Raw genomic sequence first — 134992 nt, 5'->3', positions numbered from 1 at the left:
TCGAACACTCAACAACCATAGCTCGCAACATACTGTGACCATCCACCAAGGATCCTCTAGAGTGAAATTTTCTTAAAGTTTCCTAGAGTACTACATTATGTGGTTGAGATTTACTGGCAAGTCACATCAGAAAAATTGATGTGACTTCCCAGTAAATCTCAACCACACAATATAGCACTCTAAGAAACTTTAGGAAAAAATCACTCTAGAGGATCCTTGCTCGTGACCATCACCCAACAACCATAACCAACCAACAACCATACCTGCAACATACTGCCTACCAACAACAAAGACAAACCCAAACCTCCATGGAAGAGAAAGAAAAGTCTCCACATAGGAGGGAAAAAATAATAAAACAAAATACAAAAATATTAAAAAAATTATTTTTAAAAATTAGATTTGCACAACTCGTAGGGTAGGATCGGCAAACAACTCTGGCATTGGCCTCAGATCTACAATCCACTGAGACGGTGGAAGTCTGAATGGTAAAAAACCTCAAATTGAAAGGCAAAAGACCAGATCTGAGAAAAAAATTGGAGTTGGCTTCTCTATAGTCCACATATTGTTAGGCTTCTGGAGCCCACCACAGGTCCCTTTTCGATGATCCGAACCGTTGAATGTGTAGAACTCGTCGAGTACTTTACGCCTTCAAAAAATTACGTTGATCGGATATCATTAGCCCCTTGATTGGAACACATTTTTATCAATGATAAATATGATTTTAAAAATAAATCGTTAACAAAAATGTGATCCGATCAAGGGACTACCGATATTCGATTAATGTTATTTTTTGCAGGCATAAAATTCTAGATAAGTTCTGCATATTGAAAGATTCGGATTATTGAAACGGGATCCGTGATAGACCCCACAAGCCTAACAGTATACTCCAGAGAAGCCTCTCCCCAAAAAATAAATCATCCAAACAATCTTGTTGTTGTCCTGCATGTTTGTTTGTTTATTATTATTTTTTAATCTTTTTCAATGGCACGATAAGCTTTATAGACATAATTATTATTATATTTTTTTTAGAGAGATTTATTTTTGTTGTTTTTCCATTGTTTGCGGGGATACAGTTTTTCTTGGCACCAAGGATCCTCTAGAGTGAAATTTTCCTAAAATTTTCTAGAGTACTACATTGTGTGGTTGAGATTTACTGGCAAGTCACATCAGAAAAATTGATGTGACTTCCCAGTAAATCTCAACCACACAATATAGCACTCTAGGAAACTTTAGAAAAAAATCACTCTAGAGGATCCTTGCTCTTTTCTTGGAGGGCAGACAATTAGACAAATGGCTTTTTCATGTATATTTTGGTCATAATTTATTTTTGTTGTTTTTCCATTGCTTGCGAGTAAAAGAGAGTTCACAACTTTGAATTACAGCTTTTCTTGGAGGGCAACCAATTAGTCAAATGGCTTTTTCATATATACTTTGGGTCATAATTTTTTTTACTAAGATTTTGAGTATTATAATGAAGTTATCTTATATGGCAAGCAACCTCTCTCATATTTCTCCAAATTTAGGAGTAGTTTCTCAAGTGCCTATTTTAACTTAAAAAATTAATTAAAAAATATTAAAAAAATAATAAGTTAACAAATTTTCAACGCATACCAAGAAAAGGTTAAAGATTCATTCACATCCGCTCTATAAAGTTAGGAGTTGTTTGGAATGATCTAAATAAGTATATTTTTTAAATTTTTATAGAATATGAGTTGGATTTGAAGTGATGTGGTAGAGAAGTGATGTGATTTAAATAAGATGGTGTGACTTAAATAGAATAGTGAATTTTTGACTTTTTGACTTTTTTGTGTTATGCCAAACTTAGCCTTAAAGATTTCTTCTCATTTACTTTCCGTTCAGTATATTTTTTCGTAAAAAATTATGAAGTCCTTTCCAAACATATTGATTTTTTTTTTATCTAATATTTTAATCACAAAGTCAAAAAAATAGTAAAAAACTACTTTCCAAACGGAGCCATACTGTTATGTATTACTACCTTTGTATCAAATTATTTGTTCAGTATAAAAAATAACAACTTAAAAATAATGTATTTCTATATAAAAAATTCTATTTTTTTTATTAAATTAAAAGTAGATCTTTTAATTAGTGAAAAAAAATAAAAAAATATTGATACAAGAAAATATTATTTTCAAATTTTCGTTTTCCGTTTCAGATAAATAATTTGGGACAAAGATATTAGTATCTTCCATTATCACACACTCAACAATACATTTAAGAAAGCAGTTAATTTGGGACAAAGATATTAGTATCTTCCATTATTAGGAATGGCAACGGGACGGGGCGGGGCCAGGGATCACACTCCCCGTCCTCGATCCCTGATGGTTGAATTTCCCCCAGCCCCGGCCCCGATCCCCCACGGGGAACCTATCACCACCCCCATCCCCTAACCCTAACGAGGATCGGGTTTCCCCGACCCCGAACATTCCCCAGCCAAAAAAAAAAAAGCTTCAGAAAATATAACAATTCATCATCAACAACAACAACAACGTCGTCGTCATCATCATCATCATCATTATCAAGAACAACAAATGTGTAAATCATATTAAATTGAAAACAGATGTGTATAATAATGAAAACATATTAAATTTGTGTATAATGAAACAGATCTGAAATTGTTTAGGGTCTGTATAATAATGAAAACAGATCTGAAATTTGTGTATAAGATCTGAGACAAATCTATAAAAAAAAAAAAAAAAATTTGATCTTGCAGCTAAGCAACACCAAGAGTGGTGGTCGGCGACGTGTTCGGTAGGGCAACTGTGCGTGTTCGAAGCAAAGAAGATGAGGTCGTTTCGCAAAGGAGATTGTGGCTGCGAAGGTGGTAGTCATGGCGATTGGGCGACTACGGGAGTGGTGGTCGACGATGTAGAGAAAAGAGAGAGTGGATGAGAGATGCAGTGGTGGTGGTGGTGGTGGTGGTGCGAGCTGGACGGCGATGGTGGTGGATTTGAGAGAGAGAGAGAAGTCAGTAAGTAAGGTAGAAAGAGATGAGGCTGTGAGAGAGAGAGAGAAGTGAAAATGAGACCCCTGGGTTTATATATATATATATGTATATAGGGGTAAAATAGTAATTTCACATCGGGAATAAATTGGGTAAGGGAACGGGAACGGGGATAGGGCCGCACCGGGTACGGGGCTGGAACACTTGTCCCCGTCCCCGGCCCGAATCTATTTGGAGATTAATTTTTGAATACCATCCACGTCCCGTCGGGGGTATTTTTTGGGAAAAACCCGCTCAATTCGGGATCAGGGGGTTGGGTCCTCATTGAGCCGAGTTCAAATTGCCATCCCTATCCATTATCACACACTCACCAATACATTTAAGAAAACAATGGTTAATATTAATACATATATATATATATATATAAAGAAAAATAGGTTGTAGCTCGAAAACTCCGAGGCTCGATTGGCCCGAATCGCAAAACGACGTCGTTTTGCGATTCTTTTTTTTTTTTTTTTCTTTCTATTTGGTATCTAAAACATGGGGAGGGAGGAAGAGAGAGAGTGAGAGAAGGCGAGAGAAGAGAGAAAGTGAGAGGCGAGAGAGGAGGAGGAAGAGAAGGTGATGGCGGTCGTCGCCGATCGATCGCTGGTAGGTATCGTCGCCGATCGTCACTTTCTCTGTTTTTTGCTTCTTTTTTTTTTTTTGATGATGATGATGATCTGCAGTATATATATATTGTTGATTATTTATTTATTTATTTTTTGTGTTGGGTGATTTGTGTTTGATTTTTGTTTGATTCTTGGTTGATCTCTCTCTCTCTCTGTGCTTGGGTGATTTGGGTTTGATTTTATGTGATGATGATGATCTGTATCACTCTCTCTATTTGATTTTGGTTTGATTTTTGGTTGATTTTTCTCTCTCTGCTCCCCTCTTCTCTTCTGTCTTCTTTTTTCTTCTTTCTTCTTCATCCTCTCTGTTTCAGAACAGAGAGAAGGGGAAAAAAGAAAAAGAAAAAAAGAGCAAAACGACGTCGTTTTGCAATTCGAGCCATTTCGAGCCTCCGTTTTTTCGAGCTACAAAACGGAACTGATATATAAATTATATAAAATATAAAACAACAAATATATAGAAGTATATAAAATTTTAAATTTTTTTGGCATAGTTAACAAAAATGAGCTGTTAGGGCGACTTTTATTTATTTGTTACGTTGATGTTTTGAGTGGGTGATTGGTAACTTCCATAAAGATTATATTTTTTGAAAAAAAATTAATAATTTTTTTGAAAATTATGTCAATTTTTTTTTAACTGTTCAGCCCGTCTTGTGTAAACGAATCTAAAAAATAAAAATAATAATTTAAAAAATCCATAAAAAGTTAGAAAAAGCCAACTATTTTTGACTTTTTTGTCGTTTTTAAAATTTTTAAATCAAATTTTAATTTTAATTTTGATTTTAATTATAATTATAATTTTTACCTTTTTAGTCTGTTTAGTCAAATATAATCTAAAAGTTTAATTTTTTTTAATATTAAAAACCAAATAAAATCAACAAATAAGAAAAACCTCAAACATCCACTCATCTGCTAATAGTCTATTTTAGGTAAAAAGTCAAAAAAATTACTACAATTTATCACATTACTCTTTATATATGTATATATATATATATATAGTTTTTATAAAAGATTAAAAAAATTATTAAAATAACAAAATTCAAAATTAATAATAATTGTATATGCGTTTGGATATTTATAATGGTATATTCAAAATTAATAACATGTTTAAATAAAAGCTGAGTTGTCACAATGAGCAACAGTGTCAGTAGGATAGATATTCTTCAACACACATTTTGTCCAAGCTGTGTGTGGATATTTATAATATATATATATATATATATATATTTTGTTGACATTTATAGGCTTCTAGAAAGTCATGTGCTCTTCGTCGACATTATTGACCCCAAGACTTTTCCGTGATTCTTGCCCAATGAGAAAGAGAGATCGAGAGGCATTGGTATAAATTATAGTACTAATAACATAATAATTACAATTCCTTGCCAAGGTGGGTTAACGAGAACCATTGGATGGCATGGTGGTAATTATTTAATAACTTCAAAATATAATGTCACATTATATGTAGAGGTTTCATTTGGGGAGCGAGATAGTTTTTTTAATTTTTTTATTTATTTTAAGTTTAGGGTTAAAAAGTCTCGTTTAAATTAAATTTTTTAATTGTTTTGATTTTAATAAGAGAAAAAATAAAATGATTATAATTTAAATGTGATATTTTATCTTTTTAATTTTTTTATGATTATTTTAACCTGATAACCCAAAAACTAACCTGCCAAACGAGAGTATAGTATACCAATTACAATTCCTTAGCAAGGTAGGTTAGCGAGAACCATTGAGTAGCATGATTAGCACGGTGATAATTATTTAATAGTTTTAAAATATAATGTCACATTATATATATACTGTTTCAATCAATGATAAATTAAAAATTTCTACGGATAAAATATATTGATTTGTTTTGTTTGTTTTTTTTTTTGATAGTTGACAAACAAATGATAGCACATTTAGGCCTAGTTTGGAAAGACTAAATAAGTGCACTTTTTGACTTTTTTTGTATTATGTGTAGAAAAAGTAGAAAGGAGATGTTGATTGATGTGACTCAAAAAAGATAAAAAGATGAAATAAATGTACTTTTTTCTTTGTAGCCAAACTTGGCCTTAGTGTGTGTTAGCTTATTTTTCTTAGGAAAGAAAATATCATAAATACGAGTATACCAGTAAGAATTGAAAAATCTTTACAGATTAAATTCAAGCCAATTATCAAGCAATTGTGTTGACAGTTCTTTTGCCTCAATGAAGAGTATTTCAAAATTATCAAATGTAGAGAAAAGAAAAATTAACAAAATAAGGAGGGAGACGGAGAAAGATGATTGAGTGAACAATCAGGATGATTGAGTGGACAATCAAAGTAACAATTATTTACCTTTACTTCTATGCTTTGAAAGGGAAGTACATAAAATGTTTCGAAAATGAGGTACTAAAAATAAATGCTTCGAAAAGAAAGTACGTAAAATAAAATGCAGGAAATATAAATGACAAGAAAAGTATAAATCAATTGTCTTTAATTTAAGTTCTGAATCCTCTTACAATGTAGCCATGAATAGCTATTTATAGGTAAACATTTATAAAAAAAATAAAATAAAAAATACCTAATAACTATCCTATTCTTTCATCTCCTCCATTTCATTCTCTATGATCTTCTACAACTTCCTTCAACCCCCACTTGATACTACATGCTCTCTATGTTCTCTATCATCTTTCCACATTACATAACCTCTCATAACCTCTAAATGAGTAGAAGGATGTCACGTGTCCTATAATTATATAAATACTAAATAATAATAAAAATTGTAAATTTATGATGCCAATAGTGTGATACAATTTTTATTTAATAAGAATATTAGTCAGATAATACTATATGATATTTAGAAAGTATCTAATAATTTCTTAATTATTGAGATGAAGAGCATGTCAAAATAAGTATAATTATAATATATTATATATAACATATTCTTTTACATGTACAGGACCAATCTATAAGTAATCATTCGTATTTCTTCTTATCTATTTTAACATTTTATTTCATGATCCATGGGTCTTTCCACAAACAATTATTTACAGATATATGACTAATCAAAATAAAAAATAAAAAATAAAAAAGGAAAAAAATTGTTAATGACCACCTATAGAATTGTCATCATTTTTTTTTGGTTGACATTTTCCCCCTCTTATACAATTTTTGGGTACATTTTATTTTTCATACCATTACAACTGTAGCAATTGATAAGCCAAGCCTTTTGTAACAATCTAAAAATTTAAGTTATCCCTTAAATTTTATATCAGTATTATGATTGTATGTGATAATATATTATTAAATAAATAATAATAAATACATAATCGAATTTGGCATTAGATTATCAAATATGTGATTAATTATGAATTATTATTTAGGGCCAAATTAATAGAAATATAGAATTATAATACTAGTTGGGCCAAATTAAAGTTAAAGATAGTAAATAAATAAATATAAAAGTAAGAGTAAATAAATAAATAATAATAATAATAATAATAATAATAATAATAATAATGGGTGTGGTAGTAAAATAAATAATTAATTTTCTGTTGGTATACGATAGAGTGTAATTTAATTAAGGATTAATTTATTTATATAGTTATATTAGAAACTGGGTCAAAGTGTAATTATCTTAAATATTTATTAAAGATAAGTATAAATCCATATACTTTATGATCGAATCTGTAGGAGAATACGCGCGGACCACGTGTTGGCCAACTAATGTTCTTACCTCCTTATAAATAGGGAGGAGGTGATCTGCGAAAAAAAAAAAAAAAAGGAAAAGGAAATAAGAAAGGATAAGGAAACATTGGAAGTTAATGAGATCTTTGATAGTGGAAAGGAAGAGTGAGGTATTAATTTTAAGGTGAGTTATATTATACCTTGAGTCATCATAATATATTTTACGTATGTTTTGACTTACCATAATTAATTTTATACAAGTTATGTTTTATAAATTATATTAATATTTCAATTACGTGAGTTATTTTTTTAACTCTATTTGTTTAAAATAAAACTCATGGATATGTTTGTTTAATTTTTAATGATTATTTGACTATGACCTTATAAACAATTATGTTTTGTAAGTACCACCATGGGAGTCCCATGCCTTGGGAGACTTAAATAACTATTGGCCTATGTTGGTCACTTTGTGGCCCTCTATTGTCATGGATCTATTGACCTCTGTTTTATGCGGAGCAAAGTGCTGTGTGGAGATAAGTACTCTACTCTTGTGGGAGCCACCTCTATAATCCGTACGAGCCACCTCTTGAATCCGTATCTCTGTTCTTATAGTGATTCTGGTTTTCCCTTTTTTTATTTATTGTATTCCAGACTCGGCTCCGTGGATGTGTTGTTGTCATATTCTCATTCCCATTTTTTAATCTTGAATTTAAATCTTGGATTGTGTTGGGCAGGTTTGAAACAGGTTGGTTGTGTTTGGAAACCGAGAGTTGATGCCCAGATTTTGGCCTTCACGCTCGAGCGGGGCTTTTGACGCTCGAGCGGGCCCTTCGTCTTTGTTTCTCCGCTCGAGCGGGCGTTTTGACGCTCGAGCGTAGTTTTTCATCTCTCAGCATTTTGCTCTGTAGGTCATCGAACGCTCGAGCACGGCTTTGACGCTCGAGCGAATTCCTTTGATTTTGTCCCTCCGCTCGAGCGGGGATTCTGACGCTTGAGCGGGGACCATGGTCTGCAAAACTTTTGAAAGTGTGCAATCGACGCTCGAGCGGTGCTTTTCACGCTTGAGCGGGAGTCTGTGTTTGACGCTCGAGCGGGGAGTTCCACGCTCGAGCGATGCGACTTTTATATTAGTCCGAAAAGTGACTTTTTGGATCACTTTTCAACTTCCTTTCTCTTTTTAACTTTTCAAAACCTCCATTTGAGAGCACCTCACTCTAAAACTTCAACTTCTCTCTAAGGTTTGATCTTGTTTGAGTGATCTTCTATCTTTGGGCCTTTGTAAAAAGTGTTGATCTTGGTGTGGGCTATATTTTGATCCGAAAAATTTGGTGTTTGGAGCACTTCGAGTTTTCTTTGTCTTCTCCTTTGAGCTCCGAATTTGAGGTAGGGATAACTACTCACTTTTATGGTCTTTGACATAAACTCTTAGTCATTTTTTATATAATGTTGAAGTTGGGTAATTTTGGGTGTTAGGGTTTCAATTGTTTAAAGAGGGGTTTTGTTCTTTTTGGCCAATACATGTGTATTTTGGTCCTAAAATGAGATTATAGTTGTTTAATGATAATACTTGGGCCCTTGGGTCAATATTGAAAAAAATAGGGAAAATGCCATATTTGGGTTTTAGTGGGTCATTAGTGTAATTAATGACTTTCATTGTGAAATAGTGAAATTGGGAAGTTATAAGAAAGAATGGTGGAGTTGGATTGATTAATCACTCACCTTTGAAAATTATTGATAATTTATATGTTGGTGCATTTATTATCTATTTAGAAATGACTGCTTTGGGCTATCGGTGGAGGATAGTCTTGATTGTTGTAAACACTGCATAACGATTAGGTGAATTAAAATTAATCAATTTGAGTATGTCATTGAATATGACGGTTGGAATAATACAATGAATATGTGTATTGGTTGGTCATTGTATATGATGAGTATTTGAATACATGAGTGCCAAATCCCGCGGATAAAATTTTCGTAAAATGGCAATTTGAAAATAATTACACATAGGTGCTGAATCCCGCGGATGAAATTTTCGTAAAATGGCAATTCAAAAATATCTATACATGGGTGCCGAGTCCTGCGGATGAAATTTTCGTGAAATGGCCACAAGAAAATAATTACACATGGGTGCTGAATCCCGCGGACGCAATTTCCGTAAAATGGCAGTTTGATGTATTGTTGGCATGAGATGTAGTCTCATCTAAGTTGTTTGGCCAGGTTCTGAGCCGTGTTTATAAGTTGAGAATTGGATAAGTAAAGGATTATGGAACTGGATTGTACTATATGTTGGTTTATATGAGTTAAACATTTATCAAGTGCTAATGTTTTAGTTATTGCTCATATTATGTTTAGTATATCTCTACTGGGCGTTGGCTCACCCTATTTGGGACATCATTTTCAGGTGTAGATGACATGCCACCTCCAAAGACGTAGCTTGGGAGGCTTAGTGGCTGAGAGACCTTTTGATTACTTTTTGTATTACATGTATATTAAGCTAAGGGCTTATTTTGTGTAGAGTTAATACTCTCATTTTTGTAACCAAGTGTTGGCTTGGAAAGTTGTAAGCTCGTAGGGCATTTACTTTTGTTGTCAATATGTAATACATTCTGTAAGAATACTCTGATTTATGAAATGTGATATCTCTTTCTTGTATCATGGATGTCTGTTTTTTTTTTGGTTTATTTCGAGGGCGTTACAGTTCTGACTGTCACTCTTATGACCTCTGTTATGTTATGTTCGGTACCGTAGTTATAGTTATTTATTTACATAATCTCAGTTTTGCTGCTTAAATGATTATTTGTTCAGACTAAGTTATTTTAAATATTTTAGTTACATAACTATCTATGGTTATTTTGTGTCCCTTATACTCTTAGTATAATATTTCTCACTCTGCCATGTGCTTATAGTTGTGTACTAATTTTTAGGAAACAATGCAATTCAGAAATCGCTTTTGGAAAGTCTTAGACGCGGGGCTGCGGAATAGACACACACAAATACTTTATGATATTTTTATATGTAAATATCGGCCTTTTGGTCAATAAATTTTGTAATAAACATAGAAACTCCAATGATTATTTTGGTACGCTCACTTGAATATTATTTTCGCTCGCGTTTATTCATTTGTTTAAGAATTGGCCAGAGGTAACCTCAGTTACTGGCCATCACGATACTTAACCCTTGGGTACGAGGAGCAGATCGTGACAAGTAGTATCAGAGCAATGGTTTATAAAAAAAAAAAATTAATAAAAAAAAAATTCATCATTGGAGCATAGGACACACGCACATTTAAGAAGTAGAATAGCTGGTAATTAGTCTATAAATATTATATTTTGTTAGTCGATTTAATTATATTATAATTTTATATGATTATATATATATATATATATATATATATTAATTAATTAATTATTTTTTTTTTGGTGCATAATTTGTGAAGGATATATTTGTTATAGCAAAAGAAGGAAAAGAAACAGATGATGTTGGGCTCAAGCACCTACCAAAATTATAATATAATTAAATACATATAATTTTCAGTTTAGTATTCGAAAAAAAAAAAATCATTTCAACTTTTTAAAAGTGGGTTCAAATTATAAAGATACTGATTTTGAAACTACTTCCCATCAATGGAAGATTCACAGATAAAAGAAATGGATGGCTTAGCTAAAGAAGAAGAAAAGGAACTAGAATGTTGGATAGCACTAAGATTGGGGTACACAGAAGTCATATTTCTAGTTGGACTTGGATTAAGTATATTATAAAAGAGAGGCACCCCCGTGGGTCTAAGGTAGGTAATTCATACTTTGAGTATTCAGTTTAATACTTGATTATCCTTGAGAAACGTACTGACTTGATCGTCGGAGTGCCCCCGGGTGGAAGAACCACCGCCGGAGCTTTTCCTTTCTGTTACAGGTTGTTGGAGCCATCTATTCTGCCGGTGCTTTGCTGCTGATCACTAAACGGGCAGTGTGGTCAGATTTTTACCCACACAATTTGGCGCCGTCTGTGGGAACGAAGGAAGAATAGATGGCCAGTAACGGACAGCAAGGAAACGCTGGGGACGATGCTCCTTCTGGAAGCAGCAGACCAATTAACCTTGACGCCGAAGGAGACAATCACAATACAGAAGCCCGTGACCAGGGTCACAGGGAGAACGACGATATCCAGGAAGGTGACACAACAAAAAGATCAAACCAAGGAAAATACTACAATGAAGACAACCTCCAGGTATGGAGGGACAGGTGCCTACGCAGAGACGAGGAAATAAAAGAATTAGCAAACAAGTTGGCGGACCTCCAGTCGGTCGTCAACTTCATGATGCAGAATAATGTTATGCAACCACCATACCCGCTGCAAAATACGCCGATGCCAGCAACCAACACCCAGAAAGGTGGAGGAAAAACAATCCCCGAGGTCCCTCAACATACCAGGAGCGGAAGGCATTCTCACCGATCTTCCAGGGAAGTCGGACGAGAAAGGCCAAGGCAAGAAGAGTCCCGAAGGACGCAACACATGAAGAATCCAGACCCCAAAGAACATCGACATGTTCAGGGGCAAGTACTCCACTTTGACACAACCCATGAAGAAAGACCCAAACGGACCCACCTCGAGGCCGAGAGCAGTATACCAAAAAGACTAAAATCAAAAGACAGCCGAGCTCCAGGGAGGAGCAAAGAAGACTTAAGGGACTACCTCAAGAGGAGGCAGCAAAATGCAGAGGCCGAGGTAAACTCCCCAGTAAAACCGAAGACAGCCTTCTCGGTAGAACTGGACAAATTTGAACCACCCAAGAGGTTCAGTATGCCGAGGTTCCAAATCTATGATGGTAAGTCAGATCCAAACTTTCATGTTGGGCTATACCTAAATTCAATGGCACTATATAGCGGGAACGAACCATTGCTCTGCAAGGTATTCCCCTCATCCTTTGGGGAAATTGCATCTGATTGGTTCCACAAGTTACCGAAAGGAAGTATAAAGACATGGGAAGGCTTGGCCGAGATGTTCGTGGCCAGGTTCGTGACCAACAAGCTGCAACCCCTGAGGGTTGATGCCTTGATGGCTCTAAGAATAACCAAGGAAGAAGGCCTTAGGGCCTATGCAAAGAGGTACTACGAGGTGTTCAACCGAATACCTGAATGCAACCAGGAAGTAGCAGTCGTGTCTTTCAAGAACGGCCTGAAAGATGACTGCCCACTACGGAAGTCTTTGGCAAAAACATTGCCAAAGAGCATGGAAGAACTCATGGCAAGAATTGAGAAATACGCCAGGGCCGAGGAAGATACGTCGGGAAACAAAGAGGTGAAGCAAGAAAAGGGAAACGGCTCGCCAAAGCGAGGCCGAGTCAACAATGGACCCACCAGACAAGAAATAGAATTAAGAAATAAACAGGCGGTAACCACGGTATTCTGGATCCCAATCCATAAAATCTTGGATCGGATTCGAAATCAACCATATTTCAAGGTTCCGGAAAGAGCACCAGGGGAATACATGGGAAGAAACGTCGGCAGACGTTGCGCCTACCACAATGAAGAAGGGCATCCAACTCAAGGTTGCAGAGCCTTAAAAGCACACTTGGAGGACCTAGTAAGGCAAGGCCTCCTGAGGGACCTGGTCGATGAGGCCAGAACAAGGGAAGAACAGGCAAGGTTGCCTCAAGCACCAGCAGCACCCCCTCCCCCAGCACAGCTACCACAGGCAGGAGAACCAAGGGTGGTCAATGTGATCCACTCAAGGGTCAACGAAAACGAAGTCAGAGGAGAAACCCAGAGGGTAAGACATCTACAGCATATCTACCAAGTTGGGGACAAGAGACATCGGCCAGAAGAATGCCAAGGGCCAATGATAGCCTTTACCGAAGCCGACCTAGAATTGGTCCAACATCCGCATAATGATGCCTTGGTAGTATCCCTCCAGGTCGGGGAGTGCCAAGTAAAACGCATCCTAATAGACCAAGGCAGCTCCTGTGATATCATGTACGTCAGATGTTACAAAGAGCTAGGCCTTCACCCCGATGACCTAGAGCAATCCAGCGGCCCGATGGTCGGCTTTAATGGAACGCCGACATGGCCACTGGGTGCAACAAGCTTGGAGGTACAAGCCGGCACTAAGAAGATCAGGACAGAATTCCTGGTTATTGACACACCCTCACCATACAACATCATCCTTGGAAGACCATGGTTGCATGCAATGGGGGCAGTTCCCTCGACGTTGCACCAACTACTCCGATTCCCAACAGAGAATGGGATTGAAGAAGTCAGAGGGGATCAACTACAAGCCAAAAATTGCTCAATGGCAGCGATAAAGTCCACCTGTAGTATACAGGAGCCAAAGAAAGCAGAAGTTGAAGATGGAGACATGGAAGTCTTGGAAGACGTCGGGAAAGAACCGACCGAAAAAAGCGAAGAAGCGCTAAAGAAAATCCTCGTCCAGGAGGGCGACGAAGAACGATTTTTTCTTCTCGGCTCTGGCTTAGCTAAAGAAGAAGAAAAGGAACTAGAAAATTTTTTAAAGGCAAACATAGAGGCATTCGCCTGGACACCCTATGAAATGTCTGGCATTGACCCCGAGGTCACTTGCCACAGTCTGAATGTCGACAGATCGGCAAAACCAGTGATTCAACGAGCCAGAAGGCCGACGTTATTACACGTCGAAGCAGTGGAGGAAGAGGTAGACAAACTCCTTGAAGCCAGGGCCATCCGAGAAGTTCAGTACCCAACGTGGCTGTCCAACACAGTAGTAGTAAAAAAAAAGAATGGTAAGTGGAGGGTTTGTGTGGATTTTACCAGCCTCAACAAAGCTTGCCCCAAGGACAGCTTCCCTCTGCCCAAAATCGACCAACTGGTAGACGCCACTTTGGGACACGAAAGAATGAGTTTTTTAGACGCATACAGAGGGTACCACCAGATTGCTATGTACCCTCCAGATGAGGAGAAGACCGCGTTCATCACCCCGAAAGGCCTGTACTGTTATAAGGTAATGCCTTTTGGGCTGAAAAACGCAGGAGCAACCTATCAGAGGTTAGTAACAAAGATGTTTAAACATCTGATCGGCAAAACAGTAGAAGTTTACATTGATGACATGGTCGTAAAGACCAAGGAGTCAAAGGGTCATTTTGCCGACCTAAAAGAGGTCTTCGACATACTCAAAAGATATCGGCTCCGACTCAACGCCGCAAAGTGTGCATTCGGAGTTGGGTCAGGTAAATTCCTAGGCTATCTGGTAACAAGAAAGGGCATAGAAGCCAGCCCAGACCAAATCAAAGCCATCCTGGAGCTACAGAGCCCAACATCGACAAAGCAAGTCCAAATGCTCACTGGAAGGGCCGCAGCCCTGAACCGATTCATCAGCAGAAGCTCAGACAAGTGCAGACCCTTCTTTAACCTGGTGAAAAAAGCCACCGACTTCCTATGGACAGAAGAATGTGAAGCTGCCTTAGCCGACCTAAAAAAGTACCTGACCTCAACCCCGGTCCTTTCTAACCCAGTCCCAGGGGAGGAATTATTTTTGTACTTAGCAGTCTCTGAACACGCAGTCAGTGCAGTGCTAATCCGAGAGGAAAAAGGAGAGCAAAAGGCTGTCTATTATGTAAGCAAGACTTTGGCAAATGCAGAAACAAGATACCTACCACTGGAAAAATTAATGCTGGCCCTGGTAATGGCTTCAAAGAAATTAAGCCATTACTTTCAGGCACACAAGATTGTGGTTCTAACAGAGCACCCACTGAAGTCCTTATTGCATCAAGGAGACTTAACAGGAAGGATAGCAAGATGGGCAGTGACACTGGGTCAGTTTGACCTGGAATTTAGACCAAGAACAGCAATAAAGGGCCAAGTTTTGGCCGACTTCGTCGCAGAACTCACACCTGAAGCCATCACACCTCGGGCTCCGTCGAGCCAAGATGAGGACCATCCCAATAAGCAAAAAGAAACCCAGTCAAAGACAAAACAGCAAGAGAAAGAAAAGCTCAGACCATGCAGCATCTACATCGACGATCAAGTCAGTACGTTTCTCAAGGATAATCAAGTATTAAACTGAATACTCAAAGTATGAATTACCTACCTTAGACCCACGGGGGTGCCTCTCTTTTATAATATACTTAATCCAAGTCCAACTAGAAATATGACTTCTGTGTACCCCAATCTTAGTACTTACTCTGGACTCTTTAGGAGATAGAGATAAACTCCCTAAGAGGTTTATCCTTATCTTAATTAAGTCCCCTCTTTGCTTCAGGACTCTTGTCCCTTATCTTCGGATTCCGACATCTTCGGAGATGACCTCGGCTTATCCGAGATTACCTCGGCTTAACTACCAGGGTACGTGGCACCTCGGCTGACACGTCGGCGTCACCATGCCACGTGTTGGTAATCAGAAAATATGTCCCCACAGAAGCTTATCTCAAAAAATCCTTCAACTATTGCGTGTGATTCTATCATTTCACTTCCAGTCGTTTGTTTAATTATGTTCTCATTTTTTTTTTCTTTTCAGAAAGAAAACTAATGAAAAGTTTTTAAAATCACCGATTGTTTCTCATTTTTGCCCAAAATAATTTTTGACAACTAGACAGTGAGTTATTTTTGGTAAAATTTTTTTTTTTGAGGTAATATTTTCTATCAGATTAATCATCTAATATATATTTATCAGAGTGCGCAGCGGATAGTTTACACATATGACAAATTTTGAGGGCGGAATTTTTAAAATAAAAGAAGATTGTAACAACACGAAAATTTAAGTTGTCCCTTAAATTTTATACTAGTATTATGGTTGTATGTGATAATATATTATTAAATAAATAATAATAAATACATAATCTAATTTGGCATTGGATTATCAAATATGGAATTAATTAGGGATTATTATTTGAGGTCAAATTAATAGAAATATGAAATTATAATACTAGTTGGGCCAAATTAAAGTTAAAGATAGTAAATAAATAAATATAAAAGTAAGAGTAAATAAATAATAATAATAATAATAATAATAATAATAATAATAATAATAATGGGTGCGGTAGTAAAATAAATAATTAATTTTCTGTGTGTAATTTAATTAGGAATTAATTTATTTATATAGTTATATTAGAAAACTGGGCCAAAGTGTAATTATCTTAAATATTTATTAAAGATAAGTATAAATCCATATACTTTATGATCGAATCTGTGGGAGGATACGAACGGGCCACATGTTGGCCAGCTAATGTTCTTACCTCCCTATAAATAGGGAGAAGGTGATATGTGAAAAGAAAAGAAAAAAAGAGATGAAGGAAAAAGAAATAAGAAATGAGAAGGAAACATTGGAAGTTAAGGAGATCTTTGATAGTGGAAAAGAAGAGTGATGTATTAATTTTAAGGTGTGTTATATTATACCTTGAGTCACCATAATATATTTTACGTATGTTTTGACTTACCATAATTTATTTTATACAAGTTATGTTTTATAAATTATATTAATATTTCAATTACGTGAGTTATTTTCTGAACTCTATTTATTTAAAATAAAACCCATGGATATGTTTGTTTAACTTTTAATGATTATTTGACTATGACCTTATAAATAATTATGTTTTGTAAGTACCACCACGGGAGTTCCACGCCTTGGAGGACGTAAATAACCATTGGCCTCTGTTTGGTCACTTTGTGGCCCTCTATTGTCATGGATCTATTGATCTCTGTTCTATGCAGAACAAAGTGCTGTGCGGAAATAAGTGCTACACTATTGTGGGAGCCACCTCTATAATCTGTACGAGCCACCTCTTGAATCTGTATCTCTGTTCTGACCGTCACTCCTGTGACCTCTGTTCTGTTCTGTTCTGTTCGGTACCATGGTTATGGTTATTTATTTACATAATCTCAGTTTTGCTACTTAAATGATTATTTGTTCAGACTAAGTTATTTTAAATATTTTAGTTACATAACTATCTATGGTTATTTTGTGTCCCTTATACTCTTAGTATGATATTTCTCACCATGTCATGTGCTCATAGTTGTTTACTAATTTTCAGGAAACAATGCAATTCAGAAATAGCTTTTAAAAAGTCTTAGACGCGGATCTGCAGAATAGACACACACAATACTTTATGATATTTTTATATGTAAATATCGGCCTTTTGGTCAATAAATTTTGTAATAAAAATAGAAGTTCTAGGTGCCGTTTGGTAACACTTACGTTTTCAGTTTTCTATTTATATTTACAAAAATTTAAAAAACTCAAATAAAAACTTGTTTGGTAAATTTTTGATTTTATAAATCAGTGGTCTCAGTTTATAAATTTGGCCAAAAAATGTAAACTCAAAAAATGTGTTTTCGTTTTGAGTTTTGAGTTTTTTTTTTTTACCACCCAATACTAGCCACCACCCGCCACCATTTTTCACTACCGTCTTCCGTCACCACCACCCACCATCACTTGCCACCATCACTTACCACCCACCTACCACCACCATCTACCTGCCAAACACCACCCACCATCCACTCGCCGCCACCACCACCACCACCCACCTGCCATCCATCCGCCACTACCATCTATTGCCTGCCACCACCAATTGCCACCTACCCCCCACCACCACTCACCACCCACCTGCCACCACCGGCCACCACTAGCCACCAGCCACCCACCCGCCGCCATTACCCACCACCACCACCACCATCACTTGCCACCCACCCGCCACCCACCTGCCACCACCACCCACCACCACCACCACCACCCACTCGCTACCACCCACCACCACTCGCCACTCGCCTGCCATCATCCACCACCGCCACCCGCCACCCACTCGCTACAACCCTCCACCGTCACCCACCTACCCACCATTACCACCCGCCACCTATCCGCTACCACCACCCACCGCCACCACCCACCACTACCCGCCATCCGCCACCCACCTACCACTGCCACCCGCCACCACCACCACCACTACTCACTCGCTACCACCCACCACCCGCCACCGTCACCCACTCATCCACCATCACCACCCGTCACCTACCCGCCGCCACCACCCACCCGCTACCACCCACCACTACCCGCGCATCCGCTACCCACCTGCCACCACCACCCACCACCACCATCACCCACTCGCTACCATCCACTACCCGCAACCGTCACCCACCCATCCACCACCCGCCCGCCACCACCCACCATCCGCCATTCGCCACTCGCCTGTCACCACCACCCGCCGCCGCCACCACCGTCACCTACCCACCCGCCACCGTCACCCACCTACCCACCCACCACCACCCACTATCACCCGCTACCCACCACCCACCGTCACCACTTTCCACCACCGTCTTTCGCCACCACTTGCCATTTCTCACTATTTTTTATATTTTTAAATTTTTTAAAACATTTTGTCAATTACCAAACGTGTTTGTAGTTTATATTTTTCTAAAAATAAACAAAAATTAGTTTATAAAATTTTTGTAAATATAAACTGAAAACGTAAACGTTACCAAACAGACCCCTAATGATTATTTTGGTACCCTCACTTGAATATTATTTCCGCTCGCGTTTATTAATTTGTTTAAGAATTGGTCGGAGGTAACCTCAATTACTGACCATCATGATACTTAACCTTTAAATATGGGGAGCGAGTCGTGACACATTTACTACTCGGAATTTTATGACCTTATGTTCGACCTATTACAATGTTGTCAGTATGTGTTACCCTCAAATTCACTTTAAATTTTCCTTATCTTATTGATAACCTATTACATTGTCATTAGCATGATCATTAAAAATAAGAGAATCTACTATAACACCTGAGAAATCACATAAAAGTGAAGGGTTTTAATGAAATATTTTGAGACAATAGTAAAATATATATATATATATATATATATATATATATATAAATTCAAAAGAATTACAAAGAGATAAAAGTATAAGATTTAGTTATACAATTTAATGTATAAATTGATTGTATTTCCATGACCTTGTAATTATTTTGTGTTGATACCATATTTTTACAATTCTCCCATATTTTTAACATATAATAACTCTCACAATTAGGGTTAAAAAAGTATTGTTTTTCATATCCAAAAATTAAACCAATTTTCAAAACTTAATGATGTGACACTCTATTATTTAAATCAACTCTTTTTATCATTTATTTTCTAATCATCTGTCAATCATTTTTGTTGACATCTTATTAAGGCCTCGTTTGAGAACTCTCACATTTAGTCAAAAAGTTAAAAAGTTACTAAAAAGGTCAAAAAGCCAACAACTCATACCAAAAAGTTCAAGATTTTCTTTTCTCTCTACTTTTTGCACATCTTTTCGTAAAAAGTCAAAAAGTCATCCCAAACATACTATGCCTCCGTTTGGAAAGTGGGTTGACTTTTTGACTTTTTTGGCTATTTTAGCCTGGGTTAAAAAGCTTGGTTTGGGAAAGGTTTTTTGACTTTTTGACTTTTTTGACTTTTTTTGTGAGAGAAGAGTGTAATGATTATGGGTTGGATGTGATGTTTTGTTTTTTGTGGTTAAAATAGCCTATTTTGCTTTTTGTGACTAAAATAGCCAAAAAAGCCTACTTTAGTTCTTCCCAAACGGGCCCTAATTTTTTTAGCTCATATTTTAGCTAAATAGCCAAAAAATTACTAAATTCACCTGTTCCAAACGAGGTCTAAGTCTAGAAAGTGACTTTATATATTATTTTTCGATTATCATTTACTTTTAAAATAAATAATATGAATAAATTTACTTTCAAAATATAATAACCCAAATAAGTTTATTTTTTAAAATATAAATAAATATATACTTTATACATATATATATATATATATTTATTTATTTATAACAACACTCTCATGAAATAACTTTTTAAAATGCTTGCTTGTGCCGTACGACAAAGGAACCATGTTTGTTGCAAACTTGAAGGACCGACAATAACTATTTTCTTGAAAGTCAACATGCTTCATAAGATTGTAAACCTAAAAAAAAGGTTTTGGCTTATCATAATCTAGCCCTATTTTAGGGAATAAGTTAAAATTTAATTTTTTTAAAATTTAATTTAATTTAATTTTTTTTAAAATGTGTAAAAAAAATATAGAGATGATATGATTTTAAAAAGTTAAAAAGTCAACAAATTAATTTTTAACTTTATTCCCAAAATAGGCAACTCATTTGGCTCATACTCATACTTTATTACATATTTATTTGTTATAACAATTTTAGGAATAACATATTAATATTTCCAAAACAAAACTTTGACATTAATTTTTATTAGTTTCATGTTTTTGTTGCTTTTTTATATTACAACAAATACAATTTAAAATTTAGCTGCTCTTGTAAATTTTGGACAATCATGGTAATCATGTTTAGGCCAAGTTTGGCATGATTGGAAAAAGACAAAAAGTCAAAAAGTCACTATCCTATTTAAGTCACATCATCTTATTTAAGTCACATCACCTCTCTAACACATCACTTCAAACCCAACCCAAACCCAACCCATATTTCATAAAAAGTCAAAAAGTACACTTATTTAGTCTTCCCAAACTAGGCCTTACAACGGTATAAAATCACTCATTTTATTTTGGACAATTTCAATTATAGGATATAGATTAAATTATTAGATATTATTTAAACCCTACTCCATCTTTTGCATCCTTCACTCTCTAGAGAACAAATAAATTTAAAAATCTTTATTAAGTTTATAATATGGATAATGTTTCGTAGCTCGAAATTATCCCCCCGAATCCCCCTAATGCCCAAAACGACGCTGTTTTGGGCATTTTGCTTTTTTTTTTTTTTTTTCCTTCTTCTTCTTCTTCCATTTTAGGTCTGAAACGCAGAGGAAGAGGGAGAGGGAGAGAGAGAGAATAGAGGGGAAGAGGAGGAGTCGCAGCCCCGCTGCAGCTCCTCGCAGTCCGGCCGCAGCTCGTCGCAGCAACAGCAGCTCGCCTCCGGTTGCTCGTCGCAGCAGCAGCAGCTCGCCTCCGGCCCCCTCCAGTTATGGCCCTCTCCAGTCCGGCCCCCTCCAGTTCTCCTCCTCCTCCTCCTTCCTCCTCCCTTCTCTTCTCTTCTTCTTCTCTGCTTCTGAAAAAAAAAAAAAAAAAAAATTAGGGGGATTCGGGGGGGAGGCTTTCGAGCTCTCTAGCATCACCCATATAGCCAAACAATACATGTAACTCTTATAATGGGAGAAAAATAAATCGCCATCACAAAATATATCAAAATCTTCTCTATATGAGTTGAATCTGAGATCTCACACCACAAAGGGTGTTACACAGCTACTATGCCAAATGCTCAAGTTAAGTTCTGAGTATAGTACGTATAAGATTAAATGCATTATTTTTTAAAATTAAATGTTAAATAATTTCATATTTGGAAAATTTAAATGAATATGACTATTTTGAATTATGTAACTTTTTAATTCTCATAAAAAAGTAATTCTTTTATTTCGTGGATTATTCAAATTTATGCATTTCAAAAATTGTTTTTTATGTTTACGTATAAGTCTTTTTCAATAATTCACCTAAACCCTAAGCCTAATATCAATACTTCTAGTCCATTTGTTCTCGTTTTATAAACTTTATTATATTTTATTAGACAATTCTAATATTTAAGGCATCCAATTGACAAAAAAAAATTGCATGATTGTATAACTAAACTCAATTTATTATACATTTGAAGGAATGTAGAATGTTTTGAAATTGGCACAATTAAGATAATTTAATAAACTTTATTAGATTATAGTAAAATCCAGGACATTGAAAACAGGGAGAGAAAAAAAAAATACGAATTTCGAAATTTTGAAAAAATATGCCATAACTGGCTTGAATAATTTATTGATATCTAAAGAATTATGATTTCTTAATTTTAGGACACATGTATTTTAGATATTAAAAAATTATTTGTTTATTATATAAGATTTTTAGAAAATCATGTTATAAGGGAATTTGAAAAGAATGGCTTTATTAATTTACTACTCCATAATGATAGATACATTTTTATAATTAGTTATAATTAAGTGTCAAATATAATATCATATTGATCATTATAAAAATTATTTGTTTGTCTTTTAAGTAGTTTTAGAAAATCATGATACCAAAAAAAATTAAAATATTTGGGCTAATACCTGGGCCTCCTTGGTGGGCGTTTAATTTTCTGGGTTTTAAGACATGTGGGCCACAAAATAAGGCCATGCCCTATTGAATTTTGATGAAGCCCAAAACAGATTTTATTTTAGTGAAGTTCACACAGATTTCAATACAACTTACAGGGCAGAGAGACTTTTATGACGTGTTTGGTGGTGGTGGTGGTGGTTGTTGTTGTATTTTTTTTTTTTTTTGTTGATATTTTTGAAAATAAAAATAATAAAGATTTTGAAAATACTTATCATTTTTATATAATTTTATATTTTATTTTGTGAAAATAGTTTTTAAAATTCAAAAATAATTTTTATGCCGATAATGATTGAGTGATGAATAAAAAAACTGTTACCAAATTGAAAATTGGTTTGATGATGTGAGAATTTGAAAGCTATGGATATGATTAAAGCTTTCATTTGGCAATTTAATTTTTTGGTTAAAAAAATTTAAAATTTAAAAAAATTACTAAAAAATCAAGTTATACATACCAATCATTTACATTTTTCCATACAACTAAAAAAAATCCCAAACACATTATAAAAAATTACTGAAAAAAGAAGAAAATTTACTTTTAAAAAAACCCAAACCTATATTAGTGGTTGCAGGACACTATCTAGGCCTTCCAGTCTTTTAGGACACCGGCTTTTAAGTTGGGTTTGGATTAAAAATTTAGATAAAGATTTAAAAACAAAAAAAAGAAAATAAAAAAATGTTAAAAATGCAAGTAAAATATAATTATATTTAATTTACATTTCATTTATTATTATTTTTCCTTTTTAAATTATCTATCCAAATTCGTGATCCAATAGCCGTGTAGAATCATGAATGCCCAACAGCTTGAACATATATATCAACATGAATCAGAAGGTTAAAGCTCAAATTGTTAGCAATAGTCTCTTCTTAATTTTTTTTTTTTTTTACTTTCATTTATTATTATTATTATTTTTTTTTTCTGGCAAACTGGACAACTTCGCTAATCTCATGATAGCACTGAAAATAAGATATAAAATTAAAGAGATTTGCTTTGTCCTTTTCTTTTATTTTATATCTTTTGTTTTGTGTTGGTTCAGGAATTTGAATTTGTTAAAATAAAAAAAATAAAAAAATAGTCATACCTATTTATTATTTTAATTTCATTTCATTCCCATCACTTTTCTATTCCTTTGAGTTATTTTTTTCCCAGCAAATCCAATATCGAAACAAACCTTTGAAAGGGAGAGATAATTTTGAAGGAGTTCAAAGGTAGAATTATGGAAGCAGGGACAATTGGACACTGTGAAGGTATGATATTTGTGTGTTCCATTTTCTTTGTTTCTCTGGTTTAATACATTTTTAATTATTAAATTATATATCCAAATGCTTATGCTTTTGAAATTTTTATCTAAATTTGCAATAGAAATTTAATATGACAGAATAACAAAAAATAAAAAACAACAATGCTAGGGGGTCACAAATTCTGTGGCTCAAATGGTTCAGAACATCCAAAACGATGTTGTTTTGACAATTTCAAACTATTTAAATCACAGAATTTATAACCACCAAACATTTTTAATAAAAAATTATAAAGATGAGCCATCCTTGGACCAGACTTAGGAACGACGACAAAGACTTGGCGTACGAAGAAACCCAAAAGGGAAAGTGATGTTAAAGCAAAATAATATCCACCAAACAAAAATAACATCCCACCCACCGATGCGCTGCATACATGATAGTAGTATGGAGAGAAATTGTTCTTTATATTTTTATACATCTTTTATATGTTTTAATGTATTTTTTATTATACATTTTTCAACACTAATAACCCTCAAAACTAATTTTAACATTTTTCAAAACAATAAAATAATCAAAGATTTTTTATTTCAAAATCTCTCTATTATACTTCTGTCTTAAAATACTCACAATCATTGGATATCTAAGAGTTTTGATGATTACAAATCTCAAGACATAATAGTGTAATTATTTTTTGGTAAGATAACAGATTATTATGTCAAAATAAAATTATTCTTTCACTTATTGGCTAAAATTAAATGGGTTAATGTGTTTGAACTCTAGTAAGCAAACATAAAAGGAACAAAAAAAAAAAAAAAATGAAAAGTGAGAAATAAAAAATGAAAAACAATAGGAAAATTTATTTGATTTCGCAACGTTTGTATCTTGGATTTTAGGAGGGAATAGCAATAAATTACTTTTGAATGTTTAATTTTCTAGGAGAAACCAAATAGAAACACATTTTTTTTTTTTTATTTTGCATGCAATTGGTAATGTCTGATACCTTCTTACAGACTAATATTGGGGTTAGAGAGTTGAGTAAGGGTGAAAATTTGCTATATGATAGATAATACGATATGTACTGTATATGAAGTCAGTGGGTTAAAATTGACCATTTTCTAACACGAATACGTATATGATACGAAACGATAACATAAATATTATATAAGTGGAGTTAGTGTCAAATCTGTATAATATGAAATTGATGCGGATAATTTGTATAATAAAGAATTGCTTACACATTTTAATATTATTTCCACTAAAGAGTATCATCATATTTTTTAATCTCTTACTTAATTATATCCAATTTATTAGAAAGTATATAAAATACGATTTTAAGTTTAATATAGGATTTGTTTTTACTTTTAATTGAAATTAATGTATTTTTTGTCTATTATTTGAGTTAATCTAGTAAAAAAATATAATAATAAAATATAATTTTTATAAATAAAGAAAATAAAATTAAGTTGGAATCAAATATTTTATAAATAATTTCATTTAATAAAGATTAGTTTCATTAAATTTAACTTATGAGGAAAATTTTAATTTTTTTTTATACATCTAATATTTTTAGTTAATAATGAAATTTTTTGATATGACACGTTAACATGATACGACATGACACGAACTAGACACGAACCGAAAATGGCACGACACAATAACACGATATAATAAATGGGTCTGGTTAGTATTGAGATAATTTTGATACAAATTCAAAATAACATGACACGAATATGACCCAATACGACACAACGCCTAGGGTTGAGTGTTGGACAAAGTCTTATACACACAAGGCATACTTCACAAGATCAATGTGAAGGTATAAGAGATATTCATACCATAATATGGTGGATCTCCTCACACCAAATTAGAGCCAATATGTGGAGTGATCACCAAACCTTCCCGCAAGAAAGAAGAATCTGGAAGATGGTTTGAAATTTGAATGAAAAGGCACAATACTTTGTAAAACATTATAGTTGCGTTTGGTAGAGTTTTGTAATTATGATTTGAGAGTATGAATTATGTTTTGAATTTGTGAGGTTTGAAATTATGATTTGAGTGCAAAAAATTTGTTTGGTAAAGAGTTTTCAATTGAGTGGGAAATTATTGATGTGACATTTGATATTTGATACAAAAATTTACAACTTATAACCAAATATACAACTTAAAATTATTTTAAAGTACATAAAAAAATTTAAAAAATTCAGAAAATGTTTTTTTCGAATATATAAAAATTGACATATCAATTACAAAACAAAAAAAAAAAATTACTGTTCCGGTCAACCGGTGGGACGATCGGTTAGGCAAAATTTGCAAAAAAAAAATTCCGAAACTCGCGCCTAAGACAGAGTTCTCTACAGAGTTTTGGAAACGTGATTCCAAAACTCGTTCCAAACATCATATTCAAATGTAGATATAGAATCACGTTTTCAAAACACAACTAAACACAGCCTATGTCTCTTGGATTAGAGTGCTAAGGGTGTGACTTCTCTGTCAAGTCACCATGTTATCTATAAATACCAGGCCAAGATCAAGACAACACTTCATTTGAATTTCTCTCTATTTTTTTGTCTCTTCCGAATTATATTCTTCTACGTGATAAACACTCTTAAGGGAACTCCGATTTATTGCCATTGTTAAGACAATCTTTCAGTGGTATCAAAGCAAGGATTATATATTATCGCAGATGTTGAAATACAGTCTGGAAGAACAAAACTTGTCCGAACTCTTTTTACCAAAAATTCAGAAAATAATTGACCGACAATCTTCAGCATTGGTTAATTCCGTTTTGTTTATTTAATCATCACCAACGTGTTGTATTTCCAGAAAACTATCCAAAGAAAATAACCGTTAGTGGTGCTATTGTTCCGAACCTTGTCAAAAGTGAGGCCTAATTATACCGTTGGAAGCAATTTTATAAAATATTTTTCGGTTCAAATTGCGCCTCCAAATTAACACCATCTTGTTCTTCTCAAAATTTTGATCACAATGGTGAAATTCGTTGTGAAAAATGGCGAAAATTTGATTCTCAAAGTTCGAATTTCAGTCTATGGTCTCTGACTCCAGTTGCTAGAGAAGATGACTAGAATAATTTCGTTGGAGCATCTGTTTTGAAAATAAAATCCATTGGGCCAAATTCAAAAACAAAGAGGAAAGGCCCAAAAATAAGAATTACAGTAAAAAAATCTATTCACTTGGGCTTAAAATTTAAAAAGAAGCCAATTGGGCCAATTTTGCTAAAAGCCCAAACCAGCCAAGCGCAGCCCAGAAGCCCTGAGCTGCAGGCGGAGCCCAGCGTAGCGCGAAGACCCAGGTGCCAGCCCAAACTTGTGTGACTCGCACCTGACTGCCCAACGCACTGACCCGTATGCCAGCACAGATCCGCACCCAAACCCGTGCCTTGACCCATGTATCCAATCAGTTCAGCCCAGCCCTTGAACCGGTAGCAGCCCGGTTCAAACAGTTTTTTGGCTCGTTCTCGCTCATTTCAAGGCTGTTTTCAGTCATTCAAAAGCCAAAATTTCCAGAATTTTTCTAAGAATTTTTCTGTCGGTAAAACATCTAAAGAAAAAATATTTAATAAGCACTGTTGTGTCCTTTGGGCTCGTAACTATTTTTACAATACTCATAAGCAAAGTATTGGGTTCAATAGGCTATTGGGTTTTCATTATTCTTCTTACCCAAGGCAAGATGACCGATTTTTTTACTTATCACAGGAGTCGACTCAACAACTACAAAGCTTATCCTTGTTAAGACTTGTTGTTGACTTGTTGTTATATTTAATTTGCTTATTTGTTTATTTTAATTTGTAATATCCACATTTGAATTTTTATTGTCACACATTTTGTTTTTAGTATGGCTATTAAAAATGCCATGGATTCTTCAAGAATTGAAATACTTAACGGAAATAATTTTCGAGCATGGAAACACCACATTTCTTATCTTCTTACACATGAAAAAACATTGCACACTTTATCCATTTATAAACCAGATGATGATTCTAATTGGTTTCAAAATAAATGGATAGAAGATGATGCAATGACAAAGGCAACTATGTTGCACAATATGAAAAACAACATTATTCCGCTTTTTGAAGAACATAAAACTGCAAAACAATTAATGGAAGCACTAGAAAGTAAGTATGGAGTTCGATCAGACACTCAAATTCAATTGCTCTTGGACAAATATAATAACACTCGTATGGGTGATAATGATAGTGTTGGTGATCATGTTAATCAAATGGAATTAATTTCTAAAGAATTATCCAACGCTGATCACCCTTTGCTGGACAAGATGCAAGTAACTACCATACTTAATAGTTTTCCATTGTCTTAGGATCATGTTGTCACATCTCTAACTCAAAGCAGACGAGAGATTTCAATGGTAACACTACTAAAAATCAGACTTTTTGTGACGGTCTCAAACGTCGCAAAAGGTCCATATATCGTCGCAAAAGACTTTTTGCGACGGAGTGGCGACGGGAAATGGGGGGTGGTGGAAGGGGGTGTGACAAAAAGTATTTGCGATGGTTACAAACCGTCGCGTTCTTGTAGCGATGGCTAATCAATGGTTTTTGCGACGGTTTAACCTGACACAAAAAAAGGAGAAAAAACTTCACTTTTAGTGACGATATGGGTTGCCGTCGCCAAAACTTTTTTAGCGACGGTATTTGTCGTTGCAAAAAGTATTATTAGCGACGGTCTAAAACGTCGCAAAAAAAGTAAAATTAAATTAATATCGTATTTGCGACAGTTTAAACCGTCGCTAAAGATGACACTAATATGTATATGCAATAAGTTAACACGTCGCTAATAAAATGTAAGGAAATGATCATTACATTAGCGACGGTTTATTACTGTTGCAAAATAATTATTTTCATAAAATAAATATATATTTTATTAATTAATTCCCTATACAAATTATTAATATTTTCTAAAATAAAATATATCCACATCCACATTGACATTGACATTCGCATTCACATTCACATTCACATTCACAAAATCATATATATGAATAATAATATATATGTACCATGTAACAATACAATGTCAACCAAACATTCCTTAAAAAAATATATAAAACATCCTCCAACAATATTAATAATTTTTGATAATTCAAAAACTCAAATTTGTATTTAAAACAAAACAAAAGTATTGACAGTATAAATAAAAAACCCTATATATTATAGCTTGTTTTAGTATCAACAGTAAGCTCCAATATTGATATGCAAAGATATCATCACGTACTCAAAAGATAACATCTGCAAATAGGAAAAAAAAATATTATTTACAATATAATTAATTTCAAGCTTAAAAAAATGTAAAACATTTGATATTTATTTCAATAAATAAGATTATAACATATACATGAATCGAGCACTACACAATGAAACTCATACCTCGTAAGAAGGTTTTGTGCAAGTTTGATTAGTTGCTGCTCTGAATCAAGGAATATTACCCAATAAGCACAGACCACTTCCACAAATTCCCGAGTAGAAGCCTAACACAAAAAATAGTAGATAAGCAATGGTTATTGTGCAAAAACTAACTACAGGATTTAAGAAAGCGAAACAAAAAATCTAACATGAGCACTTGCTATAAGAACTAACAAGAAAGAGTACATGCTGTGGGGAGAAAAACAAATTTGGTGGAACAACAGTACCAACTGGCTCCTATTTTTGAAATTAAGTTCTTTTTGCGTAATACAAGCACAGTTAGAAATTGAAACAGAGTTCATCTCATTAAAATTGCACTAACGGCTAGGAGTGGTTTGATACGATACGATAATACAATTAAATTTAAATATAGTCCAAGAAGATACCCATATAAAAAACAAATATAATGTCATTTTGTGTTCACTTACCTCAGAAGCAGCAGAAAGCAGAAGGAACTGAGTCAGGATAATTTCCGTATTTAAAAGGTCTATCGTGATCCATGAAGAATTGCTTACTTCTCTAGAATCAAGTTTGAGGTTGACAATGAATTGTTCTAACTTTTCAAGGAGTTTTTCCTTCAAGCTGTTAACTTGTCAATACATGGCCAAACTGTCACGGTGTATGCATCAATACATCAATTACAAGCACGGTTGTTTAATCTTTCTGAATATAATTGCTTTCCAAATAATTTGAGTGAACAAACAAAATTCTAATATTTAGCCCATAAACCCTGAAATTTGTAGGAAATAAAGTTTCCAACTTAATAATATGTAGAATTAAATTTTTCACTTTTAGTATTTAGCAATATTTATTAAGGCTATTTTGTAATACAATGACGGACAGAATGACTAGATTCCTTAAAAGAATAAAACATGTAAAGCAAGTAATAATGAAGTTTGATTGACAAAACTTAAATTTAGTTTTAACACAAATCGGGAAATCCAATTGCTTTAAGAAGCATTGTAGCCTCAGCACTCAATTGCATAGAATTGTGGCAAATAAACAGTTACATTAGAGACACTTCAAAAACTAAGCCCAAATCCAAAACCAAAATACCAACTCCATTGGGTCCAAAAATGAGTATCAAAGGCACCTTGACCTTTTGGAGTATGACATTTGGAAAAAAAAAAATTAAAAGCAACAGCTTAGTACAATAAAAACAAAATAATAAAAAATTATGATAGGATATAATACTAACACAAAACAAGAACATTGGCCAATCATAACAAAACCAAAAAAAAAAAAAAAACTCCAGCTGCAAATTGAACTTACCTGAACAACTTTCTATAGAAATAAGTTTATTTGAAATGTCTTAAAAGTTTTCACATCATATCATATTTTAAATATCACTTCTACCACTTAAAGTGAAAGCTGACTCTTTGAAATATATAAAGATTTTATTACACATCTTAAGATAATTTGGCTTAAGATTTATAGCAACAAGTCTGTAAAACAATTTCAGAAGTAGGATGCAAATTATATCATATTTGTTCTCGTCTATCTCAATTACATGCTTATTCAACAAATTGAAAGATCAAGGTATGCAAGAGGCAAAAATTAAAGACTTACCGTGGTTGATGATTGATCAGCATCTTTTCTATTCCTATAAACAGAATAACCAATTATCTTACGACTAAACCAATTAATAATGCCCATTCCATATTAGCTTTTATTACTCTAGGTGTGATAAACCTATTTGGAATTTAAACTCTGATAAGGCGTTCACTATCAACTTTGCCTGGAATCATTGGAGGAATAAGTATGATAAAGTTGCTTGGCATAAGTTCATCTAGGGTCCTCATATGATACCTAGAGTCAGCTTCATTGTTTGGACAGCTTCTCATGAAAGATTGAATACTGGTGATAGATTGAGTTTATTTGACTTGACCTCTACTTTAATCTGCCCTTTCTGTCAGTATCCTGATGAGAGTCATTCCCACCTGATCTTTAATTGTTTATTTTCTACTAGGATCTAGAATGCTCTCAAAGCCAAGTGCAATGTGAACTGGCCTGATCTTCACTGGCCTGATGTTATTAACTTTGCTACCAAAGAGACTAAGGGCAAATCTCTGAGATTAATTATCTTTAAATTGTCCTTGTTGTGCTTTGTCTATCATATATGGCTTGAAAGGAATAATAGAATCTTTAATAAAGAATACAAACCTGAAGAGGTGGTTATTAAATCTATTATTCAAATGATTAGAGGTAGACTTTGTCTATTAAAATTTGCCAAGATCAACCGGTGATGGCAGGTTCATTGCTCAATGGAATCAGCCTGTGTCTGTTTTGAAGCCCCATATCATCAGGAATGGGAGGGCTGCTGAGTGATATGAGTTTAGTATAAGAGAGATGAGTGAAGGAAAGCAAAAAAGTGTGTTTTTTCTAATTGTTTGCTAATCTATGCAGCAGCATAAGGAGCTAAACAACAATTTGATGAGGGTTGAGTGAAGTGAGAAACACATTTAAAATGTCATACATTCAAATATTTGAGTGGAAATTCTATGGGTTGAGTGGATTCAGGCTTTATATGAGTGATTTTTATATGCAAGGTAAGGAAGTTGTAACAGAGAGATGTGAGATTTTATATTGTGGGTCGATTGTAGTGAGTCCATAGATTGTGTGCTCTAGCCTGCTGCTGTTATGTGATTTGTACTACCTATTTCTTGGTAATACTTGTTTCATACTTCATTATTGGTAGGTTATATTGATTACATCTAGCTTGCAAATGTATCCAGGAGATTGTTGCTACCATGTGTTGGATGCACTTGTAAGACTGCTGCTAGTGAAGGCTGGTGACTTGGAGAAATTGTGACGACCAGTTCCTTTCCTCCTTTTCTTTTTCCTCTTCGCTTCGTTTTCTTTTATCCATGTTGGATTTGAAATGTCCGGGAATGATTTTCTGGTTTCTATTTTCGTTTGTTGTTAAATTTCGAACGTTCCGGAGGGTACGCGGGTGACTCCGAGTTGCCGGGAGCGAAGTTGAAAGTTTGAGCTGCTGGGCCAGGACCGCACGTGTGGGGCCCAAGGCTGTACGTGCGGAGAGGGGCCGCTCGAGCTGTGGGTGGGGCTGCACGAACAGTCAAGCCTGGCATCTAGAAATTTCGATTCTGTCTAGAGCGCACGAGCGGAGAAAATGGGCTGCACGAGCGGTAAAGGTGGGGCGCTCGAGCGGTGGAGAAGGCCGCACGAGCGGCCAACTGGGCAGTCCGTGCCCTGTTTTCTTATAACGTTTTGGTCCGAATGTCTCACCCATTTTACACATATCACTCTCACTCTAAACCCTATTTCTCTTCCCCTTCTCTTTAGAAAACTTCCCCAAACACCAAAACACTTTGATTTTGCAAATTCTTGGGTCAAGATCTTCATTTTCTCTCTCTAAATCTTGAAGATCAAGAACTAGGGTTTCACTTGGGTTGAAGAAATCAAAGCTCTCTCTCATCTTTCAAAGCTAGGGTTTCATCTCATCTTGTTCTTTATCAAGCTTTGAGGTAGGGATTTCTTGAGTTATATATATAGTTTTGCTATTTTGGTGTTGATTTAAAAATGTTCTTGAAAGTTTTGTGCTAAATTTTAGATTTTGGTTCAAAATGTTGTGAGCCTTGAATATGGGTTTGAAATCTCTATCTTTCTACTACTTCTTGGGGGTTTCCCTCTATAAAACTCATGATGAATGATTATGATGGAGTTTCTCTTAGAAAATGATGAAATTTGGCTTTCAATGGAAACCCTAGGAATTGGGGCTTTTTGAAAAATAATGAAGATGCCTTGAAATTATTTATTTTCTTGTATCAAGAGGAAATGTGAGAGCTAATCTCACCAAATGTCTAACAAAATAACAACTTCATGATATATATATATGTGTTGGAGACTAAGTCCTCTTTTAAAAATCCATTGAAATTTTGTATATTTGTGTAAAGTGGTATGATGGCAAGTTGTTGAGTGCCATATGTGATGTGAAAATGCTTAATTGTAGTATAATGGAAAGGTGAAATGAATGATGGCATGTTAGCCATATTGAAAGTTTGGTCGTGATGGATTAATGTTGAGGAATTGTTGTGGTGTGTCAAGGACACATGACTATTGTGTGAAATGAGAAATTGTAATCATGCGTTGGAGACGTATGGGTATCTTGTGGAAGAACATGGTAAGAAGGAAATAAAAATGAGATGTTGAATATGGTTGTAGACTTTTTTTTGTTGAATATAAAAGAATGCTATGAGGTAGTAGTCGTTGTATCTTATTCTCAATTGTTTTAAAGTCATTATTGCATATCATGACATGAGTTGGAAAAGCATTCATTTTGAGAAAGATCATTGTAATGAGAACTAATGGAAATGTGTATGGGGTAAATACGTTGGTAAGTCCGGATAGGGGGTGTAGATGAATTTGATAAGTTGGCCTGAGTGTCCAGGTGAAACATCCGAAAGCCGCGCGAATAGGTGTCGAACCTTTCGGTTAATACCGGCAAAAATGACAGTTTGGTAGTACTCGTAGAGACTACTTGCAGACACCAGCCTAGGGATTACCGGTGTCGTATTTACTGCCCCTGTTGATTTAAATGTTAAAAATTTGAAATTGATGAGATTGCATAACATTATTGAGAACATGGTGGATTTAAAATAGTGCATTGAATATTATTGGGAACATGATGTTTTTGAAATGGTGCATTGAAATAAGATTTTTCCTTCACTATTGGCACTTGCATGGCATTACATATGCATTTTTAACATTGATGGTATTGGCATAACTGTATATACTTTGTGAGGAATCTCTACTGGGATTTATTCTCACCCCTATGGGAATTGGTGCAGGTAAAGATGTGGTGACCCCGCAAAGCTAAGGGCGTGGAGATGTTTGAAGAAGAGTAGTTTGATTCTTATTTTGTTGTGATATTTGTTGTAAGCCACGGGCTAATGTGTTTGGGTCTGAGAGACCATTATGTGTAACTGGGCTATTGCCTTGGAACTTATAAGCCCTTGAGGGCTTTATTTGTTGTGATTCAATGATTTCTTTTACTTGCTCTAGATTCATGTACTAATTTGTAAATAAATGTATATTGGCATGTGAGAATACTTTAGTAAGCATTTGGAACCATCTAAATGATTTTGGTTAATATCTCATTTTAGAAGTGGGTTGATGTAATATTTATGTGGGATTATTTTCGGGGCGTGACAGGAATCTTGGATGATTGTTGGCTTAGTGTGGTGGATTGGAGGTGGTTGCATCTTGTTCCTATCCAAAGGAATTGAGGCTTGGTGGTGGCAGCAGCTTGCGCCCTGTCATGCTCTCTATCTTAGTTTATTGTATAGTTGTTATTACTTTTTTAACCATCTTTTGAAGACTGATGTAACTACTAGTTTATTAGTGTTATGGCTTACTCCTACGGGCTGTGTAGAAGACTCACTATGTTTTGGTTTTGGGGTGGTAGATAGTGGGCTGTTGAACATGTTTTTTAATATGTGCTGCCTTGATGAAGTTATGGTGGGTACAAGTGAAACTATTTTTGTTAGACCATACCATGCCCAGATTGTGTTAATAGGGAGCTTCTTGACTGCCAATGCTTGGATTACTGTTGTTCAGGAACCCTATTCTATCAGTATATGGTTGCTGAACATCTTAGCTCTATAAATAATTATTATGGATTAGGACAGTTTTATATACCATTTGAGGGCATGTTAGATAATTGTTAGTTTTTGTGTAACTCTTTATAGTTGTGGTAGGGCCTAGGGCATGTCCCTTGTAATTTTGTATATTCTCTAGTTTTAATTTATGACTTATTCACCAAAAAAAAAAAAAAACTCACAGGCCAAAATTTACCATACTTGAGCTCAAATGAGCAAAAGTTTGACAGCTCAACAATTCACAATCAACTTGATCGAAACATTTTCAAGTAATTCACATCGGTACCTTCTACATTTTCATAATCTGATTGTTCAAAATAAATAGCTAATATGGTTTCACATGGATAATGTAATTAGGGCACAATTCAAAGTTAGAACAGTAACGAAGACAGAGATTTTAAAGAAAATAAGGAATGCAATCTGGTTACTGGAAAAATACACCATGAGGGCATAAACACATTATCAATATCGTGCCATGCTGGGGCGGAGCTAGAGAGGAGCCAGGGGGGTTACATGCCCCCCTTAGGTTTTGGGCTGCTCCTTTTTTTTTTAATACCAAATATAAAGAAAATATTTTTTTAAAAATTCTAAAAATATTTTTTAGAGTGAAATGTTTTTAAAATTATGAGAACAATAATGGTTGTTTTGATTGAAAATTAAAATATTACGATAAGTTATATTATTATCTAAGAAAAATTTATAATTTTTTTTCAATGTAATGATGATGTCTATTATTATTGGCATGCAATCATAATTAATCTTACTATGAAGATATATAATTTATTGAATTGTTAGTTACATTTGACATATGAGGTTCACCCTCTATGTGTTTCTTTATTATTGGTTAATGATATCACATGTCAATGATGACGTGGTATTACCATTATATTGAATTTTTACTCAAATTTTGTATAAAAAATTTACTTTAGCATTATATAATTTATTTTAAGAATCATAACTTTTTTTGTATTGTCCATGATTCATTAGTTACAAATAATATTATTTTTTTGATCTTTCTTAAAGTTAATTGTAAAAATTTATGTGAAATATTTTTGTAAAAAATTTCAATATTATAATTAATAAGTGCCCCCTCTGATTTAATTTTCTAGCTCCACCACTGGTGCCAGGCTTCACGCACCTACTAACTAAGAATCTCATAGTTCAAGGCTTTTATGAACTTACCTTAACAACTTTCTATAGAAAACATGAGTTGTTCCTATAATTGAACTTCAGTATCTTGCTATAATCAATGTTCTTCATTATTCCTGTAATTTGATCATAAGAGCTGTTAAAATGTAAGTTCTAAAAAATTCAAGAAATAGCAAAGAACTTGCTCACAGCTAAATCATCGTACCCCAGACGTACTCCTTCACTTAAGCCACTGCAAAATCATAACAAAACAACAACAACAACAACAACAATAATAATAATAATAATAAAACAAAAAAAATAAAAAATAAAATGCACCATTAGCTATGAGTTTGATGCTTTGGTTTTCCTTTTAGATGTCATCTTATTAGTCATATGCTGCAAATTTGATGCAATCAAGAGCAGTCTCATACCTGAATCACTGTTGAAGGCTTGAAAATAAACTTGGTGAAAAACCTCCTGTTGGCATTAAATGAAAAGAATACCAGAGCCGAAGAAAACTTTTAAATCATCAGAAGTCTCCTTAAAGAGCTATGATATATATAGCTTAATATTATACAAATATAAGAAAAGGGACCAAAACCTCACTAAATAATCCAAACTCTAATCTTAACTCTATAGCATGATATAAATAAAAAGACAAGCACGATGTAGACGCGTTCTTGGCCTTCATGTTACAGTTCGGACTCAAATGTCACGGTTCTTAATCTGATCTCACAATGTGCGATGTGAGATTGATAAATCACCAAAGAGTCCAAATCCAGCAAATCGTTTTGGAAAACTAATTTTTAAGAAAGAAGTGCCAAACATGGACTGCTTTGCCAGATACAGAGTCGCCATCTAAATATTTTATTTTTATGGGAATTTAGGAAACCCTGATTCGTGCCTAAGGCCACATGTCCGTCATCACCAAAGTTGCCTCGGCTCTGCAACTTGGGTACGATTGGGGAAGGTCATCTATGAGCACCCCCGCTCGCCCGATCAAAGATCGGCCCGTACTAAGCATGATATCTTGTTTTTGAAAACACATGCATTCTTATTCTGGTTATTAGCTGGAGTTTACTATGTGATACGCACAACACACAAGTATAGACTAGATCGCCTAATTTGGAACAAAGCATCGCATATCCGTTTGTTTGGAAAATGGTTTGAAGTTTGCTACTCACAAGTAGGCTAAAATGCGGATTAGATGAATTGTTCCAATTCAAGTAATCCAACCTTCACCCACAGGTATTCAGGCAGTTACATCATATAAACAATTAGCCTCATGGCAAGCATGCTGACATGGCAACGTTAACACACATGCAGTATGCTAAAGCATAAACACTTACAGTGTAATTCGAGCCAAAACATGAAACTAGTTAGAAATCATGCATGATCCTAGTTCATGTTAAAATGGCTAATGCATCGCATGCAAAGTGCAACTAGAATAGGCTCGGCTATTCTAAGATGACATATGAGATGCGACAACTCGATACATGTATTCAAGTAGGAATTGAAATACAAGGCAATTAGTATGATACGTCGAGCCCGGTGCATGCAATACAGATGAATGATGCAAACATGTATAGCATAAGGATGTCGAATGAAATATGCCCTAAAACTAACCATCGTAAGTGGTTAAGTAAAAGGGAGAAAGACGTGGGGTTGGAAAACATGCATCACACACGCACGCTTATTACAAAATTGTGCCCTCTCGACGGAGGGACCAAAAGAATAATACAAATTAACTAATTCACTAACTAACAAGATAATTAATTATTACACAATACTTAACTAATTTAAACAAATTAATTAAGCTATGAAAATAGTAAAACAGCCTCGGGAAGAGGGACAAATGCATGCTCGGTTGGCTTTGCTCAGAAATCCGTTGCCATGCTTCATGTTGCCTTTGTTTACACTGCTCTGTTCCTCTGAAAATTGTGCCAACTTCTATGACACTTTTGAACCACCTTGTGGACATTGTGGGAGGCCATCGGCCAGAAGATAGGGCCATCGGCCATGGGAAATTGGTCATCGACCAAATATAAGGCTCTCGGCCAAATGTTTGTTGCCGATCGGCACTAAATGTGGTCGATCGACCATCTCTTCCTGTGGACATCTCTTGTTGCTGCAGTAGAGGACAAACAAAGCATGGCAATACATTTACAAGACAATGTCTGCACAACTACACCCCTTATCATGTTTAAGACTCAAAGGTGTGTAGTTCTCGACCCTCAGACCACCAATCACGCATTTCAATGCATGATGGCCAAAGGAGCCAAGTGTGCAATTCAATATCAAATGAAATGCACAAAAACACATAGGGGCCCCTAACCTCTATCATGCTTGATCAAGAGGCAAGGGATGCACACACAATGCAATGCAATCTAAGCATGCAAGCAACTCAAGCATGATACAAATCTAATGCAATATGAGCATGCAAGCATACAATATGCAATAGGCATACAACCTAAATATGTAAACATGCATAGCATGCAACAACATGCAAAATGAAACAAGCATGTAACAACATGGTAAGATGGACTTAAACCAAAATGGGCTACTCTCAAACATGCCCAGATCAGTGGCCAAAGTGCTATGGAAATGAAGACAAAAGTACATACAAACATGTATGCCAATTGGTCTATCACCTAGGCATAGGAAGGGGTAACTTTCAAGAACACTTAAAAGGGGACAAATATGGACATGTGGCATACATGGTAAGCTCTGAAATCATGTATGGAAAGGTGCCAAACCAACCAAAGTACACAAGCAAAGCATGCAAGAAAGCCCAAAACTTAAGGCTAGCCAAGGGACTCAAACCATGGCCATGCAAGACAAGCCCCAAAGGGCCAAGGAGACCTAAAATAGTCCCAAGGCAGGTCCAAACAAGACCAAAAACATGCTCGAAACTATCCAACACAAGCTAGAACACAATGCTAAAAACATGAGGCATGCAAGGCTACAAAAGGGGTGTTACACTACACCTATCAAAACCAAACATGGCATGACTCAAGCAATAAAAAACAGAGTTATGGCATGGTAAAATAAGACCAAAAAACCACTTAGATGGCCTCCCAAAGACCTAAGCATGGAGGCATACACAATGACCCATTCATGAGGCATAAAACATCAACTCTTTAAAGCATTAAATGAGTGATAAGTGCAAGTATATGAGCATACTATATGGACTGAAATAACATAACAAATGATGTCAAATCACTGAAATGGCCCAAGTAAAGCATGCTACTGACTTGGACACTCAAAGCTAACAAGCTAGATTGCATGGTAGCTATACAAAACAATACAAGCATGACCAAGACAACACAAATCAAACCTTAAACATGGTAAAACATGAACAAAGTCTTCTCAGAGCTAAGCCAAAAGCATGCTAAAATGACATGTTACAACATGATGCATATTAAGGCAAATGAGGGGATTGCAAGACAAGTATATGGAGCATGTAAGAGGCCATTAAACCAACTTGAAACAGAGGTATATCATGGCAAAATAACACCAAATACTTGCTGAAATGGAGCTAAAACAAGCTAAGCAAATATGCTACCAACATAAGCCATTTATGCAAGCATACAAGACAACAAGGAGAGGGGATGACCCTCTCCTATTTAGGACTCCAAAACCATCTTCCCACCACTGAAAATCCTCTAGATTTCAGTGGTAGAAAGGTCATGCAAAGCTAAGAACAAGGGCCAAAAGGGATGGCCTAAAACAAGGCCTAACAAGGCCTTGGAAGGGGGAAACAACCCCAAACCAAAAAGTGATCTTAAACAAAGATCTAAAGCATCAAAAATCAGAACTTATTGTAGTTTAGAGTTAAGCTTAAAACAATAAGCAAGAAGGTCTAAAAGCTTAAGCAAGAAAGGGGTATTAAAAGCAAGTTTGCTCACCCTTGAAGAACCTCTTCAAGAACACCACTCCAGCAACTTTCTCTGATCAAAATCACCTCAAGAACCCTAACACCAACTACTTAGGACCTCAGCAATCAAGGATGGTGTATTGCTAGGTGTTTGTGTGCAATAGTGAGAACAAAACACCCTTTAAGGCACAAATACACACACAAAGATGTAAAGAGAGGGAAATATATAGTTAGATAGATACAATTTCTCTAACACTTAATTTCAGAACCCTTGAGGAGGGAGGAGATGGTTCTCTCTTATAGAGAACCAAATTCAAAGCTTCTAGGAGAAGCTAAGCAAAGGGGCAAATCCCTCCATACACGTGTATGGAGGGGGTGCATTGTGCATGCCAGCTGTGACAGCTGGCATAAAATATCTACATAAAGCAGATGAACAGGGTTCGGCCAGAAAACATGGCCGATCGACCAACATAAGGGCCGATCGACCAAAAAGAGTGCTGATCGGCCAACGCTTTTGGCCGATGGCAAGAAAACAGGGCCGATGGCTTCATTCCTTGGCCGATGGGTTGAGGGAATGTCCAACAAGCCACCCCCTTCCCTCAGAAGCAAAAACACAAGTTCTTGGTCCATAACCAAGCACAAAACAGTCAAGTTGAAAGATCTTGAGGCAAGGCGCGCGGCCGAGACCTTCGGGAACTCAAAATGAACACGAACATGACTGATCATCGAGTGTTCAAATGATAACGTCCAAGTCTTGAGGACGGTAAAAAATGGGGTGTGTACACACGACAATAACAATTTATCTGTAATATCGATACACCAAGATTATTAGTTTTCAAGCTAGAATTTTAGAATTCTATGCATTCTACGTTGAGTTAGTTTAGTAGTGCAATCCAACTATATTAGTTTCTTGGGAACTACTATCTATTTTGGTAATATTAGCAGTGAAAAATGTTTACAAGCTTTGCCTATGCTCTTAATTATCATTTATAAAGAGGGCCCCTAATTGCCAAGGATTATCTTGTGCTCGCAAATCTCTCCGTCTCCCTATCCCAAAACACTTGCAACTGTTGAATTATGTGAGAATCTCAAATAACAAGAATCTTGATGTATAACTCAACATCTATGAGTAATTTGGGACAAGGGAACAGAGGATCCCACATTGTCCCTTATTGTCATATGACATTACAGTTCTTGATTTTCTTGATGAATGACTCTGGAACTTTCCATTGATCCAATAGTGGCTCTCAATCAAGCCATTGAGTAGATTATTTTTCCCAATCTTTATATCTCAAATCTTTAAAAGTGCTGACTTTATTCTCCCATTAAATCGTTCATAGCCCTTTGCATTAACAAAATCAATGCACAAATCAAGCTCTAATAGCTTCTTTTGTCTTTTTTTGTTTTTTTTGTTTTCCCTTTTTCTTCTTTAGATCTAAATTTAAATCTAAATCTATTTCCCTTTGTTGATACACAATACCCACTCCCTACGATTGCTCTAAAAACAAGTCTGCGGAGCGCGATGTCGAACTCCATAAAAGACAAAAGTGAAACTCTATAACACCAATTAATTTTGGGAGAGATAATAAAACTCGATCCAACACCCTTAATTTAACTACTTAATTCACCATTTCATTGCAGTTCAGCCCGAAAGATCAAGAAGCATAAATATATGCATCAATATCTTGGGTTTGACAAGTAAGCACATAACCAATCAACTCTTATGCCCTAAAGCAACTTTTCAAATTAAAAAGTTACCAGCTAAGAAAAATTCCAATCTATGGACCACAAATTTATATGAAGCTCCTTGGAACTCAATAATTCATACCCCTACCATGAGCACCCAACAATTTCTGAACATGTGAATAACATTTGGCATAAATAGCATGTAAATAAACACCAGACACTTGGCACAAAAAACAAACATACAATAACATAGAAATGCAGGTATGGAAAATTCTATAAGTAGGAAACCGAGACAGCAAGGGTACAAAAATCATAAATACATGTTTACTCATATTCAGATATATAGATTATTTACTTTTGATACATGTACATGTCTTTGTATATTTATAGAGACCTCGATGAGCATTTATACTGCAATAAACCAACACAGCAAGAAAGAGACATGGATGGAATTAAACCCAAACAAATATTGCCATCATGAAATTCCCAAAAAAAATTCTATTCAAGTTGTAAGAACAAAGCATCCCTTGCAATCAGAACCTTCATAATTTTGATTGAACAATATTGCTTTGAAAAATCGACGAGAAGAAAGAGAATACAAAACTGAGATTGTAGACGGTGGTGCACACCTCAGCGTCACTTGGTGAAATGGGAGACTGTTTTGGTCCCAGCTAAGGTCAACAAATATAACTCAAAAATCATCAAAATTCAAAAAAAAAAAAATGAAAAACAAAATAGTTGCAAAAATCAATTGAAAGTGAATACCATTTTCTCACAAATCAATCAGATTGCGAGCGATCAAACCCTAAATTTGCTTCAAAAGCGCAATGTAGGCGAACCCATTGATTCTTTCCAATGTAACCACAATGTGAATAACCTACAAGATCCAAATTTTGCCTCCAAAATCGATAAACTCGCACCAGAGACGACTCTCTCTCCATATCTTCCTCGCTTTTCCTTGGGATTTTCTCTCTGAAAATGGTAATGGGAATGGAAAATGAAGGTAATGATGGGGTTTAGAAACACATAGGAACTGTTATAGAGGCTTTAACCTCTGAAAGAAACCAAAAAACAACAAAAAAACCCTCTGTAACTTTTTCCCTCCTTAGTCCTAATTTTCTCTCTTTATCTCTCTAGATTCTCTCTCTACGCTTCGGGAGTTCCTTTCTTTCTTGTTCTCTATCACGAAAACACTCGACACGAATGAACAAACGAATGAACGATCACGTAAAGGTGAGAGAGGTCGTTAATTTTTGTATTCCAGATTTGCCTCTGATGCTTTCCATAACTGTGAGTGTTGCCATCAAGTGCTACTGGTTTGCGATGGTGATATCAATGGCGGTGGTGGTCGTGTGCTCTTGTACCGACATCGATGGAAAGAGAGAGAGAGAGAAGGAGGGAGGAGGATGAGGAGGAGGAGGGCGTGACGGAGACAGAGGTGTGATAGAGAAAGAATATGAAGCACTTTTTTTTTTTGGTCTATTAGCCACGACACAGCGAAGGCCATGGCAAAAAAAAATCTTTTTGCGGTGAGAAAAAAGTCGTCTAAAAAAAATAGGCTTTTACAACGGCTACTAATTTGCCATCGCAAAAACCATCCAACATATCTTTCCATCTTTTTGAGACAGGAATTACCGTCGTAAAAAGTGACCATTGGCGATAGGGTATTAACCGTCGCAAAAGAGTACTTTTTGTGACGATTAATATGCCGTCGCAAAAAGTTCCGTGGCTTATACCCACTTTTCTAGTAGTGTAACATTGCCTGTACTCTTAGTTTTGGAAGAAGAAAGGATGAAGCGAAGGCGTAAAGAAGGTTTGTTTTCTAATTTGTTGATGGCACAATCTTCAGCCCAACTACAGAATAATTCCTGCACACCATTCAACAAGAAAAATACTACTTCTTTCAAGAAAAAATGAAAGAAGGGGTTCCAGAAAGGATGGAACAAGCAGTAAGGATGGCAAAAACAACATTACAAGCATCAAACTGGCCCATGTTACAAGTGCCGTAAAAAAGGTCATATCAAAGCCACTTGTCCTTAGAACAAGTAGAAAAAGGATCATAATCCCATTGCGATGACCATTTCTGAAGCAATAGTGCTTAAACCTTCATCAAATTCATGGTGGATTGATTCTGCTGCAACTAGGCATATTATGCAAAATAAAGACATGTTCATGGAGTTTATTGAAAAGAAGATTGGTGAACACAGAATCTACATGGGCAACAACTCCTATAGTGATGTTTTGGGCATCGACAACTGTCAATTCTCTATTAATGGAACTTCCATTGTGCTTCATGATGTGTTTTATGTACCCAGCATTCGCCGAAATTTAATTTCAGTTCCGGTGTTAACCCAAAAGGGTTTTGAGATTAATTTTAGGTTTAACACAGTATTGATTAAGAAAGGCAATGTATTAGTGAAATGTGTAAAAGTGAATGACATGTACTCTTTTCCTATTGATAATAATAAAGTATGTATTTCTGATTATATGCATGTTTATACTAGTAATAGTTCTTATTTGTGGCATTTAAGGTTAGGTCACATTAATAAAAATAAAATGTCTTGAAAGTTTAAAAGTGGCTTATTGCCTAAAGTATGTTCCGATGATTTTAATATATGTGAACCATGTATCAAAGGCAAAATGACTAGCAAGCCATTTTTCAAACAATGGAAATCATTGGAATTACTTGAAATAATTCATTCGGACATTTGTGGCCCTTTAAGAACTAAAACTCATCGAGGCATGGAATACTTTATTACTTTCACTAATGATTATTCAAGGTATGGGCATATCTACCTTCTTAAACACAAATCATAGGCAATTAAAAAGTTTAAGGAATATAAATTAGAGGTAGAAATGCAACTTGGTCGGTCCATTGAACACTTGAATAATGATAGAGGTGGTAAATATGAAGCTATGGATTCTTTCTGCAAGGACAATGACACAAAACATTTGTTTACAATGCCATACACACCACAACAAAATGGGGTCGCAGAAAGACGAAATCGTACTCTAATGGAAATGACAAGGTCTATGATGGCTCATGCTGATCTTCCTATTAATTTTTTGAGGGAAGCCTTGTCCACCACTGCGTACATATTAAATAGAGTTGAAACAAAAGCCAAACCTCTAACTCCTTACAAATGTTGGAATGGTACTAAACCTAATGTTCAAAATCTTAAAGTTTGGGGGTGTAAAACACATGTTCTTATTCCCAAACCCTTAAGAGATAAATTGGAAAGTAAAACTTGGGAATGTAAGTTTATTGGCTATGTTGAAAATGGGAGTGGTTATCGTTTTTACCATCCCGAACGTGGATTAATGGAAAGTAGGGATGCTATTTTTCTTGAATCCACTGATCTTGTTACTCTTATTGAACAAATTGAATTGCTCTCCGAAGTATCTCGGGATTCTTCTCTTCCTTCTTTGTCACACGATCCACAAATTCTCCCAGAACCATCTAATTGTAAAAGGAAATGCAAATTACATGACGTTGTTTTACCTGCTTCGAATCCTGAGATAAGTGGGAGTAAGAGAGCAAGATGTCTATCTACGTTTTTGAAAAATCATTATGTTTTTCAAGTTGAAGAACTTAATAACTTAGTAGATGATCCTACTAGTTCTAATGAAGCAATGAGTAGCAGTGATGCTACATAATGCCTTGAGGGATCAAGAAAAATGATGTTGGGGAATTAACCGATCTCTCGAATGGAAGAAAAGCCATTGGTTGCAAATGGGTTCTTAGAAAGAAATTCAAAGTAAATGGAAGTTTGGAGAAATACAAGGCCAGGTTAGTAGCCAGGGGATTCACTCAACAACCTGGAATAGACTTTGTAGATACATATTCTCTTGTTGCAAAATTTGCCTCAATAAGGATTCTAATGGCGGTAGTAGCCAGGATGGATTTGGAATTGCATCAATTAGATGTTAAAACAACTTTTCTCAATGGAGAATTAAAAGAGGAAATTTATATGATGCAACCTAATGGTTTCCAGATCCAAGGCAACGAGGATAAAGCCTACAAGTTGAAGAAATCTCTGTATGGACTTAAACAATCTTCAAGACAATGGTACTTGAAATTCCACTAAGCCATTTTAGAAATAGGCTATGTTGTGAGTCCATTAGATCACTATGTTTATATTTGGAAAAATGATGACAAGTTAGCAATATTGTCTTTATATGTGGATGACATATTGTTAGCAGGAAATTGTCCAGCTATGATTATAAAAACCAAAACTTTTTTGGCATTTAGATTTGAAATGAAAGACATGGGTCATGCAACCTATGTTCTAGGAATTGGAATTTCATGAGATAGAAATTCAAAATTATTATATCTAGATCAAGGGAAATACCTAGACAAGGCGCTCAAAAGATTTAATATGGATAACTGTAATTCTTTAAGCACACTTGTTTGCAAGGGAGAAAGTCTTAGTAAAAGTATGAGTCCTCAAACTAAGTCTGACGTTGAGGAAATGAGAAATGTCCCATATGCTCAGGCAGTAGGTAGCCTAATGTATGCTATGACAAGCACAAGACCTGACATCTGTCATGCAGTCGGATTGGTAAGTAGGTTTCAATCCAATCTAGGTAAGGAACATTGACAAGCAGTCAAAAGAATATTTAGATATTTAAAAGGCACTAAAAATTTGAAGTTATGTTTTGGTTTGTGTGATCTAGATATAAAAGGATACATTGACGCGGATTTTTCAGGAGATGTAGATGATAGAAAATCTACTAGTGGTCATGTGTTCTTGTTTGGTGAAACAATAGTTTCTTGGTTAAGTAACAAACAAAGTTATGTTACAAAGTACACTATGAAAGCTGAATACATAGCTTGCAGCACAACCATGAGTAATGTAATTTGGATAAACGATTTGTTGATAGTTTATGATTAGGTATACCTGCCAGACCGGTCAATATGTTTTATGACAATCAGTCCGCCATCTCATTAATAAAAAGTGGAGCGAATAGCTCTAAGGGAAAACATATTGATGTAAGTTACCACTATATTTCAGGACATAGTGGAGAGAGGTGAAATTAAAGTCAACTATATATCATCAGAAAAGATGGTGGCTGACCTTATGACCAAAGGGTTGTCTTTGGAAAAATTCAGAGAACATGAAACTAATATGGGGTTGAAATATGCCTAGCTAGGTGGTTTAGCTAGTTATATAAGAGCATAGTTGGATGACTCTGGGGACGTCTAGATAACCGATGTTTTGCAACTCTATCTTGCATGGAAACATGTATTTGGTTAGGTAATAAGATAGAGGAACTGACAAGGTACGGACATCATAGTTAGCATGAGATGCAAAGTCCATGATATGCAACGTGCTGACTAGATGATGTTGTCTACTTGATCAGCAAAAAGTTGTTGATAAGGTGTATTAAGGAAAACCTTCAAGAATGGGCCTTATAGGAAGTATTTAACAAAAATTTCAACGCAGGTCGATACATGAGGAATGTGTGCGGCTGAAGTCGTCAATGGTGATTGGGTATGGACTATGAACCCAATATTGAAAATTGATGCTGTTCATTTGAAATATAGTGAATTGAAATCATCTGGAATGTGTTGTTAGTGGGAGAACACATTCGTACGGGTACGGTCAGATTGGTGGCAAAAACGTGTGCATGTATGGCCAAGTCACAATCGAACGTCGATCTATGAGGTAATTTCATAGATGAAAGTTGGCATGAGGCAAAATTGTGGTACCAAGGTAAATATGCCCAACTCAGGTTTTATCACCAATATTATAGTGTGCTCAAGTGGGAAATGAATGTGTGAGAGATGTTCACACCGTAATATGGTGGATCTCCTCACACCAAATCAGAGCCAATATGTGGAGTGATCACCAAACCTTCCCGCAGGAAAGAAGAATCTGGAGAATGGTTTGAAATTTGAATGAAAATGCATAATGCTTTATGAAGCATTATGTCTCTTGGATTAGAGTCCTAAAGGTGTGTAGACACCCAATTTTTGACCGTCTTCAAGACTTGGACGTCACCGTTTGAACACTCGGTGATCATCCATGTTCGTGTTCGTCTTGAGTTCTCGGAGGTTTCGGTCACGCGCCTTGCCTCAAGACCTCTCGACTTGCTTGTTTTGTGCTTGGTTGTGTACCAAACATTTGTGTTTTTGCTTCTGAGGGCAGGGGATGGCTTGTTGGCCATCCCTACACCTCACCGGCCTTGGCTTGAGGCCACCAGCCTTGTTTTCTTTCTACCGGCCAAATATTTTGGTCAGCCGGCCACTTTTGTTGGTCAATCGGCCATATTTCCTAGCCGACCCCTTTCCATATGCTTTTGGCAGATATTTTATGCCAGCTGTCACAGTTGGCATCCACGATACACCCCCTCCATACACATGTATGGAGGGATATGCTCCCTTATGTTAGCTTCTCCAAGAAGCTTAGGAATTGAATTCCTATAAAAGGAGGGCCTCCCCTCCCTTTCCAGGGGTTGAAGAACTCTGAGATATAACTTATATATCTATATCTCTCTATATCTCTCTCTCTATATAGTTGTGTGTGTAATAGTGTTCTAAAAGGGGTTTTTGTTCTTAGTTTTGCACTAAGACACCTGGTATTACACCTTACTTTGGTTGCTGAGGTTTTAAGAGGTTGATTTCAGAGTTTTGAGTTGGTTTTTGATCAAAAAGAGGTGCTGAAGTTGGTGTTCTTGAAGTGTTCTTCAAGGGTGAGAACTTATCTTTTTATTTCCCATTTTTGCTTAAGGTTTTAGACCTATTTTCATATTGTTTTGAGCTTAGTGTATAACTAATAAAAGTTCTGTATTTTCATGCTTAAGGTGTTTCATTAAGGTCACTTTTGTGTTGGGGGTCGTCCACCCTCTCTTAGGCCTTGTTTGGTATCTTTTTGTGCCTTCCTCTTTGGGCTTTGTAACCCTTTTGTTTTGGCCTTCCCACCACTGAAATCTAGAGGATTTTTAGTGGTGGAGAAGTGGTTTTGAGGTCTCGTATAGGGGAGGGACACCCCTCTCCCTTTGTGACTCATTTGCTCGCATTTAGGGCTCATAAAGGTAGCATGTTTGCATAGCTTTATTTGGCTCCATTTCAGAGGATATTTGGTGTTAGTTTATCATGTTAGACCTCTGTTTCATGTTGGTTCGATGGCCTATTGTATGCATCATGCACTTGCTTTGTAATCCCCTCTATTGTCATAACATGTACCATGCATTTAGACCATCATGCTTGCATGTTTTAGCTCGACTTCATGAAGCTTTTAGTCATGTTGTGGCATGATTAAGCTCTGTTTGGTGTTGATTCGTTCATATTTTCCATGTTTTGTATAGCCACCATGTATCCTAGCTTGTTAGCTTTGAGTATATGAGTCATGAGCATGCTTTATTTGGGTTATTTCAGTGATTTGGAATCACTTATCATGCCATTTCAGTCCATGCTCCATGCTTGTATGCTTGCATTCACCATCCTTTCAATGTTTTGAAGAGTTATTGTCTTATGCTCCATGTTTGGGCCATTGTATGTGCCTCCATGATTAGGTCTTTGGGAGGCCTTCTCACTGGGTTTTGGGGCTTATTTTGACATATTATAACTTTGATTTTATTGGCATAATTCATGCCATGATTGGTTGTAGTAGGTGTAGTGCATTTCCCTTTTTGGGCCTTGTATGCGTCTTGTCTCGTGCTCACCTTTATAGCATGTTTTGGCCTCATCCCATGCGTATTCTAGCCTTGTTTTGGTCCGCCTTGGGACTGTTTTGGGTCATCTTGGCCCTTTGGGGCTTGGTTGATATGACCATGGTGTAAGCCCTTTGGCTAGCTTTGAGCATTGAGTCCATTGGTATGCTATGCTTCACTTGTGTTTATGATTTGGCATGATTTCAAAGTTCATTGCATTGTCATGCTCTCATGTTTGTCCCATTTTGCTCATGTTTGAGGATTGTGCATTGTTACATAGTGTTTAGACCAATATGTGTACATGTTTGTTTCGCATATTGGTGCCTTTTGGTTTAAGTCCATTTGGGCATGTTTGCATTCATGATATTTGCATGCTTGTATTGCATCATGTTTGCATGTTCGGTATATTGCATGACGCTTAGCTAGTTGCATCGCATAACATTGTTGTATACTTGGCATGATCATGTTGCATTAGTTTGAATTGCATGCTTAGTTTGTGTTACATTTGACATGTTTGTTACCTTAGTTTTGTTTACATGCTTGCATCACATTGTATTTGGCATACTCATGTTACATTGCCTTACATTCCCATGTTGCATCGCATTGGTTACATGCTTTGCATTATATATGGCATACATACATTGCATTATGTTTGGTTGGGGTGTCAAACCAAACATAAGGAATGAGGGACGTTCGTACTTGAAGTGACGAAACGTACCTCAATCCTCGGTCGCCGACACTCTTGATTCAACATGATAGAGTATGTAGCATTTATTTGTTTTGTTGCATTCATTCATATTGATTTGCACACTTGACATCTTTGACCATCATGTATCGAAATGCGTGATTGGTGGCCCGAGGGTTGAGAGCCATACTCTCTTGAGTCCATAGCATGATAGAGAGGGTGGTCGTGCATACATTTGGCTTGCAAATTCCATGCCATGCACTGTCTGTCCTTTGTTGCAGCAAAACCAGTGTTCTACAGGAAGAAATGGTCGGTCGGCAACTTTCAGTGCCGGCCGACTATCAATATCCAGCCGGTGGTCCCATTTTTGGTCGATGACCATATTTCCATGGCCGGTGGTGTTTTATCTTGGCCGGTGACATCCCAAAGCACTCAGGGAGTGGTTCAGAAGCAACCTTAGGATTTTCACAATTATCAGAGATGCAGAACAGTGCAAACAGAGGCAACAGAGGCATGGCAACAGATTTCCGAGCAAGACGAATCGAGCATGCATCATTCAATCATTTCGAGGCGGAGCTGCGGCGGCCTTTTGAATTTCATATTTAGTTTATTTTGTAATTAATTTGTTAATTAATTAAGGGTCTGTAATAATTAATTAGATAGAGTAGTTAATTATTTATTTGGGTTTGTATTATTCTTTCGGACCCTCCGTCGAGAGGGCGAATTTGTAATAAGTGTGCGTACGTGTGTGAATGTCTTCCAACCCCACGTCTTTCTCCCATTTACTTACCTCCTTTCAGTGGCTAGTTTTAGGTCATGTTTCAATTAGCATTCCTATGCTCGCATGTTTGCATCATCCATCTGTCTTGCATGCACCGGGCTCGGCGCATCATACTAATCGCATAGTATTTTAATTCCAACTTGAATACATGTATCGAGTTGCCGCATTTCACATGCCATTCTTAGAATAGCCGAGCCTATTTTAGTTGCATTTTTGCATGTGTTGCATTAGCCATCTTAACATGAACTAGGATCACGCATGATTCCTAACTAGTTTTTTGTTTTGGCTCGGAATACTAGGTAAGCTTTTACGCTTTAGCACCTTGCATGAGTGTGAGTGTTGCCATGATAGTATGCTTGCCATGAGGCTATCTGCTTATGTGATATAACTTCCTGAATGCCTGTGGGTGAAGGTTGGGTCGTTTGAATTGGAATAATTCGTCGAAACCCGTGTTTTAGCCTACTTACGAGTAGTAAACTTCAATCTATTTTCAAAACAAACGACTATGCGATACTTTGTTCCAAATTAGGCAATCTAGTCTATACTTGTATGCTGTGCGCATCACATAATAATTCTAGGTTAATAACCGATTTAAGAACGCATAATGTTTTCAAAACTTGATATCATGGTTAGTAGAGGCCGATCTTTGATCGGGCGAGCAGGTGTTCTCACGAAGTGACCTTCCCCAATTATACCCAAGTTCCCGAGCCGAGACAACTTTGGTGATGACGGACACGTGGCCTTAGGCACGAGTCAGGGTTTCCTAAATTCTCCCAAAATAAAATATTTAGGTGGCGACTCTGTATCTGGCAAAGTAATCCATATTTGGCACTTCTTTCTAAAAATCAGTTTTTCAAAACGATTTGTCGAATTTGGACGCTTTGATGATTCATCGATCTTGCATTGTACTCTGCGAGATTAGACACAGGACCGTGACATTGAGTCCGAACTGTAGTAAGCCCAATGAACAAAACCGGATTCCCTCCCGGAACGTTCGGAGACATCTACAGGGTGTGACTTCTTTATCAAGTTACCATATTATCTATAAATACCAGGCCAAAATCAAGACAACACTTTGCTTGAATTTCTCTCTATTTTTTGTCTCTTCCAGATTTTATTCTCCTGTGTAATAAACACCCTCACGGGAATTCCGATTTATTGCCCTTGTTAAGGCAATCTTTCACAATGTGGTATATGTCTAGTGGGAGGCTTTTTAAGCATGGGTGTCGAAGATCTTGCAAGACATATAATGATGTTTAATTCTCTAATATTAATAATAATATTATTATTATTATTATTATTTACACGCACATTAATTATTCTAAAATTTGCTAGAAATAATTTTTAATTGAAGGCTTATAATTAGACAATTATAGAAATAAGTTTAAAGATTAGTGGCTACAAAAATTAAGCAGTTAAATATATTTATCACCATTAATTAAAAAAAATATAATCACTGAAATAAATTAATAATATAAAAGTACAGTTATCACAATATATAATACTCTAGGATATATATTTGGGATATGAAATGAATTGTATACAATGTGAGGTTATTTTGATTATGTTTAATTATGGTAAGATATAATATGAGATAAGAGAAAATAAAATATTTTTAACGGTTTCATGGAACATATGATATCCAAACTTTCCCTAGTTGGAGTAACCAAACAACCACATGTTTTTAGGTCAAGTTTGGCATCTTCAAAAAAATTTAAAAAGTCAAAAAGTCACTATTCTATTTAAGTCATATCATCTTATTTAAGTCACATCACCTCTCTATCACATCATTTCAAACCCAACCCATATCCAATCTATATTTAATAAAAAGTCAAAAAGTGCACTTATTTAGGACACTCCAAACAACCCCTTAGTATGTTTTCTTTTTCATTTAGGGAAATGATATTTCAAGAATAAAAGTTGAGAAAAAAATATTTTTTTTATTTAAAAATTTAAGATTCAAACATAATACTACAATTAATAAAACAAAGAGAAATGATATATAAATGTAATTTTTGTATAGAATGATGTAGTTTTTTTTTATAATATTTTTATTTTTAATTAAAGCACTTATTATTATTTCTATAATTTTAAAAATGTGAGTGTATTTTATGTATAAATATTCTATTTTCCCAATCATCACTCAAAAAGAAAAAGAAAAAATCAAAAATAAAGAAATGTGAGTGACATTCTTTTATGAGTTACAATCAGTTGTGACCAAATTATTATATTTTTTTTTCACTGTATACTTTAAGGTATATATTAATATAATTTTAAAAATATATATGTTTTTTTTTATTCACACACTTTAATATAAAATATATAATATTTTAAAATTACTCAACATATATTCACATATTAATAAAATATTTTTATAAATTTTTTAAAGACTTATGCGGGATTTTGACTCCATTAATTTTTTTTATTTTATATCTAATTATTATAAAACAAGAATGTAAAAATAATTATTGCACAATGGACCAGGCTATTCCAAATTTATAATTGAGGGGATGACAATCAGCTTGTGCGGAGATACATCTGAATCTGTTATTACCCAACTCGGATGGACAAAACTAACGCTATGTTTGGATTGAGTGATTTGGAGAGAAAAGAAAAGAAATAGAGTGATATGTATTTTTTTTATTTGTTTGAATAACTTAAGTAGAGAAAAATGGGAAGAAATGGAGAGAAATGGAGAGAAACTCATTTCTCTTATAAGCCTCATTTTCAATCTTCTCCAAAGTAGAGAGATTGAGAGAGAAAAGAAACCACTATTTTTATAATACCAATTTTATCCCTATAAAAATAAAAGAAATAAAATGATTGAAAATATAAAAAGATTATTTTGGTAATATAACATAAAATAATTACTTTTATTTTCTCTTAATGAAACCTAACCAAACAAGAATGAGAGAAATTACAATCATTTCTTTTCTTTTATTCTTTCCTTATCCAAAAAAAAAAAAAAAAAATCACAATCATTTCTTTTCTTTTCTTTTCTCTTATTACTTAATCTTATTACTTAAGTAATCCTATCTTTTCTCTCGTCTCTTACCTTCCCAATCATAGTGTTAAACCTTAATTTATCTGATCAGTTTGGTTGGACAAAACTAAACCTTAATTTATCTGATCAGTTTTGGCTTTATCAACAGATAAAAACATAGTTGGGTTGTAAATTTTTTATTTTTTTATTTTCTGAATCCCAACCGCCGCACAGTCTTAGATGCTGCGATCCAATTCTGAGGAGAAGGGATCTAATGAATTAGCTTCTCTAATCTGATCTGATCTGATCTGATCTGTGCCCCCTCCTTGGAAACAGCAATGGAAAATCAATTGCTTGTGCAATTTTTCATGGCAAGTGTAGTAGGGCTGTTGTGTGTATCTTCTTTATCACCTTCTTCTCTGAAAGTTAAAGATAAAGTGAGTAGTATTAGTAGTAGTAGTGATGGGTCTGCATCATCATCGGCGGTGGGAGACCCAGGAATGACAAGAGACGAACTCAGAGTAGCCTTCGAAGCTTGGAACTTTTGCAATGAAGTTGGCAAACAAGAAGCTCCTTCCATGGGTAGCCCCAGAGCTGCCGATTGTTTTGATCTTTCAAGTATGTCAATCACACCCACTTCAAAACACAAATTACTATATATAACTCCAACGATAATTTTTCATCTTTTAATTTTTCTTTATTTTATATAATTTATATGCCTAGAATATTTAGTTCACTGATCTGTTTCTTTTATTATTATAATTAAATGCATCCCACAACACATATAGGTTCAATCCCTCTATTTCCCTGATTTTTCCAGATTACCCTTTTTATATCCTCTAACTTGTTTTTTTTATTTTTTTTTCTCTAAGATGTTCTGGTTCTATGTTGTAAAGAAGCAGATTATTCTCTGAATCACAAAGTAACAGAGGCAGATAACAAACTTGGCGTGGGGAAGCCATTCCCTGGTTTGACTCAAAAAGCTCTAAGCAATCCAGACCTTTATGCAATGGAGAAGGAGCTTTATCTGGGTTCTTTATGCCAAGTTTTGGACAACCCAAATTCAAAACCATGGCAATTTTGGATGATTATGTTGAAAAATGGAAACTATGACACAATGTCTGGTTTGTGTCCAGAGAATGGGAAGAAGGTACCCCCTTTTAAACCTGGAAGATTTCCGTGTTTCGGAGATGGGTGTATGAATCAACCCCTCTTGTATCATCAACCCACGAGTTTATCAAGTAATGGTACAATGATGGGGGGTTTTCGTGGTACCTATGATTTGGATTCTGATATTAAAGGTGGGATCAGTGGGATTTCTTATTTTGAGGTTGTTTGGGAGAAGAAAGTTGGTGTTGGAAGTTGGGTTTTTAGTCATAAATTACAAACCTCAAAATTGTATCCATGGCTGATGTTGTACCTTAGAGCTGATGCAACCAAAGGTTTCTCTGGAGGCTATCACTATGACACCAGAGGAATGCTCAAAACTGTAAGTGCAATCCCTCTGCATTTCATTCTTTGCAAATTTAAACTTGTTCTAAGATTTGGTCTGTTCTCAAATGGCTAATTTAAAGGAAAAATGCATAGTTTGGCTCATACTGTTTGGGAAAATGTAATTTGAGATGTGCAGATAGAGATTTGGTAACCTCACTTGACACAATGATATTGAAAACTTTAAAATTTCCGAGATATTGATTTGTGATTATGTTTCAATTTTAAAAAATGAATAACAAGTCCAATCAAACAATTAAAGACAAATCGACACACTGATTTAACGTGGAAAGATCACAATTGAAGTGCCTCCAATTGTAATAAAAAAATCACGGGTCAAAACCACAAAACAATCCACTAAGGCAAAAAGAAATTATACACGTGTACCCTCAATTACCTAGTAAATTCATGCCCGAATTGAACCGACCTCGATGTGCTTCTTCTGTCTTCATCTCGGAATTGTCTTGCCCAACGTTGAATTCACAACATTGATGTTGAATCCATCATGATGAGCCACTCCGGAATTCATTAAAGTTTCAGGCCCAAGTTCTCTAAATCCACCGAAGAATAACTCTCCATTTTGTGAATAAAAGAAAACAAACAAATCCTTTGATGATGTTGATTTAAAGTTCATGGATCCATTGATCACTCTTACATTATCAAGGAAACACTCATAAAGCACCCTCCAACATAAAATGCTTTGTTTTTTCTTCTTCTTTGAAAATCTGGATGGTTTAAACCCTAAATGAGCAAACAACGTATTTTATAGTAAATTGGATCACGAAGACCGCTCGAGCGCACACTTCACTACTCGAGTGGTGTGAGTAAAGGCGGTGCAAAACATATAGGCTGTCCGCATGAGTGCAACATTTACCGCTCGAGTGGTAATATTTACTTCCCCGAAGTTCAGACGCTTTGCAAAAATACTGGATGATTATTTTCTCCGCTTGAGCGCACAAATGACCACTTGAGCGGTCGAACAACTTCGACTTCATTTTTGCTTAAGTGGCAAGCATGAAAGGATTAAGATCACAAACTTCTTTGCATAGGCACAATTCGGGTTAGATTCGCACCTAAACACTCATAACTTCACTGAAACAAAAGAGCAAATGATATTACAACTGAAAGGAGTTTTTTCAAACGGGATTGTCAATTACAAAAACCTAACATATACCACAATTGTTCCATCAATAAAATAGAGAAGGAACCCCCTTTCTAGACCATGATGTTTATGGAAAAATGTATAGTAGTGACTATCAATTCAAATTTAACTTTGATGAAGGGACAATTAAATAATTGAATATTTTATTGTCTTTATGCCTCAATGGATTACTCGTTCTATATTAATCAATATAAAACTCCATATCAAATACATGGTTAAAATAAAAAATAAAAAATACATGGTTCATAATTTGTAGATTAAACTTTCTACCAGACCTGTTTCGACTGGTACAGAATCTACAGGCATGGAAAAAGATTGGTCTGGGGTAGTAGATCACCAGCTGCATGGGTTTCCTTTAGAATGCAGGTAATGTTACATGGCAGTTATGTTTGGATATTGGATTTGTGGAGGGAAAGAAAAAGGAAAAAACTAGGAAAAGAAAATGAAGTCAAAGAAGGTAGATTTAACTTTATTTGGGTTAGGAAAATGAGAATAAAATTAATAGCATTTGTGAAAAATATTAATTTTCTTGTTTGCTTATCCGTAAGACATGAATATTTTAAGTAACTTCGTTTCCCTTGACAAATTCTAGCTCCAAACACAGCACAAATGTTTGCTGGTGCATGCATGATTTAGTTGTTTGACATTCAGCATCATGGTACTGGGGTTATGGGTGAGACTAGATTTTATTTTTTGGTAAACAAAGAAAAGAAAGAATAACTGAAATGTCAAATAGGCAGACCATATATTTCTTATACCACATGAAGCATATTCATCAATGTAAAACTTAAATCTAGGTACAAATAGAGAACATTTGTTTTTCTGGTTCCTCCTAAACTTCATTGAACTCCAGTTATACAACTATTTACTTGACATTACTATGAAACAAGTTGACTGACAAAGGCTGAGACAGACATTCCATTTTGGTGCTCAGCCACTCTTTCTTGTGTTTCTTAACTACTCAAGTCAAAAGGATTGATCCAGGGAGTAAGCCTTCTCCGTTTTCAATATTTTCAGAAAGGCTAATATAAGTCACAAATTAATTGTGTTTCAGCTTCCAGAGTCCCCTAATTTCAAGGTCAGATTGACATTGGATGTGAAGCAAGGGGGTGGACCTAAGAGCCAGTTCTACCTAATAGATATAGGTAGCTGCTGGAAGAATAATGGTGCACCCTGTGATGGAGATGTGCTCACCGACATAACCAGGTACAGTGAGATGATCATTAACCCCAATACTGAAGCTTGGTGCAGCAGTACGAGTTTGGGGAACTGTCCGCCATTCCACATCACTCCAAACAACACAAAAATTTACAGGAATGATACTGCAAACTTCCCTTATTCGGCTTATCACTACTACTGTGCTCCTGGGAATGCCCGGCACTTGGAAAAACCTTATAGCACTTGTGATCCTTACAGCAATCCCCAGGCACAGGAGCTGCTTCAGTTGCTGCCTCATCCAATCTGGGCCGAGTATGGATATCCAACTAAACAAGGAGACGGTTGGGTTGGGGATGCTAGAACTTGGGAGCTCGATGTTGGTGGCCTTTCCAGTAGACTCTACTTCTATCAGGTCAGTAATTTAAAAAAACCTCCTGTAGAAGCATACTTCTTCTTCATCTTCTTTTTATTTTTTAATTTTTAATTTTTAATTTTTATAGATGTATGATAGCTGACGGAGGCTTTCTTCTTCTACTGCAGGATCCGGGAACTGCTCCGGCAAGAAGAATATGGACATCTCTTGATGTGGGAACTGAAATATTTGTTAGTGACAAAGATGAAGTGGCAGAATGGACATTGAGTGATTTCGATGTTATTCTGACTTCTCCAACTGAACAATTTAAATAATTTTTCGTTGTGTAGCTTGTGAAAGTTAGTTTTCTTCTGTTGTTAGGCAAGAAAAAATTGGGATGATATGTATGGTATATGCTCCACTGCAGTTAGAAAAGTTTCATCTGCTGGGAGGAGAAGCCAAACAAGCCCTAAAGAGGGCAGAGGTCTTTGTTTTGTTGAGGCACCCACAGGGTCACCCAGAGTCATCCTGTTTCTCAAATCTTTTTTTATTATTATTATTTAAGTTTGTCAGTGAATCTTGTACAAAATGATTCCATGCTCGAAAATTTCATATAATTTTGCTATATCTAATTTAGTTTTAGAAGAACATTTAGATCTCTGTCTCCAGAAAGCAGTAACAGCGTTCTTAATTGCATTAGTTGTCATCACAATCAATCTAAAACACCGTCTAAAAAAATGACTTACTTTAAGGAAAATTTCATATAAATGGACTTGACTTAAAAAAAAAAAAAAAAAAAAAAAAAAAAAATTGCAAGCCAGTGAGCAACTTTTCAAAATACAGAAGTGGATGGTGCTAAAAAATTATCAAACTTTTTATTCTTCTCCCTCTCTTCATTCAGTAATGATGCTGATTTCACACACACAAAAACACAGACACACCAAAAAAAGAAGCAGCTGGTTCTCTTCCTTCAACAAATTCAATTCAAAGGCAACATTAAGAAAATTCTTTACACTCATGTTGTTGAATGGATCCATATGCAACCATTTTTCTCACTCTGAATACAACGAAAATGAAGTGCAGATTTAATATTCTCCAATTGAAAATACCGAAAACATCTGCTAGAATAAAGCTAATAGCTACCTGCCATTGCTTCTCAATATATTACTATTATTATGAATCAGAGTTCAATAACAGAAACTCCCAAACTTCCACATGTATATATAGTTTGAAATGTCAATTTTTTTTTTCCTTCTGAATTTGCATTTGGCTGACAACTTGTGTTTTTACAAACAAGGCATTGATCACACCTTACACACAATAAAAAGCACATAAATCAACATACTTTCACTTAGAAAACCTGCAGCTTTGTTGCTTCTGTGTCCTCGGAGCAGTTATGAGCTAGCTTGACTGAAAATCAAAGTGCTTCAATGACTAGTCTTTTATGTCCAATTGAACCAGGAAGCTGAAAACAAAGGTATGACAGAAAAGAAAAAAGGAAAAAAGATCAGAGTAATTTGATTTTGCTTTTGTGATTTTATTTCAAAATTGGAAGAGTAGATCTGGTGAGTCATTGTTCTAAAAACTATTTCCAACCTACCTGTTTGCCAAATGAACTCCAATTTTATCTGATATACTGCTAATTCTGCTATATATACAGCAAAGAGGCAGACCATGAAGGCCTAAACCATACTCTTGCTATTCATATGCTTAAATGGGTATATGTATATGTATAATACTGACATTAAATCAAAATCCTTTGATGTATCTCAGCTTAAGCCCGCCTGCCGCAGAGATCCCAAAACTCATCAGCTTGAGCAATCTATCTATGATGAAGAATACTCTGCTTATCATAGATCCAGTTTTGAATCATAATATAATTAAAAGCATCATTCAAACATGTAGACAAGTAACAGAATTCCAACAAGTGATACGTAAGGGTGTTGACAGCAAAACGCCACAGTAAATTCTAATTGAGTTTTTGCAACCCTATATTTCCAAAATAGCAAACATGAAATGAATAAAATGAGAATCAGAATGGAGCAACAAAGAGAAGTTAAGAACATAATTCACATGTTCAATTAACAAATTCGAGATCTCTGCTCAATTGTCTGTTTTGTTCAATACATAGCATACACTAGAGCAATAAAAATTTTTGTATAATTTTCCAAACATAAACTGTTGTTTTGCGAGTGGGTGCATGAGAGAGAGAGAGAGAGAGAGAGAGAGTAAATACTTGTGATATTGTTGGTCACTCAACTTGGAAGCAGGTCTGAGTGTCTCCAAGTTTGTGATCAAGTTTGCCAGATTCAATGAATTTCAAGTCCTCCAAGAGGATCACATAATGTTTCAGAACATCTAGTGCGCTCTTCTTTCCCCCAACCATGGCTGCCACCGTCTCCCACCGATCAGGGTCTTCCTCGTCAACCACTGCTAAAGCCAACTCAAACAATTTGTTCTCTTCCCAACTCCATCCACTTACACCATTCCCAAAATCATCCATTATATTTTTCCCTCACTCACTCACAACTCACAACACCCAAACCAGATTCTTGACTTTCCAAGAAATTATGTGGTAGACCCAAGATTCATTAATCATTCGTATTCATCGAAACAAAAACAAAAGAATCAATGGGTACAGAATCTTGCAAAACCCAATATGTTTAAAAAATACTCCAAATATTAATTTTTAATCCATGTAGGCCAAAACTGGAAACTGATAATCAGAAAAGGACAAAACCCATACCAAAATCACCATTTATCGCAAGACCCAGAATCTTTTTTTTTGGTTTCCCAATTCTAGCATTGGATTCTAATTGGTGTTAAGAGTGTTAGATCTGAATAAATAGAATAGTGATTAGCCCAATTATGGAAGAGAAGGGACATTGCAGAAATGAAAGAGACTTGTGTGGGTAGGATTTATCCCAATTGATTACTTGATTTTTTTTTTCTTTTCGTAAATTTTCAAGGCAATCAAAACCTAGTCATTTTCCAAAGTTTTTTTAGCTGGCTGGCAAGTAGAGATAGGACTGGGAGGTAGATAAGAGAGACAAATAAAACCACTAAAAAGGAGAAAAAAGTTAACAAAAAAGCATGTTTCTTTTTAGTATATGTCAAGGCTTGCTAGCTGGATACATATGTCAGCAAAGTGAAAACTTAAAAAACTCCTAAATTCAAATTCTGCATTCCCCTTTTTTTTTTTTTTTCTTTCTTATTCATCTCGCATTTGGATCAAGAATTTGATTAAAGATTTTTGAAAAAAAAAACAATATTAGTTTCAATTTCATTCATTTTTCCTCTCTCTCTATCTTTTTTCCCTCACAAATAATTCCTAAAATTTTTAGTCCAAACATAACACAAATTAAGGAAGCTTCCTAATATTGAGGGTAAGACATCATTAATCATGTCAGGGGATATGTTAAACTGTCTCCTTCAGTCCGGACAAACCTGGACCCAACCCAAGGGGATTTACAACGTATCTTATCTTTGACTTTCCTAAACATAATATAGCCTTAATCATTTTTTTTTTCATCTTTAATTTGCTGATCATAAGCTATAGAGCTAGTGAAGTGCTTTTATTCATTTATTTATTTATATGGTGTAATAGAGCTAGTGAAGTTAGAAATTAAACACAAAGATTCTTAAAGAATCTCCAATCTTGAACTTCTTTTTTTATTAAACTTGAGTAAAAAATATCTCATTTTCTGAATTTGATATCGTTGGCTCCAACGGCGCATCAAATTCCGTGAGTGAACCGATTGCTCGACCGATAAACATAATTTTTTTTTAACCGTTTTGAACTGTTTGAACCCACTGTTTGTGAACTAGGAAGGGGCGACTGGTTGGTCGATCGGCGGGTTGACCGGTCAGGCAAATATATATATATTTTTTTGTTTCCCTCAATTTCTTCCCAATTCTTTTTCCTATTTCTTTTTCCCTCCATTATATCTATTTCTTTTTCCCTCCATTATATATATATATATATGTCTGGCATATGAATTATGCTCTCATATAAATCCATTATCCATATGCCAGACAACTCCACATAACTGATACGATCATAGCTTAAACAAAACAGAGCATAATGAATACCTTCAAATCCATCGTATTGACTTCATTTTCATCCTCTTCTTCTTCCTCTTCCTCTGATGATGAATATATTGTCGCACTTTTAGGAGCTTATAAGTAGAATAATACTAATATGCTTCAGATTTTGAAGAGTGATAGGTCAAAGAAGATAGGTGGTTCTGTTGTAGGTCACAGGTATATACACAGAAATAGAAGGCAGGGTCATGACAGATTGTTTGCAGATTATTTTGCTGCAAATCTAGTGTGCTCGTCTATAGTATTTCGGAGACGTTTTCGAATGCGCCGTCCTTTATATGTACGAATTTTGAATGCAATCCAAGCACACAATTCATATTTTCTTCAAAAACAAGATGCAGCTTATGTACTTGGATTATCTCCCCTACAAAAAATGACTTCAGCGATGAGAATATTGTCATATGGTGTTGCAGCCGATGCAGTTGATGATTACATACGTATCGGGGAAAGTACTGCAATTCAAAGTTTGCAACAATTTTGTAATTCAGTGATTGAAATATTTGGTGAAGAATATCTGAGATCTCCGACACCAACTGACATTGCTAGATTACTTGCTATTGGGGAGGTTCGGGGGTTTCCTAGCATGTTGGGAAGTTTAGATTGCATGCATTGGGAATGAAAAAATTGTCCGAATGCATGGCAAGGTCAATATGTAGGCCATCAAAAGAAGCCAACCATTATTCTTGATGCAGTAGCATCTTATGACTTATGGATTTGGCATGAATTTTTTGGAATGCCTGGCTCACACAATGACTTGAATGTGTTGGACCGATCGCTTTTGTTTTCTGATCTTGCGCAAGGTAAAGCTCTCCCTGTCCATTACATGATTAACGGACATAATTACGATATGGGTTATTACCTTGTTGATGGTATATACCCTCAATGGGCAACACTGGTTCAAACAATTTCTTCTCCCCAAGGAGCAAAGAGACAGCATTTTGCAATGATGCAAGAGTCTGCCAGGAAAGATGTAGAGCGGGCATTCGGAGTTCTTCAATCTCGATTCGCAATTATAGGTGGTGCTGTACGTTTTTGGGATTCGAAAATGCTTGCCGACATAATAAGGACTTGCATTATTTTACATAATATGATTGTCGAAGATGAGAGGGAGGAGTACCTTGATTTCAATTATGAAATTTCATCAACCAACACACCAGTGCAACTTTCCTCTACTTCTACCAATGACTTCCAAACATTTTTGTCTCGTCATTTAGGTATTAGAGATAAGGATGCATATCATGCCCTCTGTAATGATTTAGTAGAACATATGTGGCATCTTTATGGTGAACACTAAATTCACCACATCAATACATGTAATTTTGTTTCTAGTTTTGGAATGAAAGGTTGTCTTGTTTATAATCTTCATGTGTCTAAGCACTATATGAACTAAGTAATTCAGAAGTTATGTGATGATCTGCTGTTGTAATGATTCAATCTTTAATATTCAGAATTGTGCAGTGTTCAATTCATGAGAATTACAATGATAATATCACATAAATTTAATAATCATGTCTTCAATTTTGTGTTGATGTGCCACAAATCATAATACCACATCCATTTATGCACATTTCATAATTATGTCTTAAAAGATAATTAGTGATGTTGATCTGCATAATCATAATTTCATAATAATGTCTTTAATTAGTCTTCTTAATGTAATAATAAAACCTCAAAGTACTGCATAATCATTATTTATACATAATCATAATTTCATAATAATGTCTTAATCATAATTGATGTGCCATTGATTTACTGATGTTGATCTTGCCATTCATTTATTACCTCACTTAAAATGCATTCGACATACAAAGTAAAAAAACACTTAATAAGCCTTCAATAATTTGTCTTTAATTATTTGAACATGAATGTAGATAAATGCATTCCACCTACAAATCATAATGTCTTCAATTATTTGTGCACACACTACACTGCATACGTTTGAACCACCTACCATTCATTTTACACATACCAGCTACCATGCATTCAATTCATTCCATGTACCATGCCTCATTTTACACACTGCATAAGGTTGTTGAGTATTAATTTCCTCACCACCTACCTCAAGAATGGAGCCTCTATATCAATTGAAAATTGTATACAAGCCTGCCATCAAAATATTCACAACTTTCACTGAATACCTCTCCCACAGATTGAATACCTCTGCCATCAAAATACACACTGAATACCTCTGCCATCAAAATCCAGAGAGTGTAATTCACAGTGCCTTCAAATTTGGCTTAACCAAAATCTAATCCCAACCTCTGCATATTCAGTATACTGTAAGTGTGAATCCACAGAGTCACCAAGGGAAACATCTGCATCAAAAAAGACAGGAACAAGAACAAGAACAAGCAGACAACATCAAAATCAAGGTAAATTTTACATTAATGGCACGGGTCAACCGGTTGGTCAACGGGCCCTTTGTTTTTTTTTTTTCCCTTTTTAGTGTGTATGCTATATTTTCAGTGTGTATGCTGTATTTGTTCAACTTTATGTTTTATTTGTTCAACTTTAACCTTCTTAGGAGTATAAAATTCATGTTTGAATCAAATTATATGTTCAATATTTGAAAAATTAACATGATGGCTATTTTACAAATTAACTTCTATGTACTGGCATATGCCTCGTTTTATAGTTTCAATATGCACTTCACGAAATTGAACATGTAATATGACAAATGAACATGTAATTAGTATGCACTTCAGTATACAAACTGCATGTAATTACTATGCCTCATTTTAATATCATCATATGTAATTATGCACTTCCGTATGCAGTTCAGTTTATTGAACATGTAATATGAAAATGCACATGTTAGTATGCATACTACAAGTTGGTCATGTTTTTTGATTTTAATATGCATTGTAATATTAAAACTATATTCATTTGAATTCTAAGTTAATATTTTCATTAAGAACACCAAGCCACCTGTAATTCAGGTTTTATATGTAACACATATTTATTCAAATACAACAGATATTGACATCATGCCTAGAACTAAAAGAACGAGACCACAAGTTGGTAAAAGTTCTAACCCTCCACGACGCGAAGAACAGTAGCCTCAAAATCAGTCATATCCTACTGATGATTTTCTCAGTGAAAGTCATGCACTAGCCTTTCCAAACTTCTCCAGCCGGCCGATTGTAACAGGGAGGAGGGTAAATCTGCCATCTCAATATGATGCACTATTAGTTAGTAAACTTGAAGCAATGAGATGGCACAATTTAATTAATTTACCCCAAAAAGTATATCCGCGGCTCGTATCTCTATTTTATGTTCACCTAAGAGGTACTCATGAAGAAGATAGAAATTTCACTCTTTTGTCATACGTGAAAAGAAAGGGTATACAGTTTGATATTCCTACTTTGGCCAGCATTATTGGAGTTGGGTTAGGTGATGAAAATATCCATTTTCAGACTGAGGCTGAGTTAGCTAATATCGTTGGTAATGCTACTGATGTATATACTACTATTTATCGGAGCAGATTTACTGGGACTAATTTACAAGCAAGACATTTAAAACCTTATCTTCGGATTCTCCACCGGTGGATTGTAGAAAATGTCACCCCAAAAAAAGGACATCATGATGCGGTCCCATATTTTAATGCCTATTTGTTATACTGTTTTGAAGTTGGAATCAAGTTAGATTTGTGTTACATAATTATGAAAGAAATGATAATCGCAAATCAAGGTCAATTCATGGGCCGGTCATTACTGTTTGGGGCACTGTTGACCAAAATTTTCAAACATTTTAGGGTTCGCCTTGTAGATGAAACGGAGATCAAAATCCGCTCACCCATTAATCAGTATACAGTGACTCGTGTTGGTGCAGCCTCTAATTTAATGGGAAGTGTTAATGCTGCAGACGATTCAGAAGATGAAGTCCCACCAGATGATGCTCCAGAAGGTCGTCCTGCCAATGTGATGCCATCAAATAAACAACCTCAATATTGGACTGAGTTTTTGGCCATGGAAGAACAACGTTATAACGAACGCGTTCAATGGGAACAACAAATGGTTAATCAGGTCAATTCGTTGGGTACTCAGTTTGATACATTTGCCACTGCACAGAATTCATTAATTCAACAATTTGGTGAATTCCGTGTGGATATTAAGCATCGCGTAGATACGATTGAGCATCGCGTAAATGACATATACCATCACTACTACCCTCCTCCACCACCACCACCACCACCACATAATGACTGTTGATGTATTTCACATTATGTATTTGTTTTAGTTTCAGTATTTGGAAATTTTAACTACAGTTTGTTGGGTCAGTTTGTTAAAGAGGACGATATTAATTAAAACCTATTCAGTTATGACATTGGCCTATGCAGTTATTATCACTTCATATTGTGGTTTTTCATTTTAATGCCTATTTGACAAAGGACATTATTATGTACATTCTGAAAATGCTACAAAAAGGTCATTAACCATTTATGATTTTGTGGTATAAATCATGTTATAGTTGTCATTGGCTTCCCTTGAAATATCATTTTAAAGAAGACGAGGTTAATTAAAAGAAAACCACATTCAAGTACAAGCCAAAGATCTCCCTATGCAAAAAACATGGCAACAATTAGACATTGAACTTGAAATATGGCAAAAATACATGGCAAAAATTCATAAAACCAATAAAACTAACCAAAAGAAGTTAGATGTAATAATTTTAAATAATAAAACCAATAGATAAAACCCACTAATACAGAACCTTTCAAGGCAATCTACTAGTTGATCGAAATAAAATCTGTTGTTGAAGATCTTCGTAGTACGCCCTTTGCATAGGATTTAAAATTGTCATGTCCATTGACATTATTTTATGATCTTCATTTCGTTGTTCTCTTTCATTCATCATAGATAGGAGTTTTAGTTGCTCCTCCCTATCTTCGGCCTGTCTTCGACGCTCTGTAGCCTTCTGCTCACGGTTTATCGCCTTTTGTTCATCTTGCTCAATAGTTCTAGCGGAGATAGTTGATAACACTTCAACAATTTTGGATTGGTTGGCAGCCATTTCATCAAATCTACTATCATGCGTTGTTTGATTCTTCAGCTTCTCTTTCGTTGCCTTAGTACCAATTGGTCGTGTTGATGTATTAGATGGTTGTTCGTGCATCGCATCATTCTGGTTGGATTGAGAAGCCTCAAATTTAGTTGCTAGATTCGAACATGGATCAACATGTTGCGTGCTTCTTTTTGATCGAAATTCATCTCACTTCCAACTTCGGCCAAAATATCCCAACATGTATCAAATGTGAAGTGTTTTTTCTATATTGCATGATACATCCGCTTCGCTTCGCTTCAGTGACCTAAATAAGAAATTACAAAGATTTCAATAACAATTATACATTTAGAAAAGAAAATTGATATTTAATAATACAAATAAATTTTACCATATCTGCCTCAGTTGTTCCACTTTGTTGCCTCAGTTGAATTTGTTCAAGAAAACCACAGAATTTATTAATTGCCTTTTGCATGACAGACCAACGGTGAGACAAAGAAATACAGTTTCGATTTGATTCACTGCTCAATTGTGAGTTAAAATAAACAAGTACTCGCTCCCAAAATATAGCCATAGTCTGACTATTACCAGTAATGGGATCTTGAGAGATTGCTAACCAAGATCTACATAAAGTTTCATCTTCTATAATTGTGAACGCTTTACCACGAGAAACACGAGAAGTTTCTGAAATAAAATGATTATCACTGTTCTGCGTGTTCTGCTCTCGTGAAGATTCTGACATAAAATTAATATTAATATTTTGCTCCAACATTTGTGATTCTTCAAACATTTCGAAATCTTCCATACTTTGAAAAAAATACAGTACACTTACTGAAAAATATTATAATGATATAAGCTCAAACTCAGAATCAAATAATTTATTCAGATACTAGTAATTAAAATTTCAAGGAAAAAAAATATGTAATGACACAAAAGAAACAAAACTCACAACATATAAACGTAATGCTATTCTGAAAATGAAATACTCTGTCTTGATATAGAAATCAGATCTATTTTATAGAGCACATCATCAACCATAAATTTTCAAAATACTCTGTCCATCTAACGGTAATTTATTATTGTCGATAAATTTTCAAAATATTCTGTCAATCCAACGGTAATTTATTATTGTAACGGCTAGTTGTCAAAATATGTACGTAAAAGGTAATAATTTTATTTATATTTTGAAGAAAATTTAAATTTATATCACCCTTCAAATTATTTATAATCCACAAAATAAACTATGTCAAAATAAACCAGCTCAAACAACATGAAACCAACCAGTTCAAACCTGTTCTTGCTAGCCTCAAAACTGTAATCGAATTACTCAACCCGGTCGACCGGTGGGTCAACCGGCCGGTCAACTGGCCGATTGACCGGTTGCTCCTAATGCCCAAGGTTCAAACCAAGCAGTTCAAACCAACCACTTGATAGTTCACACCAACCTTGACGCAGAGGTCGACCGGTTGGTCAACCGGCCAGGTTGGTTGACCGGTTCCTCTCTCCAACGGTCACGCACAGTGTTTTGTTGAAATGTGTACACTGTTCTCACTTTGATGATTTGTTTGATGAATTCTCAATTTGATACCACTTTGGTGAAACCGTTGGAGCATGAAAAAGTGCTTTTTTTGCCAAATTTTAAATTTGATGCCAGGTTTGGTTCAGGGTTAGAGATGGTCTTATAATCTCATCTCTGATGGCAGGTTTCTTATGAGAAGATTGGGAGTTCAAACAATTAATCACAATCTACCATAAAACTAACAGAGACGTGGATATTATAACTAACCTAGACTACACCACTGCAAAGGGTTTACATTTTTTGCTTCATGTTCCTCCATCTGTGGTAAACCAATTGCATGGTGATGTTAATGGGGTTTCTTACCCTAGACTTGTGTACGCTTTTAATATATTGTCCCCAGTAATTAAAAAAAAGAAAAAGAATAGGATTTTGATAATCTTTTTGTAAAATGCTTTGGACCACTAATTTTGGACTCTTAAACCAACCGCAAACGATGTGTCATAAGTCACGTTACTGAAGAATCCCACTAAAATACAAAAATTATTCAATAAGTGCTTATCATATCATTAAGAATTAGATTTAGAGGTCCAAAATTAATGAAATGTAGCATTATGCAATTTTCTTTCATCTCCCACCAAAAATGATGGTGTGATCTTATTTATGACCATGGGATCTTTAAATGCACTGAGAGATTTTACTAGACAGAATTTCGCAAAGAGTAATGTTAGAGGCTCCAAAAATTCTACCAAAAGTTTTACCAAATGTCTCACATGGGTATGTGGGTTCCACACCCATGTGAGACATTTGGTAATGTGGGTCCCACACCCATGTGAGACATTTAGTAAAACTTTTGGTAGAATTTTTATGTGGGTCCCACACCCATGTGAGACATTTGGTAAAATTTTTGGTAGAATTTTTGAGGCCTCTAGCATTTTTGTTTCGGAAACTGTCCCTACTCATATTTGATGATGCCAAATGGCAATGCTGAGTATGAAACAAATGATTAATATAAAGATAGGGCCAGGCTTGTCTCCAATTTATTTTGTGGACCGAACAGTATTGTTGGGTCTGTGAGGTTTACCACAGGTCCTGTTTTGATAATTCAAACCATTTAACGTGTAGAGTTTGTTGAGTACTTTATCTCTACCAAAAATTACGTTAATCGGATATCGATAGCTATTTGATCAGATCGGCTTTTAGTCAACAATTTATTTTGAAAATTATATTTATTGTTGATAGAAATTTCATCCGATCAAGTAACTATCAATATCCGATCAGTGTAATTTTTTACAGAGATAAAATACTCGATAAGTTCTACACATTGAACGGTTCGGATCATCAGCTCCCACAAGTTGAACAGTATGCTTCAGTCTGATCTCAGATTGAAAAGAAGCTTGACCATAAAGATATTTGTCAGAAAGGAAAGAAAAAATTACTAATTAATATGAAAAAAAAAATACTTAGTAACTTAAATTTTTATCATTTAAATGTCACAAAATGAAATCGTTTAATTTAAGCTGCCGACCATTTCTCAAAGAAAAAAGATTGCTTCTCAAGTTTAATCATTATGTCCTCGCTGTCTAACCCAAAAAACAAAAGAAAGAAAAAAAAAAAAAGTGACGGGCAGGTACAACACAGTCCCATAAAATTGTAACAAAATAAACAATAATTTATCTCTTCTACTTGGTCAATCTGTACAATAATAATTCTCAAAAAAACAATATGCTTAGTTATCATTTTTCAAAAATATTTTTTAGAAAATTTTATTTTTTTATTTTTTGTATTTTTTTGTTTTTATTGAATTTTTTTAATATTTTAAACAATTTTTTTAATTTTTAGACATACCTAACGTAAATATACCTAAAAAGTAAAAAAAATTGAAAAAAACCTTTTAAAAATTCATTAAATACCAAAAATATAAAAAAATATGAGAATTCAGTATATTTTTTTTGTATTTTTATATATTTACTAATTTTTAAAAATATGTTTTTATAAATTTTTTACTTTTTAAATACATCTAAGTAAGGTGCATCTAAAAAAGTAAAAAAAATGTTTAAAATTTTAAAAATATTCATTAAAAACAAAAAAACACGAAAAATAAAAAACTCAATTTTTAAAAAATTTAATTCAAAAAACTCAAACCAATGTTTGGTTTGAGTTTGGGAAATAAGTTTTAGAGATAAAAAGTACGAGAAGTTGTTTAGTTTGGTTTTTTTCAAAAGAAGTTTTGAAAAATTATTTTGAGAGAGAGTTTTGAAAAAAGTGACTGATTTGATGTATGTGAGAGAGATTTGTTTGGAAAACTTGTAAACCAAACAAGTTTTGAAAATTTTTTTTGAGAAAATTTATTTAGTTTGATTATCTTTGAAAACTTATTTGTAAAGATTTTTTCCCAAAAATATCTTTGGATTTTTCTCTCAAAAGGACAAGGCGTGAGCGGCCTTCGGCCAATGGAAAACATGCATTTCACTCAAGGCAGCCCCAAAAATGGACCATCCCCCCAACTACAGAGCTCGCGAATTGATTCTCCCTACGTGGCTGCATTCCTTTTGATTTTACATTACATCAACAAAACTCTTCCACAAAACAAAAGGAGGCTATAACAAAGCAATTGATATACATGCTCAAACTAAAATTAAGTCTTTACAATTAGTCACACCACAAATTATGATCTAGTGAGATTCTCCACAAAGAATGACGACATCTTCATACAGCATGCTCAAACTAAAATTAAGTCTTCACAATTAGTCACACCACAAATTATGATCTAGTGAGTTTCTCCACAAAGAATGATGATTCTTCAGGATAAAAACTGGGTATACTTCAATCCTTTCCTTTGTAAAAGCGTATCTCTGAAGTATATAATCATCTGTCATTCTGAGTGACTGCCCAGTTGGCTTCTTCCTAGATGAGACAGTCTCATACTGTGTTTGGTTGGAGGATTTGAGAAGAAATTTGAAAAGATAAGTGAAATGTGAATAAAATATACCTACATTTCATCTAATTTACACATCTTTTTCCTTTCCTTTTCAAATCCTTCCCTAAATCTCTCTAACTAAAAAAAAGCGTCAAGGGAGGAATTAGAGGTGCCTCCTTCATCCCCAGTAATATCAGAAGCAGAGCTATTCCATCCATTCTTTCCTCCATCCGCACTATTATTGCTGCTGTCAGGTACATATTGATCTGATGACTTCTTGTCCATCCTCTGGTCCTGCATTATTTGAAAAGAACCCAAAGTCACAAACCTTTTGTCCCAAACCTGATAAGGAAACAAAAAAGAAAAAAACAGAAGATACAATGCCCTTATATTTTTAAAAGGAAAGGGAGAGGGATGAAGAATTGAAGAGTCATTATTCAAGATCCTTGTCACTTATTGGTTTGCTGGCTTGCAGTAAGAGGTTAGAAAGCACTTCTTTGCCAAAGATCTGAAGGTTGGCAAAGAAGAGAGGATAAGAACCATCAGCAGTTGGTGGTGGAACAACAAAAAAACTTTGCTAAAGCAGCCTAAGACCGTCCAATTTATCATATTTAGGAGATCTCCTTCAGTAATTTGTTAACTTGAGGCTTTGATCAATCAAAAAGTGCATGAATATCAACATGAAACGACTATGAAACCGTATCATGTCATATCAATTTTGTGAATGAAAAAGTCATGCTAACAACTTTTTCCAAATAGGCTTTTGAGATAAATGCAACTGGCTTGTCATGCTAAAAAAAGATTATCATAACGGTAGGACCAAAATATAGCGGCCACTAACACTGGTTGCATATTCATAGCATACAAGATGAGACGGTTTCTCCAAACTCAGGCAACTTTTCAGTAATAAGTACATCCAGTTTAGGAGTAAGTACTGGGTATAACAGTGATATCACGTTGTGGTATCAGTAATAAGTACATCCAGTTTAAGCCTCGTGATTGTTGACTCATGAAGTTACACTAATTGAAAGCCCAATTAATATCCAGCCTTTCAAAACACCAGCAACTTGTAATGTCAGCTTTAGAAAAATTACTCAGAAAATTGAGAAATTCGATGGCAGAGCAGCACAAAGCATTTTAGAAAAATATCAAGAAATTAAACTCTTGTGATTACACTTGTATGTCGAGCTTCTCTAGTAGACACTAAAAACCAACTAGAAACATATCCACCTTGTTTGGTTTAACTCTTCAAACACAATTTAAAAAAAAAAAAAATTTAAAATTTTGTTTGGTTGAAAATTTTTAAATTTTTTTTTTTCAAAATGACTTTCTCTTTCCTACACATCAATCAATCACTTTTTCTTTCTCTTCTCTCATTCTTAATCACTTTTTCTCTCATATATATTTACTCAACTACAACAAAATATCAAATCATCCCAAACTCTCAAACTCTAAAACTATTTTCAAAATATATACAAACAAACCAAAAAAATTTCTAAACTTTTTCTCCAAATTTTTTTTTTTTGAAAATTTATCTCAAAACACAAACCAAACACACCCATAGGCTCTGTTTGGTGGTTTGAGTGTGGTGTTTGGTTACAGTTTTTAAAAACTGATTCCACACGTACTTTTGCAAACACGTCTATCCGGTCATCCTTCCGGAAGTTCCCTAGACGTCTGGCTGGTTGACCGGAGTAGTGTCGTTTTTTTTTTTTTTTTGCACTTGCTATTTTTATATTTTAAATAAAAAATATTTTTAAAATTTTAAATTTTTTTTTTGTGTGCTTTGAATAGAATTTTAAGTTGTATGTTTGGTTATGAATTTTCAGTTTTTGAATCAAATATCATATCTCATATTAAAAATTTCAAAACTTATAACCAAATAAATTTTCTACACTCAAATTATAAATAAAAAACTTACAAACTCAAAACATAACTCTATTATTAAATTGTAATTTTAAAATTTTATGAAACGCTATTAGAATTTTTCTAAAAAAAATGATATTCTAACTACCTGAATTCGTTGGTGTTGGAATTAAAAATCACAACGGATCCAGAGCGGCTCATCGAATTGACCCTGCAACTTATCTCCAACCTGGCATCCCAAGCCCAACCGTCCCATATCCAGCAACTCATCCCTCTGGTGCCACGCTGGCGTGCCATTCTCATACCAATTACAAGTCAACCTCTGCAACCCACTCCCATCCAACCTCACCACATACAAATCACCATATGGCTGGTATTGATTGGGCACCGACACTGGCTCCGCCGTCACTCCCCCCAAGTTGGCAGTCATCAGCAGCCACTCCCCATTTGCACTGAAGCACACATGGTTGATCCTCTCGGTATCCACATCACCCGATCCTTCTGGTCCGGCCACGTGTATCCTCCGGAGATCCGTGCCGTCCGGCCGAACCACATATACACTGAAAGCATTCACGTTGTCAGGGTTATGTCTATTCGATGAAAAAGCAATGAGTTGGCCGTCTGGCGACCAGCTTGGCATCGTGTCAATCCATGGCCCCTCCGTTAACTGACGAATTCCATCACTGTTTAATTCCCCATTAACGGCGTCAACTATGTACAAGTTCTTATGTCCCGAACGGCCGGACCTGAACACAAGGAACTTGCCATCGGGCGAGCACGACGGGAATGCGTTATTACCAGTATCTTCTCTAGTGAGGACTTTTATATCAACTGGGACATCTTCACGATCATCCTCAAGAAAATTTGCAGATTCGAATGATATTCGAGCAACCTGGACTGAGGCTTTTACCGAATCAAAGATCGGTCCCAGTGATGTGAAAATCACGTTCCTCTCCGTCGGAGACCAGCAGCTGTAGAACGATGTTCGCTCTTTGATCAATGACCATCTCTTTGAACCGTCTGATTTGACAATTTTTAGGCCGGAGTTGGAATCAAAATCCTGATTAAACGCGATCAGATCGCCGTTTGGAGAGAACGAAGGGAAACATCCATTGAGCCGAAACATTCGGAGTCCTTTGATTGGTGACGTCGCGTAACCGAGATGTGGAATTATCGAATCGCCGGAGGCTGATGACTCGCCTCGGAATCTGTGATAACCGAGAAAACCAAACTCCGGCGAAACAAACGGATTGTAGTGGTGGAAATTAGGGTTCAGTAACTCAGTAATTGGGTGAAATTTCTGCGACACCACATCGAAAATTTCAATATGACGAAAGTTGTTGCCACGGCGGCGCGTGGCTACGGCGATTCGCTGACCGTCGTGCATAGCCGCAGGAGTGAATGAATGAAGTCCAGCCGGTGTGACTCGGCTAGGGGAAATCGATCCGGTCAGTTCAAAATCTTTGGGCAAGTCGATCCGAAAAATGCTCCACCATCCATCGTCGGCTTGGCGGTGGAAGTAAATGGTGGAGTCGCCGGACCAAGTGGGCCAGCCACCGTGTCGACAGAGGACGGTGCGGTTAGTCGGATCAGATTCCGGGAAGACAATGATATCCGTGTGGAGGTCGTGAAATTCGCCGCCCCAGGCTCCGGACCCGTAAGACGCCACGGCTATGAACTTGCCGGAGCGAGAAATAGCCGGACTGTAATCAACAGACCCGTAAGGTGTCAGCCGAACAATTTTCTTATCATCATCGAGTCGGAGCCCAGTTGAATAAAGAGCAGACCAGCTTTTGAAAGGTTTGTCGGGCGGTTCGTGAGCTGAGATGAAGTATAGCGTTTGGTTTTTGATTATCGGACGGTCGTGGAAAAGGCTTTCGGGTGGTGAAGGTAGTTGCACCGGTTTAGCTGCTCCGGGGCGAGTTAAATAGATTTGAGGCGAGCCGGTTCTCTCGGAGACGTAGACGATGGTTTGGTCGTTGTCGAGGAACTGGGCGTTAAAATTGACGGAAATTCCGTCGGTGAGACGGCGTTCTTGGCAATCGGAGAAAGGGGTGTTGAGATTAGAGGGGATTTTGAGGGAGAAAATGTCGAAACCGTAGTGTGGTCTGCCCAGGGTGGTGAAGACGATTGTTCCTTTCAGTTCCATAGCTGCCTTGCCTGCTGTGATGGTGTGTGAAGACGGTTGGTTGGAGTTTCAATTCAATTCTAGACGTTTTGCATGACTTTGATCCCAATGTATGCTATCCATTGGCTCCACACTTTGCAACCACACAATTTTGAATAAATTACAAATACATCCATAAAGTTTATTTAAATTACTAAGTATCCCTTATAGTTTTAAAAATTATATTATGCCTCTAAGGTTTTTAATTTTATAACAAATACGCCATTTTATTAATAAATCATTAAGTTAATTAACAGTTTTTAATAATATTAAAATTTTATTTTAATTAATGATTCAGATAATTTTATTATTATATAGGAGAATATTTAGAAATTTTACTTTTTCAATTAATTCTGTTAAATGACAGAGAGGTATTTGTAATTTTTCAAACTACAGATACAATTCGTATTTTAAACAAATCTTAAAAGGTGTATTTGTAATTTACCCCACAATTTTTATACATGTGGCTTGTGACAGAAAATAAATATATATCAAGTCTTATTAAAATAAGTCATAATAAGATCATTGTTAAAATCAATTTTTTTAACAATTTTTTTTGCATATATAGTTAAAAATTGACATTTAGTGACTTTTTTGTCATGGTTTCATAAATTGTTGCTAAAATTTAATAATTAGTGATTTTTTCTGTGACGAATTTTTCAAACTATCATTGAAAGTTGAAGATTAATGACTTTTTTTATAATGATTTTTTTAAACTGTCACTAAAACTTATAAAGTGACAATTTTTTGTGATAATTTTCATATTATTGTTGAAAATTAATAATTAGTGACATTTTTAATAATGTTTAATAAAAAATGCTATTAATCCTCACAAGACTTATTAGATAATAGGCTTACCTATTAAGGTATACACGTAGGTCCTACTAAAAAACAAAATAATAACGATATATATTTTAAAATAATAGAGCTTGTTATAGCCAGTTCAAAAAATAAAAATAAAAATAGAGCTTGTCATAATCCAGATTAACAATTAGCCTCACCTTAGAGCATTTCCAACCCTGAATCAAAATTTTCATCAAATCTGAGTAAAAAAATGACTTTTTTCTCAATTTGATACCGAGTGTTCCAACGGTTGATTTTTATCAAATTTTCATCAAATCTGTGCCAGAATAACCGGTTGGTGGTCGACCGGTAAGGCAAATTTTTTTTTTTTTTTTTTTTAACTGTTTGAACCTTTTGGTGGTCGATCGGTTGGTCAACCGGCTGGTTGACCGTTTGGTCTTCCCCAACGGTCATGCACAGTGTTTTGGTGAAATGCGGAGCCTATTCTCCTTTTGGTGAAACGTTTGATGAATTCTCGATTTGATATCAATTTGGTAAAACCATTGGAGCTCCAAACCGTGTTTTTCCACCAAATTTCAAATTTGATATTAGGTTTGGTGAAGGGTTGAAGATGGTCTTAGTTATATGGGAAACACTATACGTAATTTAATTTAGAAGAAAATTGTATAATTTTATATTTTTTGAGTCATAATTAAAAGAAAATCATAACTAAATACAATATATGATATAATTACAGATCTTATGAGATCACTAAAATAATGTCATAATTAAAGAAAAAAATTGATTATAATGTTTATCATAACTAGGGATGCATATAATACTTCTTTCAAAAGTGTATATTAGAATTTTCCTAGCTATATTATTGATTGCATGCATAACAAAATTAGTAATGTTTATTGAGAAGGAAACAAATATAGTTTTTTAATGGGAAATTTAGTTATAAATCCCTTTTACCTTTCTTTCATTGTTAAAAGGATTAAGAAAAAAATTATACTTTCTAAACCCCCTTATAATTATAAAGTCTTGCATAAAGGATAAAATTTATTATTTAAATATTTTATATAACTATTATACCCTTAGCTTCTGCATATATAATCAGTTTCGTCATCAATTGTATCATAATCACCATAGTCGTGTCTTCGAAGCTTCAGTAGAAGGTCGGCGACACCATAATCGCGTCTCCCAAGCTCCAGCAGATAAAATTCATTGAAACAATAACACTAACAGATCATCAGAATCAATCAGACAAAGAATATAGCAGTTTCGATTACCAGAAATAGTTCGACATTGAAGGACCTAATCCTCATCTTCCAAGCAATTGTGAGGCAACAGATCACAAGAAGTATCGCGTTTTCTTCTTCATTTGACGAGATAACTTCCTGGATCTCTTTTGGCTTCGCTACTTGATACAAATGAAATTCGTAAAAAACGTAAGAGACGTGATCCATAAGTTTTCGTTGTAATGTTATATAATATTTTCCTCAATTTTCTCAGTACACAAACGAAATCGATCTATAATATTTGTGTGTATGAGTGTTGTAATGTTATATATATATTTGTGTGTATGAGTATTGTTGAACACATGTATTCTTTTCATTGAGATTTGTGATTGTTGATCGAGTTTTAAAAATTTTTCTTCTCAATTAGATATGTTGATTTGTTGATTAATTTGTTTTGTTTTTGTTTGTTTGTTTGTTTGTTTTTTTTTGATTTATTTTTGTTGTTTTTGATCTAATTTCATTCGATAGAATCAGAGTAAAATTTTACTTTGGTTCTATTGCTCTGTTTTTTGTTTCAGATAATGAGAGTAAAATTTTACTCTGCTTCTATTGCTCTGTTTTTTGTTTGAGAGAATTAGAGTAAAATTTTACTCTGGTGTTAGAGTGACAGTAAAATTTTACTGTCAAGAGGTGGTCATTGCCAAACACTTCAGCCGCCACAAACACTGCCTTCGCTTTTTTACTTTTGTATAGAGTAACATTTTACTTTTAGTTTCAAAGTCTCACAGTTTATTTATTTTTCAGAGTAAAATTTTACTTTTATACAAAGTAAAAGTTTACTTTTGTGTAGAGTCTAACATTTTATTAGTTTTTCAGAGTAAAATTTTACTTTTAGCTTTAGAGTCTCACAGTTTACTCGTTTATCAGAGTAAAATTTTACTTTTATACAGAGTAAAATTTTACTTTTGTGTAGAGTCTAACATTTTACTAGTTTTTCAGAGTAAAATTTTACTTTTATACAGAGTAAAATTTTACTTTTAGCTTCAGAGTCTCACAGTTTACTCGTTTTTCAGAATAAAATTTTACTTTTATATAGAGTAAAATTTTACTTTTGTGTAGAGTCTAACATTTTACTAGTTTTTCAGAGTAAAATTTTACTTTTAGTTTCAGAGTGTAACATTTTACTCTTATTCAGAGTAAAATTTTACTTTTATACAGAGTAAAATTTTACTCTGAAATACACAGTGAAGATGGTTTAATAGGAGAGCTGATAGATATGAGGGTAATATAGTAAAAGAAATAAGTTTTAAAATATTAGAGGGTTTTGAAAGTACTTATATAATTCTTATCCTTTTGAAAGACAAATTAGATAGTGAGGGAACTATCACCAAATCTCCCTTTCTTAATTTGTACATAAACTAATCACAGATTTAGACTATTTGTGAGGATTATGTTCAATTTAATGATTGGTTTCTATACTTTTATACTATTTCAAACAAATACAGTATTTTGGCCAACTGAAAGTTTTAATAGTAAATGTCTCAAAGTTCTATATTTTGGCTTGTACCTCTTATCAACTATTTGAAGATGCTGGGGTCATAATAACTGCCTTAGAATTGTACATTTAGTTTTACATAGTTCGAAATAGCCACCAAGGTAGCTTCTAACTAACTACTACTGAAAACTCTGTATATAAAAATTGTAAGAATATATATAGTTTTGGGTTTTGATATCCCACATCTTCACTTGTCATTGCTTTCATAAGTAATATGCCAACTGCAGTTTTCCAAAGTTTATTTGCTTTCATTCCAGACGATTGATCCAAAGTCCATCCATCTCATCATAAGTAAAATAAAATCATGGCCATATTGCACCTAATTGAAACTGAACAATGGGCATACGTACGCCAAACTCCTCAGTGTGGCTGGAGAATGGTTCGGACCTCAGCTAGATTTGTATTCGACCTGTCTGGATGTTACTGCAAGTCTACAGTTGAAGGGCAAGAAATGTCCATGATCACACAGATACAAGTCCAAAGCTCTGCGAGCTATCACACTCTATTTGAGCTCTTTTTACATTGATCTTTAACAATTATAGTCCTTTCCTTGATGCGGTTTTGCCAAATAACTGCTGAAGGAGATTCTCAGATGTCAACTTGTAATTTGTTTTGAAAAGAACAAATTAAAATAGAGATTCATTCAAATTCAGGATATATAGTTACCAATTGCCAACATGTTTTTAACTGATGGCAGAGAGAAAACAAAGCCCATTATTATTCGTTTGCAATCCTTATTCCTTTTGAGATTGACATGGTTGTTTGATATATAGGCCTGTAGATTATTTTTTTTCTGCTTTTGATTAGGTTATGGCTCTCTTGTTTTCTTCCCCCTTCCGACATGGGAATATATGAATTTTAGGATTTTACATATACGAGTTACATATTTCATTAGTCAATTTCTGTTTGATTGTTAATAAGGTTGTTCCCTTTGATGTCAACAATTCAATATCCTCCATACTTTGCCTGGGCAAGGAACACTCAAATAACCTAGTCAAGAACAGAGAGACAGAAAGGGAGAGCCATATATAATTGTGTGCATGTAGCATTCTTTTAATAAAAAAATAGTGATATTTTAAGTCCATGCAATTATGTGGAATGGAATTAATTATAATAATATTTTAAGTCTTTGGAATGTCATCAAATACCAATAATGAGAGAGGATACGTGTACATATAGAGTTTATTATAAGAACAACAAATCATCAACATTAATTAACAGAATGATTTACACTTGAATCATCAATCAGCATATCAAAAAAATAAATGAAGGGATACAATTATTTCCAAACACTTCCAAATCCCAGCCGCAAAACAACCTATGTACTGTTTAGGAGAAATGCTATTATCTATCATTAGGTTAGTTCACAACGTGACAATTCTTCCTAATCTCACCCAATTTGCCAGTGAGGACGTCAATGTAGCCCATGCGCACCATAGCAGAAGCAAACTTGGCCTCCCATTTGGAACCATATTTAGCATTGTACATCACTGTCTTAGCCGTTGAAGGGCTGCTTAGCAATGTCTGGTCGGAAGTTAGTACCCCACGGTGCTTCCTCAATACTGTGTAGTACTTGTTGTCCAAACGGTTTGGTGTTAGAACATCAAGAGCCACTGTTGGATTGATGCCAGCACCGGCATTGCTTGGAGGGCACTTTGTTTTCAAGAATGCTGCGTAGTTTGGATCCATGGAAGGATCTTGTGGGTGAGTGGCATTGAAGGAGTAAAGGCGGGTGGAGAAGGAAGAGCAATGAGAAACACCAATGGAGTGAGCACCAGAGAGTGTCACCATCTCATCACGTGACAATCCTTTTCTGGCAAAGTTGTCCTCCAGCTGTGTGGCGTTGAAGAAGGGAGCTGGTAAATTTTGTGGAATGTCATCACTCAAAGAAACACGTCCATCGCGACGTCCTGCTGGGACGACATAGTTTATCCCTCCAACTTTGAAGGCACTGTCACGAGCAGCAAAGGCAAGAATGTCCGCGCATGAGACAATTTTAGGGCATATAGCTTCAATCTGGGCCTTGGCCTCATCAATCACCTCGAATCCTCGTAAGCTTGGGTTGTTGGCTGGATTTTCTTTCTCAGCTGGTTTTCCTGGTGTCGAATCGAGTAGCACAGAACCATCACAACCCTGAAAGTGAAAACATTTGGTAACATTAACTAACAAACCGTAGGTGCGAACACGATGCATTTCAATTCTAATTATATATTTCGAGTTGTGTGTTTTATATAATAATATAGATAAAACAATAAACTATTTTATGAGAATGAAACTGCAATAATTATATATTAATTTAGTAAAGGAAGGGATAGGCTATACATACCCTGACAAAGCAGTCGTGGAAATGCATCCTAATGAGGCCTGCAGCAATGCCTGGATTCTTGGAGATGGCTTTGTTCACAGCTTTTCGCACAACTGCCTCAGCAGATGGACATGTTTTTTGATAGAATCCCAGTTTGAGTGGTGGTACTGCTACTGGTGAGGCCATAGCAGAGATAGAAAATGAGAAAATCATAAAGGAAGAGATCAGTAGTGCAGCAAGGACTTGGAACCTAGAGCAATTGGGATCCATATTTTTAGAACAGGAGACCAATCGAAGAAGAGCTGACAAGTATATAGTACAAAGCTGAAGGAGAGACAGCTACTAGTAGAATTGCTAGATATGGAGATTAATAGTTGAGGTGAATAGAGAAGGTGATATAGGAAGCATATATATATAGATAGATAAGCGGAGGAGGAGAAAGAAGATGGATATCATCACTTAATTCTTAAATGCTTTTATAATGTGAAGGGTTGGGATTGGTTTTACTTTTGAAAGCAAAACGTGTGTAGCTGTATTGGAACTGCTTCATGTTGAAGATTTCTTCAGGTTGTCTGTCTTTGAACACTTCTAGCTATCACTACCCCTTCATTGAATGAATTGTCTATATATTAATTAATTTCTTCATATAATGAGTAAATTATATCTGTACATTAAATTAATTGTTTTTATATAAACTTGGATATTCCTTTTGTCCTTCCATACCCTCATATGCCTTTTTTTATAAAGTTAGCTGCCAAGAAAAAAGCAAGAAAGATTTTTTTCGAGAAACTTAGGTCCTGTTTGATTTAATTTTAGAATTATGATTTGAGTGTGGAATTGTACCTTGAATTTTGAGTTTTTTTAATTATGATTTGAAAAGAAAAAAATTATTTAGTTATTAGTTTTGAATAGTTTTGGAATGATTTGTAATTTTTTTTTTTTTTTGAATTGATTGATATATAGAATGCGAGAGAATGTGAGAGACGGAGGAGAGAGGAGAGATGACAAGAAAAAAAGTGATTGATTAATTGAATAATAATAATAATAATAAATAAATAAATAAATAAATAAAAAGAAAAGATAAGAATTTTGCAAGTAATTTTAAATTGTATTTTAAAAATATGTTTAGTTAATCTATTTCATCCAAATTATAATTTAAAAATAAATTAAAATTTTAAAAAGTAAACCAACGGTTACCTTACAATTTTGAACATGAATTACCCTCTCTGTTTTAAAATATTCAAATGTGTCGTTTTCTCAAGCCGTCATCAACAATGGATCCAGCTTGGCACCTTGATAAAGTCATGTTGAAAGTGTAATTATTTTACTTCGTTTCAAATCATAAAAGGAAAAATTTTACAAGTAAAATATATTAACTCATCTTTATTAGTTAGTTGGTTTATTGTTTCAATTTTTCATTTGTCCAGCACATAAATAATGGTCCTGTTTAGTAAAATTTTTTTAAGTTAAAATTTGATAATTAAAATGTAGAAATTAAAAACACCACTTTCACAGTTTTTAAATAATCAATTTATTTAAATTATTTCTGCCTAATAAGTTACAAGTAGAAGTTATATCAAACAGTCTAACACAGACTTTCAAATTAAAATAAGTTATAATCATCTTTTAAAAACTACAACAAATAACCCTAATATCATAGAAGACGGTATGAAATTTGCTTGTGATAGACTAAGACATTATCATTATGTTTGATTAATAAATTTATATAAAAATTTAATTTAAAAAAGAGAGTAAAATATAAATAAAATAAAATTATATTTTATATAGCTTATTTCTTTCCGTTTTTAAATCCTTTTAGTTTGAGTAAACTCGTTTTTGTATAATTTTGACTGACGTAGTAACAAGAAGCTCGTCTCTATTCTTCTTGTCATTAACCATAAACAAATGGAACAATTACACAAACATGTAGAAAAATCGCCTCCCGCGCGTATTTTAAAATTAAGGATTTTTATTTATGTTCAAAAATTAAATTTAGTTTTTAAATCTAATGATGTTGCATTCAATTAAAATATCGAAGTTAATTCTTTCTTATTTATTCTTTAATTATCATCAATCAACACATCATTAAATCTAAAAAATAGATCTAAAAAGTAGATTTGTATATCATTTTCATTTAAAATTTTCAATTGTTATACATACACATAGTTTAACAACTCTCGCCGCGTTATATCTTTGCCATTTGTCTCCTTCATCCATGCAGTCACAGACAGGTAATGTAAATATTATTTGTTTATTTATTATACGAAGTAAATTTATAAGAAAAATAATATATAAGTCTATTTTTTAAATTTGTTTTATAAATCTAATGATGTGTAAGTAATATGATTAGTTAATGATTAGATAAGATATGAGAAAGCGATATTTTTAATATTTTAATTGATTGTTATATCAATATACTTGAAAATTAAATATAATTTTTGATCTTGAATAACCACATTCGATCCATATATATAGAGTTATCTCATCATCTCATAGCTGTCGAAATAGAATACAATATTAAAAAGCAAGGAAAGAATCCACTTCAATTCAATATAGATGGTGGCATGGGGGCACACAATTAACGACATGACTTTGATCTTGCAAAAGCTAAATCCATGGCTGCCGACGGCCGGCCCGCCTCACTAAACCACATATTTTTTAAACCGATATAATTCATGTTCAAAATTAGAAAGTGTCTCCCCTCCCAAAAGAAAAACAATTCTTATTTTTTTTTATTCGAAGCTGACTTTTTTTTAGAAAAGTCATAATGAAACAATAAATTAAAAAAAAAAAATCATATAAATATGTAAAAAGAGGAAACTCTCAAAACATCATGTGATATTATTTATATGATTATATTTTTCTTTCTCAACTACTTAATAAATATCAGTTATAATTCTTACATATAAATTTTTTTATTAAGTGATTGGTTTAGAGTACCATGTAAATAATGTCATATGATATTTCAAAACTATTTAGTAATTACCCAAAAAATAAGAGTTTATATAGAAAGAAATTAATTAATACATAAACAATTCACTTAATGAAGGGTGGTAGAAGTGTTCAAAGACAGACAACCTCAAGAAAACTTCAACATTGCGTTGTGCAATGAAATACAGCTAATAAATACTACACACGTTTTGGTTTCAAAAGTAAAACCAACTCCACCCTTCACATTACAAGAAGCATTTAAGAATTATTAAGTGATCAATCATCTTTCTCCTCCACCCACTTAGCTATCTATATATATGCTTCCTATATCGCCTTCTCTATCCACCTCAACTATTTATCTCCATATCTGGCAATTACTACTAGTAGCTGTCTCCTTCAGCTTTGTACAACATACTTGTCAGCTCTTCTTCAATCGGCCTCTCTCGTTCTAAATATGGATCCAAATTGCTCTAGGTTCCCAGTCCTTGGACTAGTGATCTCTTCCTGTTTGATTTTCTCATTTTCTATCTCTGCTATGGCTTCACCAGTAGTGGTACCACTCAAACTGGGATTCTACCAAACAACTTGTCCATCTGCTGAGGCAATTGTTAGAAAAGCTGTGAGCAAAGCCATTTCCAAGAATCCAGGCATTGCTGCAGGCCTCATTAGGATGCATTTCCATGACTGCTTTGTCAGGGTATGCGCCTATCCTATACCCTTTCCTAAATTAATATATGTTATTGTAGTTTCATTCTCATAAAATAATTTATTGTTTATCTATATTATTATATAAAAAACACAACTCAAAAGATAGTTCGAATTGAAAACACCGTTACTTTCGCACCCACCGTTAGTTAATGTTACTAAATGTTTTTACTTTTCAGGGTTGCGATGGTTCTGTGCTACTCGATTCAACACCAGGAAAACCGGCTGAGAAAGAACATCCAGCCAATAACCCAAGCTTACGAGGGTTCAAGGTGATTGATGAAGCCAAGGCCCAAATTGAAGCCATATGCCCTAAAACTGTCTCATGCGCGGACATTGTTGCCTTCGCTGCTCGCGACAGTGCCTTCATGGTTGGAGGGATAAACTATGCCGTGCCAGCAGGACGTCGTGATGGACGTGTGTCTTTGAGTGATGATATTCCACAAAATCTACCGGCTCCCTTCTTCAACGCCACACAGCTGGAGGATAACTTTGCCAGAAAAGGATTGTCACGTGACGAGATGGTGACACTCTCTGGTGCTCACTCCATTGGTGTGTCTCATTGCTCTTCCTTCTCCACCCGCCTTTACTCCTTCAATGCCACTCACCCACAAGATCCTTCCATGGATCCAAACTACGCAGCATTCTTGAAAACAAAGTGCCCACCAAGCACCGCCGGTGCTGCCATCAATCCAACAGTTGCTCTTGATGTTCTAACGCCAAATCGTTTGGACAACAAGTACTACAAAGTATTGAAGAAGCACCGTGGGGTACTGACTTCAGACCAGACATTACTAGGCAGCCCTTCAACGGCTAAGGCAGTGATAGACAATGCTAAATATGGTTCCAAGTGGGAGGCCAAGTTTGCTTCTGCTATGGTGCGTATGGGTTACATTGACGTCCTCACTGGCAAACATGGTGAGATTAGGAAGAATTGCCACATTGTGAATAATTAATTGATTAAGCTTCCAAGTGTTTGAAAATATTGTATTCTTCATTATTTTATTTTATTTATTTATTTGTTGTGTCAATTGATAATTTAAGTGTAAATTAATTCCTGTCTAAAAAAAAAAAGTGTAATTCAATCATCCTTTTGATTAATGTTGATGATTTTTTGTATTCTTTCTTATAATGAAGAGACTATGTTTCCTCACAATTAGTATTTGACTACTTTCCAAGCCCTGCAATATTTACAATTATAGTAATTTTTTTTTTTTTGATCGGCAAAGAAAAATTTCATTAAAAACATGAAATTTACAGGTTCAAGGAAATAAAACGCACTGAGAGAGATTCGAAGAGTAAAAATTCACTCTCCTACTACTGCTACTCGCGTTCTTACAACCAACCCCTAGCCTCACGATTTTAAATTTGAAAAAACAACAAACAAAATAAATTAAAAAACCACAATCATGAGCCCCCACCTAAAACACAGCTACACACCCCAAACCACACTCTGACTCAAGCACTATTACACACTTGAGCCCCACGCCTGACCCACCCACCCTGCACCAATGACAGACACTCAACCTCCAAACTGTCGGACCCTCAGGCTCCAATGCCGCCGAGCACCCTGCACCACCCGTGACCGAAACTACTCTTGCTTCACCATCGAGAACCACCCGGGACCGAAACAACTCTGCTTCACCGCTGAACAACGACAGCCTCTACTTGCTTCACTCTCCTCTACTTCAGTTGCTGCAGCCTCCTCCTTTGGATCTCCTCCGTGACCCAAACAAACTCCTTCGATTGAAACCTCACCAAACAACGCTGGGCAGTCCCCTCTTTGTTTAACCAGCGCCAATCTCCTCAAAACCGAACACGGACACCGACCACCATAGAAAAGAACGAAAATCACCCCTCAAACTCCCACTCGCACAGGAGCGCTCGAATGGAGATCCTAAACAGCTCTAAATCCTCCACCCCTCAAACTCCTGCTCGCAAAGAAGTGCCCGAATGAAGTTCCTGAACCAACCCACCTCTGTTCAACGCTCCCAACCTAAACCAAGACCCACTGCTGAAGCTGAAACACCATGGCTGAAGCACCACTACCACCGATCCTTTCCAACCGAGAGAAAAACCCACCAAAATCACCCATCAAAGCTATCTTGGGCACCAAAGGAGGAGGCTACACAAAAACGAAATAACCAAAACAACAACCTAAGCAAATCTAGAGATTAGATCTGAAAAGGATAAAGAGAAAACTAAAGGGGCTCAAGTTTATTAGGAGAAAACCCAAGAACACAAGAAGAAAAAAGATAGGCTAGCCGACCGCCATGACCAAAGGCGGCGGCCGGCCGGCCAGCGGTGAGGCCCCGAGGTGGAGGTTTTTAGAAAGAGTTTTTTGAGAGAGTTTTTTAGAGAGAGTTATGTCAATTTTATAAGTCTATTTGTTTATTTACAATTATAGTAATTATTAGACACTTCCGAAGCACCATGTTTGTCTATAAAAAAAGAAAAAAAATACAAGCTAAATCATCCAAGGCCGTAGCTCAATCGAAGTTTGAAACCACTCAGTAGTCATCATAACTTCTAAATAGGTAGACAGTACAGAATGTTGAACATAATTTAAAAGGGCAAATTATACTCATCCCTTTAAAAGTTTAAAGAAAATGTAGCAAATTCTATTTTTTTAGCATAATTGTATTGAGTGTTTTTAAATTTTAATTTATATAACACTTTATCTATTTTTTATCAATAATTTATTAATCAAATAGATAAAAAAAAAGGTTTTATCATATCTTTTATTTTGAAATATATATATATATATATATATATTTATTTTTACACCATCAATATTAATTTTGATTTATTTAATCTTATCGAAAAGAAATTTAGAATAATTATATCAAAATTATGAAAAAAGAAATTCACCTTCTTTTTTTTATTGGCAAAATAAAACCTTTTTTGATGAACAAAGAATTCATTATATCAAGAAAGGAAAAAAAAAAAATGGGTGCAAAAAGTATCATAGCGAGACATACCAATCCTAACTAGGTTGGCACCATTATGTCCACCCAATTCCTTGCTAGCACACCATCAAAAGTTGGTGAACTACCAACCAAAGTCAAGAAAAAACAACAATTGACGTATCAAAACATCACCAAAATAGGAAAAAAAGGAAGATTGTACGAATGGAGAAAGGAGGATGGATTCCGGTATTGAATCAGAGAGGAAGTAAAGGAGGATGGAGAAAGGAAGCTAATGCAAGATTATTCATGATCTTTGTTGATGATCTAACTAGATCTATGTACTTGAAGATGATGGGGGAAATATTCAAGAAGTTTAGAGTGGTGAAGGATGTCTACATTCCTCTGAAGAGAAGGAGAGTGAGGAACACTAGGTTTGCTTTTGTCCGGTATGATTGTGAAGTGGCAGTAGAAATAGCAGTGCAGAAGGCCAATGGGATATGGGTGGAGGATAAGCAACTGGTAGTGAAGCACGCAGACTATGGTAAGAAAGATATGGAAGTCAAAACCCGATATCCTCCTCAAACAAAAGGTTTTCCACATGGTGAAAGGGGCGAATGCAGTGTGTGGAAGCCAGCAGCAGGTGTTTGTACGTATGCAGAGGTCATCAAGAATAGTCATGGTATGGAAAGTGGAATTATGTCTGTCCAGACAGAGGAAGTCGGAAACGGGTGGGTATATAAAAATGTGGTAGTTCGTCTTAAAGTTGAATGTGCCAATGTTAAGATTAAATATGAATTACAGCAGAAGGGCATGGAGAATGTGCTAGTGAGGGATGAAGGAGGTAGGGATGTGTTGTTAACATTCGAATCTAAGGAGTATAGGGAAGATAGTTTGGGAATTGTGAAGGAATGGTTAGGGGATTGGCGCTAGGAAATTGTGATGTGGAATCCTGATTTTCACAGTGGAGGTGAACGTAAGGTGTGGGCCTGCTGCTTTGAGATCCCATTGAGTTTATGGAATAGAACAACTTTAAATAGAATTGGGAATTTATGGGGGGAGGTTATTTGTATTGAAGGTGATATATGCAACCCAGAATTGTTTGAATATGCAAGGATTCAAATTTTAACAAAGTGTATGGAGCCTATTAATAAAGTAATCAACCTGGAGTGCAAAGGTTATTCCTATACTGTGAGAGTGTGGGAACATTTATCTGGGTTGCCAACGAGATTGGTCGGGATGAGTGATTGCTCTATGGAACATGGTGGGGAAGGAGTTTGCAGCTCAAATAATGGTGAGAAGGTGGGTGTAGAAGTAATGGCGACTGATGTGGCTGTAGAAGATGATGATCGGGATGGTGAGTCAGCTAGGGAGCTTGACCAATCTAAGAAGGTGTGTATTGGGGATGGGCCAGGAAGAGTGAGGTGTAGCGATGATGTGAAGATGGAGTTACCAAGGCAGTCTGAAATTGTGGAACCGGAGTCTACTGGTAATGAGCTCGAGGGCATAGTAAATAGCATCATGAAAGTAGCTGGGAGCATAGGCAACGGTTGTGAGGTGGTAGGTCAGAAAAGTAAGGAGCAGGTTGTCACGCAAGGTGCTGTCAAAAGCTTGAGTAGATCTACTATACTTAAACAGGGGGTCTATCTAGAGGTGATGCTGGGTCGGAGTAATGAGGTGGGTCTATGTAATGGGCTTGTGGATATGAGGGCAGGGGGGGGAGATGCAAACCCAAGGTTTCAAGGCTGGTTTTCAAAGTGGGTTTCAGGTTGTAAAAAGCCCTTTAATAATATGTTCAGACTTATCTGAAACACAATGTAACGAATTAAGCTCAAGGAAAAAACTCCAGAAGAATAGAAGGAGGAAGAGAGTAGTTACAAAATCCAGTGGAAAGAAGATCATACAGATGAAACAGGGGTATCTTAAGCTTCCAAAAAGTTATAATCATAAAGGAGCATCCTCTAGTAAATTGGGTCTGAAAGGAGCTTTATGGAGAGCAGCAGCTGCGGCAGCATCAGGTTCAGATTCAACTGCTAGTGGAGTAGCTAGAAGCAAATCATTGCTTAAAGAGGCTCAGGGAACTATTCAGATGGGAAAGCTGCTGGGTATAAACTATAAAGGTAAAGAAGAGGAAGTGTTGACCAAAATTATGGCCCTTGAGGCAAAGGATAGAGCATGAAGGGGAGGGGATGTAGTTCCTACGGATTAATATAGATCTTGGGGGGTCAGAGTTCAGTGTAAATGGTTATGATGAAGCTACTAACATGGAATGTCAGAGGTTTGGGGAGAAAGGAAAAAAAGAGTAAAATTAAGAGAATGTTGAAAGATAGAGGTGTTGATATTGTTCTTTTTCAAGAGACAAAGAAGGACTCCATGTCAGAAAAGGAGATGAAAGAGATTTGGGCTAGGGATAGAATGGAATATATGACTGTGGATGCTGAGGGCTCTGCTGGTGGCCTATTATGCATTTGGGATCCAGGAGTTTTTCAGATGTCAAGTTGCTGCTGTAATAGAAGGTTTGTACTTCTCTCTGGGTCCTTATTCTTCTCCTTTGATTGTGTCTTGATCAATGTGTATGCACCAAATGAAGTGGGTCAAAGAGATAAACTGTGGGAGTGTCTTCTAAAGTTAAGGGAGGAGTATTCTAAGCCCTGGTATATAGAGGGGGACTTTAATGAAATTAGAAAGATTGGAGAGAGGAAAGGCTGCTCTAGGAGAGATAAGGGGATGAAGGAGTTGAATGACTTTGTTGATAGAAGTGAGCTGAATGATTTGCCTTTATTAGGCAGAAGGTTTACATGGTGTAATGCTAGGGAAGGGGAGAAATGGAGTAGTTTTGATAGGGTTTTGGTGGATCCAAAATGGGTGGAAACATTTAATTTGAAGTTGTGGGGGCTTCCTAGAGTAATGTCTGATCATAGTCCTTTACTGCTAATGGAAGATGAGAGAGATTGGGGCCCTAGGTCATTTAGGTTTGTTAATGCTTGGATGTTACACCCAAAGTTCTTACCTTTTGTGGAAAAATGGTGGAGGGAGCATCAGGTGGAAGGGTGGGCTGGGTTTAGGTTATTCCAGAAACTGAAAGAGTTGAAATTAGCACTCAAACAGTGGAATAGTGAAGTGTTCGGCAAAGTAAATACTAAGTTGAAGAAGGTAGAGGATGAGCTTCATATGATTGATTTGTTAGCAGAGGAAAGAGAGCTTGAAGAGGCAGAAAAAAATAGAAGAAGAGAGGCTAAAGTTGAAGCTGGCTATTTAACAAGAATGGTGGAAAGGTTGTGGTTCCAAAAATCGAGGCTTAACTGGAATTTTTTATGGTGATAAAAACACAAGATATTTTCATGTGTTAGTGAAGTATAGGAAGGGGAGAAATGAAATTAATACTCTAACTGTTGGTGATGTGGTGGTTGATGATCCATGTAGAGTTAAGCTTGAGGTCCTAGCTTATTTTCGGAAGCAGTATTCTGAGGATTGACAGCATAGGCCTGTATTGGTAGGTCCATTTAAGTCAGTGAGGGATAGTCCTTGTTTTGATATGTTGGAGGCAGAGTTTACTGAGGCAGAGGTATGGGCAACTATCAAGGGCTGTGATAGGACTAGGGCTCCAGGTCCAGATGGTTTTAACTTGGCTTGCATTCAGAAAGTGTGGAAGGTAATGAAGTCTGATGTGCTGAATTATTTGTTCGATTTCCATAAGAACTGTAAGTTGGTCAAATGAATCAATAGCTTTTTCATTACTTTGGTACCTAAAAAGGAGAATCCAGTGGGGTTGGCTGATTATAGACCTATCAGTTTGGTTGGGTCGATATATAAAATTCTTTCTAAGGTTCTGTCCTCAAGGCTGAAGGCAGTGATTCCTCAGATCGTAAGTGAAAACCAATCAGCTTTTATGGGAAGCAGGAATATTCTGGATGGTGTTTTGGTGGCCAATGAGGTTGTTGACAGTTGGAAGAAGTCTAGAAAGAAAGGAGTGATTATTAAGTTAGATTTTCAGAATGCTTATGACTCACTGAATTGGGATTTCTTGCTCTCCATGTTAGTTAATTTTGGGTTTGGGAGAAAATGGGTGGAATGGATTAAGGTATGTATTACCTCAGCTAGGCTATCTGTGCTTGTTAATGGCTTTCCTACTAAGGAGTTCAGTGCACAGAGAGGGCTAAGACAAGGGGATTCCTTGTCCCCATTTCTATTCATCATAGCTGCAGAGTGTTTAAGCATTTTGTTGAATAGAGCTTTGGATTTGGGGATGATAAAGGGGGTGAAGATTGGCTCTGATGGGTTAGTTTCTTACTCATCTCCAGTTCGCAGATGATTCTTTGTTATTGTGTGAAGCTGATATAATGGAGATAAAGAATGTGAAGAAGATTCTGAGGTGCTTTGAGTTGATATCAAGTTTGAAGATAAATTACCATAAAAGTGTAATTAGTGGTGTGGGTATTCCAGAAGAGGAAATGGCTGAGTATGCATCAGTGTTGAACTGTGAAGTTAAATGTTTGCTGTTTAAGTACCTTGGTTTATCGCTGGGGGCTAACCTAAGTAGGAAAGCAACTTGGCGGCCTATACTAGACAAATTCATAAGTAAACTAGCTGGTTGGAAAAGGAAACTGCTGTTGTTTGCTGGGAGACTTGTTTTAATCAAATCTGTTCTTTCCTCGCTGCATTTGTATTACATGTCATTGTTTAAGTTGCCTCAGGGGATTGCCAGAGAGTTGGACAAGCTTCAAGCTTCTTTTCTGTGGGGTGGATCTGAATTGAAGAGGAGGGTTCATTTAGTAAAATGAAAGGAAGTGGCGAAGCCTGTAGACCAAGGGGGCTTGGGGGTTAGGAGAGTGAAGGAAGTTAATAATTGCCTTATGTTGAAATGGTGGTGGTGGTTTGGTGTGGAAAATAAAGCATTGTGGAGGAGAGTATTGGGCAGTAAATATAGGATTGATGAGGGGAATTGGAGCCCTCAAGTAACCTCTAATGTGAGATGTTCTAAAATGTGGAAGGATATACTACTACAGTCTAAACAGAGTAGTAACCTGGTGGGTATTTTTCTGGACAATTGTAAGGTGAAAGTGGGCAATGGTCATAGAATCAAGTTTTGGACGGATAAGTGGTGTGAAAACTTGTGCCTTAAAGATGCATTTCCACTGTTGTACAGGGTAGTAGTTGATAAGAGAGTGTCATTATCTGCTATGATGGTCAGGAAAGAGGAAGCTGGTGAATGGGTATTTCAGTTTCGAAGGGCTCTGTTTGACTGGGAAAGAGTGGAATTAATCAGATTGGTGAGTCAGATTGAGGCAGGTCCTGTTGTTAGGTGTTACTCAGAAGATGCTCTTGTTTGGAAAGCCTTGGAATTTAGAAGGTATTCAGTTTAATCTATGTATAAATTCTTAGTTGAGTGTTCCAGTAATTGCAGCCCAGTTAGCAAAAGGATTTGGGTTAAACATGTCCCACCCAGAGTTCAATTTTTTGGATGGCTCGCTTGGAAAGGAAAACAAAAGACGGCTGAGTTTCTGCACAGGATTGGTGTTCTGCTTGCTGGTGCATCTGTAGTATGTTGTCTATGCAAATCTGGAGCTGAGTCTCTTATCCACGTGCTTCTATTATGTCTAGTGGCTTGGAGAGTGTGGTATGAAAGCTTAGATGGTGGAATGTTCAAGGAGCATTGCCAGCCTCAGTAGAGGACATTCTTGAATGGTGGTCAGGGGTGGGTCTCACCAAAAAGGAAAGGATGATGTGGAATGCCATTCCTTTACTTGTGATGTGGTCCTTATGGAAACATCATAATGAATGCTTATTTCGGGAGGTTGTCCCAAGTGTGGATGGGATTACGGATCTGATTAAGTTAAAAATGGCTGTGTGGTTCAAGGAAGTATTTAAGGAACATATGTTTTCAGTTCATGATTTCGTATTTAATCTAGAACGCATCAGATTCAGTTTGGGAGGTGGCTACAGTGAGTGAAGTTTATGAGGAGGCCTATTTTTCTAAGCAGTCCTTCTGCAGGCTTTGTCTGAATCTATGCAGTATGTTTTCTGCTGTGTGTGTTGAAGCTTTGCCTCTGTTTCTGCAGTTACAATGTGTTTGATATTAGTTCTGCAGTTTAGTTTCTAAGTTCTAGTGTTGGTTGGGTTGATGAAAGTTTGCTTTGTGCTCTACTTACTCTATAGGCACTTTAAAGTTGAATTCAGATATAGTAACCAATGTTACATATTAATCTGTAGAAAAATTCCTCTGCTGTTTAGGTGGCTCTCAGAGTGTTCTGCTGATAGACCTGCTGATTCATCTCAGTGAAGTTCTGTGGTGCTAAGGATTAGAGATGAAGGGTTGATGCTCTGAGTTGGGTGTCGGTCAGTTGCATCCTTAATGGTCTGTTTGTTGGTTTAGTTTGGCTTTTGTTTCAGTTTTGGGTGCTGAGTGGTGTGCAACCTGCTGGAAATATGCTTGGTGGCTGCCTTCTCTGTTGTATGCTGCTAGTTTGCTCTGTTGCTGTTTTGTTGTGTATACTGCTTCTGTTTTTTTGGTTTTTTCTTTGTGTTGGATTCTCTCCAACTGGAGCTCCTCGCTCCTCTTTATTGATGTACTCTATCTTTTTATATGATTCCACCAATAAAGATTCTTTTTGCTGATATATATTAAAAAAAAAAAAATCACCAAAATTGCATAGCAATATCCCATCAATCTATCATTTGTTTTCAAAACCAAGAAACAAACAATAATTAGCATATCAAAACAACACCAAAAACAACACAACAGCACAGCACCAAAAACAACTTTGTAGCAGCAACAATCAACAGCAGCCCAAGACCGAAGCATAGCACAACAACCACAACCACTAGCAACAACAGCAACTAACAACAACTAGGTTCACTCCAATCCATTAGCAGCCCCATTACGCCTCACTTGATACATCTCCTGATCTGTTGCAAGTTTGACCCAAACTGATTAATTGAATAATCTCTTCCCACCATATTTGACTTCAACAACATAGCCACCCTAACCTTGATAAGATCACATGTCTCTTCACTATTGGGTTGTACCTCATTAAAAATAACATTATGTCTGTGCTTTCAGATAGGCCAAAAGATTGCTACTGGTATTGCTTTCTATATGTAATTCCCCTTTTTGAAACTTCCAACCACTCCACCATTGAAGCATACCTTCCACTGTACCACGTATGACCCATTGCACTCCCAATCATTGGATTATGCTAGACCATATTTTCTACACAAAAGGACAGCGTAACATTAAATGATTTAATGACTCCTCATTTGTTCTACAAAAAACACAGAATAATCTCACTCTTGTGTCAATAACCCCAATCTTATGTAGAAAATCAATTGTCTTTATTCTCTCTTTCCATACCAACCAAGCAAAGAACTGTGTTTTTGAAGCTGCTGCATTGCTCCAGATTAAACCAAATAAGCTTTTTCTAGATCCATTATTCAGCTTACACCAGTTGAACACTGACTTTACACTGAAACAACTAGAACTATTAGCATTCCATCTAATGTTATCCAAGTTTCACATGTAAAGTGTTGGTCGATCCTAATTCCTCCTTCAAATTTCTTAATTCCTCCTTCTTCTACGCCAATAAAATTCTTCTAAAACTGAAAGTCCATTCATCATAATTACCTTTTCTGTCCACCATTTCTTTTAGTGTTACCCCTTAATCAATAGAAACACTAAATAGTCTTGGGTATTTATCTTTCAAATAGAACCTACCCATCCAAGCATCCTCTCTGAACTTAATCCAATTTCAACATTTTCCATATAAAAATTAAAGAGTGTAGGGTTGGAATGTGCTACTGATAGTATATCACCCCAGATCCTTGAGCTATAACAAGCATCCATATGGAAAGGAAACTATCTCCCACCTTCAGCTCCATACTTTTTACAAATCAGATTCTTCCATAGTGCACCATCTTCAGATTCAAACCTCCACCACCACTTTGCAAGTAGACTATCGTTTACTACTTTAATGTCTCTAATACCTAGTCCTCCATGATTTCTACTCACTGTGGTTTGCTTCCACTTCACAAAGTGTAAGTCAAAGCCTCCCCATAGAAATGCTGATTGTATAACATGCTAAATACTGTACGGTTTTACATTGATGATCCAATGCTAGGTTATTTTTTGGGGTTGGATTCTCTAAGTTGGTCATCCAACTTTAGAGAGCATTTGAGTTTGGTGGACTTATTTTGATACCGATCTCGGTGATCTAAACCATTCATATTTTAAACCTTGTTGAGTAGAATATTAATGCAAAAAATTAAGATGATAAAAAATCGATACCTATATGTTTGAATTACATTTATTTTTAAAAAATAGACGATAAATATAATTTTAAGAATAATTATTTATTTATTTTTAATATAAATATGATTCAAATATATAGTTACCGATATTCAATCATCTTAATTTTTACATGAATATTCTATTATAAAATGAACTATTTAGATTATTAAGTCGGCTAAAAAATGGGCCCACCATGGTAGTTTTTTTTTTTTTTTTTTAGTTATTTATTTGTTTTTTATTAACAGGGTAAATTTCATTATTCATATTGTGATTTATGGATAAAAGTACACATGTTAACAACTCAAGAGAAAATATTAAAATATTTTTGTATATAAGTAATATCATTTTGCTAATGATAAATATTTTCATAATTTTTTTGATAGACAAAATTCACTTTAACTCTCTATGATAAATTCACTTTCACATTAGTTTAGTTCATAACTCTATATGATAAATTCACTCTCACTTTAGTTTATGATAAATCATAAGATTCGTTTGGGAGTAAACTGTTTTAGTAATTTTTATTTTATATGTAAAATATAAGATAAAAAAAAATTAGTATGTTTAAGATACTTTTTTTGATAGAACAGATAAACGAAAGTAAATAGTAAATAAACGAAAGTAAATAAATAAGCTAAATTAAATAAACTAAAGCAAATAAACTAAATTAAAATAGATAGAATATTTTAAATAAGAACAGATAAGCAGAAATAAAATAAACTTACAATCGTTTAAATTAACTTACAATCGTTTACTGGAAGTAATCAGAAAATACAGAATTGTTTACTGGAAGTAACTGGAAAATATAGCTTCTACATGCATCTTTAAAAACTGAATTTTAAAACAAGAAACTAGATATTTTACAGAAACTGAGAGAAACTGAGAAAGAAAATTTTGAACTCTTTCCAACTCTAAATTGGTCTTGACTAAGAAGCTTCTTTTATAAGCAAAGTGGCTAATTGTTAAGCTTGTGCACTGGGGACTGTGAGGCCCGCGACTGGAGCTGTGAGGCTTGTGACTTCAAAAGCTGGAAAATATTGTGAAACTTGTGACTTAAAAAGCCTGAAAATAAGAGGCACAAGGGTGCTAAGAGCACCTTTTTGTGATCGAGAACTTTTTTATTCTTTTTTTTTTTTTGTTTTTTTTGTTTTCACTTGCAGTGAGAAAACGTGACTGCACAATTGATTGATGGGGAATCAATATATATCTATATATATCAGCAGCTTTTCTCAAAGTAACACACCAGTGCAACTTTCCTCTACTTCTACCAATGACTTCCAAACATTTTTGTCTCGTCATTTAGGTATTAGAGATAAGGATGCATATCATGCCCTCTGTAATGATTTAGTAGAACATATGTGGCATCTTTATGGTGAACACTAAATTCACCACATCAATACATGTAATTTTGTTTCTAGTTTTGGAATGAAAGGTTGTCTTGTTTATAATCTTCATGTGTCTAAGCACTATATGAACTAAGTAATTCAGAAGTTATGTGATGATCTGCTGTTGTAATGATTCAATCTTTAATATTCAGAATTGTGCAGTGTTCAATTCATGAGAATTACAATGATAATATCACATAAATTTAATAATCATGTCTTCAATTTTGTGTTGATGTGCCACAAATCATAATACCACATCCATTTATGCACATTTCATAATTATGTCTTAAAAGATAATTAGTGATGTTGATCTGCATAATCATAATTTCATAATAATGTCTTTAATTAGTCTTCTTAATGTAATAATAAAACCTCAAAGTACTGCATAATCATTATTTATACATAATCATAATTTCATAATAATGTCTTAATCATAATTGATGTGCCATTGATTTACTGATGTTGATCTTGCCATTCATTTATTACCTCACTTAAAATGCATTCGACATACAAAGTAAAAAAACACTTAATAAGCCTTCAATAATTTGTCTTTAATTATTTGAACATGAATGTAGATAAATGCATTCCACCTACAAATCATAATGTCTTCAATTATTTGTGCACACACTACACTGCATACGTTTGAACCACCTACCATTCATTTTACACATACCAGCTACCATGCATTCAATTCATTCCATGTACCATGCCTCATTTTACACACTGCATAAGGTTGTTGAGTATTAATTTCCTCACCACCTACCTCAAGAATGGAGCCTCTATATCAATTGAAAATTGTATACAAGCCTGCCATCAAAATATTCACAACTTTCACTGAATACCTCTCCCACAGATTGAATACCTCTGCCATCAAAATACACACTGAATACCTCTGCCATCAAAATCCAGAGAGTGTAATTCACAGTGCCTTCAAATTTGGCTTAACCAAAATCTAATCCCAACCTCTGCATATTCAGTATACTGTAAGTGTGAATCCACAGAGTCACCAAGGGAAACATCTGCATCAAAAAAGACAGGAACAAGAACAAGAACAAGCAGACAACATCAAAATCAAGGTAAATTTTACATTAATGGCACGGGTCAACCGGTTGGTCAACGGGCCCTTTGTTTTTTTTTTTTCCCTTTTTAGTGTGTATGCTATATTTTCAGTGTGTATGCTGTATTTGTTCAACTTTATGTTTTATTTGTTCAACTTTAACCTTCTTAGGAGTATAAAATTCATGTTTGAATCAAATTATATGTTCAATATTTGAAAAATTAACATGATGGCTATTTTACAAATTAACTTCTATGTACTGGCATATGCCTCGTTTTATAGTTTCAATATGCACTTCACGAAATTGAACATGTAATATGACAAATGAACATGTAATTAGTATGCACTTCAGTATACAAACTGCATGTAATTACTATGCCTCATTTTAATATCATCATATGTAATTATGCACTTCCGTATGCAGTTCAGTTTATTGAACATGTAATATGAAAATGCACATGTTAGTATGCATACTACAAGTTGGTCATGTTTTTTGATTTTAATATGCATTGTAATATTAAAACTATATTCATTTGAATTCTAAGTTAATATTTTCATTAAGAACACCAAGCCACCTGTAATTCAGGTTTTATATGTAACACATATTTATTCAAATACAACAGATATTGACATCATGCCTAGAACTAAAAGAACGAGACCACAAGTTGGTAAAAGTTCTAACCCTCCACGACGCGAAGAACAGTAGCCTCAAAATCAGTCATATCCTACTGATGATTTTCTCAGTGAAAGTCATGCACTAGCCTTTCCAAACTTCTCCAGCCGGCCGATTGTAACAGGGAGGAGGGTAAATCTGCCATCTCAATATGATGCACTATTAGTTAGTAAACTTGAAGCAATGAGATGGCACAATTTAATTAATTTACCCCAAAAAGTATATCCGCGGCTCGTATCTCTATTTTATGTTCACCTAAGAGGTACTCATGAAGAAGATAGAAATTTCACTCTTTTGTCATACGTGAAAAGAAAGGGTATACAGTTTGATATTCCTACTTTGGCCAGCATTATTGGAGTTGGGTTAGGTGATGAAAATATCCATTTTCAGACTGAGGCTGAGTTAGCTAATATCGTTGGTAATGCTACTGATGTATATACTACTATTTATCGGAGCAGATTTACTGGGACTAATTTACAAGCAAGACATTTAAAACCTTATCTTCGGATTCTCCACCGGTGGATTGTAGAAAATGTCACCCCAAAAAAAGGACATCATGATGCGGTCCCATATTTTAATGCCTATTTGTTATACTGTTTTGAAGTTGGAATCAAGTTAGATTTGTGTTACATAATTATGAAAGAAATGATAATCGCAAATCAAGGTCAATTCATGGGCCGGTCATTACTGTTTGGGGCACTGTTGACCAAAATTTTCAAACATTTTAGGGTTCGCCTTGTAGATGAAACGGAGATCAAAATCCGCTCACCCATTAATCAGTATACAGTGACTCGTGTTGGTGCAGCCTCTAATTTAATGGGAAGTGTTAATGCTGCAGACGATTCAGAAGATGAAGTCCCACCAGATGATGCTCCAGAAGGTCGTCCTGCCAATGTGATGCCATCAAATAAACAACCTCAATATTGGACTGAGTTTTTGGCCATGGAAGAACAACGTTATAACGAACGCGTTCAATGGGAACAACAAATGGTTAATCAGGTCAATTCGTTGGGTACTCAGTTTGATACATTTGCCACTGCACAGAATTCATTAATTCAACAATTTGGTGAATTCCGTGTGGATATTAAGCATCGCGTAGATACGATTGAGCATCGCGTAAATGACATATACCATCACTACTACCCTCCTCCACCACCACCACCACCACCACATAATGACTGTTGATGTATTTCACATTATGTATTTGTTTTAGTTTCAGTATTTGGAAATTTTAACTACAGTTTGTTGGGTCAGTTTGTTAAAGAGGACGATATTAATTAAAACCTATTCAGTTATGACATTGGCCTATGCAGTTATTATCACTTCATATTGTGGTTTTTCATTTTAATGCCTATTTGACAAAGGACATTATTATGTACATTCTGAAAATGCTACAAAAAGGTCATTAACCATTTATGATTTTGTGGTATAAATCATGTTATAGTTGTCATTGGCTTCCCTTGAAATATCATTTTAAAGAAGACGAGGTTAATTAAAAGAAAACCACATTCAAGTACAAGCCAAAGATCTCCCTATGCAAAAAACATGGCAACAATTAGACATTGAACTTGAAATATGGCAAAAATACATGGCAAAAATTCATAAAACCAATAAAACTAACCAAAAGAAGTTAGATGTAATAATTTTAAATAATAAAACCAATAGATAAAACCCACTAATACAGAACCTTTCAAGGCAATCTACTAGTTGATCGAAATAAAATCTGTTGTTGAAGATCTTCGTAGTACGCCCTTTGCATAGGATTTAAAATTGTCATGTCCATTGACATTATTTTATGATCTTCATTTCGTTGTTCTCTTTCATTCATCATAGATAGGAGTTTTAGTTGCTCCTCCCTATCTTCGGCCTGTCTTCGACGCTCTGTAGCCTTCTGCTCACGGTTTATCGCCTTTTGTTCATCTTGCTCAATAGTTCTAGCGGAGATAGTTGATAACACTTCAACAATTTTGGATTGGTTGGCAGCCATTTCATCAAATCTACTATCATGCGTTGTTTGATTCTTCAGCTTCTCTTTCGTTGCCTTAGTACCAATTGGTCGTGTTGATGTATTAGATGGTTGTTCGTGCATCGCATCATTCTGGTTGGATTGAGAAGCCTCAAATTTAGTTGCTAGATTCGAACATGGATCAACATGTTGCGTGCTTCTTTTTGATCGAAATTCATCTCACTTCCAACTTCGGCCAAAATATCCCAACATGTATCAAATGTGAAGTGTTTTTTCTATATTGCATGATACATCCGCTTCGCTTCGCTTCAGTGACCTAAATAAGAAATTACAAAGATTTCAATAACAATTATACATTTAGAAAAGAAAATTGATATTTAATAATACAAATAAATTTTACCATATCTGCCTCAGTTGTTCCACTTTGTTGCCTCAGTTGAATTTGTTCAAGAAAACCACAGAATTTATTAATTGCCTTTTGCATGACAGACCAACGGTGAGACAAAGAAATACAGTTTCGATTTGATTCACTGCTCAATTGTGAGTTAAAATAAACAAGTACTCGCTCCCAAAATATAGCCATAGTCTGACTATTACCAGTAATGGGATCTTGAGAGATTGCTAACCAAGATCTACATAAAGTTTCATCTTCTATAATTGTGAACGCTTTACCACGAGAAACACGAGAAGTTTCTGAAATAAAATGATTATCACTGTTCTGCGTGTTCTGCTCTCGTGAAGATTCTGACATAAAATTAATATTAATATTTTGCTCCAACATTTGTGATTCTTCAAACATTTCGAAATCTTCCATACTTTGAAAAAAATACAGTACACTTACTGAAAAATATTATAATGATATAAGCTCAAACTCAGAATCAAATAATTTATTCAGATACTAGTAATTAAAATTTCAAGGAAAAAAAATATGTAATGACACAAAAGAAACAAAACTCACAACATATAAACGTAATGCTATTCTGAAAATGAAATACTCTGTCTTGATATAGAAATCAGATCTATTTTATAGAGCACATCATCAACCATAAATTTTCAAAATACTCTATCCATCTAACGGTAATTTATTATTGTCGATAAATTTTCAAAATATTCTGTCAATCCAACGGTAATTTATTATTGTAACGGCTAGTTGTCAAAATATGTACGTAAAAGGTAATAATTTTATTTATATTTTGAAGAAAATTTAAATTTATATCACCCTTCAAATTATTTATAATCCACAAAATAAACTATGTCAAAATAAACCAGCTCAAACAACATGAAACCAACCAGTTCAAACCTGTTCTTGCTAGCCTCAAAACTGTAATCGAATTACTCAACCCGGTCGACCGGTGGGTCAACCGGCCGGTCAACTGGCCGATTGACCGGTTGCTCCTAATGCCCAAGGTTCAAACCAAGCAGTTCAAACCAACCACTTGATAGTTCACACCAACCTTGACGCAGAGGTCGACCGGTTGGTCAACCGGCCAGGTTGGTTGACCGGTTCCTCTCTCCAACGGTCACGCACAGTGTTTTGTTGAAATGTGTACACTGTTCTCACTTTGATGATTTGTTTGATGAATTCTCAATTTGATACCACTTTGGTGAAACCGTTGGAGCATGAAAAAGTGCTTTTTTTGCCAAATTTTAAATTTGATGCCAGGTTTGGTTCAGGGTTAGAGATGGTCTTATAATCTCATCTCTGATGGCAGGTTTCTTATGAGAAGATTGGGAGTTCAAACAATTAATCACAATCTACCATAAAACTAACAGAGACGTGGATATTATAACTAACCTAGACTACACCACTGCAAAGGGTTTACATTTTTTGCTTCATGTTCCTCCATCTGTGGTAAACCAATTGCATGGTGATGTTAATGGGGTTTCTTACCCTAGACTTGTGTACGCTTTTAATATATTGTCCCCAGTAATTAAAAAAAAGAAAAAGAATAGGATTTTGATAATCTTTTTGTAAAATGCTTTGGACCACTAATTTTGGACTCTTAAACCAACCGCAAACGATGTGTCATAAGTCACGTTACTGAAGAATCCCACTAAAATACAAAAATTATTCAATAAGTGCTTATCATATCATTAAGAATTAGATTTAGAGGTCCAAAATTAATGAAATGTAGCATTATGCAATTTTCTTTCATCTCCCACCAAAAATGATGGTGTGATCTTATTTATGACCATGGGATCTTTAAATGCACTGAGAGATTTTACTAGACAGAATTTCGCAAAGAGTAATGTTAGAGGCTCCAAAAATTCTACCAAAAGTTTTACCAAATGTCTCACATGGGTATGTGGGTTCCACACCCATGTGAGACATTTGGTAATGTGGGTCCCACACCCATGTGAGACATTTAGTAAAACTTTTGGTAGAATTTTTATGTGGGTCCCACACCCATGTGAGACATTTGGTAAAATTTTTGGTAGAATTTTTGAGGCCTCTAGCATTTTTGTTTCGGAAACTGTCCCTACTCATATTTGATGATGCCAAATGGCAATGCTGAGTATGAAACAAATGATTAATATAAAGATAGGGCCAGGCTTGTCTCCAATTTATTTTGTGGACCGAACAGTATTGTTGGGTCTGTGAGGTTTACCACAGGTCCTGTTTTGATAATTCAAACCATTTAACGTGTAGAGTTTGTTGAGTACTTTATCTCTACCAAAAATTACGTTAATCGGATATCGATAGCTATTTGATCAGATCGGCTTTTAGTCAACAATTTATTTTGAAAATTATATTTATTGTTGATAGAAATTTCATCCGATCAAGTAACTATCAATATCCGATCAGTGTAATTTTTTACAGAGATAAAATACTCGATAAGTTCTACACATTGAACGGTTCGGATCATCAGCTCCCACAAGTTGAACAGTATGCTTCAGTCTGATCTCAGATTGAAAAGAAGCTTGACCATAAAGATATTTGTCAGAAAGGAAAGAAAAAATTACTAATTAATATGAAAAAAAAAATACTTAGTAACTTAAATTTTTATCATTTAAATGTCACAAAATGAAATCGTTTAATTTAAGCTGCCGACCATTTCTCAAAGAAAAAAGATTGCTTCTCAAGTTTAATCATTATGTCCTCGCTGTCTAACCCAAAAAACAAAAGAAAGAAAAAAAAAAAAAGTGACGGGCAGGTACAACACAGTCCCATAAAATTGTAACAAAATAAACAATAATTTATCTCTTCTACTTGGTCAATCTGTACAATAATAATTCTCAAAAAAACAATATGCTTAGTTATCATTTTTCAAAAATATTTTTTAGAAAATTTTATTTTTTTATTTTTTGTATTTTTTTGTTTTTATTGAATTTTTTTAATATTTTAAACAATTTTTTTAATTTTTAGACATACCTAACGTAAATATACCTAAAAAGTAAAAAAAATTGAAAAAAACCTTTTAAAAATTCATTAAATACCAAAAATATAAAAAAATATGAGAATTCAGTATATTTTTTTTGTATTTTTATATATTTACTAATTTTTAAAAATATGTTTTTATAAATTTTTTACTTTTTAAATACATCTAAGTAAGGTGCATCTAAAAAAGTAAAAAAAATGTTTAAAATTTTAAAAATATTCATTAAAAACAAAAAAACACGAAAAATAAAAAACTCAATTTTTAAAAAATTTAATTCAAAAAACTCAAACCAATGTTTGGTTTGAGTTTGGGAAATAAGTTTTAGAGATAAAAAGTACGAGAAGTTGTTTAGTTTGGTTTTTTTCAAAAGAAGTTTTGAAAAATTATTTTGAGAGAGAGTTTTGAAAAAAGTGACTGATTTGATGTATGTGAGAGAGATTTGTTTGGAAAACTTGTAAACCAAACAAGTTTTGAAAATTTTTTTTGAGAAAATTTATTTAGTTTGATTATCTTTGAAAACTTATTTGTAAAGATTTTTTCCCAAAAATATCTTTGGATTTTTCTCTCAAAAGGACAAGGCGTGAGCGGCCTTCGGCCAATGGAAAACATGCATTTCACTCAAGGCAGCCCCAAAAATGGACCATCCCCCCAACTACAGAGCTCGCGAATTGATTCTCCCTACGTGGCTGCATTCCTTTTGATTTTACATTACATCAACAAAACTCTTCCACAAAACAAAAGGAGGCTATAACAAAGCAATTGATATACATGCTCAAACTAAAATTAAGTCTTTACAATTAGTCACACCACAAATTATGATCTAGTGAGATTCTCCACAAAGAATGACGACATCTTCATACAGCATGCTCAAACTAAAATTAAGTCTTCACAATTAGTCACACCACAAATTATGATCTAGTGAGTTTCTCCACAAAGAATGATGATTCTTCAGGATAAAAACTGGGTATACTTCAATCCTTTCCTTTGTAAAAGCGTATCTCTGAAGTATATAATCATCTGTCATTCTGAGTGACTGCCCAGTTGGCTTCTTCCTAGATGAGACAGTCTCATACTGTGTTTGGTTGGAGGATTTGAGAAGAAATTTGAAAAGATAAGTGAAATGTGAATAAAATATACCTACATTTCATCTAATTTACACATCTTTTTCCTTTCCTTTTCAAATCCTTCCCTAAATCTCTCTAACTAAAAAAAAGCGTCAAGGGAGGAATTAGAGGTGCCTCCTTCATCCCCAGTAATATCAGAAGCAGAGCTATTCCATCCATTCTTTCCTCCATCCGCACTATTATTGCTGCTGTCAGGTACATATTGATCTGATGACTTCTTGTCCATCCTCTGGTCCTGCATTATTTGAAAAGAACCCAAAGTCACAAACCTTTTGTCCCAAACCTGATAAGGAAACAAAAAAGAAAAAAACAGAAGATACAATGCCCTTATATTTTTAAAAGGAAAGGGAGAGGGATGAAGAATTGAAGAGTCATTATTCAAGATCCTTGTCACTTATTGGTTTGCTGGCTTGCAGTAAGAGGTTAGAAAGCACTTCTTTGCCAAAGATCTGAAGGTTGGCAAAGAAGAGAGGATAAGAACCATCAGCAGTTGGTGGTGGAACAACAAAAAAACTTTGCTAAAGCAGCCTAAGACCGTCCAATTTATCATATTTAGGAGATCTCCTTCAGTAATTTGTTAACTTGAGGCTTTGATCAATCAAAAAGTGCATGAATATCAACATGAAACGACTATGAAACCGTATCATGTCATATCAATTTTGTGAATGAAAAAGTCATGCTAACAACTTTTTCCAAATAGGCTTTTGAGATAAATGCAACTGGCTTGTCATGCTAAAAAAAGATTATCATAACGGTAGGACCAAAATATAGCGGCCACTAACACTGGTTGCATATTCATAGCATACAAGATGAGACGGTTTCTCCAAACTCAGGCAACTTTTCAGTAATAAGTACATCCAGTTTAGGAGTAAGTACTGGGTATAACAGTGATATCACGTTGTGGTATCAGTAATAAGTACATCCAGTTTAAGCCTCGTGATTGTTGACTCATGAAGTTACACTAATTGAAAGCCCAATTAATATCCAGCCTTTCAAAACACCAGCAACTTGTAATGTCAGCTTTAGAAAAATTACTCAGAAAATTGAGAAATTCGATGGCAGAGCAGCACAAAGCATTTTAGAAAAATATCAAGAAATTAAACTCTTGTGATTACACTTGTATGTCGAGCTTCTCTAGTAGACACTAAAAACCAACTAGAAACATATCCACCTTGTTTGGTTTAACTCTTCAAACACAATTTAAAAAAAAAAAAAAATTTAAAATTTTGTTTGGTTGAAAATTTTTAAATTTTTTTTTTTCAAAATGACTTTCTCTTTCCTACACATCAATCAATCACTTTTTCTTTCTCTTCTCTCATTCTTAATCACTTTTTCTCTCATATATATTTACTCAACTACAACAAAATATCAAATCATCCCAAACTCTCAAACTCTAAAACTATTTTCAAAATATATACAAACAAACCAAAAAAATTTCTAAACTTTTTCTCCAAATTTTTTTTTTTTGAAAATTTATCTCAAAACACAAACCAAACACACCCATAGGCTCTGTTTGGTGGTTTGAGTGTGGTGTTTGGTTACAGTTTTTAAAAACTGATTCCACACGTACTTTTGCAAACACGTCTATCCGGTCATCCTTCCGGAAGTTCCCTAGACGTCTGGCTGGTTGACCGGAGTAGTGTCGTTTTTTTTTTTTTTTTGCACTTGCTATTTTTATATTTTAAATAAAAAATATTTTTAAAATTTTAAATTTTTTTTTTGTGTGCTTTGAATAGAATTTTAAGTTGTATGTTTGGTTATGAATTTTCAGTTTTTGAATCAAATATCATATCTCATATTAAAAATTTCAAAACTTATAACCAAATAAATTTTCTACACTCAAATTATAAATAAAAAACTTACAAACTCAAAACATAACTCTATTATTAAATTGTAATTTTAAAATTTTATGAAACGCTATTAGAATTTTTCTAAAAAAAATGATATTCTAACTACCTGAATTCGTTGGTGTTGGAATTAAAAATCACAACGGATCCAGAGCGGCTCATCGAATTGACCCTGCAACTTATCTCCAACCTGGCATCCCAAGCCCAACCGTCCCATATCCAGCAACTCATCCCTCTGGTGCCACGCTGGCGTGCCATTCTCATACCAATTACAAGTCAACCTCTGCAACCCACTCCCATCCAACCTCACCACATACAAATCACCATATGGCTGGTATTGATTGGGCACCGACACTGGCTCCGCCGTCACTCCCCCCAAGTTGGCAGTCATCAGCAGCCACTCCCCATTTGCACTGAAGCACACATGGTTGATCCTCTCGGTATCCACATCACCCGATCCTTCTGGTCCGGCCACGTGTATCCTCCGGAGATCCGTGCCGTCCGGCCGAACCACATATACACTGAAAGCATTCACGTTGTCAGGGTTATGTCTATTCGATGAAAAAGCAATGAGTTGGCCGTCTGGCGACCAGCTTGGCATCGTGTCAATCCATGGCCCCTCCGTTAACTGACGAATTCCATCACTGTTTAATTCCCCATTAACGGCGTCAACTATGTACAAGTTCTTATGTCCCGAACGGCCGGACCTGAACACAAGGAACTTGCCATCGGGCGAGCACGACGGGAATGCGTTATTACCAGTATCTTCTCTAGTGAGGACTTTTATATCAACTGGGACATCTTCACGATCATCCTCAAGAAAATTTGCAGATTCGAATGATATTCGAGCAACCTGGACTGAGGCTTTTACCGAATCAAAGATCGGTCCCAGTGATGTGAAAATCACGTTCCTCTCCGTCGGAGACCAGCAGCTGTAGAACGATGTTCGCTCTTTGATCAATGACCATCTCTTTGAACCGTCTGATTTGACAATTTTTAGGCCGGAGTTGGAATCAAAATCCTGATTAAACGCGATCAGATCGCCGTTTGGAGAGAACGAAGGGAAACATCCATTGAGCCGAAACATTCGGAGTCCTTTGATTGGTGACGTCGCGTAACCGAGATGTGGAATTATCGAATCGCCGGAGGCTGATGACTCGCCTCGGAATCTGTGATAACCGAGAAAACCAAACTCCGGCGAAACAAACGGATTGTAGTGGTGGAAATTAGGGTTCAGTAACTCAGTAATTGGGTGAAATTTCTGCGACACCACATCGAAAATTTCAATATGACGAAAGTTGTTGCCACGGCGGCGCGTGGCTACGGCGATTCGCTGACCGTCGTGCATAGCCGCAGGAGTGAATGAATGAAGTCCAGCCGGTGTGACTCGGCTAGGGGAAATCGATCCGGTCAGTTCAAAATCTTTGGGCAAGTCGATCCGAAAAATGCTCCACCATCCATCGTCGGCTTGGCGGTGGAAGTAAATGGTGGAGTCGCCGGACCAAGTGGGCCAGCCACCGTGTCGACAGAGGACGGTGCGGTTAGTCGGATCAGATTCCGGGAAGACAATGATATCCGTGTGGAGGTCGTGAAATTCGCCGCCCCAGGCTCCGGACCCGTAAGACGCCACGGCTATGAACTTGCCGGAGCGAGAAATAGCCGGACTGTAATCAACAGACCCGTAAGGTGTCAGCCGAACAATTTTCTTATCATCATCGAGTCGGAGCCCAGTTGAATAAAGAGCAGACCAGCTTTTGAAAGGTTTGTCGGGCGGTTCGTGAGCTGAGATGAAGTATAGCGTTTGGTTTTTGATTATCGGACGGTCGTGGAAAAGGCTTTCGGGTGGTGAAGGTAGTTGCACCGGTTTAGCTGCTCCGGGGCGAGTTAAATAGATTTGAGGCGAGCCGGTTCTCTCGGAGACGTAGACGATGGTTTGGTCGTTGTCGAGGAACTGGGCGTTAAAATTGACGGAAATTCCGTCGGTGAGACGGCGTTCTTGGCAATCGGAGAAAGGGGTGTTGAGATTAGAGGGGATTTTGAGGGAGAAAATGTCGAAACCGTAGTGTGGTCTGCCCAGGGTGGTGAAGACGATTGTTCCTTTCAGTTCCATAGCTGCCTTGCCTGCTGTGATGGTGTGTGAAGACGGTTGGTTGGAGTTTCAATTCAATTCTAGACGTTTTGCATGACTTTGATCCCAATGTATGCTATCCATTGGCTCCACACTTTGCAACCACACAATTTTGAATAAATTACAAATACATCCATAAAGTTTATTTAAATTACTAAGTATCCCTTATAGTTTTAAAAATTATATTATGCCTCTAAGGTTTTTAATTTTATAACAAATACGCCATTTTATTAATAAATCATTAAGTTAATTAACAGTTTTTAATAATATTAAAATTTTATTTTAATTAATGATTCAGATAATTTTATTATTATATAGGAGAATATTTAGAAATTTTACTTTTTCAATTAATTCTGTTAAATGACAGAGAGGTATTTGTAATTTTTCAAACTACAGATACAATTCGTATTTTAAACAAATCTTAAAAGGTGTATTTGTAATTTACCCCACAATTTTTATACATGTGGCTTGTGACAGAAAATAAATATATATCAAGTCTTATTAAAATAAGTCATAATAAGATCATTGTTAAAATCAATTTTTTTAACAATTTTTTTTGCATATATAGTTAAAAATTGACATTTAGTGACTTTTTTGTCATGGTTTCATAAATTGTTGCTAAAATTTAATAATTAGTGATTTTTTCTGTGACGAATTTTTCAAACTATCATTGAAAGTTGAAGATTAATGACTTTTTTTATAATGATTTTTTTAAACTGTCACTAAAACTTATAAAGTGACAATTTTTTGTGATAATTTTCATATTATTGTTGAAAATTAATAATTAGTGACATTTTTAATAATGTTTAATAAAAAATGCTATTAATCCTCACAAGACTTATTAGATAATAGGCTTACCTATTAAGGTATACACGTAGGTCCTACTAAAAAACAAAATAATAACGATATATATTTTAAAATAATAGAGCTTGTTATAGCCAGTTCAAAAAATAAAAATAAAAATAGAGCTTGTCATAATCCAGATTAACAATTAGCCTCACCTTAGAGCATTTCCAACCCTGAATCAAAATTTTCATCAAATCTGAGTAAAAAAATGACTTTTTTCTCAATTTGATACCGAGTGTTCCAACGGTTGATTTTTATCAAATTTTCATCAAATCTGTGCCAGAATAACCGGTTGGTGGTCGACCGGTAAGGCAAATTTTTTTTTTTTTTTTTTTTAACTGTTTGAACCTTTTGGTGGTCGATCGGTTGGTCAACCGGCTGGTTGACCGTTTGGTCTTCCCCAACGGTCATGCACAGTGTTTTGGTGAAATGCGGAGCCTATTCTCCTTTTGGTGAAACGTTTGATGAATTCTCGATTTGATATCAATTTGGTAAAACCATTGGAGCTCCAAACCGTGTTTTTCCACCAAATTTCAAATTTGATATTAGGTTTGGTGAAGGGTTGAAGATGGTCTTAGTTATATGGGAAACACTATACGTAATTTAATTTAGAAGAAAATTGTATAATTTTATATTTTTTGAGTCATAATTAAAAGAAAATCATAACTAAATACAATATATGATATAATTACAGATCTTATGAGATCACTAAAATAATGTCATAATTAAAGAAAAAAATTGATTATAATGTTTATCATAACTAGGGATGCATATAATACTTCTTTCAAAAGTGTATATTAGAATTTTCCTAGCTATATTATTGATTGCATGCATAACAAAATTAGTAATGTTTATTGAGAAGGAAACAAATATAGTTTTTTAATGGGAAATTTAGTTATAAATCCCTTTTACCTTTCTTTCATTGTTAAAAGGATTAAGAAAAAAATTATACTTTCTAAACCCCCTTATAATTATAAAGTCTTGCATAAAGGATAAAATTTATTATTTAAATATTTTATATAACTATTATACCCTTAGCTTCTGCATATATAATCAGTTTCGTCATCAATTGTATCATAATCACCATAGTCGTGTCTTCGAAGCTTCAGTAGAAGGTCGGCGACACCATAATCGCGTCTCCCAAGCTCCAGCAGATAAAATTCATTGAAACAATAACACTAACAGATCATCAGAATCAATCAGACAAAGAATATAGCAGTTTCGATTACCAGAAATAGTTCGACATTGAAGGACCTAATCCTCATCTTCCAAGCAATTGTGAGGCAACAGATCACAAGAAGTATCGCGTTTTCTTCTTCATTTGACGAGATAACTTCCTGGATCTCTTTTGGCTTCGCTACTTGATACAAATGAAATTCGTAAAAAACGTAAGAGACGTGATCCATAAGTTTTCGTTGTAATGTTATATAATATTTTCCTCAATTTTCTCAGTACACAAACGAAATCGATCTATAATATTTGTGTGTATGAGTGTTGTAATGTTATATATATATTTGTGTGTATGAGTATTGTTGAACACATGTATTCTTTTCATTGAGATTTGTGATTGTTGATCGAGTTTTAAAAATTTTTCTTCTCAATTAGATATGTTGATTTGTTGATTAATTTGTTTTGTTTTTGTTTGTTTGTTTGTTTGTTTTTTTTTGATTTATTTTTGTTGTTTTTGATCTAATTTCATTCGATAGAATCAGAGTAAAATTTTACTTTGGTTCTATTGCTCTGTTTTTTGTTTCAGATAATGAGAGTAAAATTTTACTCTGCTTCTATTGCTCTGTTTTTTGTTTGAGAGAATTAGAGTAAAATTTTACTCTGGTGTTAGAGTGACAGTAAAATTTTACTGTCAAGAGGTGGTCATTGCCAAACACTTCAGCCGCCACAAACACTGCCTTCGCTTTTTTACTTTTGTATAGAGTAACATTTTACTTTTAGTTTCAAAGTCTCACAGTTTATTTATTTTTCAGAGTAAAATTTTACTTTTATACAAAGTAAAAGTTTACTTTTGTGTAGAGTCTAACATTTTATTAGTTTTTCAGAGTAAAATTTTACTTTTAGCTTTAGAGTCTCACAGTTTACTCGTTTATCAGAGTAAAATTTTACTTTTATACAGAGTAAAATTTTACTTTTGTGTAGAGTCTAACATTTTACTAGTTTTTCAGAGTAAAATTTTACTTTTATACAGAGTAAAATTTTACTTTTAGCTTCAGAGTCTCACAGTTTACTCGTTTTTCAGAATAAAATTTTACTTTTATATAGAGTAAAATTTTACTTTTGTGTAGAGTCTAACATTTTACTAGTTTTTCAGAGTAAAATTTTACTTTTAGTTTCAGAGTGTAACATTTTACTCTTATTCAGAGTAAAATTTTACTTTTATACAGAGTAAAATTTTACTCTGAAATACACAGTGAAGATGGTTTAATAGGAGAGCTGATAGATATGAGGGTAATATAGTAAAAGAAATAAGTTTTAAAATATTAGAGGGTTTTGAAAGTACTTATATAATTCTTATCCTTTTGAAAGACAAATTAGATAGTGAGGGAACTATCACCAAATCTCCCTTTCTTAATTTGTACATAAACTAATCACAGATTTAGACTATTTGTGAGGATTATGTTCAATTTAATGATTGGTTTCTATACTTTTATACTATTTCAAACAAATACAGTATTTTGGCCAACTGAAAGTTTTAATAGTAAATGTCTCAAAGTTCTATATTTTGGCTTGTACCTCTTATCAACTATTTGAAGATGCTGGGGTCATAATAACTGCCTTAGAATTGTACATTTAGTTTTACATAGTTCGAAATAGCCACCAAGGTAGCTTCTAACTAACTACTACTGAAAACTCTGTATATAAAAATTGTAAGAATATATATAGTTTTGGGTTTTGATATCCCACATCTTCACTTGTCATTGCTTTCATAAGTAATATGCCAACTGCAGTTTTCCAAAGTTTATTTGCTTTCATTCCAGACGATTGATCCAAAGTCCATCCATCTCATCATAAGTAAAATAAAATCATGGCCATATTGCACCTAATTGAAACTGAACAATGGGCATACGTACGCCAAACTCCTCAGTGTGGCTGGAGAATGGTTCGGACCTCAGCTAGATTTGTATTCGACCTGTCTGGATGTTACTGCAAGTCTACAGTTGAAGGGCAAGAAATGTCCATGATCACACAGATACAAGTCCAAAGCTCTGCGAGCTATCACACTCTATTTGAGCTCTTTTTACATTGATCTTTAACAATTATAGTCCTTTCCTTGATGCGGTTTTGCCAAATAACTGCTGAAGGAGATTCTCAGATGTCAACTTGTAATTTGTTTTGAAAAGAACAAATTAAAATAGAGATTCATTCAAATTCAGGATATATAGTTACCAATTGCCAACATGTTTTTAACTGATGGCAGAGAGAAAACAAAGCCCATTATTATTCGTTTGCAATCCTTATTCCTTTTGAGATTGACATGGTTGTTTGATATATAGGCCTGTAGATTATTTTTTTTCTGCTTTTGATTAGGTTATGGCTCTCTTGTTTTCTTCCCCCTTCCGACATGGGAATATATGAATTTTAGGATTTTACATATACGAGTTACATATTTCATTAGTCAATTTCTGTTTGATTGTTAATAAGGTTGTTCCCTTTGATGTCAACAATTCAATATCCTCCATACTTTGCCTGGGCAAGGAACACTCAAATAACCTAGTCAAGAACAGAGAGACAGAAAGGGAGAGCCATATATAATTGTGTGCATGTAGCATTCTTTTAATAAAAAAATAGTGATATTTTAAGTCCATGCAATTATGTGGAATGGAATTAATTATAATAATATTTTAAGTCTTTGGAATGTCATCAAATACCAATAATGAGAGAGGATACGTGTACATATAGAGTTTATTATAAGAACAACAAATCATCAACATTAATTAACAGAATGATTTACACTTGAATCATCAATCAGCATATCAAAAAAATAAATGAAGGGATACAATTATTTCCAAACACTTCCAAATCCCAGCCGCAAAACAACCTATGTACTGTTTAGGAGAAATGCTATTATCTATCATTAGGTTAGTTCACAACGTGACAATTCTTCCTAATCTCACCCAATTTGCCAGTGAGGACGTCAATGTAGCCCATGCGCACCATAGCAGAAGCAAACTTGGCCTCCCATTTGGAACCATATTTAGCATTGTACATCACTGTCTTAGCCGTTGAAGGGCTGCTTAGCAATGTCTGGTCGGAAGTTAGTACCCCACGGTGCTTCCTCAATACTGTGTAGTACTTGTTGTCCAAACGGTTTGGTGTTAGAACATCAAGAGCCACTGTTGGATTGATGCCAGCACCGGCATTGCTTGGAGGGCACTTTGTTTTCAAGAATGCTGCGTAGTTTGGATCCATGGAAGGATCTTGTGGGTGAGTGGCATTGAAGGAGTAAAGGCGGGTGGAGAAGGAAGAGCAATGAGAAACACCAATGGAGTGAGCACCAGAGAGTGTCACCATCTCATCACGTGACAATCCTTTTCTGGCAAAGTTGTCCTCCAGCTGTGTGGCGTTGAAGAAGGGAGCTGGTAAATTTTGTGGAATGTCATCACTCAAAGAAACACGTCCATCGCGACGTCCTGCTGGGACGACATAGTTTATCCCTCCAACTTTGAAGGCACTGTCACGAGCAGCAAAGGCAAGAATGTCCGCGCATGAGACAATTTTAGGGCATATAGCTTCAATCTGGGCCTTGGCCTCATCAATCACCTCGAATCCTCGTAAGCTTGGGTTGTTGGCTGGATTTTCTTTCTCAGCTGGTTTTCCTGGTGTCGAATCGAGTAGCACAGAACCATCACAACCCTGAAAGTGAAAACATTTGGTAACATTAACTAACAAACCGTAGGTGCGAACACGATGCATTTCAATTCTAATTATATATTTCGAGTTGTGTGTTTTATATAATAATATAGATAAAACAATAAACTATTTTATGAGAATGAAACTGCAATAATTATATATTAATTTAGTAAAGGAAGGGATAGGCTATACATACCCTGACAAAGCAGTCGTGGAAATGCATCCTAATGAGGCCTGCAGCAATGCCTGGATTCTTGGAGATGGCTTTGTTCACAGCTTTTCGCACAACTGCCTCAGCAGATGGACATGTTTTTTGATAGAATCCCAGTTTGAGTGGTGGTACTGCTACTGGTGAGGCCATAGCAGAGATAGAAAATGAGAAAATCATAAAGGAAGAGATCAGTAGTGCAGCAAGGACTTGGAACCTAGAGCAATTGGGATCCATATTTTTAGAACAGGAGACCAATCGAAGAAGAGCTGACAAGTATATAGTACAAAGCTGAAGGAGAGACAGCTACTAGTAGAATTGCTAGATATGGAGATTAATAGTTGAGGTGAATAGAGAAGGTGATATAGGAAGCATATATATATAGATAGATAAGCGGAGGAGGAGAAAGAAGATGGATATCATCACTTAATTCTTAAATGCTTTTATAATGTGAAGGGTTGGGATTGGTTTTACTTTTGAAAGCAAAACGTGTGTAGCTGTATTGGAACTGCTTCATGTTGAAGATTTCTTCAGGTTGTCTGTCTTTGAACACTTCTAGCTATCACTACCCCTTCATTGAATGAATTGTCTATATATTAATTAATTTCTTCATATAATGAGTAAATTATATCTGTACATTAAATTAATTGTTTTTATATAAACTTGGATATTCCTTTTGTCCTTCCATACCCTCATATGCCTTTTTTTATAAAGTTAGCTGCCAAGAAAAAAGCAAGAAAGATTTTTTTCGAGAAACTTAGGTCCTGTTTGATTTAATTTTAGAATTATGATTTGAGTGTGGAATTGTACCTTGAATTTTGAGTTTTTTTAATTATGATTTGAAAAGAAAAAAATTATTTAGTTATTAGTTTTGAATAGTTTTGGAATGATTTGTAATTTTTTTTTTTTTTTGAATTGATTGATATATAGAATGCGAGAGAATGTGAGAGACGGAGGAGAGAGGAGAGATGACAAGAAAAAAAGTGATTGATTAATTGAATAATAATAATAATAATAAATAAATAAATAAATAAATAAAAAGAAAAGATAAGAATTTTGCAAGTAATTTTAAATTGTATTTTAAAAATATGTTTAGTTAATCTATTTCATCCAAATTATAATTTAAAAATAAATTAAAATTTTAAAAAGTAAACCAACGGTTACCTTACAATTTTGAACATGAATTACCCTCTCTGTTTTAAAATATTCAAATGTGTCGTTTTCTCAAGCCGTCATCAACAATGGATCCAGCTTGGCACCTTGATAAAGTCATGTTGAAAGTGTAATTATTTTACTTCGTTTCAAATCATAAAAGGAAAAATTTTACAAGTAAAATATATTAACTCATCTTTATTAGTTAGTTGGTTTATTGTTTCAATTTTTCATTTGTCCAGCACATAAATAATGGTCCTGTTTAGTAAAATTTTTTTAAGTTAAAATTTGATAATTAAAATGTAGAAATTAAAAACACCACTTTCACAGTTTTTAAATAATCAATTTATTTAAATTATTTCTGCCTAATAAGTTACAAGTAGAAGTTATATCAAACAGTCTAACACAGACTTTCAAATTAAAATAAGTTATAATCATCTTTTAAAAACTACAACAAATAACCCTAATATCATAGAAGACGGTATGAAATTTGCTTGTGATAGACTAAGACATTATCATTATGTTTGATTAATAAATTTATATAAAAATTTAATTTAAAAAAGAGAGTAAAATATAAATAAAATAAAATTATATTTTATATAGCTTATTTCTTTCCGTTTTTAAATCCTTTTAGTTTGAGTAAACTCGTTTTTGTATAATTTTGACTGACGTAGTAACAAGAAGCTCGTCTCTATTCTTCTTGTCATTAACCATAAACAAATGGAACAATTACACAAACATGTAGAAAAATCGCCTCCCGCGCGTATTTTAAAATTAAGGATTTTTATTTATGTTCAAAAATTAAATTTAGTTTTTAAATCTAATGATGTTGCATTCAATTAAAATATCGAAGTTAATTCTTTCTTATTTATTCTTTAATTATCATCAATCAACACATCATTAAATCTAAAAAATAGATCTAAAAAGTAGATTTGTATATCATTTTCATTTAAAATTTTCAATTGTTATACATACACATAGTTTAACAACTCTCGCCGCGTTATATCTTTGCCATTTGTCTCCTTCATCCATGCAGTCACAGACAGGTAATGTAAATATTATTTGTTTATTTATTATACGAAGTAAATTTATAAGAAAAATAATATATAAGTCTATTTTTTAAATTTGTTTTATAAATCTAATGATGTGTAAGTAATATGATTAGTTAATGATTAGATAAGATATGAGAAAGCGATATTTTTAATATTTTAATTGATTGTTATATCAATATACTTGAAAATTAAATATAATTTTTGATCTTGAATAACCACATTCGATCCATATATATAGAGTTATCTCATCATCTCATAGCTGTCGAAATAGAATACAATATTAAAAAGCAAGGAAAGAATCCACTTCAATTCAATATAGATGGTGGCATGGGGGCACACAATTAACGACATGACTTTGATCTTGCAAAAGCTAAATCCATGGCTGCCGACGGCCGGCCCGCCTCACTAAACCACATATTTTTTAAACCGATATAATTCATGTTCAAAATTAGAAAGTGTCTCCCCTCCCAAAAGAAAAACAATTCTTATTTTTTTTTATTCGAAGCTGACTTTTTTTTAGAAAAGTCATAATGAAACAATAAATTAAAAAAAAAAAATCATATAAATATGTAAAAAGAGGAAACTCTCAAAACATCATGTGATATTATTTATATGATTATATTTTTCTTTCTCAACTACTTAATAAATATCAGTTATAATTCTTACATATAAATTTTTTTATTAAGTGATTGGTTTAGAGTACCATGTAAATAATGTCATATGATATTTCAAAACTATTTAGTAATTACCCAAAAAATAAGAGTTTATATAGAAAGAAATTAATTAATACATAAACAATTCACTTAATGAAGGGTGGTAGAAGTGTTCAAAGACAGACAACCTCAAGAAAACTTCAACATTGCGTTGTGCAATGAAATACAGCTAATAAATACTACACACGTTTTGGTTTCAAAAGTAAAACCAACTCCACCCTTCACATTACAAGAAGCATTTAAGAATTATTAAGTGATCAATCATCTTTCTCCTCCACCCACTTAGCTATCTATATATATGCTTCCTATATCGCCTTCTCTATCCACCTCAACTATTTATCTCCATATCTGGCAATTACTACTAGTAGCTGTCTCCTTCAGCTTTGTACAACATACTTGTCAGCTCTTCTTCAATCGGCCTCTCTCGTTCTAAATATGGATCCAAATTGCTCTAGGTTCCCAGTCCTTGGACTAGTGATCTCTTCCTGTTTGATTTTCTCATTTTCTATCTCTGCTATGGCTTCACCAGTAGTGGTACCACTCAAACTGGGATTCTACCAAACAACTTGTCCATCTGCTGAGGCAATTGTTAGAAAAGCTGTGAGCAAAGCCATTTCCAAGAATCCAGGCATTGCTGCAGGCCTCATTAGGATGCATTTCCATGACTGCTTTGTCAGGGTATGCGCCTATCCTATACCCTTTCCTAAATTAATATATGTTATTGTAGTTTCATTCTCATAAAATAATTTATTGTTTATCTATATTATTATATAAAAAACACAACTCAAAAGATAGTTCGAATTGAAAACACCGTTACTTTCGCACCCACCGTTAGTTAATGTTACTAAATGTTTTTACTTTTCAGGGTTGCGATGGTTCTGTGCTACTCGATTCAACACCAGGAAAACCGGCTGAGAAAGAACATCCAGCCAATAACCCAAGCTTACGAGGGTTCAAGGTGATTGATGAAGCCAAGGCCCAAATTGAAGCCATATGCCCTAAAACTGTCTCATGCGCGGACATTGTTGCCTTCGCTGCTCGCGACAGTGCCTTCATGGTTGGAGGGATAAACTATGCCGTGCCAGCAGGACGTCGTGATGGACGTGTGTCTTTGAGTGATGATATTCCACAAAATCTACCGGCTCCCTTCTTCAACGCCACACAGCTGGAGGATAACTTTGCCAGAAAAGGATTGTCACGTGACGAGATGGTGACACTCTCTGGTGCTCACTCCATTGGTGTGTCTCATTGCTCTTCCTTCTCCACCCGCCTTTACTCCTTCAATGCCACTCACCCACAAGATCCTTCCATGGATCCAAACTACGCAGCATTCTTGAAAACAAAGTGCCCACCAAGCACCGCCGGTGCTGCCATCAATCCAACAGTTGCTCTTGATGTTCTAACGCCAAATCGTTTGGACAACAAGTACTACAAAGTATTGAAGAAGCACCGTGGGGTACTGACTTCAGACCAGACATTACTAGGCAGCCCTTCAACGGCTAAGGCAGTGATAGACAATGCTAAATATGGTTCCAAGTGGGAGGCCAAGTTTGCTTCTGCTATGGTGCGTATGGGTTACATTGACGTCCTCACTGGCAAACATGGTGAGATTAGGAAGAATTGCCACATTGTGAATAATTAATTGATTAAGCTTCCAAGTGTTTGAAAATATTGTATTCTTCATTATTTTATTTTATTTATTTATTTGTTGTGTCAATTGATAATTTAAGTGTAAATTAATTCCTGTCTAAAAAAAAAAAGTGTAATTCAATCATCCTTTTGATTAATGTTGATGATTTTTTGTATTCTTTCTTATAATGAAGAGACTATGTTTCCTCACAATTAGTATTTGACTACTTTCCAAGCCCTGCAATATTTACAATTATAGTAATTTTTTTTTTTTTGATCGGCAAAGAAAAATTTCATTAAAAACATGAAATTTACAGGTTCAAGGAAATAAAACGCACTGAGAGAGATTCGAAGAGTAAAAATTCACTCTCCTACTACTGCTACTCGCGTTCTTACAACCAACCCCTAGCCTCACGATTTTAAATTTGAAAAAACAACAAACAAAATAAATTAAAAAACCACAATCATGAGCCCCCACCTAAAACACAGCTACACACCCCAAACCACACTCTGACTCAAGCACTATTACACACTTGAGCCCCACGCCTGACCCACCCACCCTGCACCAATGACAGACACTCAACCTCCAAACTGTCGGACCCTCAGGCTCCAATGCCGCCGAGCACCCTGCACCACCCGTGACCGAAACTACTCTTGCTTCACCATCGAGAACCACCCGGGACCGAAACAACTCTGCTTCACCGCTGAACAACGACAGCCTCTACTTGCTTCACTCTCCTCTACTTCAGTTGCTGCAGCCTCCTCCTTTGGATCTCCTCCGTGACCCAAACAAACTCCTTCGATTGAAACCTCACCAAACAACGCTGGGCAGTCCCCTCTTTGTTTAACCAGCGCCAATCTCCTCAAAACCGAACACGGACACCGACCACCATAGAAAAGAACGAAAATCACCCCTCAAACTCCCACTCGCACAGGAGCGCTCGAATGGAGATCCTAAACAGCTCTAAATCCTCCACCCCTCAAACTCCTGCTCGCAAAGAAGTGCCCGAATGAAGTTCCTGAACCAACCCACCTCTGTTCAACGCTCCCAACCTAAACCAAGACCCACTGCTGAAGCTGAAACACCATGGCTGAAGCACCACTACCACCGATCCTTTCCAACCGAGAGAAAAACCCACCAAAATCACCCATCAAAGCTATCTTGGGCACCAAAGGAGGAGGCTACACAAAAACGAAATAACCAAAACAACAACCTAAGCAAATCTAGAGATTAGATCTGAAAAGGATAAAGAGAAAACTAAAGGGGCTCAAGTTTATTAGGAGAAAACCCAAGAACACAAGAAGAAAAAAGATAGGCTAGCCGACCGCCATGACCAAAGGCGGCGGCCGGCCGGCCAGCGGTGAGGCCCCGAGGTGGAGGTTTTTAGAAAGAGTTTTTTGAGAGAGTTTTTTAGAGAGAGTTATGTCAATTTTATAAGTCTATTTGTTTATTTACAATTATAGTAATTATTAGACACTTCCGAAGCACCATGTTTGTCTATAAAAAAAGAAAAAAAATACAAGCTAAATCATCCAAGGCCGTAGCTCAATCGAAGTTTGAAACCACTCAGTAGTCATCATAACTTCTAAATAGGTAGACAGTACAGAATGTTGAACATAATTTAAAAGGGCAAATTATACTCATCCCTTTAAAAGTTTAAAGAAAATGTAGCAAATTCTATTTTTTTAGCATAATTGTATTGAGTGTTTTTAAATTTTAATTTATATAACACTTTATCTATTTTTTATCAATAATTTATTAATCAAATAGATAAAAAAAAAGGTTTTATCATATCTTTTATTTTGAAATATATATATATATATATATATATTTATTTTTACACCATCAATATTAATTTTGATTTATTTAATCTTATCGAAAAGAAATTTAGAATAATTATATCAAAATTATGAAAAAAGAAATTCACCTTCTTTTTTTTATTGGCAAAATAAAACCTTTTTTGATGAACAAAGAATTCATTATATCAAGAAAGGAAAAAAAAAAAATGGGTGCAAAAAGTATCATAGCGAGACATACCAATCCTAACTAGGTTGGCACCATTATGTCCACCCAATTCCTTGCTAGCACACCATCAAAAGTTGGTGAACTACCAACCAAAGTCAAGAAAAAACAACAATTGACGTATCAAAACATCACCAAAATAGGAAAAAAAGGAAGATTGTACGAATGGAGAAAGGAGGATGGATTCCGGTATTGAATCAGAGAGGAAGTAAAGGAGGATGGAGAAAGGAAGCTAATGCAAGATTATTCATGATCTTTGTTGATGATCTAACTAGATCTATGTACTTGAAGATGATGGGGGAAATATTCAAGAAGTTTAGAGTGGTGAAGGATGTCTACATTCCTCTGAAGAGAAGGAGAGTGAGGAACACTAGGTTTGCTTTTGTCCGGTATGATTGTGAAGTGGCAGTAGAAATAGCAGTGCAGAAGGCCAATGGGATATGGGTGGAGGATAAGCAACTGGTAGTGAAGCACGCAGACTATGGTAAGAAAGATATGGAAGTCAAAACCCGATATCCTCCTCAAACAAAAGGTTTTCCACATGGTGAAAGGGGCGAATGCAGTGTGTGGAAGCCAGCAGCAGGTGTTTGTACGTATGCAGAGGTCATCAAGAATAGTCATGGTATGGAAAGTGGAATTATGTCTGTCCAGACAGAGGAAGTCGGAAACGGGTGGGTATATAAAAATGTGGTAGTTCGTCTTAAAGTTGAATGTGCCAATGTTAAGATTAAATATGAATTACAGCAGAAGGGCATGGAGAATGTGCTAGTGAGGGATGAAGGAGGTAGGGATGTGTTGTTAACATTCGAATCTAAGGAGTATAGGGAAGATAGTTTGGGAATTGTGAAGGAATGGTTAGGGGATTGGCGCTAGGAAATTGTGATGTGGAATCCTGATTTTCACAGTGGAGGTGAACGTAAGGTGTGGGCCTGCTGCTTTGAGATCCCATTGAGTTTATGGAATAGAACAACTTTAAATAGAATTGGGAATTTATGGGGGGAGGTTATTTGTATTGAAGGTGATATATGCAACCCAGAATTGTTTGAATATGCAAGGATTCAAATTTTAACAAAGTGTATGGAGCCTATTAATAAAGTAATCAACCTGGAGTGCAAAGGTTATTCCTATACTGTGAGAGTGTGGGAACATTTATCTGGGTTGCCAACGAGATTGGTCGGGATGAGTGATTGCTCTATGGAACATGGTGGGGAAGGAGTTTGCAGCTCAAATAATGGTGAGAAGGTGGGTGTAGAAGTAATGGCGACTGATGTGGCTGTAGAAGATGATGATCGGGATGGTGAGTCAGCTAGGGAGCTTGACCAATCTAAGAAGGTGTGTATTGGGGATGGGCCAGGAAGAGTGAGGTGTAGCGATGATGTGAAGATGGAGTTACCAAGGCAGTCTGAAATTGTGGAACCGGAGTCTACTGGTAATGAGCTCGAGGGCATAGTAAATAGCATCATGAAAGTAGCTGGGAGCATAGGCAACGGTTGTGAGGTGGTAGGTCAGAAAAGTAAGGAGCAGGTTGTCACGCAAGGTGCTGTCAAAAGCTTGAGTAGATCTACTATACTTAAACAGGGGGTCTATCTAGAGGTGATGCTGGGTCGGAGTAATGAGGTGGGTCTATGTAATGGGCTTGTGGATATGAGGGCAGGGGGGGGAGATGCAAACCCAAGGTTTCAAGGCTGGTTTTCAAAGTGGGTTTCAGGTTGTAAAAAGCCCTTTAATAATATGTTCAGACTTATCTGAAACACAATGTAACGAATTAAGCTCAAGGAAAAAACTCCAGAAGAATAGAAGGAGGAAGAGAGTAGTTACAAAATCCAGTGGAAAGAAGATCATACAGATGAAACAGGGGTATCTTAAGCTTCCAAAAAGTTATAATCATAAAGGAGCATCCTCTAGTAAATTGGGTCTGAAAGGAGCTTTATGGAGAGCAGCAGCTGCGGCAGCATCAGGTTCAGATTCAACTGCTAGTGGAGTAGCTAGAAGCAAATCATTGCTTAAAGAGGCTCAGGGAACTATTCAGATGGGAAAGCTGCTGGGTATAAACTATAAAGGTAAAGAAGAGGAAGTGTTGACCAAAATTATGGCCCTTGAGGCAAAGGATAGAGCATGAAGGGGAGGGGATGTAGTTCCTACGGATTAATATAGATCTTGGGGGGTCAGAGTTCAGTGTAAATGGTTATGATGAAGCTACTAACATGGAATGTCAGAGGTTTGGGGAGAAAGGAAAAAAAGAGTAAAATTAAGAGAATGTTGAAAGATAGAGGTGTTGATATTGTTCTTTTTCAAGAGACAAAGAAGGACTCCATGTCAGAAAAGGAGATGAAAGAGATTTGGGCTAGGGATAGAATGGAATATATGACTGTGGATGCTGAGGGCTCTGCTGGTGGCCTATTATGCATTTGGGATCCAGGAGTTTTTCAGATGTCAAGTTGCTGCTGTAATAGAAGGTTTGTACTTCTCTCTGGGTCCTTATTCTTCTCCTTTGATTGTGTCTTGATCAATGTGTATGCACCAAATGAAGTGGGTCAAAGAGATAAACTGTGGGAGTGTCTTCTAAAGTTAAGGGAGGAGTATTCTAAGCCCTGGTATATAGAGGGGGACTTTAATGAAATTAGAAAGATTGGAGAGAGGAAAGGCTGCTCTAGGAGAGATAAGGGGATGAAGGAGTTGAATGACTTTGTTGATAGAAGTGAGCTGAATGATTTGCCTTTATTAGGCAGAAGGTTTACATGGTGTAATGCTAGGGAAGGGGAGAAATGGAGTAGTTTTGATAGGGTTTTGGTGGATCCAAAATGGGTGGAAACATTTAATTTGAAGTTGTGGGGGCTTCCTAGAGTAATGTCTGATCATAGTCCTTTACTGCTAATGGAAGATGAGAGAGATTGGGGCCCTAGGTCATTTAGGTTTGTTAATGCTTGGATGTTACACCCAAAGTTCTTACCTTTTGTGGAAAAATGGTGGAGGGAGCATCAGGTGGAAGGGTGGGCTGGGTTTAGGTTATTCCAGAAACTGAAAGAGTTGAAATTAGCACTCAAACAGTGGAATAGTGAAGTGTTCGGCAAAGTAAATACTAAGTTGAAGAAGGTAGAGGATGAGCTTCATATGATTGATTTGTTAGCAGAGGAAAGAGAGCTTGAAGAGGCAGAAAAAAATAGAAGAAGAGAGGCTAAAGTTGAAGCTGGCTATTTAACAAGAATGGTGGAAAGGTTGTGGTTCCAAAAATCGAGGCTTAACTGGAATTTTTTATGGTGATAAAAACACAAGATATTTTCATGTGTTAGTGAAGTATAGGAAGGGGAGAAATGAAATTAATACTCTAACTGTTGGTGATGTGGTGGTTGATGATCCATGTAGAGTTAAGCTTGAGGTCCTAGCTTATTTTCGGAAGCAGTATTCTGAGGATTGACAGCATAGGCCTGTATTGGTAGGTCCATTTAAGTCAGTGAGGGATAGTCCTTGTTTTGATATGTTGGAGGCAGAGTTTACTGAGGCAGAGGTATGGGCAACTATCAAGGGCTGTGATAGGACTAGGGCTCCAGGTCCAGATGGTTTTAACTTGGCTTGCATTCAGAAAGTGTGGAAGGTAATGAAGTCTGATGTGCTGAATTATTTGTTCGATTTCCATAAGAACTGTAAGTTGGTCAAATGAATCAATAGCTTTTTCATTACTTTGGTACCTAAAAAGGAGAATCCAGTGGGGTTGGCTGATTATAGACCTATCAGTTTGGTTGGGTCGATATATAAAATTCTTTCTAAGGTTCTGTCCTCAAGGCTGAAGGCAGTGATTCCTCAGATCGTAAGTGAAAACCAATCAGCTTTTATGGGAAGCAGGAATATTCTGGATGGTGTTTTGGTGGCCAATGAGGTTGTTGACAGTTGGAAGAAGTCTAGAAAGAAAGGAGTGATTATTAAGTTAGATTTTCAGAATGCTTATGACTCACTGAATTGGGATTTCTTGCTCTCCATGTTAGTTAATTTTGGGTTTGGGAGAAAATGGGTGGAATGGATTAAGGTATGTATTACCTCAGCTAGGCTATCTGTGCTTGTTAATGGCTTTCCTACTAAGGAGTTCAGTGCACAGAGAGGGCTAAGACAAGGGGATTCCTTGTCCCCATTTCTATTCATCATAGCTGCAGAGTGTTTAAGCATTTTGTTGAATAGAGCTTTGGATTTGGGGATGATAAAGGGGGTGAAGATTGGCTCTGATGGGTTAGTTTCTTACTCATCTCCAGTTCGCAGATGATTCTTTGTTATTGTGTGAAGCTGATATAATGGAGATAAAGAATGTGAAGAAGATTCTGAGGTGCTTTGAGTTGATATCAAGTTTGAAGATAAATTACCATAAAAGTGTAATTAGTGGTGTGGGTATTCCAGAAGAGGAAATGGCTGAGTATGCATCAGTGTTGAACTGTGAAGTTAAATGTTTGCTGTTTAAGTACCTTGGTTTATCGCTGGGGGCTAACCTAAGTAGGAAAGCAACTTGGCGGCCTATACTAGACAAATTCATAAGTAAACTAGCTGGTTGGAAAAGGAAACTGCTGTTGTTTGCTGGGAGACTTGTTTTAATCAAATCTGTTCTTTCCTCGCTGCATTTGTATTACATGTCATTGTTTAAGTTGCCTCAGGGGATTGCCAGAGAGTTGGACAAGCTTCAAGCTTCTTTTCTGTGGGGTGGATCTGAATTGAAGAGGAGGGTTCATTTAGTAAAATGAAAGGAAGTGGCGAAGCCTGTAGACCAAGGGGGCTTGGGGGTTAGGAGAGTGAAGGAAGTTAATAATTGCCTTATGTTGAAATGGTGGTGGTGGTTTGGTGTGGAAAATAAAGCATTGTGGAGGAGAGTATTGGGCAGTAAATATAGGATTGATGAGGGGAATTGGAGCCCTCAAGTAACCTCTAATGTGAGATGTTCTAAAATGTGGAAGGATATACTACTACAGTCTAAACAGAGTAGTAACCTGGTGGGTATTTTTCTGGACAATTGTAAGGTGAAAGTGGGCAATGGTCATAGAATCAAGTTTTGGACGGATAAGTGGTGTGAAAACTTGTGCCTTAAAGATGCATTTCCACTGTTGTACAGGGTAGTAGTTGATAAGAGAGTGTCATTATCTGCTATGATGGTCAGGAAAGAGGAAGCTGGTGAATGGGTATTTCAGTTTCGAAGGGCTCTGTTTGACTGGGAAAGAGTGGAATTAATCAGATTGGTGAGTCAGATTGAGGCAGGTCCTGTTGTTAGGTGTTACTCAGAAGATGCTCTTGTTTGGAAAGCCTTGGAATTTAGAAGGTATTCAGTTTAATCTATGTATAAATTCTTAGTTGAGTGTTCCAGTAATTGCAGCCCAGTTAGCAAAAGGATTTGGGTTAAACATGTCCCACCCAGAGTTCAATTTTTTGGATGGCTCGCTTGGAAAGGAAAACAAAAGACGGCTGAGTTTCTGCACAGGATTGGTGTTCTGCTTGCTGGTGCATCTGTAGTATGTTGTCTATGCAAATCTGGAGCTGAGTCTCTTATCCACGTGCTTCTATTATGTCTAGTGGCTTGGAGAGTGTGGTATGAAAGCTTAGATGGTGGAATGTTCAAGGAGCATTGCCAGCCTCAGTAGAGGACATTCTTGAATGGTGGTCAGGGGTGGGTCTCACCAAAAAGGAAAGGATGATGTGGAATGCCATTCCTTTACTTGTGATGTGGTCCTTATGGAAACATCATAATGAATGCTTATTTCGGGAGGTTGTCCCAAGTGTGGATGGGATTACGGATCTGATTAAGTTAAAAATGGCTGTGTGGTTCAAGGAAGTATTTAAGGAACATATGTTTTCAGTTCATGATTTCGTATTTAATCTAGAACGCATCAGATTCAGTTTGGGAGGTGGCTACAGTGAGTGAAGTTTATGAGGAGGCCTATTTTTCTAAGCAGTCCTTCTGCAGGCTTTGTCTGAATCTATGCAGTATGTTTTCTGCTGTGTGTGTTGAAGCTTTGCCTCTGTTTCTGCAGTTACAATGTGTTTGATATTAGTTCTGCAGTTTAGTTTCTAAGTTCTAGTGTTGGTTGGGTTGATGAAAGTTTGCTTTGTGCTCTACTTACTCTATAGGCACTTTAAAGTTGAATTCAGATATAGTAACCAATGTTACATATTAATCTGTAGAAAAATTCCTCTGCTGTTTAGGTGGCTCTCAGAGTGTTCTGCTGATAGACCTGCTGATTCATCTCAGTGAAGTTCTGTGGTGCTAAGGATTAGAGATGAAGGGTTGATGCTCTGAGTTGGGTGTCGGTCAGTTGCATCCTTAATGGTCTGTTTGTTGGTTTAGTTTGGCTTTTGTTTCAGTTTTGGGTGCTGAGTGGTGTGCAACCTGCTGGAAATATGCTTGGTGGCTGCCTTCTCTGTTGTATGCTGCTAGTTTGCTCTGTTGCTGTTTTGTTGTGTATACTGCTTCTGTTTTTTTGGTTTTTTCTTTGTGTTGGATTCTCTCCAACTGGAGCTCCTCGCTCCTCTTTATTGATGTACTCTATCTTTTTATATGATTCCACCAATAAAGATTCTTTTTGCTGATATATATTAAAAAAAAAAAAATCACCAAAATTGCATAGCAATATCCCATCAATCTATCATTTGTTTTCAAAACCAAGAAACAAACAATAATTAGCATATCAAAACAACACCAAAAACAACACAACAGCACAGCACCAAAAACAACTTTGTAGCAGCAACAATCAACAGCAGCCCAAGACCGAAGCATAGCACAACAACCACAACCACTAGCAACAACAGCAACTAACAACAACTAGGTTCACTCCAATCCATTAGCAGCCCCATTACGCCTCACTTGATACATCTCCTGATCTGTTGCAAGTTTGACCCAAACTGATTAATTGAATAATCTCTTCCCACCATATTTGACTTCAACAACATAGCCACCCTAACCTTGATAAGATCACATGTCTCTTCACTATTGGGTTGTACCTCATTAAAAATAACATTATGTCTGTGCTTTCAGATAGGCCAAAAGATTGCTACTGGTATTGCTTTCTATATGTAATTCCCCTTTTTGAAACTTCCAACCACTCCACCATTGAAGCATACCTTCCACTGTACCACGTATGACCCATTGCACTCCCAATCATTGGATTATGCTAGACCATATTTTCTACACAAAAGGACAGCGTAACATTAAATGATTTAATGACTCCTCATTTGTTCTACAAAAAACACAGAATAATCTCACTCTTGTGTCAATAACCCCAATCTTATGTAGAAAATCAATTGTCTTTATTCTCTCTTTCCATACCAACCAAGCAAAGAACTGTGTTTTTGAAGCTGCTGCATTGCTCCAGATTAAACCAAATAAGCTTTTTCTAGATCCATTATTCAGCTTACACCAGTTGAACACTGACTTTACACTGAAACAACTAGAACTATTAGCATTCCATCTAATGTTATCCAAGTTTCACATGTAAAGTGTTGGTCGATCCTAATTCCTCCTTCAAATTTCTTAATTCCTCCTTCTTCTACGCCAATAAAATTCTTCTAAAACTGAAAGTCCATTCATCATAATTACCTTTTCTGTCCACCATTTCTTTTAGTGTTACCCCTTAATCAATAGAAACACTAAATAGTCTTGGGTATTTATCTTTCAAATAGAACCTACCCATCCAAGCATCCTCTCTGAACTTAATCCAATTTCAACATTTTCCATATAAAAATTAAAGAGTGTAGGGTTGGAATGTGCTACTGATAGTATATCACCCCAGATCCTTGAGCTATAACAAGCATCCATATGGAAAGGAAACTATCTCCCACCTTCAGCTCCATACTTTTTACAAATCAGATTCTTCCATAGTGCACCATCTTCAGATTCAAACCTCCACCACCACTTTGCAAGTAGACTATCGTTTACTACTTTAATGTCTCTAATACCTAGTCCTCCATGATTTCTACTCACTGTGGTTTGCTTCCACTTCACAAAGTGTAAGTCAAAGCCTCCCCATAGAAATGCTGATTGTATAACATGCTAAATACTGTACGGTTTTACATTGATGATCCAATGCTAGGTTATTTTTTGGGGTTGGATTCTCTAAGTTGGTCATCCAACTTTAGAGAGCATTTGAGTTTGGTGGACTTATTTTGATACCGATCTCGGTGATCTAAACCATTCATATTTTAAACCTTGTTGAGTAGAATATTAATGCAAAAAATTAAGATGATAAAAAATCGATACCTATATGTTTGAATTACATTTATTTTTAAAAAATAGACGATAAATATAATTTTAAGAATAATTATTTATTTATTTTTAATATAAATATGATTCAAATATATAGTTACCGATATTCAATCATCTTAATTTTTACATGAATATTCTATTATAAAATGAACTATTTAGATTATTAAGTCGGCTAAAAAATGGGCCCACCATGGTAGTTTTTTTTTTTTTTTTTTAGTTATTTATTTGTTTTTTATTAACAGGGTAAATTTCATTATTCATATTGTGATTTATGGATAAAAGTACACATGTTAACAACTCAAGAGAAAATATTAAAATATTTTTGTATATAAGTAATATCATTTTGCTAATGATAAATATTTTCATAATTTTTTTGATAGACAAAATTCACTTTAACTCTCTATGATAAATTCACTTTCACATTAGTTTAGTTCATAACTCTATATGATAAATTCACTCTCACTTTAGTTTATGATAAATCATAAGATTCGTTTGGGAGTAAACTGTTTTAGTAATTTTTATTTTATATGTAAAATATAAGATAAAAAAAAATTAGTATGTTTAAGATACTTTTTTTGATAGAACAGATAAACGAAAGTAAATAGTAAATAAACGAAAGTAAATAAATAAGCTAAATTAAATAAACTAAAGCAAATAAACTAAATTAAAATAGATAGAATATTTTAAATAAGAACAGATAAGCAGAAATAAAATAAACTTACAATCGTTTAAATTAACTTACAATCGTTTACTGGAAGTAATCAGAAAATACAGAATTGTTTACTGGAAGTAACTGGAAAATATAGCTTCTACATGCATCTTTAAAAACTGAATTTTAAAACAAGAAACTAGATATTTTACAGAAACTGAGAGAAACTGAGAAAGAAAATTTTGAACTCTTTCCAACTCTAAATTGGTCTTGACTAAGAAGCTTCTTTTATAAGCAAAGTGGCTAATTGTTAAGCTTGTGCACTGGGGACTGTGAGGCCCGCGACTGGAGCTGTGAGGCTTGTGACTTCAAAAGCTGGAAAATATTGTGAAACTTGTGACTTAAAAAGCCTGAAAATAAGAGGCACAAGGGTGCTAAGAGCACCTTTTTGTGATCGAGAACTTTTTTATTCTTTTTTTTTTTTTGTTTTTTTTGTTTTCACTTGCAGTGAGAAAACGTGACTGCACAATTGATTGATGGGGAATCAATATATATCTATATATATCAGCAGCTTTTCTCAAAGTAAGAGTAGTGATTGAAGCTGATGTATATATATATATATATAATCCAATGACTTTTTTAGGCATATGGGTCCTGAGCATCTTGAAATTGTGGACCATATGAATCATGACTGGTTGAGGCTTTAGAAGAGGCCGAATCATCTGAGGCCTCATCTTTAATTTGTGACTTTGCTTGGGCCATCAATAATTTGGCCATTTGGATCAATTCATCACTAAAGGTTGACTTGGGCTTGGAGGACTTGGATTTGGAAGGTTCAATACTGGTTGATGGGCTTCCAAGTCTGACTGTTGTGAGAGGAAGTGGGCTTTCTTGTGTGATTGAAGCATTTGGGTTTTGCTGAGACTTGACCACTACAGGAGTTGGGGCATGAATGTTAACTAGAAATTCTTGCTGGACTTGTTCAATAATACGATGGGCTTTGAATGCATCCTACCATTTAACAAAATATTGATGACTGACTATGTTATTGGATAGACTGTATTGCCATTTAAAAATCCAAGGGACTTTATACTTGGACATAATATGGAGTAACCAAGGAAACTGACTTTTATGCTGGCTAAGCTTGTAAATTGAAGAGAAGTAATTGACTTGTTCTATTAACTCAGAAATGATGATTTCTGGGACGATACCATGCTGTAACCACCATCTCAGGAGCCAAGAAGGGAGTTTTGATTTGAATTTGTGGTCAAATGAGAAAAACCAAGAGTGACTATATGACTCATTTTGATGTAGGAGGATTTTGCACCAAGCATCAATGTAATCATAGTAACTATATTGTATATCATGGTTGGGAAGGTTTTGTAGTAGAAAAAGGAGACCTCATTCTTCCATGGAAATAATGTTATGAATGTACAATGAATGATAAATGATTTTACTGGTCTAGACTCGATCATAGATAGGTTTAATGACTATTGACTTATGGTGGAAAATAATATCCTTATAAAAGGTTATTGACTTATCAGGATGGAAATGAATGAAATACCATCCATTAGGGAAATATGATTTGACTAATTGAAGAACATCATGGTTGTTTTTGAGGACTAGTTCTTTGTAAAAAAGATTAAATGACTGTTTAAGAACATAATATGTTCTTAGGGTAGACTTGTTAGGAGGCATTGGCATAATTGACTGGCAGGCAAAAGGGTCTGAAGCCAGAGCCGAAGTGTAACTAGGATTAGGAATATTTCCAAGAATTTGGTATCGGTTGACTAGATCAATTGGAGGTGCAACAATGGGTTGACTAGATGGCACAATGGCAAGAGGTTTTGTAGTAGGTTTGTGGCTTGACATCTGTAAGAAAAATGACAGAAGTAGATTAGCATCCACTAAGGACATCTAATCTATCCATATGAAAGTTAACTAGATTAGTGTAATGAGCAATGAAATTGCAATAACTTCTAATTTGACTGAATTGAAGGTAAGGGTCTTGATGAAGGTAAGGTTCATTTTGTAGCGACTTTAAATAGGATATTTTAAACTTATAATAGCGAATAGTTTTGCGGTATCTTGTGACTTGTAATCTGTTTGTAGAACAATAAGGAGTAGGCATGATGCACTATCCTCCCTATAAAATTCTCGGGTAAGGAAATCAGGGATAAAATTTTGACTAGCAGGAATATATTCAATATCAAAATAAAAAATACTTAAAATGGATTGCCATCGAGCAAAAATATGTTTACTAACAATATTTTGAACATCTTTTTACAAAACATATTTAGCACTTTTGCAATCAACACGTAATAGGAATTTTTGATTTAAAATGTTATCTTGAAATTTACTAATACATAAAATGATAGACAAAATTTCATTTTTAATACTACTATAATTTTTTTGTGCTTTATTCTAAACACCAGAATAAAAACGAACAATTTGTTTAGATGACTGGGGAGTGTTTTTCTGAAAGAGAATGCTGCCATAACCAATATCAGAAGTATCAATCTGAATAATTTTGAATGAATTTTCAGTAAGAATGCCAAGACAAGGCAAGGTCTTGACATATTTTTTGACTTGTTGAACAATAGCAGTATGAGTAGAAGACCAATGAGGAGGATTATCTTTTAACCTATCAAAAAGGGGTTGGCAAGTTTTCCTAAGGTCTTTGTAAAATTCAGCAATGTAATTTAAGGAACCTAAAAACCGTTGTAACTGGGTTTTGTCTAAGATTTCATTAGGGAACTTAGAAGCAAACTCAATAGATCAGTTGATAGGAAGAATAGTACTTTGGTGGATATCATAACCTAAATATCTAACTTTTGTTTGGAATAACTTAATCTTAGGAGCAGAAATGACTAGACCATTATATTTGATAATATGAAGACAGGAATTAAGATGTTTCCAATGTTCATCAAGTGACTTAGAGAAAATGAGGATATCATCTATTTAAACAATAGAAAAATGACTAAAGGGATTGAAAATTTCATTCATAATGTTTTGAAATTCACTAGGAGCATTTTTTAATCCAAAGGGCATGACATTCCATTCGTAATGGCCAAAAGGTGTAGTCAAGACAGTTTTATAGCGATCATCAAGATGAATTTGTATTTGCCAAAATTCACTTTTAAGATCAAATTTACTAAAGATGACAATTTGACTAAGTCTTTTAATGAGATCTTTTTTGTTAAGGATTGGTTAGCGTATCTATTCTAAAACTTTGTTTAACGGTGTAGACACCCCATTTTTGACCGACCTTAAGACTCAGATGTCATCGATTGAGCGCTCGGTGATTACGCATGTTGTGCTCGTTCTGAGGTTTTAGAGTCTCGGCTAAGAGCCTTACCCCCGGACCTCGAGATCCTTTTGTGCTTTGCCTCGATTTGCGAACCAGGTCTTGTTTTCTCTTCCCTAAGGGAGGGAGAGGTCTCGTAGACCATCTCTCAGTGGCCGTAGGCTACTTTTCATGGTTGCAGGCCACTGTTCCCGTTTGGAGACTAATTTCCTATTTTCGGAGCCATCGGTTGTACGCCTCGGTTCGGGACCGCTTAACTTTCTCTGTTTGGCACGATTTTTGGCACGCACCTTGTTTCCTCTCTCTAGAGGGACACTGTGGCCCGGGAGACCGCCTTTGTGGTCGCATGCCACTTTCGATGCTTAACAGCCTGTTTTCGGGGAACCCGACTACGCGTTTTGACCCCCGAACCCTCGTTTTGCATCCGTCTTGGTTCATTTTTGGCATGGACCTTGTTTTCATTGTTTGGAAGGTGGTACAAGGGTGGGAGACCACCTTTTCTCCTTGGAGACCACTTTTCCCCCGCCAGCCGGTTTTCTTGTCAGGTAACTGGTCTCCTTCACTTTTGGGCCACAATTGCTGGTCTCCCACCATACCACTTGCTTACATTTCATGTGGAGACCCTCATTAGAGGCTACCGACCAACTTTTGTGCATTTACCCTTTTGACCCTGGTCGGCTGACCAGGGCAAGTGGTCGGCCGACCACTTGAACTGGTCGGCCAGCTTCTCCCTTTTTTGTCTCACTGAGTTGATTCCAGCTGTGCCAGCTGGAAGGCACAGACTAGATCCTCCATACACATGTATGGAGGATCTTCACTCTTGGTTTTAAGC

General features: G+C 35.4%; 11 protein-coding genes and 3 long non-coding RNA genes across 18 annotated transcripts; 9 read left to right on the top strand and 5 right to left on the bottom strand.

Annotated features, from left to right (window-relative positions):
- Positions 1 to 53517: 53517 nt before the first annotated feature.
- Positions 53518 to 58219, top strand: LOC114286808 (uncharacterized). Of its 3 annotated transcripts, none has more exons than XM_028230020.2 (4): positions 53518 to 54102; positions 54387 to 54973; positions 57192 to 57707; positions 57836 to 58219. In XM_028230020.2, exons 1-4 carry the CDS (start codon positions 53823 to 53825, stop codon positions 57980 to 57982), a joined length of 1530 nt encoding a protein of 509 aa, XP_028085821.2. In that variant the 5' UTR covers positions 53518 to 53822; the 3' UTR covers positions 57983 to 58219. The 3 variants fall into 3 exon arrangements, with proteins under 3 accessions (XP_028085821.2, XP_028085818.2, XP_028085820.2); XM_028230017.2 differs by having other exon boundaries at positions 53526 to 54102; positions 54357 to 54973; XM_028230019.2 differs by having other exon boundaries at positions 53534 to 54102; positions 54381 to 54973.
- Positions 58220 to 58766: 547 nt separating this feature from the next.
- Positions 58767 to 60757, bottom strand: LOC114286809 (uncharacterized). The gene is made up of 2 exons (XR_003637671.2): positions 59884 to 60757; positions 58767 to 59112 (listed from the first exon to the last, which is right to left on the bottom strand). It is a non-coding gene; the product is annotated as an uncharacterized LOC114286809 (long non-coding RNA).
- A 1091-nt stretch (positions 60758 to 61848) lies between these two features.
- Positions 61849 to 62370, top strand: LOC145803852 (uncharacterized). Its single transcript, XM_082897228.1, has one exon. The coding sequence runs from the start codon at positions 61849 to 61851 to the stop codon at positions 62368 to 62370; it is 522 nt and encodes a 173-aa protein (XP_082753354.1).
- A 228-nt stretch (positions 62371 to 62598) lies between these two features.
- On the top strand, positions 62599 to 63045 carry LOC145789196 (uncharacterized). Its single transcript, XM_082897227.1, has one exon. It carries the CDS (start codon positions 62599 to 62601, stop codon positions 63043 to 63045), a length of 447 nt encoding a protein of 148 aa, XP_082753353.1.
- Positions 63046 to 63875: 830 nt separating this feature from the next.
- On the top strand, positions 63876 to 66072 carry LOC145804269 (uncharacterized). The gene is made up of 2 exons (XR_014345898.1): positions 63876 to 64123; positions 64728 to 66072. It is a non-coding gene; the product is annotated as an uncharacterized LOC145804269 (long non-coding RNA).
- Positions 66073 to 70866: 4794 nt separating this feature from the next.
- LOC114286810 (uncharacterized) lies at positions 70867 to 75366 on the bottom strand. 2 transcript variants are annotated; one of them, XM_082899788.1, is made up of 2 exons: positions 73203 to 75366; positions 70867 to 71530 (listed from the first exon to the last, which is right to left on the bottom strand). In XM_082899788.1, the coding sequence occupies exon 1, from the start codon at positions 75201 to 75203 to the stop codon at positions 73224 to 73226; it is 1980 nt and encodes a 659-aa protein (XP_082755914.1). In that variant the 5' UTR covers positions 75204 to 75366; the 3' UTR covers positions 70867 to 71530; positions 73203 to 73223. The 2 variants fall into 2 exon arrangements, with proteins under 2 accessions (XP_082755914.1, XP_082755913.1); XM_082899787.1 differs by having other exon boundaries at positions 70867 to 71482.
- Positions 75367 to 79981: 4615 nt separating this feature from the next.
- LOC114286782 (peroxidase 5) lies at positions 79982 to 81560 on the bottom strand. The gene is made up of 2 exons (XM_028229995.2): positions 81127 to 81560; positions 79982 to 80933 (listed from the first exon to the last, which is right to left on the bottom strand). Exons 1-2 carry the CDS (start codon positions 81373 to 81375, stop codon positions 80160 to 80162), a joined length of 1023 nt encoding a protein of 340 aa, XP_028085796.2. The 5' UTR covers positions 81376 to 81560; the 3' UTR covers positions 79982 to 80159.
- Positions 81561 to 84337: 2777 nt separating this feature from the next.
- Positions 84338 to 85846, top strand: LOC145804762 (peroxidase 5-like). The gene is made up of 2 exons (XM_082899786.1): positions 84338 to 84733; positions 84921 to 85846. Exons 1-2 carry the CDS (start codon positions 84491 to 84493, stop codon positions 85695 to 85697), a joined length of 1020 nt encoding a protein of 339 aa, XP_082755912.1. The 5' UTR covers positions 84338 to 84490; the 3' UTR covers positions 85698 to 85846.
- A 6783-nt stretch (positions 85847 to 92629) lies between these two features.
- On the top strand, positions 92630 to 93597 carry LOC145803851 (uncharacterized). Its single transcript, XM_082897226.1, has 3 exons — positions 92630 to 92917; positions 93030 to 93176; positions 93274 to 93597. The coding sequence occupies exons 1-3, from the start codon at positions 92630 to 92632 to the stop codon at positions 93595 to 93597; spliced, it is 759 nt and encodes a 252-aa protein (XP_082753352.1).
- Positions 93598 to 98145: 4548 nt separating this feature from the next.
- Positions 98146 to 100341, top strand: LOC145804268 (uncharacterized). Its single transcript, XR_014345897.1, has 2 exons — positions 98146 to 98392; positions 98997 to 100341. It is a non-coding gene; the product is annotated as an uncharacterized LOC145804268 (long non-coding RNA).
- A 4794-nt stretch (positions 100342 to 105135) lies between these two features.
- Positions 105136 to 109636, bottom strand: LOC114323429 (uncharacterized). 2 transcript variants are annotated; one of them, XM_082899785.1, is made up of 2 exons: positions 107473 to 109636; positions 105136 to 105799 (listed from the first exon to the last, which is right to left on the bottom strand). In XM_082899785.1, exon 1 carries the CDS (start codon positions 109471 to 109473, stop codon positions 107494 to 107496), a length of 1980 nt encoding a protein of 659 aa, XP_082755911.1. In that variant the 5' UTR covers positions 109474 to 109636; the 3' UTR covers positions 105136 to 105799; positions 107473 to 107493. The 2 variants fall into 2 exon arrangements, with proteins under 2 accessions (XP_082755911.1, XP_082755910.1); XM_082899784.1 differs by having other exon boundaries at positions 105136 to 105751.
- Positions 109637 to 114251: 4615 nt separating this feature from the next.
- Positions 114252 to 115830, bottom strand: LOC145804761 (peroxidase 5-like). The gene is made up of 2 exons (XM_082899783.1): positions 115397 to 115830; positions 114252 to 115203 (listed from the first exon to the last, which is right to left on the bottom strand). Exons 1-2 carry the CDS (start codon positions 115643 to 115645, stop codon positions 114430 to 114432), a joined length of 1023 nt encoding a protein of 340 aa, XP_082755909.1. The 5' UTR covers positions 115646 to 115830; the 3' UTR covers positions 114252 to 114429.
- Positions 115831 to 118607: 2777 nt separating this feature from the next.
- On the top strand, positions 118608 to 120116 carry LOC114286783 (peroxidase 5-like). Its single transcript, XM_028229996.2, has 2 exons — positions 118608 to 119003; positions 119191 to 120116. The coding sequence occupies exons 1-2, from the start codon at positions 118761 to 118763 to the stop codon at positions 119965 to 119967; spliced, it is 1020 nt and encodes a 339-aa protein (XP_028085797.2). The 5' UTR covers positions 118608 to 118760; the 3' UTR covers positions 119968 to 120116.
- A 6783-nt stretch (positions 120117 to 126899) lies between these two features.
- LOC114286793 (uncharacterized) lies at positions 126900 to 127867 on the top strand. The gene is made up of 3 exons (XM_082897225.1): positions 126900 to 127187; positions 127300 to 127446; positions 127544 to 127867. The coding sequence occupies exons 1-3, from the start codon at positions 126900 to 126902 to the stop codon at positions 127865 to 127867; spliced, it is 759 nt and encodes a 252-aa protein (XP_082753351.1).
- The last annotated feature ends 7125 nt before the right edge of the window (positions 127868 to 134992 follow it).

Source organism: Camellia sinensis, chromosome 12 (genome assembly GCF_055761805.1).
Source record: "Camellia sinensis isolate YWXY chromosome 12, ASM5576180v1, whole genome shotgun sequence".
Taxonomy (NCBI): Eukaryota; Viridiplantae; Streptophyta; class Magnoliopsida; order Ericales; family Theaceae; genus Camellia; species Camellia sinensis.
Note: the sequence above shows the minus strand (reverse complement) of the source record. Positions and strands in the feature narration are given on the sequence as shown.

Excerpts from the sequence above, each read along its gene's own strand:
- LOC114286808 (XM_028230017.2), top strand. The coding sequence starts at position 53,823 with ATGGAAAATCAATTGCTTGTGCAATTTTTCATGGCAAGTGTAGTAGGG. Across the intron at positions 54,974-57,191 it reads CCAGAGGAATGCTCAAAACT|CTTCCAGAGTCCCCTAATTT; the intron begins GTAAGTGCAATC and ends ATTGTGTTTCAG. Across the intron at positions 57,708-57,835 it reads GTAGACTCTACTTCTATCAG|GATCCGGGAACTGCTCCGGC; the intron begins GTCAGTAATTTA and ends CTTCTACTGCAG.
- LOC145803852 (XM_082897228.1), top strand. The coding sequence starts at position 61,849 with ATGCTTCAGATTTTGAAGAGTGATAGGTCAAAGAAGATAGGTGGTTCT.
- LOC145789196 (XM_082897227.1), top strand. The coding sequence starts at position 62,599 with ATGGGTTATTACCTTGTTGATGGTATATACCCTCAATGGGCAACACTG.
- LOC114286810 (XM_082899788.1), bottom strand. The coding sequence starts at position 75,203 with ATGGAACTGAAAGGAACAATCGTCTTCACCACCCTGGGCAGACCACAC.
- LOC114286782 (XM_028229995.2), bottom strand. The coding sequence starts at position 81,375 with ATGGATCCCAATTGCTCTAGGTTCCAAGTCCTTGCTGCACTACTGATC. Across the intron at positions 80,934-81,126 it reads TCCACGACTGCTTTGTCAGG|GGTTGTGATGGTTCTGTGCT; the intron begins GTATGTATAGCC and ends TTTCACTTTCAG.
- LOC145804762 (XM_082899786.1), top strand. The coding sequence starts at position 84,491 with ATGGATCCAAATTGCTCTAGGTTCCCAGTCCTTGGACTAGTGATCTCT. Across the intron at positions 84,734-84,920 it reads TCCATGACTGCTTTGTCAGG|GGTTGCGATGGTTCTGTGCT; the intron begins GTATGCGCCTAT and ends TTTACTTTTCAG.
- LOC145803851 (XM_082897226.1), top strand. The coding sequence starts at position 92,630 with ATGTGGAAGGATATACTACTACAGTCTAAACAGAGTAGTAACCTGGTG. Across the intron at positions 92,918-93,029 it reads GAGTGGAATTAATCAGATTG|TTGAGTGTTCCAGTAATTGC; the intron begins GTGAGTCAGATT and ends ATAAATTCTTAG. Across the intron at positions 93,177-93,273 it reads GATTGGTGTTCTGCTTGCTG|CTTAGATGGTGGAATGTTCA; the intron begins GTGCATCTGTAG and ends GTGGTATGAAAG.
- LOC114323429 (XM_082899785.1), bottom strand. The coding sequence starts at position 109,473 with ATGGAACTGAAAGGAACAATCGTCTTCACCACCCTGGGCAGACCACAC.
- LOC145804761 (XM_082899783.1), bottom strand. The coding sequence starts at position 115,645 with ATGGATCCCAATTGCTCTAGGTTCCAAGTCCTTGCTGCACTACTGATC. Across the intron at positions 115,204-115,396 it reads TCCACGACTGCTTTGTCAGG|GGTTGTGATGGTTCTGTGCT; the intron begins GTATGTATAGCC and ends TTTCACTTTCAG.
- LOC114286783 (XM_028229996.2), top strand. The coding sequence starts at position 118,761 with ATGGATCCAAATTGCTCTAGGTTCCCAGTCCTTGGACTAGTGATCTCT. Across the intron at positions 119,004-119,190 it reads TCCATGACTGCTTTGTCAGG|GGTTGCGATGGTTCTGTGCT; the intron begins GTATGCGCCTAT and ends TTTACTTTTCAG.
- LOC114286793 (XM_082897225.1), top strand. The coding sequence starts at position 126,900 with ATGTGGAAGGATATACTACTACAGTCTAAACAGAGTAGTAACCTGGTG. Across the intron at positions 127,188-127,299 it reads GAGTGGAATTAATCAGATTG|TTGAGTGTTCCAGTAATTGC; the intron begins GTGAGTCAGATT and ends ATAAATTCTTAG. Across the intron at positions 127,447-127,543 it reads GATTGGTGTTCTGCTTGCTG|CTTAGATGGTGGAATGTTCA; the intron begins GTGCATCTGTAG and ends GTGGTATGAAAG.